The 131,922-nt window shown below is 43.9% G+C and overlaps 5 protein-coding genes and 1 long non-coding RNA gene across 23 annotated transcripts; 3 read left to right on the top strand and 3 right to left on the bottom strand.

Annotated features, from left to right (window-relative positions):
• Window positions 1-1,846: 1,846 nt before the first annotated feature.
• LOC128408064 (uncharacterized) lies at window positions 1,847-3,190 on the bottom strand. Its single transcript, XR_008328961.1, has 3 exons — window positions 3,062-3,190; window positions 2,807-2,966; window positions 1,847-2,064 (listed from the first exon to the last, which is right to left on the bottom strand). It is a non-coding gene; the product is annotated as an uncharacterized LOC128408064 (long non-coding RNA).
• A 1,739-nt stretch (window positions 3,191-4,929) lies between these two features.
• On the top strand, window positions 4,930-32,857 carry ZFYVE28 (zinc finger FYVE-type containing 28). The gene is made up of 13 exons (XM_053377241.1): window positions 4,930-5,143; window positions 20,190-20,330; window positions 21,173-21,310; window positions 22,120-22,322; window positions 23,280-23,369; window positions 23,851-23,940; window positions 25,043-25,144; window positions 25,786-25,935; window positions 27,256-27,392; window positions 28,810-28,923; window positions 31,028-31,114; window positions 31,597-31,709; window positions 31,935-32,857. The coding sequence occupies exons 1-13, from the start codon at window positions 5,102-5,104 to the stop codon at window positions 32,058-32,060; spliced, it is 1,533 nt and encodes a 510-aa protein (XP_053233216.1). The 5' UTR covers window positions 4,930-5,101; the 3' UTR covers window positions 32,061-32,857.
• Window positions 32,858-35,878: 3,021 nt separating this feature from the next.
• MXD3 (MAX dimerization protein 3) lies at window positions 35,879-41,724 on the top strand. The gene is made up of 6 exons (XM_053377240.1): window positions 35,879-36,231; window positions 36,450-36,549; window positions 38,032-38,061; window positions 39,677-39,791; window positions 40,294-40,462; window positions 40,921-41,724. Exons 1-6 carry the CDS (start codon window positions 36,162-36,164, stop codon window positions 41,037-41,039), a joined length of 603 nt encoding a protein of 200 aa, XP_053233215.1. The 5' UTR covers window positions 35,879-36,161; the 3' UTR covers window positions 41,040-41,724.
• A 209-nt stretch (window positions 41,725-41,933) lies between these two features.
• On the bottom strand, window positions 41,934-45,992 carry PRELID1 (PRELI domain containing 1). Of its 2 annotated transcripts, XM_053377237.1 has the most exons (5): window positions 45,638-45,990; window positions 43,846-44,071; window positions 43,628-43,741; window positions 42,997-43,075; window positions 41,934-42,276 (listed from the first exon to the last, which is right to left on the bottom strand). In XM_053377237.1, the coding sequence occupies exons 1-5, from the start codon at window positions 45,727-45,729 to the stop codon at window positions 42,137-42,139; spliced, it is 651 nt and encodes a 216-aa protein (XP_053233212.1). In that variant the 5' UTR covers window positions 45,730-45,990; the 3' UTR covers window positions 41,934-42,136. The 2 variants fall into 2 exon arrangements, with proteins under 2 accessions (XP_053233212.1, XP_053233213.1); XM_053377238.1 differs by lacking the exon at window positions 43,628-43,741 and having other exon boundaries at window positions 45,638-45,992.
• Window positions 45,993-46,051: 59 nt separating this feature from the next.
• Window positions 46,052-54,375, top strand: RAB24 (RAB24, member RAS oncogene family). The gene is made up of 9 exons (XM_053377239.1): window positions 46,052-46,195; window positions 46,966-47,199; window positions 47,773-47,841; window positions 49,145-49,223; window positions 51,191-51,258; window positions 51,836-51,935; window positions 52,082-52,132; window positions 52,608-52,670; window positions 53,852-54,375. Exons 2-9 carry the CDS (start codon window positions 47,083-47,085, stop codon window positions 53,917-53,919), a joined length of 615 nt encoding a protein of 204 aa, XP_053233214.1. The 5' UTR covers window positions 46,052-46,195; window positions 46,966-47,082; the 3' UTR covers window positions 53,920-54,375.
• Window positions 54,376-55,718: 1,343 nt separating this feature from the next.
• On the bottom strand, window positions 55,719-129,609 carry NSD1 (nuclear receptor binding SET domain protein 1). Of its 17 annotated transcripts, none has more exons than XM_053377225.1 (24): window positions 129,439-129,562; window positions 128,155-128,192; window positions 127,285-127,887; window positions 97,304-97,439; window positions 93,042-93,214; window positions 88,163-90,317; window positions 82,818-82,939; window positions 81,049-81,334; window positions 79,828-79,934; window positions 77,154-77,229; window positions 75,808-75,926; window positions 73,881-74,024; window positions 73,030-73,153; window positions 72,561-72,761; window positions 72,189-72,368; window positions 70,958-71,114; window positions 70,136-70,341; window positions 68,946-69,058; window positions 67,716-67,985; window positions 66,501-66,617; window positions 66,086-66,227; window positions 65,124-65,230; window positions 64,225-64,426; window positions 61,497-63,599 (listed from the first exon to the last, which is right to left on the bottom strand). In XM_053377225.1, exons 2-24 carry the CDS (start codon window positions 128,170-128,172, stop codon window positions 61,750-61,752), a joined length of 7,608 nt encoding a protein of 2,535 aa, XP_053233200.1. In that variant the 5' UTR covers window positions 128,173-128,192; window positions 129,439-129,562; the 3' UTR covers window positions 61,497-61,749. The 17 variants fall into 17 exon arrangements, with proteins under 17 accessions (XP_053233211.1, XP_053233200.1, XP_053233199.1 ...); XM_053377224.1 differs by lacking the exon at window positions 129,439-129,562 and adding an exon at window positions 128,920-129,036; XM_053377223.1 differs by lacking the exon at window positions 129,439-129,562 and adding an exon at window positions 128,847-129,034.
• Window positions 129,610-131,922: the final 2,313 nt, after the last annotated feature.

The following is a 131,922-nucleotide window of genomic DNA, read 5'->3' as shown; positions in this document are numbered from 1 at the left end:
AAAATCTGAAAAGGAAGGACCAGCAGTGCACTCTTAAATGTCCTCCCAAATCTTCCTTTCCAGCTGCTGTTACAATTGCAGAGAAAGAGAAATGTGCCAAATTACTGCACACTTCCTATTCTTCTTTCAAAGGTGTGGTTTGTTCAAAGGAAGATTCTGCTTTTGTAGTCAAACTTGAATTCAAACTGGGCTGGCTAGGAAGGATTGGGAGCATGCTTCAGAATGCACTCCCATTCTTCCTTTGAAACCACATCGCCTGTTTTAAATTGAGCCAGGATTTTGATAACTGACACCTGCAATTAAGGGGCGGGGCAAGTCAACCCAGGCTCCTGTCACGTTTCAATGGTGTTCAAAGTTGATCAATTAACCACATTCCTTAAAAGAATAGCTGCAGCCCAATGGAATGATGTGCACTGATAGAACATAATGGGACTTAAAAGCCGTTGGAGGGTGGGATTAGCAGAGAAAAGATACTTCAAAGATCCTATCAGGAAGCTGAAACCAGCTACTAGAGAACTAATTCCTGCTTCCCTGCACAGCTGTTGAGTTGTATTTCTGGACAAGTACAAGTACCTGTGTCACCATTTCCCATAAACCACGCTGACTTCCTGTCAAGCACACCCTCAGGATATGAGAAACAGAGACAAATATTGCTTTCCTTGGAATTCAGCTTCTAGTCAAAAGAGCCACACACGTCCACTGTGTGCTGGACACGTGCTGGTATTTTATTGTTATTTATATCCCACTCCCCCCCCCAGGAAAAACACAGCAATGTTGGGGGTGGGGGTTACTATAGCTCTGCCACACCACCGGCTTTTCCTGCAGGAATCTAAATGAGCATGAATTGAAACTAGTTTGGGTAGACTTTGGTAGACTTCTCATTTTCACAGCAGAGATGATACCCAATATTTTAATTTACTCCATTAAAAAAAATTCCCCCTTAATGTGCCCAATAGTAGAGTTAAACAAACTTTCTTTTTTTAAAAAAAAAGAAATGATTATTCACAAATATTTAAATTGTTCATGGCAAATTGGAACATCTAGACTTTGCTGGATTTGTTTGAATTTTGGTAGCAATATTTATACATAGTTCTGCATTTTTATACTTAATTTTAGGGCTGCCACCTCATATACCGTAAATCCGATTACTTCCTAATATATGAAGTTGTGCATATGGCATTTGATAATATTAATGCTGCATCATTCACAGAAATGTTGGTAGGATGTTCCTTCCCCTGTACAGTTATCACTTGATGATGTATATATATTTTCTAACAGCCATGGCAAAGGGATTCCGAATAATAAGGTGGATAAAGAACACCCTTGCTTTGTTGAAACATCCTCAAGCTACTCCCTCCCCCAAAAGAAGGTGGAAAGAGAAACCTCTTGCTATTTCAGTGATACTTTTTTCATATGCTTACTACCGTCCCCAAGACGTTTTTGTTTAAAGATATGGGCTGTTGAGAAATACCCTCAGGGAGATCCTTGTTATTGTCAGTGTTCTGGGACAGGGATTGTGCCCCAAAAGTTATGGGTAGGGTGGGACAGTTATAAAATTATTATAAATTGTTATGTATCAAGGAACTAACGATTCCTTAAAACTTTTGTTGTTGTTGTTTAGTTGTTTAGTCGTGTCCAACTCTTTGTGACTCCATGGAACAGAGCACGCCAGGCACTCCTGTCTTCCACTGCCTCCCACAGTTTGGTCAAACTCATGTTGGTAGCTTCGAGAACATTGTCCAACCATCTCGTCCTCTGTCGTCCCCTTCTCCTTGTGCCCTCAATCTTTCCCAACATCAGGGTCTTTTTCCAGGGAATCTTCTCTTCTCATGAGGTGGCCAAAGTATTGGAGCCTCAGCTTCAGGATCTGTCCTTCCAGTGAGCACCCAGGGCTGATTTCCTTAGGAATGGATAGGTTTGATCTTCTTGCAGTCCATGGGACTCTCAGGAGTCTCCTCCAGCACCATAATTCAAAAGCATCGATTCTTCGGTGATGAGCCTTCTTTATGGTCCAGCTCTCACTTGAAGCAATTATTAACATCCCAAAGAACAGAAGAATTGTGTCTGGTAAGGGAAAGAAACTCTCAGATTTGATTTGTGACAACCTATTTTCCCTCAGCTCTGATTAATACGTGTGCAGAGAGGGGACAAACAATGTTTATGGCCAGATTTTATTTCACAGGCCTTTTCCTCCAGCTGGTGCTCAATGAGCTGGGATTTTTGCTTGTAGCACCTTACCATCTTAGATACCATGGCAAGCAAGCAGGATAATCTTAATACCAAACTACTCTGGATACGCTGGATACTAAAGGTAAAGGTAAAGGTACCCCTGCCCGTACGGGCCAGTCTTGGCAGACTCTGGGGTTGTGCGCCCATCTCACTTAAGAGGCCGGGGGCCAGCGCTGTCCGGAGACACTTCCGGGTCACGTGGCCAGCATGACAAAGCTGCACCTGGCGAGCCAGCGCAGCACACGGAAACGCCGTTTACCTTCCCGCCAGTAAGCGGTCCCTATTTATCTACTTGCACCCGGGGGTGCTTTCGAACTGCTAGGTTGGCAGGCGCTGGGACCGAGCAATGGGAGCGCACCCCGCCACGGGGATTCGAACCGCCGACCTTTCGATTGGCAAGCCCTAGGCGCTGAGGCTTTTACCCACAGCGCCACCCGCGTCCCTCCACAGCGCCACCCGCGTCCCTGGATACTACTCTACTCTTAATACCAAACTACTCTGGATATACTTAATGGAATTGTAGTATTCAAATATTTTACATAAAAATATCAAGTGACATCTTAAGTAACATTCATACTTGCGCTGTGCCATCAATGCATTGTAGATCCAGCCTCTGGTCATGGAGGGCAGGAACCCCCCCAAGAGCAGCTGTCTGGCAATTTAGATAGGAAGTGAAAGTGGTGAGGTTTATAACACCACACAGTAGTGGCAGCAGCTCTTCCTTCCACCTGTCTTATCTGCAAAACATCCAATTGGTCAATAAACTCCCATTGCCAGCAAAGCCCCCAGAGCAGAACTTGCGTAACTACTTCAGGAAATGCTACATAATTACCTAGGGGACAGTGAATACAGGTAAAGAGAAAAATCCGTTTTAGTGTTTAATAGCAGCAGGTAGTTTGAAACCACATAACCCTAACTGGCATTGTTCAAATACGTATTTTATAGCTGCTTTCCACACCAAAAGCCATAATTCCATGTATAATTTTTTTCTCTCTCTCTCTGTATATGTGTATATCTTCCTATATGGTATACATAAAAATGTAATGCTGTCATCACTATCAGCCCTCTTTGGAAGATTTGTTGTGCCACATCGCAGTCCTGGAATTGCATGAAGGGAGGGCAGGGAGAAAAGAGAATACAGGTTTAAAAACAGGTTTTAAACATCAACAGAGGCTTGAATAAAGGAAACAGAGATAAAATGTGATAATAAACGATGGCTGAGGCATCAGGAGAGTATATTCATCTTAAAGATACAGCAACAACTCACTGAATGGGGGTGGGCAATGTGTGTTTGTTAAATTGGTCTCTACTCTAGAGTCTGTTTTAAAGGCCAAGGCACAGCATGTGGATTAATAATACAGTGTTTTAGAAGATGCCCCCCCCAGCACCCACCTGAATATCCACAGCTTGTCCCCATAGAGCTAGCATTAGGAGGCAAGCATTTCCAGGGAAACATAAGCCCTGGCAAACCTGTAGGCTCTCCCTCCTGCCTGCATATCTTCTTCTGATGCTGGTTTAGGGAGCCAACAAGGCATCAGATATCTAACCTCATCTGTTCCTGCCTTTTCACTGGCAGTACTCTGTAAGAGAAGCTGAAATCCAACTGGGGCAGCTTTTCCTGTTGCTGCATCTCCAGTTAAGAAAGAAGGTAACTGGGGGTACTGTTCTTATATCCGGTTCCTATATTAAGAAACATACTTGTTTCTGGCTGGTTCCCTCTAATTTATATGGCAACTATTGGCAAAATGAAGTGAAATGAAATGCTAACGCTGTGTGTGTGTTCACATTCTTCTCTCTGTGTGTGTATGCCTGGTTGTTTATTGTGTGCTGATAAGGTTGTTGCAGCCATCATAAAGGATAATAAAGAAAGAACGAACAAAGGATCAGAAAGCTAGGAAATAACAAATCCTGTTGTTAAAACATACAACTGAAGTTTGAAGCTGGAATCAGACCTCAGGGCATGTTCTGAAGGGACAAGATGTAGTAAAGTGAAAACTCAGCCGGTCTAGATTGAGTCTGTCGGTGCCTGGATGGGAGCCCGCTTGGGAAGAAAAAGCAGGACACAGAAAGGTAGCAAACGAAATAAGATATCGTGCCCCCCTTCCGAAATGGCGCCCCTAAACCGGGCACATCGGCGCGCCCTCTCATATCTACCTACCCCGGGAGCCCCGCACCCAGCTAGGATACCAGCCCGGCCAAACAACAAAAGGCAGCCCCCCACCCCGCGAGGGCGGACAGACAAAAAGGACTTTGGCGCTCGATCATCATCACAATAGGATCTCTTTCTCCAAACTCTGAAGGCCCTCTCCAGGGGTGCCAACTTGAATAAAATAGAGGGGGGCAGGTAAGCCCCGCCCCGCATAATCGATCACATGATGAGGTGCAAGCACACTATTTGAATGGCAATGCCCATAAACTCTGGGGTGGTCCGGCCCCTTCAAATATTTTATGGGGGGGTTGGCTCCTATGGCCCCCGCGGAGGGCGGAAAGTTATTCCCGACCCCCTCCCCGCTCGCTCGCTCCCCACCCCTCGGAGACTAGTGCTGTTCCGCACGTTTCGCAGGGAGCCGCTGGTGTCCTCCTGCTCTGCTAGGTGGGCGGAGACCCCACGCCGCCCCTTCGAGGCCGCCAACTCGCGCGCGCGCGCTAGGGGGCGTCAGCCGAGCGAGCGCCGGAGCAGGGCGGGGATAAAAGCGTGCGGGTGCTCCCATGTCCCGCTCCGGGAGCCCGAAGCCCCGCCTCGACCCGCCCCGGGGAGGCGCCAAAGGGCAGCCCCAGGCGCAGGCGGCGGAGCGCAGACGGCTCAGGTGTGTCTGCTGGAGCCAGAGCGCTTTCTCCCGCCGCCGCCGCCGCCGCGCACCGAGCTCGAGCCATGCTGCCCGCCGCCGTCCGCAGATGGCTGCATAGACCCAAGGTGAGGAGGGGGGCTCCGAGAAGGGGCTCTTCCCAGCCCGGGACGGGCTCCCCGACGGGCTCGCGCTCGGTTTCTTTCTCACTGTCTGTGGGCTAGGCCCGGTGAGGGCTCCTTTTTCTCTTCTCGGCATGTTTCGGGGGGGGGGCTTCTCGCGCCTCTGTCTTCGCTCCCCGCGTCCCGTCCGCGACCCACCTCGCTTTTCGCTCTAAGGCTCCGAAGGGAATCCTCCGTTTTAATTCGGACTCCTCGGGAGTTGCTTCTCTTTCGCGGCAGCGATCCTGATCACGCGGACGCTGCCAAATCAGGGTCGAGGATTACAGCTGAGTTAGTCTCCAACTTCTTAAAACGCCCCGCTCCCAGCTGCCTTCACAAACTGGGTGGTAAAAGGGTGTTAAGAATGAGCCCCCCCCCACCTTTCCAATACCCGCTTGGGGGTGAAATGAGAGTTTCAATGCGTGGTAGTGATTTGCTGAGTATAGGAGCCTTTGATGTTGTAGCTCTTCGGGAATGACATAAGTGTACACAGGTGTGTCTTTGTTTACGCCTTTGTATCTGTTTCTTCATTCGTCTACCGCCACTTTGTACTCTCGCCTGCCGGTAAACCTGGAGCCTTAAGACCTTAGAGGTGTGGAGACCTTGATCCCTTCAGTGGCTGTTGTCTTTGGCAGTCAAGAGCTCTGTGGTGCGGGGTGGGGTGGCTTCTTTCTCGACTTTCCTAGAATCCCAGTCTTGCAAGAGGGGATCTCCGATATCATCTAGTCCAACCCCTTCCTTCCCAAGCAGGAAACCCAGTTCAATAGCATCCTTCATTCAGCCTCTGCTTAAACACCTCATTAGGAAAGCCCACCAGCTTTTAAACAGCCTGTTCTGCTAGAGAACTGCTCATACCATCAAGCACTTCTTCCTAATGTTGAGAAATCCCCTTCCTTGTAACTTGAACCCATTGCTTTGGGTCCTCCCCGAACCAAGCAACAAATCAAATTTGCTCCACCTGTGTGTCAGCCCTTCAAATAATTCACCTTCTTCTGTACGTAGATGGCATGCTGTTTCTAAGCTCCAGGGTAAGCATGTGGGTTTGTGATGTTCTACTTTTTTCCTGTCTGTCACCTTCTGCCAGTAGTGGCACTAGAAGATCCCCCACAGCGTCTCTGTACTGGTTAGGTTTGCTCTAAGGATTTCTTCTAGAGTTTTCATCCAGGTCCGTGACTACCATAATGGAGACATACATTTCATATGGGTAAAGAAAAGGGTTTATGTGACAGATCAAGGTATGTATTGCTGAAAACACTCATCTCCTGCCTTTCTAACACGTTAAAAAGCTGCTCAAAACAGCCAGCAACAGGAGAGATTAAAGCCAAAACAGACCAATAAGCACAGTGAAAAACCAGCTGTGTGGTAACTGATAGCAGGTTTTAGGAGTCAGCCAAACCCTATGCTAAATGAAAGTATTTTAGTCTCACTTTATTTTAGTCCATGGGGGAGGGGGCTTGTAGGCCAGACCTTGTGGCCAAACACAGCTGCCCCATACCACTTGTTTAGGAGAGGGAGATCTGGGCCAGTTGTGGATGGAACTGAGAGCCTGAAGTTTGTGTGTAAATAGGTGTTGTGCCATCACTTCTTTGCAAGGGTGAAACTGAAGTTTGTGGGTGGATGCAACTGGCTCTACAGGGATCGGTGTCATCTATTGGCTGGCAGGGGGTTGACTTCCTGCTGACTTGTTTATGACTCATATTTCACTCAGCCAAGCATATACCAAGGTGTAATTAGTAAACAGAACCGGGGTTGCTAGCTCTACTCTAGGGAATAAACCTAGGTTTATGTTGTGTGCTAGATAGCTCAGCTGGTTGACACTAAACTTACTGCGCTGGATGAGCTTTAATTTTCTAAACCACCATGTATTCTAGGAAGGAAAAAGTCACTGTTTCTCCATCAATGTTTTAGGGGCAGAGCTAAAAAACCCACTTTATGATTGAGAGAGTTATTATTTTATATAAGCAAAACAATAATTGGCAATAGGAGCAAAGAGGTATGGATTACAGCCTACAATTTGCTGATAAAAGTAAAAATGTGTTGTGGAATTCTCTGCCTCAGAACTTGTTTGAGGCCTAAAGTAGAGCAGCATTCAAATGGATTTTGACAGTTACGGTATGTGTGAGACTAGATTACTTGGAGCAGGAATAATAAAATGCCAGCAGATTTGGGGAATAGGTGTGAAGGCTACTTTGGGAATTAATCCACCCTCTAATGTGGGGGTCAAGTGACTGGCATGTTTCAGGGAGAAAGGAAGAGACTATTTTATATAGTTCATTTATATTTTTTTATTTTTTTGACACTTAAAGTCAGAGATTGCATACTAAACTAGGTAGGTGAAACGACTATCTGATCCATTCGTCATACTCTATGAACAGTACAGTGTGTTGTAAATCGCTTTGAGGTTTTATTACAGTCAAGTGGGATATAAATATTGTGAAATAAATAAATGTTGCAACAATGGTGACGTACAAAGAATATAGTGCATATGGGTTCAAATCTAAGCATTGAGAAGAGAAAACCTGTAGGTCTTGCTTTTAGTACAAGGTGCTTAGTTTCCTCTTATGCTACTATAGTGGTATCTCGGGTTACAGACACTTCAGGTTACAGACTCCGCTGACCCAGAAATACAGTGGTACCTTGGGTTACATACGCTTCAGGTTACATACGCTTCAGGTTACAGACTCCGCTAACCCAGAAATATTACCTCGGGTTAATAACTTTTCTTCAGGATGACAACAGAAATTGTGCTCCAGCGGCGCGGCGGCAGCAGGAGGCCCCATTAGCTAAAGTGGTGCTTCAGGTAAAGAACAGTTTCAGGTTAAGAATGGACCTCCAGAACGAATTAAGTTCTTAACCTGAGATACCACTGTAATATGAAGCTGATTTTAAGGCCTTGCTGTTCAATTGCTGGGGCTGAGATTGAAGGGCATATTTATTTTTTAAAAGCCATTTTGCCCATACTATATTCCTGTGTACACCCTTACCTGGGAGTAAGTCCCATTGAATTCAGTGAGACTTACTTCTGAGTAGATATGCATAGAATTATGCTGTGAATGCTCCTCAACTTGGGGGGGAAACCACACACATTTCACATAGAAAACTAGCCATCACGCTGAATTCTTAGTTTTTTACATGCAGGGATTTTTTATTTTTGGTGAGGAACATTCAAACATGATGTGTTCCAGTGCAGATGCGTGTTAACACATTGGTAAGAACTAAGCCATAGTTAAAACAAACAAACAAACAAACAAACAAACAAACATTTTTGTGACCCAACTGCTCATGATTGTTTGGAAATTTTTTTTGAAAGAGAACATTCCTGTGGCTGGCAGGACTCATACATCCAGTAGCTATGAACTCTTGAAAATCCAGTTCTTGTTTTTTTTATTGTTGGCTGTTTATCCAGAAGGAACCAAAAATAGCAGTTAGCTGCTTACCAGTGACAATAGTTGCTCATGAATCCTATTATTGCTTTTCTGTTCCTTTTCAGATATTTCATAATCACATTAGGTAACTTTTTATTATTGGCCAACTTTTTTTTCCTAAACAGCAATGAATCACCCCCTCTTGCTTGCCCTTATCCACATTCTCAAGAGTGAATGAAAAATGTATCATAAAGAATTGATAAAAAGGCAAATCGGTATAAAGACTTTGTGTGTGTGGTCATTTGTTGACTTCGTTGTAGCATTACAGAGAAGCTTCAGTTCACCTGCTTGTCAGCTGTGGGAGAGCCAAGAGAACTCTGATTCTCTCGTGGTAGGGTCATATTTATTTGTTCAACTCTGCGGACAGTGAATGTGAAGGCCACAGGCCAGTTTATTCAACATCTGTTACGTACGTCTATCCTTGACCAATCTGTCTTAATAGAATTTAGGGAATAGCGTATTGCTGGCATTTTGAAAAGGAGCGTGTTTCCTTGCATTAATTTGTCACATTGCAAAACAGGGTGTGTGAGGGGGAATAACAAGTGGGGCATAATTGTCACTTGTGAGTGACAGTTGAACTCCCCTGGTTCGAAAGATAAAGCTTGCATCTTGTTGATCTTTGCGCAGCTCTGTAGTTCAGAGATAGGCAACATTTTTTGTCTTGAACAGCCACATACAGTTGGGGGGGGCTGAATGCCAGTGGGGGTGACTAGAGCCAGCCATGCCCGCTCTAATTCACACAGGAGCCATGGGCTGCGCTCCTGTGCTTTAAGAGAGCAGTTCCAATAGCCTACCTGCGTATGCCACGATAGCTAGCCAAGTACACAACTGCAGAACTGTTGTTGAAAACTAACTCTTCCATTTAAGCATCCCTGGAGAGAGAGCCCAGGTGGCTCACCATGGCCCATTGCATGCTAACGCAAAATGTACTTTTAGTATAGGAGCCCCAGAAGGAGCAGATGATTCAAACATGCTATCAACAATGTAAATAAATATCACAACTTTATTTTAGGGTGGCCTAAAAAGCAGCGTCTCCTTTTGTAGCCACTTGGATTGGGTTGTTGATAGCAGATAGCTCAGTCCATAGAGCACAAAATTCTTAATCTTAGGGTCCCTTCCAACTCTACAATTCTATGATTCTATGTGTTGGATTTCTTGCCCTTATATTTCTTGCCCAGTCAGTTACATACTCAGAATATTCATTATTTGCTAAGGTTTCCTTGCATTAACTTGCCACATTGCTGCAAATCTGTAACGCTATACTCACTCACCTGGGAGCAAGTCCTGTAGAACATAAAGAGACTTCTGAATCTGCATACAATCAGTCTGTAATTACTTTTTAAAAATAAGGTTTTATTAAAGCTTTTCTTGGAAAAAGAATGGAAAAAGTGTGGAAGAAATTTATTTGAAAAAAATAGGACAGAAAATCGCAGCAAATACAACAGGAAATGGGTTCAGAAGATATGGAGCTGGGTGTGAATTAATGAATACATAAGTAAACAACTATGGAATATTATTTTAATACATGATCACAGCGGAGAGAATCAGGCTGTAATTAGTGTAGTCTAAAAACTTCCTCACTAATGATTTTTATGCTGCATTTGGTATGTCTTTTAAAATTAACAGGAAGCTGGACCCTGAACTGATGATTTTTCTAGGAACACTATCTTTTGATAGTGATTTCCTCCTTAAAGCTGTCAGCCACCTTTATTGGTTAGCCACAAATTCTTTCTTGCCCCACATAACTCTTTGCTTCTCCTCGATTTGCACACAGAAGGTCCCAGGTTCAATCCTTGGTGTTTCCATGTTGGGCTGGAAATGCCTCCCGCCTGAAACCTTGGAGAGCCACTGCCAATCAGTGTAGACAACACTAAGCTACATGGACTTAATACAAGGCAACTTCCTTTGTACTTTTAAGTCAAATGTCTTAAGCATACATCTCTCTTTCTCTCTTTTAATGGTGGATCAACACCACTTTCTGCTATCCTGACTGCATACTCTGTGGTTTGCACAGATCTTGTGGATCCGATTGCCTGTCTGTTACTAGTCAGTATGATGGTACATCACAATGTCCTGTTTACAGGGTCCCACAAGTTTTTGTTTTGCTCATTAGCCAGACATTACTTGTGGTCACCGCAAGGCCTTCTCTAAATCTTGTGCTCATACAAAACACTTTAAGGAGAGGTATAAAGGGGTGTTATCTCATAGCAAGTTGGTTTCCAGAGCAGGTTGAAGTAGTGTTAAGATTCGTGTGGCTTCTGCCTACTCCAAAGCCAAACATGAAACAAGAGAACCACCTCCAGCCCTCTCAAGTTTTCTGCCCATACCAGAGGACTTGAGGGCGGAGAGTAGAGGAAAGCTTTTGTGTTGAAACCACCAACGAGTGTGTTGATCTTGTGATTGTGATGAGCTGCAGCTAGACAGATCAGTGGTCAGAGAAGGTTCTCTCTGTTCCAAAGCTCGGTGCAACACAAGAGATGGCGTCAGAGTCCAATGCTATTTACAGAGAACTTGGGGGAGGGAGTTTGGGTGTTGCGGAGCATCATTACCCAGAAGCCTGCAGCTTCACCTCTAGGTTGGAACTGTAAGTCCATTCCAAAGAGAGACAGCATTTCATTAGCTTGGGCTTCAGTAAAAACCTCGGGAGCCAATATCTTCCAGATGTTCTAGCAAGGCCATTTAACTTGGTATCATTTTACAATTAAACCTGTAATATCAGCAAAAGGTTAAAATAGGGTTTGTTTAACAAGAACCCTTTCCCTGCAAAACATTGATCTGATCTTTTTGCTCTTTGAAATCATTTGGCTCCCTTGATTGCTCTTTCATTGGATTGGCACTGGGCTAAATAATTACGTTATAGTAATCCTTGCCCTTTCTCTTGTCCTCTTCAAACATTGGCATGAGTGTCTCTTGGCTTTTCTCCAGTATTTCAAGATTTGGTAATAATTATCTGTAGGTGCTGTCTGAACAGACTACTTGGATACAACTTATTTTGAATAAAACAAGCCTGTATATTTATGTCTAGTATAAATCCATCAGGAAGAGAAAACAGGTTGTCATTGTGATGTTTGCATGGAAGCAAGATTACTCACATATTGCTAAGCACGTCTGCCTTCACACTGGTTTTTAAGTCTTCCGCCATGTCTTCCAGTAATGTGCTTTGTGTTTGCTAACACAATATGGTCCAGTTGCTACTGTGGAATAAGCATGTAATTTATAATGCAATCCTAACCAAGTCTATTTAGAAGTGAGTCCTAATGAATTTGGGGTGTGTGTTGGATTTTCACCCTAATTACTCTGCTAATGAATTGCACATGGTACTGCTGTTATCCATATGAGTCTTGCTGATCTATAGGTATGTAGGAACTGCTTTACACTGTGACTCAGACCATTGGTTCTCTAGTCAGCCCTGGTGTAGACAATCCTGGGCCAAAGTGTGGCCCTCCAGATGCTGTTGGATCTACTTGCCATCAGCTCCAGCCAGCATGGCCAATGGTTAGGGGTAATAAGAGTTGTAGACCAACAACGTTGGGAGGGCCATAGGATTAGCCCCACCCTGCACATGGCCTACGTACTGACTTCCCAAGGTTTCAAGCACAGGTCTTTCTCAACCCTGACTGGAGATGCCAGAGATTGGAATCTGGGACTTTTTGTATGCAGAGTATGTGCTATACCATTGAGCCATGTTGGCATATGATACAATTTTCAGCATTTTGCATATTACATAAGGTTTGATTCATTATCTCCTTCCCATAGTTTTCCTTTGTTGTTGAACTCAAGTAATTATTGTTACTCGGAACCTGCTGATCACGCGTTTGAATTCTCTCTCTTGGTGGTTCAGTATTGGAGGTGGCGAGAGAAAGAGATGATTAATGCTGCTGGGTTTTCTCCAAGTTTTCATAGCCAGGACAACCAACTTTCCTTGTGTCATGCCTTCACACATTTCTGTGACTGGCACAGGAAGTAGGACGATGTATGAAGAAGAAGAGATTCTGTGGGTGACTGGGAAGAGACTGTGTTGGCTAAAATTGATGGTCTGGTTGTACAGGTCACTGCAAGTCCAGTGCTTGGCGAAACAGGCTATGGGTGTGTCTGTCCTGCGGTTGAGATGATCTCCAACTAGAGGGATTGGTGGTCAAAGAGAGGAGCAGAGCTGACCACCAGACAGTAGTAATCTCTGGAGAAGTTCTAAACTGCTGCATTATTCTGTGGCTTACATTTTGATGGTAAGAAGGCAGTGGATTTGGAGTAAGTGTTGGCCAAGAGAGATCCAGAAAGATAAGGGAAGGGGAAGAAATCCTCTTTATTTGCCTTTCTTATTTATTTATTCATTCATTCATTCATTCATTCATTCACTTTAAATATGCTCTCCAACCTCCCACAGTTTCATGGAGGGACTCACAGTAAAAGTAATAGTTTCAACATATGTTTAAAATGAGCAAACAACAAATAGTTATTAAATCAAGATACATCCGTAACTGAGCTGGGAAGAAACAGGCTATTAATACAAGGTCATCTCTGCATGCATGCATGTTCATGTGGGAGCAAGCAGTCCTTGAAGAACACTGCTGTATAGCAGGGGTGAGGATTTGCTTTCAGCCTAGGGGTCACTTCTGGCTGCAGTGAATGAGGCCAAACCCGCATGACATTCCCCATTCACATGCACAAGGGCTCACCTCTCTCAGTATGAAAACCTACAAGCTGTAAGCAGTAGGATCCTGCAGCCATGCCTCCTCTTCTCTGCTCCTCAGCTGTTTTCCACAGACCAGATCAGCAGCTGGGGAGAGAGTTCACAAGGAGAAGAGGTTGAAACCTAGCACATGCGTCACCCTCAGTCTCCCCTGTGCTGCTCATCCATGCAGCCAGAAGCAGCAGAGGCAGTGGGGAAAACAGACCTATAGGGAGCAAGGTCTCTTCCTGTCCTCCTGGTATAGGTCACCCATCAGGGTCACCAAAGCACTTTCCTTTCCAAAACCAGACTGGAAACCAAACAGTAATTAAACTGGAAAACTGAGGTCATCCGAGAGTGTTTGGGGTTGCATAACAACCACCTACTCGTGTGTATGTGACCAGCTTAATCGTCAAGAGTTCTGGGAGACCTTTTCAGAAGCAACCGCCACCTCTCACAAAGAGGCACTTCCCCTGAACCCAGCCAGTCAGCCCACTCCTGCCTGATCGAATGAGGTAGAGGAGGGGCAAGAATTGAACAAATGGCAGGTAGAGCAAGTCCTGCCAAGCGCCTGAATTGACAGTGCTCTGAACATAGTCCTGGGCACTGTGGTCAACGCAGCATCTAAGTTGATGCCGATCAGAGGTATTTTAATAATGCTTTGCAAACAAGTTTTTGCAGGCCTCCAAAGGTTTTCAACATATGCATTGCTGGCCTGGCTGGATGCCACACACCACCCAGAGAAGCTCTGCTGGGCAGTATTGTGAAGGTGTCATTCCTCTTGGGGCATGGCAGCTGCTTCTGCTTTCCGTTGTTCCTCAGCTGGAGGATTTGGCCTAGAAAATTATTCCTTCCAACAACAGAAACAGTGGTTTTTGGAGCTCAGTTTCTGATCACCAAAACCTTGCAACATTTGAGGAACTGAGGCACCAAGTGAGCTAATGACAGGCCTAGCTAGGGTCTCAGGAAGAAAAATCTGTGTAAGACTCCTAATGGGAGCCCAGTCACGGCTGGCTCATGTCTCCCCCACCCGCTTCAGAACGTGCTGTTTCTTTGGTTCTTGGTGTAAACTGCTATGCCTTAGCTGCTTCACCAGCAAATTATGGCTTGACTTGGGTGGAGGCAGCTGACGGTGTGATTGGTGGAGGTACAGCATAGCGATGTTTGTGCTCCCGAGATTAACGTCTTCTTTGTGAGAGCTTCCTGCCCTCCCAGCATACCTGAGAGAGGTGTGTGTATATGACTTCATGCCGCAAGGCTGTGCACATCCTGAGATGGCTGCATGATTTCATCTTGTGTTAACTCTGCACAAAAGCCACTGCACAGAGTCAGCTGTTTGGGAGCGTTTCCACGTCACACCTGTTTATGAGAATCTCTGACCCAGCTTGAAATTGGTTTCTTATGGCCTTTCCCATCTGGCCGTGCAGTATTTGTTTGTGTCGAATGCCAACCACCACCACCACAACAACAACAGATTGGCGACAGAAAAGGAGATTCGTGGTGAACAAGTCTGCTAGTATACCTGTGTGGCAACCTCTGAAGGCCTTTCCAGAGAAAAAATAACTTTTAGAAAATTCAGTGGTTTTAATGTTATCTCTAGAACAGCCTTTCCCAACTAGACTCCCTCCAAGATGTTTGGGACGACAATTCCTATTAGCCCTAGCTGCTATGGTGAATGGTAAGGAATGGTGACCATTCTGAAGGATACCATAATGAGGAATGCCTTCATCCTTTGCCAGTTGTACAGCATTGCACTGTGGGGCAGAAGATAGCCTTTCTGTGGTGGGTGTGCAACAGCTAGTGTTTCACTATTGGTTTTGCACAGGAGGGTGGGGCTGGAGGAAAGTGGCATACAACTTGCAAGAAAGTGTAATTAAAACAAAAAATAATTCAGCAGGTGTGGGGAACCTATCACCCTCCAGCTGTTGCTGAACTGCAACTCCCATCATCCCTGGCTTTCAAGCATACTTGACAAGTCTGATGGGAGCACCTTCTGGAGGTCCAAAGGTCTTCCCCACCCCCTGATTTGCAGGATTTTTATACCACCCATCAACGCTCAGTTCTCTTTGTGGTTTACAATATTCCAAACCCATAAAATATAACAATGTAATATGAACATAAAATCAGAAATAGCATCCAAATAAAAGCAGCAACAAGGTCTAGAAAGTGCTCAACCATGTTTTAAAAACTGAAAAGCCAGGGGGCGGGGGAAGGTCCTTACTTGGTGTTTAAAAGACCACATGTTAGGCACTAGGCAAAATTCTCTAGCCGAGGAGTTACTGCAGGAAAGGTTCTGTTGTTAAATGCCACTGAACTGGCCTTGTTGTACTCTGAGGATGTGAGCTTTATTCTTTTAACCATTGCTGGGCAAGACCCTCTCTCCAAGTGCCCATATAGCTCTTTCATGAGCAGAGGAGTTGGTTGGCTGGCCTCTTGGCTGTGATTGCCTGGTTCTGGTGATATGCTTGCACCAAGAGATTCTGACAGATAATCTACTCCTACAGTCCTTGGGCCCCCCCATCCTAGCTTTTGTGTCCTGGCATGCCTTTTGTTCCCACTGGGGGTGAAGATCCTTACAGAGAACTCCGTCACTAGGTAATCTGTGAGCCCAGCTCTGTATATGCATAGGTGTGTGCGCTGCCTCATTTACAGAGCAGAAAATCTAACCACAACGTCATGCCAGTTTCTGACTGGCAATAAATGGTCTGCCCTTGGCATTCTGTCTGCCCCTTGATCAGTCTGAAGGCCTGAGCTGGGTTCGGTTCATGAACTAGTTTCTGTACATGCTTAAAGGGTGGCAGTTCCGGAGTAGTTGGTTTAGTCAAAAGCAGCCAAGTGGCAGTGCTGTGGCACTTCTCTAAATCAGTGGTTCCCAATTGATAACCCATAGATCCCAGGGGGTCCGCACAACCCACCCAGGGGATCCGTGACACCATTCACATAACAAAAACTACCATAGAGATATCAACATTTTCAAAAGTTGGGGGTTCACAGCTCGACTTTTGAAAAACAGGGGGTCTGCAGTACTTGGCTAATTGGGAACCACTGCTCTAGATGACTTGCCTATTTTTATTTATTTTTGTATCATATTTATAGGCCTGAGGATCTCAAGACAGAAGTGCATAAACTGAAAATAATCTTAGAACAGGCCAATGTATTTTCTATAAGAATATAACAGCAGCAGCAATAAGCAATTGATCCACCGTACCTCACCCTTCCCCGAAGGTTCATTTGTGACATGGACTTGCTCAGGCACAAGCCTCTGTCATTATATGCCGGAAGTAGATAAAGATGCTTGCTCGTGACTTGAGGGGCTTTGGGAAACCTTTCCAAACTCTGTCATTATCCTGTTTGTCACAAAGGTGGAGATCATGAGCCTTTGAATGTGACCCGTTAGTAATCCTCCCACTCAGTGGAGCCAGGGGTGGACAGTTAGGGCAGCCTGCACAGTGATTCAGTCACAGAAGGAGGATTTTTTATTTCAGAAAAGGGCAACCATAATGATTGGGGTGGAGCAACTCCTTAAGAGGAAAGGTTGCCACATTTGGGTTAGAGAAAAGGTAAGAGAGAGAGATAACATAATAAAAGCTTATAAATTTGCACATGGGAACAGCAGAGAACCTGCACAAGCGACGCTGACACAAAACCCCACATATATTAAGTAAAATAGAAACATCGCCACCGACCCCACTCCCACTCATCTCTCCCTGCTGCCACCTATTTCCCCCTTTTCTTCCTAATGTCTCAACAAATGAAACTGATCTGTAAAAAAGTTACTTGGGGAAAAGAGAGAGAGAGAGACATTGCACATACTTTTGTAAACCAAGAAAATCTTAAATAAAAATACATTAATAAATTTTGCACATGGCATGGAGCTAGAACAGCATAAAAGTACTTATACATACAATGCATAATTAAAAAATGGCATTTACTCTGGCAGGAGGTGTTGATGGCCACCAACTTGGATGGCTTTAAAGGAAGATTGGACAAATTCATGGAGGACAAGGCTGTCAAGGGCCATTAGCCATGATGGCTATACTCTGCCCCCCTAGTCAGAATCAGCAATGCTTCTGAAGACCAGTTGCTGGAAACCGCCGGAGGGAAGACTGCTCTTGTACTTGGATCCTGATTGCATATTTCCCACAGACATCTGGCTGGCCAGTGTGGGAACAGGATGCTGGACTAGATGGGCCACTGGCTCACTGACTAGATGATCCAGCAGGCTCTTCTGATGTTCTTATGAGTTGAAAGGGAGCTTTGAAGTCAAGTAATCCAGCCCCCTACTCAGTGTGGGGTGCTGCTGAAGCATCCCTATACAGCCTCTGCTGAAAGGCCTTTAGCCAAAGTCTCCCTCTCGCTTTCTAAATTGTCAAAAAGGGGGAGGCAAATGCAGAGACACTTCTCTTTAGCACAAGTTGCTTGTCTCTAGCAGCTTCAAAGCAATAGCTTGAGACTTCTGGCTTGGTCCCAAGGTTAATTTACTCAAATGTGCTGACTAGGCTGCATTTGAGTGGGGATAATCTTGGGCATGTTACTGTTGCCTTTGCCAGCGGTTTCTGTTTGGCAGAGTATGCAATTGCATGGCATTGATCTGAAGGACAGTCCTGCAAATAAGTTTCCTGGACTTCAATAATTAGCCTACACAGATTTCCACTCTGCCTAGCTTAGCCTTTCACATGCCGTCTGAAAGAACATAAGGGATTGAGAAGCTTCAGCACCCCCTTTAGAATCACATTCATCAGAAGAAGCCAAGATGGGTGATCCCATTTAAAAATTGTTTGGGTTTCTAATACAGACATCCTTTGTTTGTTCCAAGGTCATCTGGTGCTTTCTTCACACTGAAAGAGGCAGGTCTATGCCATGTTACTCTCAGAGTCCCAGAGCATGCTTGAGGGGTTAAAAACAGCTTGAGAGGAGGATACAGAGAGTCCCATTGCAAAGGACCTGTGGACTATGTTGTGGACTTAGGGCTCATCCACACTTACCACATTTTTCCGTGTATAACACGCCCCCCTGTATAAGACCTCTATTTTTCGGGACTCCAAATTAAGGAAATGGGGGGAGATTGCCCAGAGTTGTTAAGCTTGGGGGGAGGTTGCCCACAGTTGTTGGGCTTTTTTTGGTGGGATTGCCGACAATCGCTCACCCGACTGACCACCGCTCACAGTATCCTGCTCGCGGCTGCCACCAAATCGCTCGTCCCCCCCCTCTGCACTATCCGTGTATAAGATGACCCCCAATTTTTATCATTTTAAAATAATAATAACAATCGTCTTATACACGGAAAACTACAGTACCTTTTGTCCCGCTCTTTCCAGACACAGGTCCATGTCTGAGCGTGGTGGTGGTGATTGTTGCCCCATAGCTTTCCCCGCTCTTTAGTGCCCAATCAGAACAACTGTCAGTTTGGGTTTTCTGCGGATTGCCATTTGCTCAAATATAGCTTTAAAGAGCAGGTTTCTGTAGATAAAGATCCAGGGGGGGTGGGGGGAAAGGGTGCTCAGAGTTTTAAAGCGTGGACCATGCCTGGAAAGAGCAGAGGAAAGGTTAGTGTGGATAAGTCCTAAGGCTGCAATCCTAATCAGGGAGTAAACCATATTGCATTCAGCAGAACTTACGTATGAATAGACAAAGTTACAATTGTGGGAACCCTGTGAACTCTCCTTGATTTTTCTTGTCTTGCCCCCCCCCATCTTTTAGATACCATTTTTCTCATTTGTTATTTGCCACAATTAAGCTTAGAATCCACCTGTCAGGAATTGGCATCTTAAGCCTAGAGGGTCGTTCCTCTTTCATAAGATTTATCATTGTTCCCAAAAACAAATAGCATAGAACAGGCCTGGGGTGCGTGCCTGAGCGCTTTGGTGAACTGGAAGGCCCTCTGTTTGTTTGTTTGTTTTATTCTTGACCTAAATCCTTGCAATCTGGCTGGATACAACAATTCAAGTACTGCCTTTTGTGCCCAAACTCTGCAAAAGATGTTACTTAATGGCATATGGTTGTATGTATGTAATGACTGGATGCAAAGTTGCTTCCCCCCAGGTGCCTGAAATGTGATTTTGGTGGTGTCTAGGAACTTGAAATAGATGGCTTCACGTAACACAACATATAATTAACTTATGGAACATGCTGCCACAAGGTGTGGTGATAGCTGCAGGGTTAGATGGCTTTAAAGCGGATTAGGTAAATGTGTGCAGGACGAGTTTGTAAATGGGTGTTAACTACGACTGGTAAGTTAAACCAGAGGCACTATGCCTGGGCTTCTCAGAAGCGTCTGTTGAAAACTGGCAGGCTACTGGGTGATGGGCCCTTGGTCTGATCTAGCGTTGCTCTTTTTAGTTCATATCTTTCCACTGATCTAAATCTTGTAGAAAATAGGGTCTTAATCCTTACCATGTCTTCTGCCAATAGATACTCATCTTCAAAATCTTTATGTATTTATGTTCTTAGAGCTATTCAAAGCAGTTTCTGAAAGGGAACACAAGAAGTTGCATCAAAGCTGAGGCCTAATTTTCATACACAGAAGATGTAGTAGTAAACCTGTTTCTGGACTGTACCATTTTGGAATGCAAGTAGCACCTCACATGACTGAACGTCCCTCCATTGCAAAAATAATCTTGCATTTACTGTTTATTTAAAACATACATCAGGGAAAAAGCTAGACTAAACCCAGAGTGGTTGTAGCAACCCAGTCAGATGGTAGGGGTATCATCATCAACATCATCTAGTTTTCTTCACAGAGGGACCTCTCCCCCTCCCCTCGCAGTGAAGCACATTCAGTCATGTAATTTCCCCCACCTGCGATCTGAAATGGTATCATTCAGAAACCAGTTTACTACCTCAACTTCTGTTCATGAGTACCAGCATTGCCTCATAGGGATGAGCTGTGAATAAACCATGCTTTCTTATCTCTATTCAGCGCTCCGATCCGAGGTTACTGTCACAGTTTTTCTATGCCGATGAGCGAGTGACCCAAGTGGTGACGGAGATCAACTGTCTGGATGTAGAGACAGATCCTCAGCAATACCTGGTTCTATTAAATCAGCTGCACCTTAGTCAGGTAAGGCATTCTCTTTAAGGGCCAAACCAGACGTGATGATCAGAAGGGGAGGGAGGGTGGCACTTCAAAGCACAGCATTGATAGGTGGCGGTAGCTGACACACACACACAGACAGACACACTTCTAGCTGTTTGCTTGGGGAAACTCCAGGACCAAAAGCAACCTTGGCTGGGGGGGGGGCGAAACCCAGCACACAACTCAAAATAAGAGATTTCCAATGGGGAAGTGCAACGAGGGATTTTGCTTCCCCTTCCTACTCATCATCTCACTTTAAATGCACATATACTCCAATTAGGAGATGGCAAGACCCGCATTGCACCCTCCTTTGGAGATTCTTTCCAAAGTACATGGTCTGCAGTCCCTGGCTGCTTCAGTTCACATGGCATGCCTCTGACTGGCAAGGATCAAGATGGAGATTATACACTGCAATCTTCCAGAGTGTAGTGCTCCCTCAGTGCTTGTGTGCATTTGGGGTTGGCTATTGTTGTTTTTTAAAGGCAAATGATTTCCTCCTCCTATTTTAAGAGTAAATTTCCTGTGGCAGGGGAAAAAATGTGGGTCACTCTTGGAATATGGAGCGGCTGCAGTCTGAGGTCCCCCTCTCCCCCAATTTTCACCTCTTCCGATCAACACAGAATACAGAACAGTGTGTTTTCTCTTGCTAAATCCTCACCGCTGAGTTCCATTTCTGGCTGAGATGTTTGGCAATGGAAATGCCAAAATCTACCCTGACCCATCAGTAATTTTATGGGAAGACCTGGCTTCCTGCCTTACCAGCTCATTTGGTGTCTCCAGAATGTCCTTGTGTTTGAAGGTAACAACCACTCTACCCATTCTCCTAGACCGAACTGCTGTCCATCATAGAGCGAATTATGGATGAGTGTATCCCCAAGGAGCGTCATGGTCGCGACTATGTCATCAAATTCCCCGAAGACCTCCTCGTGGACAATCTCCGAAACCACATGCTGTTTGCTGCTGAGGTGAGCCATGCGGGAGGGATTTCATGCAATCATTGAGCTGTAGAGTTGGACGGGGCCATGGGGGCCATCTAGTCCAACCCTGTTCAATGCAGGAATCCAGCCCCTAGCCGTCCTTGGGTGGGCTCAAACCACCAAACTTCTGGTTAACAGCCGCACCCACTGTGCCACCTGATTTGGCGGACTAGAACATTCAACTACTCTTTGTATGTTCTGTTCTTGAATACAGCTCCATTTTAGGCTGCAAACATGAACAGCTGGAATAGGGGAAACTCCTAACGCCTTGTGCATCTAGTGTCATCATCTTCTCCTTTTCCTCTTTCATTACTCACAAGCTGGATTCCTTTAGCTGTGATTTTTCTGGCTCACCTGAGTAGATGATTGCTGTGCGCTTGGGAATTTTGCTTGCTTCATTGGGATGTAATGTGGTTCTGTTCCTGGAGTTAGGCTTTGGCAGTTGCTGGGCGGCTCATCCCAGCCCTGAAATAGCTTGTGTGATATGGCGGGAGAGGCGGTCAAAGGACACAGAGTGTTCCTGAACTGTCACTATTCCTTCCAGTGTGGTGTAGTGGTTAAGAGTGGTAGACTCGTAATCTGGTGAACTGGGTTTGCTTCCCCGCTCCTCCACCTGCAGCTGCAGCTGCTGGCTGACCTTGGGCTAGTCACACTTCTCCGAAGTCAGCCTCACTCACCTCACAGAGTGTTTGTTGTGGGGGAGGAAGGGAAAGGAGAATGTTAGCCGCTTTGAGACTCCTACGGGTAGTGATAAAAGCGGGATATCAAATCCAAATTCAAACTCTTCTTCCCTCCAGTGTTTGATGGCACGCACCTACATTGATGTGGACGAAGCAGATGGGATACGGCTGCGACCTCTGGCCAAGGATCTGCTGTGCAGCTTGGAGTTGGTGCGGACGGTACTCCGGGAACAAAGCCTGAACCAACCTGGACCCTATTCAGAGCCTATCCGCAGGGCATTGATTCGTTTTGATATGCTCTTTGCTGAGTTTGAGCTGAGGTGGGTGCTGAGCAAACCTGCTTCTCAGAGGCATCTGATTGGCAGCTGTATAACTAGATAGGTCTCCAGGCTCATCCAGTAGGGGTCTTACATTCTGACTATTTTTGCTTTATAACAAATATTTATATACCACTCTATCATGCAAAGGTTCAAGGCAGTGTACAATAATAATGATACATAATAAAAACTCATTAAAAAATTAAAATCAGAGAGCATCAACTGACTGTTATGGAAATATGCATTCTTAATTGTCTGCATAAGCCTGGTGGAATAAAATAGTTTTCAGCAGGCATTTAAAGGTTGAAACAGAAGGTGCTGGCAGAGCATTCCACAGGACTAGGCAGATCGCACCAAAGTCTCTTTTGTGTCGATGTCAAATGTGTGTCACCAACGTGGGGGAACAACCAGCAGCACTCCTGCAGGTGATCTCAGTGATCAAGTTGGGATATAAGGGTTTAGGTGGTCCCAAATGTGCCCTGGACCTAAGTTGTTTGGGGCTTTGTGAGTTATCACAAGGACCTTAAGCTTGTTTCAGTAGTAGATGGGCAGCCATTGCAGATATTTCAACAATGGTGTTCATGTTTTGTGTACATTATTTCGCTTTAAGGAATTGGGCATGTCCATAGGCTGACCTTTTTAGGCAATGCAGTGGATTAAGCTAAGGAGCAGAAAGTGGTTCAATGTGGACAGAAGAGGAGGGAACTTCTAACAGCTGCTTTTTAAATATGAAAATGAAAAGATGCTAAAAAACAACCTGGCCAGAACCAATAAAAGTAGTGACTGGCCAGCAAGGGGAATCTCTGGAAAGGACCACTGCTGCCTTCTGAAGTTTATGCTGCCAAAGTGTGAGTTTCAAAGGGAGACCAGAAAATTAGGGCTATGTCTTGGTCTTGTATGCAAGGTAGGTGCTGAGAGTGGTGGCTAAGCTGGGTTTCAAAGCTTGTTTCTCTTTTCCAGTTACGTGTCATCCTTAGTCTCGGTGAAGTCACCCGAAGAAATCTATAGGCAGCAGGAGATTGTTGTGCTCTTCTGTGAAACTGTGGCTAGGTGAGGATTTTGCACTCTGTGGCTTGGAAAGATCCTTGGGCAAGCACTATCTACCTCTCCAATAGAATGAACATTCATCTTATTTTATTGTTTTTATTTTATTTGTTTAGATGTATTTATAAACGGCTTTATGTTTTTTATATTTCTTGGAAACATACAACATAAAATACAAACAGTATCATTTTTTTAAAATACAATCATTTTCCAGAACCAACAAAGCAGTAGAATAAAAACATGTTTTAAAAAATCAAGAGATTAAAGCATAATAAGCAGGGTCTTGTTTTATGGATCAGAGAAGACCTGGGCACAAAGATGGGTCTCTACAAAACCTTATGACGCAGACCAGCCAGTGCTCCTTTTTGATGTGGGAAGCTTGGCTCAAGTGAGGTCTAGGATAATTATCTACTTGGACTAGGGATTTTGACTTCTGCCCACGCCTTCCTTCCTCATTTCCTGCCCCTTCTCTCCCTCGCTCATCTAGAGCTCTGAAACTTGGCTACTTGACTCAGGAGACGATTGATGGGTATGAACCGCAGCTGATGTTCACCATTCCCCGCCTGGCCATTATCAGGTATGTGGTTTTACCTGTCATCTTTTGGTTGAGTATGGAGCCCGGTAGCTCGATAAACTCGAGACATGTGGAATGTTCAATCTGGCAATTATAGCTGTCAAAGCTGTCAAGACAGGTGTGCATTTTTAACAGAAGAAACTGGGGCAAGTCACATTTGTCTAAAAGGAGGTCTCTCATTTTACTTCTTCCTTCATGGTACATAAATCAGCTACACATCTATAAGTTCCTCGGCTCTTGCCAATCTTCTGGGCAGCAGGAAGATGTGCAATGGCATCTTGGCAGTCCAAACATGTTCCTCTCCCCGTCTCTCATGTGTGTCTGCATGGTGGTGGGGAGGATGTGACACCCCCAAAAGTTGCCCACCACTGCTCTGGCTCATGCAGTTGGAAAGATTGCTTGCTTGTGCTGTATTTAAAACTTTTGGACTGTCCCTCTCTCCAAATGGCCATCCTCCCTGCCTATTCTCGGTGTGTGTGACTACTCGGTGTGGGATGACTTTCCCAAAGCCAGCTGTTGCTCCTTTAGATCTTACTGCCTGAGGTATTTGCAAGTGGCCCTTTCCCACCAGCTTTTGTCTTGTCAAATTCCACTCATGGTGGTTCTTCAAAGTACGGTACTATGTCCCCATCTCAGCAGTAAGTGGCTGTGTTATTTTTGAGTTTCCCCTTCAACGTGGGTAACACACTGAAAGCTCCTTGGGAAACATAGCTGTTAGTAGGAATTTAGAGAGTGGTGGGCAAAAAATATAGGCAGAGCAGTGGCATCGGAGCTGAATTATGCACATCCGTTAACTAACCAAAGAAGTAATTTAAAGTTAGGGAAATTTTGCTATCTTGGAAAAGAAATTTAAAAAGGAAACTTGGACAAGGTTTACTACAGTGTCACAGCTTTCATTTTGAGAATTATCTGCCCAAACGATATGACGAAAGAGCAATTCCCATTAATCTTTACCCATTATTATTTTGAAAGTTCTCGCATTTTGGGGAAAACCCCCCACCTCCAATAATAATTAATGTATTAGGAAAAACATACATAGCAGCAGTAGATCAGGAAATCCAAGCCTACCTGTGTGTTTTGTTTTATTTCTTTGCCCCATACACAGTGGTCTTCTGATCTACCCAGATGGACCCCTCAATTTGGAGCGGAGGCCTGAGGAGATATCCAGAGTCTTTAGCCCCTTTTACGTCTTGCTTAGAAAAATCAGGTGAGTGTCTATAAAAGCAGCTGTTGCACAGGAACTCAACTGGAACTTCACCAGGTTAAGAAGAGTCTGGGTCTTTGTGGAGGGGTTTGTGTTAAGAACCCAAGCTACGTGTTCAGCAAAATCACCTGACTGTGGTGCTTTAGTGCAGTCACGGGAAGGGCTAATATAGCTCATTTGAAAAATGCAATCCCTGCCACCCTGCAGTCTGAAGCTGCACAATCCAATAAGTATTCTACTGCATAACTTTGCTGATGTTTGATCTACCCTCAGTTAAATGGAAATTATTGCATAAATGTTAGTGGTGTCCTTCTCCTGTAATCAGACATACAGTTAACAGAGGATGAAGCAAGATGTTCTGGATACATGATCAGAGTTTGTGTGCGTGCTGGGGGAGAGATGCAGCAGCAGGTTGCCTCATCAGGGGGTACAAATTATATGCATTTGCACATGGTGTGTGGGGCATGAGCTCCTTTTTGCGAGCTTGGTTTCCACATTGCACTGAAGCCCTACCATAACGAGAGTAGATCTGACCTTCCTTCCAGGGTACTACGTGAGAGCTGGGTTATCCAGTCTGTTCTTTTAGGGCAATTTCAGTGTCTTGTTTCCCTAGATGCCTCCTTTATGAGCCTTCTCCCTTATAGGGATTTGCTGCGTGTGTTGTCCAAGGAAGAACTTTACATGTTGGAGAAGCGTGTACTGAATGAGAGCACTACAGATTCACAGCCCTTCAAGGATATAGATTCTCCTGACTTCCGAGGCGCTGCGACACCACGTGTCTCGGCTGTCCCAAGGTATGACCAAGAACCACTTCTCTTCACCCACCCGCCCTCAGCCCAAAATGTTGGAATCTGAGGTTGTGTGCTGATTTCATTGGGCCCATTGTCCGTGTGGAAAAGATTAATTGCTCTGTTCCGCTTTACTGCGCACCAGATCACGATTGTGGATCACAATTTAGGTGTGGTGTGGGGAGACTGATATAATGACAATATATCAGAGCCAGTGTGGTGTAGTGGTTAAGAGCGGTAGTCTCGTAATCTGGGGAACCGGGTTCGCTTCCCCGCTCCTCCACATGCAGCTGCTGGGTGACCTTGGGCTAGTCACACTTCTCTGAAGTCTCTCAGCCCCACTCACCTCACAGAGTGTTTGTTGTGGGGGAGGAAGGGAAAGAAGAATGTTAGCCGCTTTGAGACTCCTTAAAGGGAGTGAAAGGCGGGATATCAAATCCAAACTCCTCTTCTTCTTCTTCTTCTTTTGTAGCTTTTCTGCTGAGTAAAAATAAAGTTGGATTTCTGGGGGGTTTTTTAAGTTCTGGGGGACATAAAGCTAAACAGGGAAAGCATAAGAAGGGTTTGTTTTGTTGACAGTGTCATGTAGGTGCTCTGTAAAAGTGAGCAAACAAGGCCATGGCTCTTCCACAGTAAATCCTTAATGTGGAAGCCACTAAAAGTGTTATCCATGACAGCATCAAGACCATGGAAAGGGTTCATCAGTACTTCTGCAGGAATCAGGAGTGCTTGTAGCTTTTGAGCAGAGTGTGGACTACATGAGAGGTAAAGGAGTAATCAAAACTTTGCAGCTAGGTGGCAGTACAGTCGTACCTTGGTTCTCAACTGCCTTGTGACTCGAATGTTTTGGTTCCCGAAGGCTGCAAGCCCGGAAGTAAGTGTTCTGGTTTGAGAACGTTTTTTGGAAGCCGAACATCCGATGCAGCTTCTGATTGAGTGCAGGAAGCTCCTGCAGCCAATCAGAAGCCACGCCTTGGTTTTCAAACGTTTTCGGAGAGAACCAAGGTAGTTGACAAACCTTGTCAGAGCCCTACCTCTTTCAGCGTTTGAGTCAGTGGCTTTTGTCTCTTGGAAATGGAAAGAAGGGGTTCATACATCTTAGCTGACCCCAAGCTCATGTGAGAACATTTACTGTATATATTGCTTATCCTTCCCTTGGCATTTGCTTACCTGGCATTCATATATTTAGGGCAGATGATGCCTTTGGGTGGTTGTTGTTTTTTGAGGGAGGGGGAGAAGGGAGAACTTTGAAAGAACTGGAGTGCAGAAGGTGAGAGAGTAACGCCTTAATACCCATTCTAATGCTGCTTGTTCTCTTCTTAACAGGCAGCGTGGTCAGGGGTCTAGTAGCACCAAGGCAGGAGTGAACACACAAGCTCCGCAGACGGCTCGTTGGGCAGAACTGCGAGCCCGTTATACCACTACAGAGGACATGATCCACACACTGTTTGTCTGCATCTCTGGTGAGTACCCTGTTTTTGCTGGATAAGGGAGGTCTTCATCATCCAATATCCCATAATGCAACTGGGGCATTGGCTGGCAGGTGTATGGTTGGCAGCAGAAGGGAAGTTTTTTTTAAAAAAAATAAGCAGACGGGCCTCTGTAGATTCCCTGATTTGGACAAACTGGACAAGTGAACAGGTGTTCCTTATGTTTGGGATGTATTCCTACCACTCCTGACCATTCCTGCTGGTCAAGATTTTGGAAAGGAACAGATATGTCCAAGTGGAAGGAGGGCGTACCTGATCATACCTCCAAACAAGCTTCTTGTTGCCCTGTTGGGGAGGAGATCCTGGCAGGAAGCAGTTGGTTTTCTAGAATTAAATAAGCTTTTAGGGGGAGCAGGGCTTGAGATAAAATTCCCCACCAATACTGCTTATGCTACATGCAAAAGTCTCAGTAAAGCATCCATTCAAAAATCCACAACTGACAAGAGACTGTTTGCTTTCCCTGCACAGCTCCTCTTCAACACTCCCCCTTTAACATGCCCACATTTCCTTGGAAGCCAACAGTGGAGGCTCATGCTCCCATCTGTTCTGAACAGAGGAGAGGTGCAAATATCTTCTCTGCCCAAGCAGTAGCTAGTGTTAAGTGCCTTCCTCCTGCGACATTGATAGGATGGCTGATGGATGGGCTTGCCCACACCACTTTGAACTCCCGCCTCTCCTTATCATTTAGCTGTGACAGCTATTTTGTGGCATGCCCCTCTGCTCACAACAGCCGTTCTGTGACTGCTGCTCATGGCAGAATTCTCAAAATTCCAAATGTACCGCCTAGCACACAAAAGGTTGGCGACTCCTTAGTTAAGCATCACAGTGACTATAAGCAGTAATATCTGGATATGATGGCAAGTTAGAACAAGTTGTTCCACATGCCATTAAAAATAGCTCAGAAGATGGCAGCTATTGTCTTATTACATGATTAGGGAATAGCATCCATTTTAATAAAATATATATTCATTGGGGCAAGTACTTAAATTTTGCATGACTCAGCTGAAAGTGCTTCACACACATTAGCTAAGAAGCCCAAGAACTTGCCTGTAAAGCAGGCAAGTATTGCCCCCATGTTGCCTAAGGATTTTGAACTGTAAGTTTTGGTTCAGCTCAGATACTGTATGAACTCTCTTGCCTAGCCTTAATCCCGAAGGTTTAGCACCTAAACTGAGAATTAGTCTCTTCAGCAGGAGAGAGCAGTGAAAAAATAGTATCCCGTTGGTTCAGAATTGAGATGGAAAGAATTCCTTGGTTAGAAGCTGTTGACTACTGTTTCCCTCTAAGGAAGGACTTTTGTGTTAGTTGGCTAAAATCTACATGTTTATCTCTTGCCCTTGTGCCATTGTGCAATGGATATTACTCAAATTGCTGTGTTGTGCTTGGGTAGGAGTGGCAGACCAGCTCCAAACCAACTTTGCAAGTGATCTGCGTGCCATCCTGAAGACTGTGTTTAAAATTGTGACATCCCGGGCAGAGGAACAGGAGGTGACAGACACTGGCCGTGAGTGACACTCCTTGACTCGTGCATGGTTTCATAGCATTTCCTTAGTGTTTGCATGTGCAGAAGCTAGGTATGGCATGGACATGTAATGCTGCTCCACTAAAAGTGCTGGGCAGTCATGTTAGTGACACATACTGAGTCATTTATACTGTCATGCAGCCTTCCCCAACCTAAGGTCTTCCAAATTAGTATGACTAATGGTCACAGATGGGAATTGTATTCCAAAACTTATTGGACCAGCAGGCATCAGATTGGGGTTGGCTGTTTGTAATACTTAAATCAATCATACTTAAATTTTAAGGACTCTGGGCTGTTTCATTATTTTCTCTTTATTTATCTCAACATATATATCTTATCTCTCTCTGCTAAAATCAGACCTGAGGTGGCTTACAAAAAAAAAAAAAATCACAGAATTCACAAACAAAATAAAAGCAAAATAATAACAGCAGCAAAAACTGCGTAGTGGAAACCATATCAGCAACCACAAAGAAAAAACTTCATCAGAGGCCGCACTGGGGGGAAAGCCTACCATAAGCAATTTGTTGTTGTTTAGTCGTTTGTTGTTTAGTCGTTTAGTCATTGTTTAGTAGTTAGTCCAACTCTTTGTGACCCCATGGACCAGAGCACGGCAGGCACTCCTGTCTTCCACTGCCTCCCGCAGTTTGGTCAGACTCATGTTTGTGGCTTCGAGAACACTGTCCAACCATCTCGTCCTCTTCTCCTTGTGCCCTCAATCTTTCCCAACATCAGGGTCTTTTCCAGGGAGTCTTCTCTTCTCATGAGGTGGCCAAAGTATTGGAGCCTCAGCTTCACGATCTGTCCTTCCAGTGAGCACTCAGGGCTGATTTCCTTAAGAATGGATGCGTTTGATCTTCTTGCAGTCCATGGGACTCTCAAGAGTCTCCTCCAGCACCATAATTCAAAAGCATCAATTCTTCGGCGATCAGCCTTCTTTATGGTCCAGCTCTCACTTCCATACATCACTACTGGGAGAACCATGGCTTTAACTATACAGACCTTTGTTGGCAAGGTGATGTCTCTGCTTTTTAAGATGCTGTCTAGGTTTGCCATCGCCTTTCTCCCAAGGAGCAGGCGTCTCTTAATTTCGTGACTGCTGTCACCATCTGCAGTGATCATGGAGCCCAAGAAAGTAAAATCTCTCACTGCCTCCATTTCTTCCCCTTCTATTTGCCAGGAGGTGATGGGCCCAGTGGCCATGATCTTCGTTTTTTTGATGTTGAGCTTCAGACCATATTTTGCGCTCTCTTCTTTCACCCTCATTAAAAGGTTCTTTAATTCCTCTTCACTTTCTGCCATCAAGGTTGTATCATCTGCATATCTGAGGTTGTTGATATTTCTTCCAGCAGTCTTAATCACAGCTAGGGATTCATCCAGCCCAGCCTTTCGCATGATGAATTCTGCATATAAGTTAAATAGAACACTCTTAAGGGTTTGTGGGCAAAGAGGAAACCAAATGAATGTCTGTTGAGAAGTAATTTCATTTTCGGCACCACAACTGAAAAGAATATCTTATCTTGTGCTAATTACTTCAGTTGGCTAATGGACCTCAGAATGAGAGCAGGGCTCCTTTAGCTACATGTTGGTACTGTGTGATAGTCCCTGGAACTGAGTTTGTTAATGACACCCTTGCTCTAAGCCCAATAAAACATTCTCTTTGCTCAAAGGATTGCTGCTAATTGCAGCGTGACTTTGCTCAATCCAGGTTCCTGCCCCTTCGTCTTCCAGTTGTGCATTAGACCAGTGAGCATAGGGATGCATATTGAGGTGAAGAACATGGAGTACTTTTTAGTTCTTCATATAAGCATAGAAAACACACACTCCAAGCACCACATTGTGGCTGGTGCTTAGGCATCATCATCCCTCTTTCTCCCTCCCCACTTTAAAACAAAGTTGGGTATGTCTGATTATGTGTCTCCCTCGTAACATGTAGTTGGACCTCTTTTTTAAGGATAATGAATGGAACATTTATGGGAACATACAGCTGAGGTGTCTATGCCAGTTGTATCTTTGCCCTGGCATAGATGCCTTTTCCCTTGAGCAGTAGCAACTTGCATGCTTATAGCTTTTCTTTTTTCCTTTTCAGAGGTGGAGGTCCATGTGCTACCAACAGCTTCTCACCTGGCAGACTGTGCTCTCTGCTCCAGAAGCCGGGGAGGCACTGGGAGAGAAGGTGAGAGCCCAAAATGTGAAACAGGCCTCTTCCTGAGCATCTCTGTTGTCCCGGGGAATTTGGTCTGAGCTTCTCTCTCTCACACTCTACCAAGCCTTCAAGAAAGGTTGATCCCATGTTCAAGAATCTCCTATGCACAGGCAGGGACCCTGGGCTGGCCTTGCTGACAAAAGGAATTTTGCTCTTTGGTTTGCAGTAAGCAAAAGATCCTGCACAGTCCCCCTCTTGCCTTACATTTTAGGGGCTGTGTTGTCCAAACTGTGCCCCACTCTAGAGCCCCATGGCTTTTCCTGAGGCTTTGTGCCTGGGCAGATGACTTGTGACTCCTCGTGAACTACTTTCTGCTTTGTCACTGAATAAACATATATCTCTCTGTAATCGGAATTCTCTTAACACATTTTAGCTGGGGGAAGTTTTATGGCTCTGACAGACTTTAGAAGACATATGGCCATGTCCCCAACTGCCCTTCTGTTCTTTTCCAGATGCCTTAGCACCACCAGACTGGGTGCCAGACAGCACTTGCAGCCACTGCATGGCTTGCCGTGTGCCTTTCACCTTTCTTCGCCGACGGCACCACTGCCGAAGTTGTGGCAAGGTAGGCGATGATGGCCTCTCCAGATGGGAGGGATGGGGAGAGGTTGCAATAATTGAACTAGCCTGCCATCTAAGTCCCTGTTGGGACCTCTACTGGGTCAGTCATGTTTTTTATTGTTTCTTGGCCAAAGGATTAGAGCAACCGCATCTCTTCCATGTGAAGTGGGGCTTGCAGTACCACATGGCCCTCGGCTCTATTTGACGCACAATCTTATTTCCTCCCCAGATCTTCTGCTCTCGCTGCTCGTCACACTTGGCGCCTCTGCCCCACTTCAAGCAGCTGAAGCCAGTCCGCATTTGTACACACTGCTACACCACCCACTTGCCTTCCACTAACAAAAATACCAGTTGATTGGAGCTGCCTCAAACACCTTCTGTGCCTGTGGAAACACCAAAGACTTTGGAAGTGGCAACAGCCTGTACTGTCAGCAAAGGACTGTGGGCACAACCACACTTGTCTTATTAGGATGCTCCTGGGAACTTTCCAAAGGCCTTGGTGGTCAGGGCAAGAGATGGGAACGCCAGGCTTTAATAGCTGGGGATTGAATCTTTGCTGTTTAATATAAAAACTCCCAGTGGGATTCCTTGGGCTGGAGCTAGAGCTTGCTGTAGAAGATGTTTCGGCAAGCTCTTGTAAATGACAGTAAAAGCATCTTTCCCCCCATTACTCTTTCCTTAGAGTAAATTGTGGCCTATGGAGGGATTGCCTGGTGCTGGTTGCCTGGCTTTTGGGAGAGCCCCATGATAGCCATCAGTCCTGTGGATTTATTTTTGACAAATCTCTGAGGTTGCATTACTAGATTTGGGTGTATGTGCAATAAGGGCTTTATGGAGCCTTTCACTGGAACTGAAAGGCAGGATCTCTAGTCCAGCAGCAACCTTGTGGAGGATAGCCATGACATTTTGCCCACCAGCTTCTGATACAGCTAAGGGCTTCAACAATCTTCATATGCAATGTATTTTCTTGTAAAACTCTCCTACCACACTGTTGTGTGGAAGACGCTTTTGAAGCTTCTCCAGGAGATTTATAGCTCCTTTTTGAAACCAGGCAGAGCTGGTTCTTCTCCTGAATACTTGAATAAATGCTATCTGTTACTGTTGCCAATTTGTCTTCTCTGGGCTAAAAAATAAACACTTTTGCTGAATTAACTGTTGGATATTGAGAGGCAGAATCTGTTGCTACACTTCTTCCCCCAGGAAAATGCAAATACAAACTCTAAACCTTCCTGCTGTGTGTGTAGTTTTCCCCCCTCCTTCAGCTCACACTCCGGCCATCCACACTCCTCTCTGTGCAGGTTTGATGAGCTTCATCACCTGCCTTCCAGCATCAGATAACCTCTTTGATATACAGTCATACATAGGGTTAAATATGCTTCAGGTTGAGCATTTTCAGGTTATGCTCCGCGGCGACCCGGAAGTAACGGAACACGTTACTTCCGGGTTTCGCTGCTCGCGCATGTGCAGACACTCAAAATGACATCACACGCATGCGCAGATGTAGGTTGCATTCGCTTCAGGATGCGAATGGGGCTTGGAACGGATCCCGTTCACATCCAGAGGTACCACTGTAAATGGAATGGTAGGTTACATTGAAAGTGTGTACAGGGATTCACTTGTTCATTCAACCTTTCACATGGGTGTTCACCTTCAGCAATTAATGCTGCCAACACTTTGGTTGTCATTCCGCCTCTACCAAACACCTTGATTTTCATCCCAGAAACCCACTGCAGTGCTTTTAGCTGGTACCAATGATAGGCCCCAAATGAGTGCAAGAAGGAATTTAAAGGAAGGAATTAATGGCAGGGGGAGGAGGGAGGTCTGAAAAGCAGCCATGTACATATGTGGGTGGAGGGTGATTTGTACATTTAGGAACTTAGCAAGTTTTTCTAGTTTACCTTTAAAGAGACACTGACCCCCTTCACTCTCACCATCTTGGTTGTCAGGATACCAGTGCAGAACGAACTTCCCTCTGTCCTTCATATGACCATCTCCCCAGCTGCATTTGGATTGGTGACTATTCTAAAAGCATAGCCAGCTCCACTTGTAAGATTTATTATGAATTTTCATTATAATACAATTGTCAGCTTCCTCTCACATTTGCTTTAGGAGCTAGTGTAGGAACAGGGCTGACAACAGCCTCCATCAGTGAGGGTGAGGGCAGCAGGGGATTAGGCCTTGGCATAACTTAAGGTATATGGTAGGCCTACAGTTCTGCCTAGGAATAAGTCCTTTTGAACTTGGCAGGGCTTACTTGCGGCCGGCACCAATAGGATTACAGGCTATTTTACTTTGCAAAATAGCAGAGGATATAATTTTGTTTCCATTTCTGCTTTTCCATTACTGCAATGTTTCCCTTCAGTTACCCATGAATCAATCCTCCCATGTCAGTTGTGTTAATATTTTTGCAGCAAAGACCTGGGAGGCTGCCGGAATATATTGGCCCCCTTTTACATAGAAAAACCTTAAAATAGCTTTGGTAGATCTTTGGGCATTTGCAATAGTATTATTAACCTGATAATGCCGCGAGCCCTTTTTCTGGAAGGTTATACCCAGGTATTTAAAAGATGATACCTGTTCAATAGGTCGATTGTCAATTCTCCATTTGTGTCTCATTCTTTTTTTAGAGAACACCATAACTTTGGATTTGCTATAGTTAATTGTTCGGCATTACAATAAACAGTGAGAGATCTTAGAAGTTTTCTTAGGCCTACACAGGAGAAGGAAATTAGAACTGCGTCATCTGCATATAAGAGAACCGGGAGGGGTGTAGTAGCCAATTTAGGGGGGTGGGCATTTTCTTTCTCCATGTTTCCTACTAAGGAGTTAATATAGAAGTTGAATAAAGTAGGCACAAGGACACAGCTTTGTTTAACACCATGGTAGGTTTGGATTTCCTTGGATAAATGCTCTGTCAGTCACACCTAACCCAGACCCGAGTGTTTTCGTATAAACTGCAGATGAGACACAGTAGACGTCTGTCTATGTTTGAGGCGCTTCCCCACCGTGTCTGTTAAAATTATAACCGTGTGGCTGTGGTGAAGAGCATACAGTGGTACCTCGGGTTACAAATGCTTCAGGTTACAGACTCCACTAACCCAGAAATAGTACCTCGGGTTAAGAACTTTGCTTCAGGATGAGAAGAGAAATCGTGCTCCAGTGGCGCGGTGGCAGCGGGAGGTCCCATTAGCTAAAGTGGTGCTTCAGGTTAAGAACAGGCCTCCGGAACGAATTAAGTACTTAACCCGAGGTACCACTATACATTCACAAATATGAGTACCTTATGTGACTGGAAATCAGTCAGGGTATGCATGTTAAACACACACACACACTTTAAATTATGCATGTTCATGTAAACTATTGTATTAAATAACAGCAGTATGTTACAGATTAACTTTGTTTTCCCTATGAGAAATTATCTTGTTGCACTATAATAGTGAGCCCAGGTTACTTCTTTCACAGGGCACTCTTCTTACCCTCCCCAACCACATGAGTTGTGGTGACAAGAGGAGACCTCAAATTCTCTTGCACCTTTCCCATGCATACATATAGGAAGCTGCCCCAAGGTAGGGCACTGGATGGGCCATCTGCCTCAATGTTGCCCACTGACCGGCAGCTACTCCATAGCTGTCAACCTTCCCTTTTTTTGCAGGAAATTCCCTTATTTCAGCGCCGTTTCCCGCTGCTATCCCAGATTGTTAGATATCCTGTAGACTGTCTCTGGGACAGGTGAGGCTGCTGATCCCTTATTTTCAAATCTGAAAGTTGACAGCTATGAGCTACTCTCTGCAACGGGTCAGACAAGGGGTCTTTGCTAGTCCTACCTGGAGATTGCGCCTGAGACCTTCTGCATGCAAAGCACCTGCTCTACTACTGAGCGACACATGAAGCGAGGGGTTCTAGTCCAAATCGTCGACAGTACCTACGAACGAAGGAACTACTCTGAATTCTGAGGTGTTAGAAGCCTGACGTCCTCCTAGAAACCTTATTTTTAAAAATCCCTCACGTCAATATACTGTACTCCCGCTGGAGAGCGATGGCCCCGCCTCCAATTCAAATTTGAAGCCCCGTCCTTTTCCCGCCCGAATTTGTTTTGAAACTGCAGTGACGTAGCCACGCCTGGTCGAGCCTTTCAGCCAATGAGAGCGCTAGTTTCCCAGGCCACGTCCGCCGCAGGGTGAGATTCAAAACAAGTCAGCTGGGTGGGCTCGCGGAGCTTCAGAGGGTCACGGGTGTTGGGAGTTCCGGGCAGTTCAAAAAGCAGCTCTCGGCTGCTGGAGCGAAGCTTTCGGCCCGCGCCAAAACTGGAGCCGGTTCCGAGGCCTGCCGCGGCTGCCGCCAGGGTTCGAAGAGGCGGGGTTAGAACCTCGGAGCGTTCGAAGGGGCGGAGCCGGAGCCGAAGGCAGTGGGTCTGTTACAGTGTAACAAAGTCTTCGCTCGGTCCGAGTCTGTTGTCATGGAGCTCATGGCCAGCAACATTCAGGTGCTGCTGCAAGCGGCGGAGTACCTGGAGCGCAGGGAGAGAGGTACCACCTGCCTATCTCAGGGTCGGGGGCGGTGGCTTGGCTATGCGGGGTACGAGGGCCATACTGTGGCTCCTCGAGGCAGGCAAGACCGGCTGTCCTCCGTGTGAGTGGGGCGGAGGAATGGGGTGGTGGGTTGTTTCCTTAGAAAAGAAGTGGGCTGGGGGTTATTCAATGGTGCGGAGGCGAAATCGTTCCGAGCCTGGGATTTTGTCTCGCAGAAGCCGAACATGGCTACGCTTCGTTGTCCCCTTACTCCGGGAAAGACTCGTTGCAGCCCCGGAAGAGGTCCAAGCCTCGGAATGCCCTGCAAAACCTCAGGTAAGAGTCCGGGTTTTGTTCTACTATTGCCATTGGAACTGCAGTGGAATATCTGGTGATGGACTAACTGAAAACAGAAGTCTATATAGCGAAATAAAAATAAAGAAGATGGGGATGTGAAATCTCAGCGAGGCTGGCAAAGCGCTTCTTCAAAGTGATGGGGTCGCCTCCAGAAACCAAATGCTTGTATATGACATGAGGCAACCAGTTTTGAATGCAGCATTAGTTGTATGGACAGTAGACCTGAAGTTACTGGGTTTGATTAATACTGATCCATGAATTTCAGTGTGTCTACTCTGAATTAAATTAGTTGGATACAAGCCGTAGCCACCAGTGGAGTTGTTTCTCTCTCCTGGACATCAGTTTTTGGCTTTATGGTTTAAGAAAATCAAAACCTCCTTTTCATTGGCTTTACCTTGCTCAGGAATTGGACTAGGTATTTAGTTTTGCTTTTACATTTTCCACTGGAGCAAGGCTCACATTTCAATACATGGACCCCGAGGTTCCTATACTCTACTGCGTTACTATCCAATAGGAGACAGAAGTCCTAATTGCAGGAAACAAAATGCTTTAATTGATGGTTGCATATTTCCTGTGACATTGTGCAAGCTCCAAGGAGCTGCATTCCTGGCATAGAGGTTAGCAGTTATGACTATTCCTGACATCTGGTTCTTTAAAACCAGTTGTGCCACTGTCACGCAACCACAAGCATGAGAACATAGGAAACAGTCTTATCCTGAGTCAGAGCATTAGTCCACCTAGCTCTATTGCTGTCTATATGCCAGGCGTACCCAATTTGATGTCGGACTGCATCTCCCATCATCCTTGCAAATTAGCCATGCAGCTGTGTTGCCATCCAACAACATTTTGAGAGCACAACATTGCCTGCCTGGTCTATACTGGCTGGCAGTGGTCTTTTGTAGCCCTACCTAGAGATGTTAAGGATTGAAACTGGAACCTTCTACATGCAAACCATATGCTCCATCCCTGAGCTATGTACCACCTCTCTGCTTTCTTACTGCAGAAATAGTTACACCCACCTCTTGCAGTGTGCTGTTGCACTTGTCATTTTCTCTGTGAAATCTGACTCTTCTCAAATAGGCATTTAGTTTTACATTACCTCAAGCTTGTACCTGCCACCCCAGACTTAGGGATTTGTGCTATTTATTACATGTTTCCTGGGCCCTTGGATGTGTGGATTTCTGATGACGTAGCAAACAGGACCTTGACTGATCCAGCCCAGTGCCAGTTACTGGGCTTCTTCATAAACTAATTTAGAGAATGAAATGGATCTTCTTCGTCTCCTGTCCTGCATATTCACTATGTGGATAGTAGACATTGAGCTTTGGGAAGGTAGGATTTTACTGGGATTGAATGAGAACTTTCTGTCTCAGTGGACAATGTGAACAAAACCAACTATCATTTTTCTATAAATCTAAATGTGATCCATTAATCTTGTTTCCTATTCTTCTTTCGTTTCAGAACTGTGCACAATGAGCTGGAGAAGCACAGGTAAATTTTCATATAGGAAGGGCTGGGGTTGCAGGGAGAAGAGGGGTAGTTTCTCATTTATCATGTTCAGTAGGAAGTGGGAGTTGACAGCACTGAACATACCAGCTGCTCTTTATAAGAGCACTTCCTGTCTAAGTAGAGAGATGGAATTCATGAAGTAGCAAAAGCATTTTACAGCTGAGTAAGAAGGCTGCCCCAGGCCACTTCTACCTTGCCAAACTTAGGAGATGTGCACCGAATTTTTGTATAAGGAGTTAGCATGCTGTTGACCACTAGTTTTCAATAGGATTTTATTTTTAAATGGAGATGCACATAGGAGAATGTCCATGGAGGGAGATGTAAGGGAAGAAGTATGTGAAATATTTGGAGGACTATACATACTTTCCAATCAAATGGTGATAAAGTTAACATGTACTTACCACAGCTAAGTAAATAAAGTGTCTTGACCATGGGTAGGCAAACTAAGGCCCGGGGGCTGGATCCAGCCCAATCGCCTTCTAAATCTGGTCCGCAGAGAGTCCGGGAATCAGTGTGTTTTTACAAGAGTAGAATGTGTGCTTTTATTTAAAATGCATCTCTAGGTTATTTGTGGGGCATAAGAATTCGTTCATTAAAAAAAAAAAAGTCCGGCCCCCAACAAGGTTTGAGAGACATTGGATTGGCCCCCTGCTGAAAAAGTTTGCTGACCCCTGGTCTTGACTCTCCAGCATTGAAATCCTGGCACCTCCTGCAGTGAAGGTGCCAAGTGATAAATTTGTCACTCCTGATTAACCTTGCATAATTGTCACTCCCTGTATATCATATCTTGCCAAAATGCCTTTTTTGAGTTCCTGGTTTAATTTAAAATGCTCACGTGTTGTTTCCATTGGGGTAGAGGATCACAAGATGTTCAACTTAGACCATAAAACTCAATACCTACAGTAAATAGATGAGATGTCAGGAAAGCCATGATTGGAACGCCTGTGTTTTTTTAAAGAAGTTAAAAGACGTCTGAAGGAGTTAACCGCCTCCACACACAAATCACTTCAATCTTATACACACACACACACACACACACACACACACCTCTGATAACTAGACAAAGACCGTGTTATGGATCTTCTGATACAACTCGTTTGGGCCAGTTTTTAGTTCTGTACTCTTATGGTAGGGCTTTCCAACTGTTAAGATCCTGCATGCAGTAGCCATAGATCACTCTACCAGAATTTCTATACAGTGAGAGATGGGAAGAAAGCCATGTTGGTTGGATCTGGGTGTCTGTAATTCTGCTCAAGCTGCTTATTATAACCACCCCAATTTGTATACTTCTGCTACCTTTATCTATCTACCCATATCAGCTTGCTTGGATTCAGGAAGACAGGCTTGTAAGAGTTGCAGGCAGATGATGAGATCTGGTTCCGTTTCCCCCTCTATACATAAAGTTAATTAATTACAATGAAGTCTGAGACCTGGCCTACATGGATGACTATAGCTCTCTAGCTAGAGGAGACTTAGGCACACATTTTCCAATTTTGTAAGGGCCTGGAAGTTGCCTCAAGGCCTTACCCAGAGACGTGGTGAGCTCCCGTGCCATCTCATGCATCGAACCCACATTGTGATCTCTTTTCTCTGGCAGGAGGGCTCAGCTGCGTCATTGTTTGGATCAACTAAAGCAACAGGTCCCCATGAACACGGAGTGCTCTCGTTATACAACCCTTAGTCTTTTGCACAGAGCCAGGCTGCATATTAAGGTAAGCGACACACTTCCCTGCTTACTGGCTGTCTTTCAAAGTTGCCTTGCCAGCCTTGTACTTTAAACTTGGAACACACGAGACAGACGGTGTATGAGCAGGATCCAACAGATTTACTGAGTAGGGCTAGAAATGGATCGAACAGCTTCTAACCTCCAGAGGAGTGAAAAATCACGAGTGTGACTAAACCTCTTATTTTAGCAGTGTGTTCTGTTGCTAAGGGGTATACCTTTTTATTTTACCGCATATGAACTAATTCACATTGGGTGCTTCATTTGGCCCTGCTGGATCATACCCCTGTGACCTCCCATCTTGCCAGCAGCTGTGGCCACCCAAATGTTTCCAGGGAATTTATAAGCCAGACATCAAAGTTCTCCTGGACAGCAGTGATGGAAGTGCAATGTTGCTTCCCAAAAACTCACAAAAGCTGGTAAACCCGGAAGCAGCCGAAGCATTTGCTATAGTTATTGGATATTGTCCTTGACCCCTTTTCCCCTTCCAGAAGCTGGAAGAGCAGGAGCAGAGAGCACAGCAACTGAAGGAGAGGCTACGCTGTGAGCAGCAGAACCTGCACCAGCGGCTGGAAGAGTTGCTGGCTCATTCCAGCGTGGAGAGGCTGCGAACCGATAGCCTGGACTCTTCTCGGTTCTCCTCCGAACGCTCCGATTCAGGTGGGTGTTGCCATACAATCGGATGGCCTGTGTTGCGGTCCCCATAGCTGGATGAGTTCTATTGAAGGCATAAGGGTAAGAGCAGGGTACACTGGACATTTCCTACTACAGCCTTCCTCAACCTGGTGCCTTCCAGACATTTTGGACTATAGCTCCCATCAGTCTCAGCCACCACAACTGTGCTGGCTCAGGTTGATGGGAGCTATAGTCCAAAACATGGAGAGCACCAGGTTGAGGAAGGCAGGGTTGGGGAATCTGTGACAGCTCCAAATGTTGCCAGACTACAATTCCTATCAGTCCTCTGCAAGTATGACCAAGGATGACAGGGGTTGCAGTTCAGAAGCATCTGGAGGTGTCCCAGCAGCTCCCGTGCCTCTAGTGACCTTCTAGAGTGTCTGTAAAAGATACTAGATCCTGTATGGGTAAAGAACTCTGATGTATTTTTTTTCCTGCTACAGAAGATGCAGAGGTGGACGTGGAAGGTCTGGCATTCAGCAGCGTTGAAGAGGATGTTGTGGCTGCCTTCAGCACTGGGCAGGAACACAGTTATTCCAGTGCCAGCAACTTTTGGTTATGATGGACAGAAGCCTAGTTATAAGGGCAGCTCTCACCCAGATGGATTTCCAGCAGTAAAGCCAGGATTTCATGAATGGAATTTGGCTCTGAACAAAACTCTGCATGGTGCAAAGGACAGTGCTACCCACGTTGTACCTCTACCTTTCTGCTAGACCAAGCCGGAACATTTTCTAGAGACTTGGATAACTCAATTGTGGGGCAGGGCTGAAAGAAGGGTGAGATCCCCACAGCACTTAATGTGTACCAGACAGATTACGCTGTGCGTGGGGTAGCTATATGGTTTTCTGTGCCCCACCCGCTGTGAAAGCTTGTGTGTCTCATCTAGTCAGAAAGTGGAGGTAGGCTTGGCCTGTTAAGGACTGGAAGCAAGTCTCAACAAGGGCAACAGCAGACCATGACATACTGAATCATTCCAACTTTATAGCAGAGATGCACTTAGTTCCAAGAATGCAGGATGAACAAGCTAGCAAAACCGGGTTGCTCTTATCTCCAATTCCTCAACATGGAATGGTTGCGTCAAGGGGAGCTGGGAACAGCTAGGACAATGGCTAGTGGGCTCTCCTTCCATGGCACATTCCACCCAATTGAAGTATCTGATTTTCCCCGAAACAAACATTGCTTCCGTTTTGTGACCCATCCGCTTATGTACTCAGCAGTATTCTAGTAAAGGTTTTTAATTTCTTGCATCCTATTCATCTGGTTTTCTCCTAAGAATGCAAAACATGGGTGAGGCTGTTTATAGCATACTTGTTAACCAGCAGCCACTCACACCCACATCTTAATGTACAGAGACCTCCAAGTTGCATAGAAGGTAAAGTAAACAGGAAGACTTCTATTGGCTTAGTCACAGCTTTGAAAATTGGTGCCCACCTGAGGAACAGGCCCTGGCACTGGATTAACTTGAAGTCTATTCTTTTAATGATAATTACACCTTTTAGAAAGAAGATGATTGTCAGATTTGTATAGTTTCAATTTAAAAAAAACACAAAAGCTAGAGACATGCTTCCCAAGGGAAGAGACGCTTAGTTACAGACAGGTAAGCCTTCCAGTATTATTTTGTTGCATTCTATTCCCCACAGCAGGAAAACTGAGTTTTTTTCAAACATATTGCTGCTTCTTTTTAGTAGCTGCCTTGCTAGCCAAGTCCTTTGCTTTCTCAGTTGCTGCCAAGGCAGTCTCCTTGGCCTTCTCGGTTGCCTCCTTTGCAGTTTCCACCAAGGTTTTGGATGGTGCTTCACCTGTAATAAAGCCAAAAGCTCTTAAGTATGTCCACTGAACTGCCTGAAGGTCTGAACAAAAAATCAATGTAAGCGTTTTAGTTTGCTGCTGCTGCTTGTTTAGGTATCACTCTCTACAGTGGGCATCTCCTTCCACATAGTTAAGGAAGTGTTATTTTATCTAGCCTTAATGTTCACAAGAAACACCAACTGGAAAAAGAGAAACGGGGAGCCAAAGGGAAACTTACTACCAGCTCCATACCTATCAGTTTTACCATCTCAGTTTCTGAACAACAGACTGGAGTTTTATGTATTTCCCATCTGTTTTCTCAATAGTCCATATTGCTACTAGCTAAAAATCAGAAGTCTACAGGTTTACCTAGAACAAGCACAGAAGACGCCTGCCCCCCAAAAGGTAGTTCCAGACATTCTAAAGCTGCATTTTCTGTCTTCACCTCATTCCTTGGTTTAGAATGCTAAAACTACTCTGGAGCAGGACTGGTGAAATTAGCAACCCAAAACTCTCTTGGAACTTCCTGCAGAAAAGGGAACAAGCTCTACCCTACTCGGTGCTAGCCTCCGGTTGATGCAGCAAATTTGCTGCTCTCCCAACAAAATTTACATGCTTTCATTGGTGCAGTAAACTAAAGGGGGGAAATATTGGCACTGGTGAAAGGGATCTGTGTGCTTTTTAGAACCTGAATATGCTAACTATGCTGGAGGCTTAGGAACAGTACTCACCTTGCATTTTGGCCAGCACGTACTCAAACCCTTTGGTGCTCTTGGTCACATTGCTTTTGAACCTGGCCAAGCCAAACTCCTAAAACAAGAATACAGGGGGAGTGAGCAGAGAAAAGAATAATGAATGCCGCCAGAGTCCACTCATTTACACAACCTGAACTCAGAGGAATCAGCCTACCTGAACTCAGAGGAATCAGCCTGGCCCATCAGCTATGTTCCTAGTAGACCTGGGTGATATATTAATATATCGGCCAGCAGCTGTATGAGGAGCAGACCGTGATGTCAGTTTCACTCAGCAGTATATCGCTGGTGAGATAGCCACCACTCCTGAATTCCTCCCTGCAGCAAGCAGTCAAAGGAGCCCCAATGCTGCGCCTGAGGCGAGAGCTGGGGCAGTTTCACCTGGTGTCTCGCGGGCAGAGGCCAATGCATCTTGTTTTTTCAATACTGGGGTATATCACCAAACTGTGATGTTTGGCTGGTAATACACAGCAGTGTTGAAAAGCTGATATCGCCCAGCCCTAGTTCCCAGTTACAAAACGATCCAGAGGTACCCGTCATGTTGAGCTCTTCTAAGACGGCCTCTTTGCAGCTGAAGTATATCAAGAGACACGGGTCACTGACCACTCACCTGGACAGCACGCGAGACACCAAACAGAGTGGAGGAAACCCAAGCTTCCCGCTGGACTTCTGTCCAGCCGCTATTTTCAGGGTTCTCTCTGTAAACACACCGCTCCTCCACCACCTGCAAGGCACAAGAGATGGCACAACAAAATGACCATCAACTCTCCCCATAGGACGAAACACAGCAAGAGTTTATGCTGCTAGCCCTGCTCAAAGCCTGCTCACCATAAGACGCGCGTGATTAATGTTCCAGGTGAATGTGGTCATGGTTCGGTTCATTGGGTCCACAATGGAATCTTCAAGGATGTAGACAGAGTGGGCGACATTGGATGGAAAGAAGCGCTCTGCCCAGCGAGGCATCCTGTTGGTCTTGGTGAGGAGCCGCCTGGAAAGCAGCTTCTGGTCTTCTGTCACCTCTCGGTGTATAATGTCTTCTGTCAGGACATGTTTGCTGGGGAGGAGAGAAGAGAATCGCAAATTCATTTTAAGCTGTGCTTCCTCAACTGGTTCCCTCCAGTTGTTTTTTTGGAGTACAACTCTGATCATCCCTGGCTGTTGTCCATGTTGGTTGGGGCAGATAGGAGTTGGTAGTCCCAGAGGGCACCAGATTAGGGGAAGGCTGTTCTAAGCTTTCCTAAGTGTATAATCATGTGACAAGAGTACATTGCCTCCTATCCAGTCACTCAGCAGAGCAGAATGCCATTCCTAGCTGGACTGCTTCCCTCTGTCCCACTTAGGCCCCGGTTTGGCTCTTTTTCCCAAGCCACCTCCACTAGATGGCATGTACGATGTTAACATGTGGCTTAGGGAGCTGCAGAGCTCCCAAGTGTAGCTGACCCTAGCCAAAATTGAGGCTTAATGACAGTGCCACTCAGCTAATCAGTGCTGACTTCAAGCCCTGCTTAGATTGGCTGGGATCTTTCTTTGTAGCTCAGCTTGAGTTCAAATCACTCTGCAAAGGGAAAAAGGATTATGGTACCTGAGGTCCTGGTGATGTCAGGTGATTTACAGGCGAGTCAATCACCACCAGAAGCTAGTAGTTGGTTTTAATCAACTGATCCCTAATGAAAACACAAATATGTGCACGTGCACTTTTACAGCAGTGCTAAGAGCTCAACCTCGGCCCTCCAGATGTTTTGAGACTACAATTCCCATCATCCCTGACCAATGGTCCTGCTAGCTAGGGATCATGGGAGTTGTAGGCCAAAAACATCTGGAGGGCCGAGTTTAAGGAAGCCTGGTTAAGAGGATGGTTTCCTCAAGTCAAGGCAACAGGCAAAGATAAAAGGTTGCTTGTGGCATTTGAAAATGGCTCTTCCAGAGCTGACTTCGATGCTATTTTTTACACACACCACACCCGTACCTCCAGCATATCTGCCTATGCTAATCTATCATTTAGCAAATCTTTTTGATCTTATTTACTCCTGTTTATAGAAATCCCTGCCCTGCCCCAACTCCCAAAATCCAAATGATCGGTAAACAGCAAGCTCCGACGGCTTAGCCTCAAAGAAGAGGCTATCAAAGATTACACCCAGATGGCCACAAAGCCTCTCCCGGCGCACTAGGTGAAAGGTTCATGCAGCGGCCTTGGCAGAGGAGAAAGGCAACTGCTTCATCAGCACGTACGTCTCCCGCCAGACTTTTCCCCACTGCATTACCCCGTCTTGAGACCGCCGCTGGGGGCAGCACAGATCGCCAGGCTGAGCCCACCAAGTCCGGGCTGTGAGCACCCCGACGCATGCTCCCCTAGCGGCAAGCCTCAGCCAACCGAGCAGCCTGTATGTACGTGAACAGGCTCGGGCTGGGAATGCCGCATCTGCCCCGAGTGCGGGGCCACCCGAAATGTATGGGGCTTGCTCCGGAGCCAACGACGGGAGCAGGGATCACGGGAGGGAGAAAGTATCGCTCTGTCAGGCTGTCGCCCGGCATCTCCCACGAGGAAAACACTGTGCCCCCTCAGCCCAGCCCTTTTCACTTCCTCCAGTGAGGGAGAGGAGACCCCACGGCCCGCGCTCACCTGTAGGGGTTCGGATAGCGCTGCCAGAAGGCGGCGAAGACTTGGTCCCAGGGCCCCTTGAGGACGCTCAGGGTCAGGAAGTATTTCCCCATCACCTCCGCGGTCACCGATCCTGCAGGAGACGGAGAGGAAACGGAGGCGGTCGCCCGGCGGCCTGGCCCGCCTTACGCCTCCCGGGCCTCTCGCTGGCGGAGGCCTCTCTCCGGCGTCACGGCCAGTCCCGAAGATCGCAGCCAGCGGCGCCCAGCGGCCGCCATGCGAGGGCAGGGCAGCGGCAGCGACTTCCGCGACGAGCAGCCCAGGCGCTTCCGCCGCCTCAGCTCCGCTGCCTCCTTCTTCCTCCCTCCTCGTGCACTGGGGGACGCAAGCCCCGCCCCGCCGCGGCCGCGCGCTTCCGGCCCCGCCGCGAAGCCCCGCCCCCTTCCCCGGGCTGCTCCGCCGCCGCAGCAGCGCTGGCTGGGAACTGGTCCGTCGGCGGCTCGTTCCCCCGCCGCCGCCGCGTCCCGACTCCCTCCCGCCTCCGCCAGCGGCGACCGGCTCCAGCGCCATGAGACCGGGGTGAGTGCCGCCGCCCTCTTCCTCCCCATCCCGGCCCTGCAGAAGCCGCCAGCCCCTGCCGCCCGGGCAACTGGGGCTGGGCGCTGAGCGCTGTCCCGAAGCCTCCGGGGAGCCTCCTGTTAGGATCACCCTTGCCGCGTCATCGGATCCAGGGTCCTGCCAGACCTGGGGCCAGTCCCTCAGCCACTGGTGCGCCCACATGGGTGGAGTTCGTGGAGGCCAAGGGAAACCCATGCGCCCCTCCCCTGGGGACAGAGCAGCGTAGAATCGCGGAATGGTAGAGTCGGAGGGGACTCTGAGGATCATCTAGTCCAGCCCATTAGAGCGGACGGCAGCACCCCGGTGGACAGCTGCCGCAGAAATGGGTAGTGCTGGAGAAATACGTTTCTTGTTGTCGTTGTGAATAGTATTGCCCTTTTTTGCCTCCTTCTCCGCATTTTTTTGAAGTGCTGCTACTGCGTGCCAGTACAGTGGTACCTCGGGTTAAGTACTTAATTCGTTCTGGAGGTCTGTTCTTAACCTGAAGCACTATTTCTGGGTTAGTGGAGTGTGTAACCTGAAGCGTATGTAACCTGAAGCGTATGTAACCCGAGGTACCACTGTAGCTTCGTGCAAATGCTGTGGAGGATGCAGGGCACACCTGCATCCTGGGCAGTGCCAGGCCTTCTGGCTTATGCCTACTGGAGCCCTTTTAGCTTTTGAGGTGACGTGGGAACGGGGAGGTGCTGCTCCTGAGTCACTTGCTGTACTTCCTCCTCTGCTTACTGCAGGTGAGCCTCTCCACCTGAGCTGCATCTCTCTTAGGCTGCGCCAGCCGACTCAGGTGGGGGCGTTGGGGATCCCTCTGGACCACCTGGAGGGGAACACACGGCTGCCAGGGCAAGAGGATGAGCGGGCAGCGTGTGGATGCCAAAGTTGTGATGCTGGGCAAAGAGTACGTGGGCAAGACCAGCTTGGTGGAGCGATACGTTCACAACCGCTTCCTTGTGGGACCTTACCAGAACGTGAGTGTGTCCTTCGGGGGGTGGGGGGCAGATGTGGAGAGCCTTTCAAGTGGCAACTGGGTTGAGCAATCTGTAGTCCTCTTCCGCTCCCACCCCTCCACTTCTTAAATCTTTATCAGTGAATCTTGTATGTTGTGAAATGGACATTTGGTGAGCGGTTTGTAACCACAAAGGAACTTTGAAGCCTAAAAGAAAGTGAAACTAAGAAGGCCCGTAAGACAACGTGCCATATCAGAAGGGGCCATGTTGGCTGGGGAAAAGAAAGAAACTGCTAATATCTGCTATCTGTTAAAGGTAGCCTCTATTAAAGGTAGCCTTGCAAAGAGATTCACTGATGTCACTAATCCACAGAAATATTTACTAGCTTACCTGTCAGTATGTACTTGTGTTAGTCATTTGTTTGTAATGTTCTGACAGCTTAAAAGGAGTGGGGGGGTGCAGCAATTCTTTTCCTATTTGTAAAAACTTCCTGGTTTGGCTGTCTGGAAGAAATACTTGTTTGCCACTAGTGGCTACTTTTAAAGAGATAATTAGGTGGTGCAGCTGCATTCATATGTATTCCTCTTATTTTAGACAATAGGTGCTGCGTTTGTAGCCAAAGTGATGCCAGTGGGAGGTCGGACCGTAACCTTGGGAATCTGGGTAAGTCTTAAGATGGGAATGACACTGGCTGTGTGTGGCAAACATAAAGTACCAGAGAACTAATGGGACATGCTTTGGTTGTACAGGGGAGGGGGGACAAGTGTGAGGAGGCTTCTAGAACAGTGTTTCCCAAACGTTTTCCCCATGAACAACTTGAAATTTGCTAAGGGTCTTGGTGCACTACTTAATTATTTTTCTTTTTGTTGTAACGCTAGATGCTGCATGGTTTTCGTAATACACTATCAATTCCAATTGTAATACAAATGGTAATACAATAAAAGACAATATGTTTCTGGTTCCTGGTCTTCACTCCTTTCAAGTCGCTTCCTCCTACCTGTCGCTTCTGGTCTGTCCCAGAGCTGCCACTGCTCCTGTTGTTCACAGACATGCTGCAGACCACCTGAGTTAGGTTTGTCGGGCACCGTTTGGGAACTTTAGAGCTTTCTCGGTGGTGGCACCCCGACTGTGGAACGGCCTTCCCAGAGATGCTTGCTTGGCACCTTTCTGGCACCACGTAAAGACCTCTCTATTTAGTCTGGCCTTTGAAACAATTTGTGGTCTTCAAATCCCGGCTCTTAATGTCTGGTGTTTACTGTTGTACACTGATTTTCTCTCTGTGTGTTTAATGCTGCTATTTAATTATTTTGCACTTGTAGCTGAATCACTGTGTTTTCTCTTTTATTTCTTTTGAGCTGCCCAGCAAACGTTCTATTTACTCCACAATGCTGACAGTTTTTCTTTTCGTTCCTTCACTTTGATCAGCCTGTTTTGTGTTTAATTGAAAAAGGGCTCTATGCCAAGCTCTAGGGGCTGGATTCCACTGCCCAGTTCTGTTAGCAGACGCCAGCACAAGGCCTCCCACTCCTGCGGTTGGGCTTTCCCCATTGCTGTATGTTTCCCCTAAAGCTGCTCTGGAGAGTTGGGTGAATCCCCAGAACAATATACAGTGGTACCTCAGTTTTCAAACGTAATCTGCCCCAGAAGACTGTTTGAGTTCTGAAACTTTTGAAAACTGAAAACTCAATAGCCGACAGCCAGGCCTCAGGATCCTGCACTCAGCAGAAGCCACATGGCATGTTCAACTTCTGAGGCGTGTTCGAAAACCGAAGCATTTACTTCCGGGTTTACAGCATTCGAAAACTGAAATGCTCGTCAGTGGAGACGTTCGAAAACCGAGGTACCGCTGTACAGGGAAGTGAAATCATTTTGACAGACAAGCAGACTGGCTCCTTAGTGCTATGTTGAATTCCACCGGGATTCTAAGCTGCTGGGTACAAAATCTTACTGTTTCTCCCTTTTCTAGGATACAGCTGGCTCAGAGCGTTATGAGGCCATGAGCCGGATATACTACCGTGGGGCAAAAGCTGCCATTGTATGTTATGGTAAGAGTTCACTTGCATGCCAACTCAGGTACACATGTAGCTCTGGACTACCAATGCTAGGAGAACATTCTTACAAACTTGGAAAGGGCTGTGCTAGCCAATCCATTGTTCTGAAGGAGATTTGTGTGCAAATATTTGGGAACAGTATCAAACAAATACAGAGGGAGTATAATTGGGATGTTGTTTGGGGATTATTGCATGCTACATACTCAGGCCCTCCTTCCATCAGTATGTTAGTTGTGGGTCCCTTGATCTCTCCATTGTCATCGCTTTCTTACAGTGACAGACTGCCCTCTAGTTGCACAGACTTGGTTCCTCTGCAGATGTGCAGGTGTCCAGTTAAAAACACCATGGAAATACCAATTCCTCAGGATGTGGTCACTTAGCCGCTGCTTTACTTGCCAGCTTTACTGCCTCTTTTCTTGTTTCCTAAGCTGTGTCTATTAGCAGTTTCACTTCCACAATAGAGAGGGCAGTTTGCTCTGCCTCAGAACTAGCAGCAGTGAGAGATTCTCATGCATTGCTTTGGGGGTTGTATCATTGTGCTTGTGTTTGTGAAAAGAGCTAGCCCCTGCCAAATACATTTTATATCCTCAAATAGAGCCCACATGGCAGCCTGCTTCTTCTGTTGGGGCAACACTTACCTTGCACCATTCAGACACCAATTCCTGTCTTCATTTGTGTCTATCCCCCTTCCCTCTCCATGGCGCCACTTTAAGAGTGCCCTGTAAAGGCCAGAAGGGAGGCAAGGAGCTGCCTCTATAGTGCTCCTGTCTTTAAGAGGACAGCTCTGTGAAACCTGCACGTGTAGTTCTATCTCCTCCCCAATAGCTATTATGATGGCAGCAGAGTTGCTGAAATCGTTAGTCTACCACTAGTCTGGGATAAATTACATGATTTGTGTTGGCCATGGGAGATTCCTTATCATTGGAGGTTTCCTGGTGTTTCTTTGCCTGAACACAAAACTGCATGGGTATTACCTTAATAGGAGGGAAAACGTCTCTACCCAGTGATACTAGGCTGTGGTTTGGCATACCAAGGCAGTCAAACTATGGCTGCTCAACAGGACTGGCTCTACAGTTAGGTGAAATGAGACAGGAGCCTCAGGCAGTTGATGGGTGATGGTGGTAAGAGAGACACAGTGAGATGTTGGAGGGCAGAGCTATGTGTGCCACATGGCCTGTCTTGTGTCCTCTAAGCTGGAATGACACTGTCCTCTTGCCACTGTTGAGACGAGATTCAACTACCAGTCCAGTTAGCTTTTGTACATGGAAAGAGGGGGCCATTTTGCCCTTTACCTCAGGCAAAAAAAATGTATTGCTCCAGCCCTGGTGTCTAAGTCAAGAAAGCTGGGCAGTTCCCATTAGCCTTTCCTTTAACTCTTCGTGGAAGGGGATTTGTGTGTGTGGCGCTGTGGGTTAAACCACAGAGCCTAGGGCTTGCCGATCAGAAGGTCGGCGGTTCGAATCCCTGCAACAGCATGAGCTCCTGTTGTTCGGTCCTGCTCCTGCCAACCTAGCAGTTTGAAAGCATGAAGTGCAAGTAGATAAATAAATCCCGCTCCGGCGGGAAGGTAAACGGCGTTTCCGTGCACTGCTCTGCTTCGCCAGAAGTGGCTTAGTCGTGCTGGCCACATGACCCAGAAGCTGTACGCCAGCTCCCTCGGCCTATAGAGCGAGATGAGGGCCGCAACCCCAGAGTCGTCTGCGACTGGACCTAATGGTCAGGGGTCCCTTTACCTTTACCTTATCTTATTATACACATTTCAGTTGTGTGCCACAAAAGAACTCAAGATGTGTGGACAGAGGCTCTATTATGAGCTGTTCAGGGAAAGAGAGCAATTCTTTCCTAGCCAACCTATTCATTTCAGTACCTCAGTTACCCTGCCTATATATACAGGGGTCAGTGAATCTGCTTTATGAACTTTTTGGGTGGGATCTAGTCTTGACACCTCCCCACTTCCACAGATCTTACTGATAGCAGCAGTTTCCAGAGAGCAAAATTCTGGGTGAATGAGCTGCAGAACTTTGAGGAGGTAAGTAGATCTCCATTTCCAGGCAGGGAGAAAAGAAATATTCGCCTCACTGGGAGAGCCACAGGGAATGTTGGTCTTACAGAGGAGCATCATTCTATAATTTGTATACTGGGACACTGGAGGGCAGTTCCTCAGAGGGAGGGAGGAAGGGAGAGTGGCCAGTTGTTGATAGGTTACATGGTTGCTTGACTTGTATCTCATGTTTTTGGGAAGGTTAAAAGTATGAGGCTTCCAGACCGTCTCCCAGGTGGATTTAGCAGTGCAACAGCATTGTGTGTAACCATTCCCTAAGCTCTGTTAATTGTGTGCACCTTAGGATTGCATTTTGGGCATGTCAAATTATTACTGTTACTACTACATTTTAATTTATTACCTGCCCTTCACCCTAAGGTTCCAGGGCAGGTTACAACAATTTAAAGTACAGTATGAAACAGTTTTAAAACTTACAATTTTAAAAAAACACAGTCACAAAAAAATAGGGTGGATCCTGTTGGTTTGGCTACATGGATTCTTGGCAATACCTGCTTGCAAGACTGACCTTGTATGGAAGTGCTTGCCTTCTTCTCTTTCTCTGCAGAACTGCAGGATCTATTTGTGTGGCACCAAGTGTGATTTGTTGGACGAGGACAGGAGAAGGCGAGGAATTGACTTCTATGATGTGCAGGACTATGCGGATGGTTAGGCTTTTCTTCTTCACTTGTTGGGAGGAGAGAAAGGGAATCACAGTGCACCAGGAGCTCTTAACATTGGTGCATCTACAATGGCGGTCCCCATTGTAGAGTAAAACGACTAAAACTTTCCGTCTGACATACTGTCATTTCAGAGATCAAAGCCGAGCTGTTTGAAACCTCCAGTAAGACTGGACAGAATGTGGGTCAGTATTGCTTCCAGGGTGCGTTGCAAGGCTTTATGATGCTTAAGTGTGGCTAATGCCTCTGGACAGTCACGTCCAGAGTGAGAAGACTGCTGTTCTCCTTTTGGCTGGGGACAGTTTCCATATGGCGTCACTGTGACTCCTGATAAATAAGGGTGATGCTGAGTACCTTGCCCATGCTTTCTCGCCAGGTGGAACTGCACCACAATTCCAAATTCCACTAAGATCAAGATTATGGCTGCAATCTCATGAGAGTGGACAAGTGGGGCAGGGCAGTAGATCTCAGGGTATCACTGTGTTTACCAAAGGATATCCAGGATGCTTATTTCTGAGTTTTGTTCCCTTTTATCATTCAGTCATAATTTTGTAGCCAGTGGCCATTTGCTGCCTCCCAAGTTCAGGTCAGTTCAGGTGTTCCTACTGAAGCCAGCTGTGGGCGAGACACCAATCCTGTGTTGCTGTGTTTTGTTTACAGATGAGCTCTTCATGAAGGTGGCTGAGGATTATGCGCAGCTTACTGCCTTTCAGGAGATGACAGGTGAGTTTCTGAACAAGATACTTCCACTGTGTGTGTGTGTGCTCACATGTTCTTCTGAACATGCATAGAACCTCTGGTGCAAATATATTTCCTGGACATGAAAGTGGGACTTGGGGACACGCTGAATAAGAAAAAAACGTGTTTTAAGAATGTCCATGATTGTTTACATGTGTAGAAAGCAGAAACTCCATGAACTGCATTTCCAAATGAACTCTATTGCCTCTGGGAAGAGAGGAGCTGGGGAAAGCTGGGGAGGGGGACCTAATTGCAGTGGTTCAGGGTAGGGGCAGGTATAGTGTGGAAGGTGGGGTAGACTGTAAGGGGCACACAGCACAGGCAGTTAGCGACTGTGCAGTGTGCCAGCCCCTCCTCCACCTGGGGAATTGCAGTTGTCCTGTCAGCCAGCTCTTGGACTTGCTGCTGCTGAATGCCAGGTTTACTCGTGAGTAACACCTCCCTCATTCATGATCTGATTGTGGATGAGGAGGCTGTTCTGGTATGTATCACTGAGACCTGGCTGGATGAGCAGGGTGGAGTTGGTCTGTGCCCACCTGGGTACTTGGTGTGGCATCAGGACAGACTTGAGGGTCAGGGAGGGGGAGTTGTGGTAGTCTGTAGACTCTCCCCATATGATCCAGCCTGGGTCCTGCAATCATCTGAGGCCCTTATTTGTGTGCCTCCTCCGTGAGAGGGCCAGAGGGTGGCAACACAAGAATGGGCCTTTTCTGTGGTGACTCCGTCTGGGAACGTTCTCCCTAGGAAGGCACACCTGGCACCTTCGTTGCATATCTTAAGGTGAAAACCAGGCATTTCAACCAGGCATTTGGTTGGTTAAGAGTCCATGGCTTTTTAGATGTGTTTGTGGGAGGGGGAGGTTATTGGTTTGCTTTTATTATATATTTTGTATTTTTATGTTGTGAACCACACTAGGCTCTTTAGATAAAGGACTGTATACACATTTAATTAATAAAAGTAATAGTAATAATTGTTGATAACATGGGAGGGTTGGGAGTGGGGGATAGTCTGTTGTGTGTTGGTCTTTACCCCCTGTATGCAAACTTGATCTGGACAGGGCAGGACTTTTCCCTGGGAGAAAGAAATCCTCTTAACAGAGCCATTGAATATTCTGCTGCTACAAATCTGCCCCCCTTGCCTAACTCTTGTATATGTTCTGCTTTCAGAGGAGAAAGGAGTTGATCTGAGCCAAAAGAACACTACCACCTACTTTTATAGCTGTTGCCATCACTGAGTTCTTTCCTTGTTTTGCCAAAGCAGCAGTGCTCCCCTCCTGGGATAGCAGTTCATGCTGTCTTTGGATAGTTCACACTCTTTCCCTGCTGTATGGAATGTCTTGCCCTTTCGGACCTGTGGAGCATCACTTGCTGGCACTTCTCCTTGGAATGGTGGGAGGGGGGAGAACGCGGCACACGCTGCAAGATTTTCTGCTGCCTTGTTGACCAGAGACCTTGACTGCCTTGCGCTCCCATCCCTTCCAGAGGCTGACTTAAAATTCTTGACGCGCTTCAGGAATTGCTTTTTCACAACTGGCTCTCCAACGCTGAAGACACCTTGTTCTGGCAGTGGTTGGTTCTGCTGTTTTGATGGTGTTGCACCTGATTTTTTGCTTTATTATTTAAATGGCTTCTAATAAGCTATGTATATGTAAATAAAAGTGCATTGTGGTCCTGTGTTGTTGAGAAACACAGCTAGGTTTGTGTTCTTATTGAAGTTGCTCAAACTTGTTTCCAGGCTAAACTCCTAGAGGGAATGGAAAGAAACACGGGTGCCTCTCCTACTACATGGGCTGACCACCAGTTTCTAATGGTTGACGTTTCTCTGACGTTCCAGCAGTTGAAACATGTATTGGTACAGGGAACAAAAACAAGCATCTGAGGAGGCTTAGGAATTTGCTGTGGTTTTTTTAATCAGCCAATTTGATAGATGCGTACGTGTGTGATAAGCAGACCCAGTTGCTCCAATACTGTAAAAGCATCAATAAGCATCACAGAACAGTTGTAGATACAAGCAGTGATGGGCTTTGCAGCAGTTATAAGGCGGCTGGAAAATGAAGGGGAACCTGGGCTAGGCTCTAGTTGGCTGGAGCACCAGGGGTGCTGATCTACACAAGCAGGCCGCCCTCTTTCCAGAGAAAGCAGAAAGGCAGGTGCAGCTGGGGATCCCTGTGCCAAGGACGGTGCTGGCCTGTACTGTTGAAGCATGGCATGGCAGCTGAATGGAAAAGGTTACAGAGCTGCACAATACTCTGCCATTTGACGGAGTAGGCTATTTCTATCAGTTTTCCTTTACATGATAATCTCTGTGGAATGGAATATACCGATGGTTTTTCTCCAACATATGCTCTCTTCCCTTAGATGTTTTGGAGTGTGTTTTATGGCTTTAAATATATATGCCTGGATGTCTTTTTACTATATTGTTACAGGTAACTGCCATAGTGCAACTCTGGTCTTGGCTAACCTAGTGGCCTGTGGCTGGGGGAGAAGCAATTGGTAGGCACAAGGTAGGGCCCCTCACTCAGTGCACTAAAATTTGGGTGCAAAAGTATTGAAAGTGATCTTCGGGCTGTAGTTCCATTGACATCTACCTCTGTGTCAAGTTTCAAAGGCTTTATACAAGCAGCAAGAGCCCAAAAGCTTCCTAAGAGTTATTTGCTACATTGGTAATAAAGGTCCATTCTCAGGTTGATTTACCAAACCTTTAAGTCTCTATGGAAGCTGAGTTTTCAGAAGTAGTTGCTAAATGGTTAGATGCACCTCACAAGTTATAATTGAGAGCAATATCTCAGACTTTGTATCATTCTGAAAAACCACTTCTCTCTAAGCTATAAACTACTCTTTTGATCTGGTACAAGCTGAGCAGCCCCCTCTCCATTCCCCCAGCTGTGACCCACAGAAGACCACAAATTCAAGGTCCCTACTATTCCTGGCAGCCGTATCTCTATACAAACTTACAGAGATTTCAATTTGTTTTTTAGATTAAGAAGCAGATTAGAATCTGCCATATCTAGGCTCAATAAAATAGCACACACAGTCAAGAGCAAAGTTAAACTTTACTTTACAGTAATTGCTTTCTTTTATATACAAAGAATTACAGTACATATTTTGGGAACATTTGGGTAGGACAACTTTGTTTTTCATTGTCATAGTTTTTACACACACACAGTTAAATGAGTCAGGGGAGGAAAAATAAGAATCCACGAGCCAAAACTCTTCCTCCTCTTCTAATGTAGATACTGTAAAGCATTTCCCTTGCCGACCATTTGTAGAGAACGTAGATGAGAATAGGATAGCTCTGTAAAAAGACATTATGCTTGACTGTTGGTAACCACAATAGATGCACTGAAAAGAATTCCTTCCCCATTATTCATGCAGAAATACTGCAATTATGCACTGGAGTGTCATTGCAGAACAGGACTTTTCCCAGAGGCCTTCTCCTGCAATTGCTCTGTTCAGTCACAACTCCCAGCAGAGAGTCTGGGAGAGTCAGCATGCAGCATACTGCCTGAGGGCAAAGCAATACAGCTTGGAGAAATGCAATATTTCATCTCCGTTAGCACTACACGCTACTCCATTTCTGTACCAGCAGCTAAATGAGTGGGGAGAGCTCTCCAGTCTTAGCCCTGCCCAAACCCCTTTGGAAGAAAATGGGGGGGGGGATGGGACTGTCAAGCGATTAGAGAAGTGTTTCTCTCTCCCAACATATTACAGACCTGAACAATTCAAAAGCACCACACCATACATTACTGAAATAAGCTGCTACAGCAAAGGAATATGCCCTGTGATGCTGCTGAGGAGAAATGGAAGGAATGGCACTTAGCTGCCCCTTGCCACATCTGCTCAGCACCCACTCAAGGGAATAGGGTTAGTAAAATTCCAGATGTTTCCACGATGATGCTCTGCGTAGGCTGAGAAGTGGTTTCCTATGCACAAATACCCTTGCAAGCATTCACTTTCAAGAGACCACACTGCCTCAGTAGGGAGAATAGGAACTAAGTGTCGTTTGTACACTGATCCCATCTTCCAGAAAATCAGAGTCTGGGAGCATGGGGGGGCAAAAACGTGGCCATTTAAAATATAACTTCTATTCCTGCCTTCTGTCAGTACTTGAGAAATGTGCTCTGACATCTCTTGCTTTCAGACATGAAATCCAATACTTGTTAAAATCATCACATTCCCAGCATCCCTAGCCCTCTGACTCCCACGGAAGGGAATCCATCAATACTGCAAAATGTCACCACACTCAATGCATTTGTTAACAAATTCTTGTATGTTACCAGTCATGCAGATTTGGCGGAAAGGGGAAAGGCTTTATTCCGTTTCAGCACAATTATGTAGGCTGCAGAATGTTTAAAATGTATTCCAAATGTTGTCACCATTATTATTATTATTATTATTATTATTATTATTATTATTATTATTATTATTACAAAAGCCTACAGCTCAGCTCCTCCATTCCAAAGTATTCATCCTAAACCAGGAGTGGGGATCCTGTGTCCCCTCTAGACACTGGCATACAATTCCTATCAGCCCGAGCTAGTAAGGCCAGGGTGAGGGGGTTGGAGTTCAACATCTGCTCTTCACCCCTGCCCTAAACCAATCAAATAACCACCTTAGTAGCCACAGCATAATGCAAAAGGTGATGCATTCTAGGAAAGTCCCATCACAAGTGCTCTTAGCAGCATGTTAGTCAATTGCACAGACGAGGAGTTTCCAAATATTTTAACATAAAGAACACTCTTCAGGCCATGACCCTGGGGTCGGAAAAGGGAAGTAATTCTTGCAACATTAAAGTGAGAGGGGCAGAGGGAAGCACTGAATAGAGGTATACCCTGTTGAGCTGCTATAAATACCTCAATTGCTCAAAAATAAACATGAACATCTTTTTAACAGACCTAGGCACTTGCAGTTGATCTAATCCCAGTCCCGTTGGCACTCTAACTTTTGGAGAAACATCCAATAGGGAAAAGCACAGAGACAGAACACCTGATTTCTGGAGAATGATTGCTCCATTCTGTACAGCAACTACGTATTTTTCATGTGGCAAAATTTTAATTACCTGTGAATATTTTATAAATGGGGTGGAAATTGTATTTTGTTAGCTTCATTGTAAACAATGCCAGTCAAGGGTGCAAGTACAACTACCTGACTCCACTATAGTCTATTATTCCATGAAACTATGGAGCTAGTGTAGAATCTGGCGCTTGAGATGCTCAGGATGCTGCTGAATCATCTTTCAATTGTTTTGTGTAAAAAAAAAAAGGTGGGGTGGGGGATTCCTGGTTTAATTTCAGATACTCATGGGTGGAGGAGAGTTGCTGGGCAAAATTTGTTGTCATACCTAGTTCTTTGCCCCTTCCCATGATTAACAGAAACAGAGTAAGTTATGAAATAAGCAAACATACACAAATCTGTTTTTTCTGCATGATCCAAATGTCACAGTATTCAATTAAGCTTTTCTTGCCACAGATCTGGCCTCTTGGCACAGATTTTCAAGCACAAAATGTGCAAAGCTCTATGTCCCACTAGACCCCAGCATTATAGCACCTTATTTTCTGCATGAAATATAGAAACATGATGGGGAGTAAGATTTGCACACCAGAAGCCGCTTGCCATGCTCACACCCCTAGCAAAGTACCACATAAGCAACAGCAGAATAGAACATGCCTGGACCATTTTAAGAAGCAGGATCAAATTTTGTTTCTGGCAGCCCAGCTCTTGGAAAGGTAGCTGATTCACACTAGGTAAAAGGGTACACAACAGGGGAAGCATTCAGGTCCAATGTCTCTCCCAGCACTCTCCTAGCCAGTGTCTGTTTGCATTCTGGATCCCTCATAATCAAACAGCACTTGGCTTCTGCTTGGCCAGTGTCCCTTCCTAATTGAATGTTGTGTCTTATGGGAGTGACTGGCTCTTCCCATTTCACATAAGAAACCACCCCTGCTTTGGGTTGAAGGTGCCGATTGGGTGAGGTTCCTGCGTAGCATTTCTCTTAATCTGCACCTTGGGATTTTCTCCTTACTCCTTACATAACAAACCAGACACCAGCCTCCAGACTTGGAGAGATGCTATCAGTATAAAGTTGTGCTACAGGCATGCAGGTACACACACTCCACACATACATCCGTGACACTTTCTACTTCAGATGCCCAGTTTAATTGATCAGCTTCTTGTTTCTACAAAACAAGTCCTTCAGGGAGGGAGGCGGTGGCAAAACTGAATCTGTACAGAGGGGCTCTTGGGGGGGGAAAAGGAGAAAGCAGGGCGGCAGCAGACAACAGGGGCTGAAATGCCATGCAAAAATCCAACTGACTTTAAGCAGGAATTCCTAGATAAAGATTCTGAATGTGCTGCTGCACAGATCCCCTACCGTGTCACGCATTCTTGACCCCTAGCACCTACACTCAGGAGAATTAATGCAAAATGGACTTTTCTCTGTTTTAAAGATTTAAAACAGCCTCCACCAAAAATATTCACAGTTTATTGTTGTTGTTTTTCCATGAAACAAATAGCTAGTTAAAAACACATGACATTGCAAGAACAGAGTTGGACAAAGCAGTGCAGGCATCTTTCTTGTTACAGGTACAGCTGGCTTGGGGTGGGGTCTGGCACAAAGGAAGCCCTAAACACACAATCTACACGACAAAGTCCAGCTCACGGGAAGGCCTAAATATGTAAAATTTAGAGCTTTTTTATTATTACTTTCCACACATGAGAAATATTTAACATACTGAACCTCGTGATTGGTTTGGCTTGCTTGTTTAAAAAGGTGATCTTTTTGTTTTAAAAAAGGTTTTAGTAAAATGCCCTTGGCTTCTTGTTTCTGTCTTGTTCAGAAGAGTTGTCCTGTTTCCCTTTGTGCAGGAGTCACGCAGAAACCAAAATGTACTTGCATTTCCCCATTTTCAGCAATAAGTAACCACTGAGCCTGCAGGTCTTCGAGGAAAACCAATGTTAAGAACTAAGATTCCGTTAGCTATAATGCTTTGCAAAGTCACTAGCTTTGGAGAGAGAGGGAAATGATTCAGGTGAGAGGATGAGATGCACAGGGGGGGGGGGAATGTTTTGTAGTGCCCAGCAGGTACCATCATTGTGGAAAGCCAGCATTGAAAAAAGTATTGGGTCAGAATTTGAACTGCCACTGTATAGGATCAACTGTAGTACTATTGCAATTCTACAGAGGATCTGAATACCCCAATGATATATGCTTCAAAGTAAAAGGATCAGAAACCAGAACTTCTGCTTTGTGCAAAAAAACAACAACACCTGGAAATCTAAAAAGGGCAAATTAGGAGCTAGCCAAATTTGCTGCTTGAAGCTGAAGCATGACAGACTGTGCGACTTTAGCTATCCAGGCCAATAGAACATGAAAAGGAGGCAAAAGTTAGCAGGAAAGGTAGGGGTGTGTGTGTGTGTGTGTGTGTGTGAGAGAGAGAGAGAGAGAGAGAGAGAGAGAGAGATTGTTAAGCTGCCTCCAGACATCAGTGTGTCTAACTGAAACCACCATGTGAAATATTGGCATGGTATGCTTGCTTGTCTCTCCTACAGCCAAGATATGAAGAAACCTACACATATTCAGGGCCAAGTAAGCAGTAACTTCTCTGATCCTCAATATAGTTCATCAACAATATTTAACCAGCACCATAGCAAGCTGCATTTATGTCTGGTTGGGTAACAATAACCACTTCCACCAGAGTTATGCATAATACCAGCCTGGCTACGCACCAGGCATAAAGCGCTGCACTGACTGGGAAAGAGAGATGAAGAAAGGAAGAGAGATCTAAGCCAGCTGCTGCAGCCCTTAGTGTTCCAGTGTGAGAACTATGACCTCAGCTACCTCTGTTTCTGACATGCAGATATTCTTCAGTGTAGCCCAGTTAAATTCAAGTTTTTGTTTCAGTATTTTTTGGTAAGATGGGAAATACTTTAAGCTGGAGACTAATCAAGGTAAGATTAATAAAACACGCTTTCTATCCTGGAAACATTTATTCTCAAATGGGTTATTAGTTCTGTTCCGCCTTCTGAGGTGACATACTTTAGCCAGAGGAATGCACCCCAAATAGTTAGGACTACTGTAAACAATGCAAACATGATTCCTAAGCAACTACTTGTAGTGGAGGGGGGGAATTAGTTTCATTCATCCAAAAACACTAATAATTCTTGTTGCAAAGACTGAAAAAAGTTAGGTAACAGCAATGATGCACCACAAAAATCCAGAAGAGAGATTGACTCATTTGTCTAACCTGCTGTTGCCTTTAGTGGTCAAAATTCTGCCTATGTGGGGGCTCTGACTTTACTGTGCTAGAGATCTAAGTCCCAGGATAAGAATGCTAGCAGATGGTATCTCTGAATTTCTTTCCCCCCCACCTCCAATTATAAAGTCCGTGAAGGATCTTCAGCTGTTCACAAAGGAGCAGACAGTTCCACCTAGTGGAACTGGGCTTCTCAGCTAACTTCAAGTAACGTTTCTTCAAAAAGCACCTGTATTTGTTGTGCCCTGGCAGCATATTTTCTAGCAAAACACTCTCCTAAAACAGAACTCTGAGAAATGAAAACTAGGGAGGAAACTGTCAGGTCCCTTCCCTTCGCTTCTCCAATGACGGGATTCCATCAGTTGAATTGTTTTGGAAATGCAAGGTGCCAGTACAGAATGGCTGGCTTGCAACTAGTGAGATGGAATGAAGCTACTTCTTTGGAACAGTGTAGGAGCAAATCTAGGAGACACGCCATTAATGCACGCCTGTCACTCAGACATGCAAGGTTAGTAATTTTGATTATTTCAATGGAATTAGAGATTATTATCCACAGTGGATTCCTTTATTTCAGCTTTATTGTTTCCAAAATGAAGACGGAACAAGCCATCTACATTCTTGCTGCTTGGCTGGGCATCGTTCGGATTTAGGTAAATGTAGGTGGGTAGTTTGGGTGGGATGTTGGAAGGTCAAGGATCTGGGGAAGTGAATTTTTTTTTAAAAAACAACCCAAGAAACAAAATACCCTTCCCCATACAATAAAAAAACAAACAAAACAAAAATAGTGACCCGTCTGGCCTCGAACTGGCTTCACTAAGGTTTAGACTCAGTAGGTTCATGGCCAGGGGAATCCTGGTTCAGTACTAGCACCACGTTTTGTTCAGACAAAGGCAAAATGTCCTGCCCCACAGGTGTTTGTGCTTTCCCAGAGAGCCACGAGATCTGCTCCAACGTTTGAATGTTTCTGGGCAGCCACGATGCCTGTCCAGAAGGCAGTGGAGCTTCTCTTGCAGGCCAAAGGGGTTGTTCAAATGCACACAATCTATCTGTGGGCCAAAATGGCTGCTCCGTGGAAGGTGCAGATGCGGCTTCTTGGCCTGAGCAAAGACTGTGCTCAGGAGACTGCAGTTTCTCAGCTGTCCAAAGCGATTGCTCCACCGATTGCAGTCCTTTCGCGCTATGCCAAGGGGTCTGTTCGTGTATTTGAAAATTCTCTAGAGGGTGGGCTGCTTGCCCAACATAGCCCGAAAATTTCCCTGTAGGCCTGCAAGGCTGCTCCTCGGATACAGATGTCCGCTCTTTCTGCTGAGGAGTCTGCTCCACAGTCACAGATCCTCTTTCTTTTGGCTGAGCGTTCTGGTCAACAGGCCTCAGTGCTTTCTCTGAAAGCAAAGGCCTCAGGCTTAGTGGGGAAGGAAGCTGAGGCCTCAGACCTGTGGTAGTGGAAGGCTTGTCTGATGGCATGGGCCGAGCATCTGCTGGGGTAGAAACCCTGTTGGGCGGCTGTGGCTGTGGGACTACAGGAGTGGCTGGCTTTTCTGATGGTTTAGACCTCAGGGCTATGGGGGTGACTGGTCTGACCACTGGCTGAGATCGTAGGCTCAGTGGAGCAACAGACTTGCCCGAGGGCTTGGGTGTTGGGCCAAGAGAAATGGGCCTGTCCAGTGGCTGAGGCCTTGGAGATTCAGGATCAGCAGGCTTGTCCAACACCTGGAGCTTTGGTATCTCTGCAACAGGAGGTTCCTCCGAATTCTGAGACCTGGGTATGCCTGCAGTAGGTGACAGTTCTGACTTCTTGGATCCTGGGGGTTTCACTGTGGAGCTTTTGTCTGTTGTCTGAGGTCCCAATGCCTCCGGAGCAGGTGGCTTGTCCTGAGGTCCTGGTGCCTCTCCAGTGACCGGCTTGTCTGATAGCTGTGACTCATGAGCTACTGTGGAGGATAGCTTTTCTGACGATTGTGACTTCTGGGCAACAGCAGAAGCCTGTTTTTCAGAGGGCTGTAACCTCAGGGCCACCGTGGAGGGCGATTTTTCTGAGGGATGTAGCCTGAGCGCCACGGCAGAGAGCGGCTTATCTGACGACTGCAACCTAAGGGCAAGGGCTGAGGATAATTTGTCTGAGGGCTTTAACCTCAGGGACAGGGTGGAGGGCAATTTGTCTGAGGGTTTTAAACTCAGGGACAGGGTGGAGGGCAGCTTGTCTGATGGTTGTAGCCTCAGTGCCACGGTGGAGGGTGCTTTATCTGAGGACTGCAGCTTCAGCGCGACAGAGGAAGGCTGCTTGTCTGAGGACTTTAGCCTCAGAGCCATTGAAGAGGAAGGTGGCTTATCTGAGGGTTGCAGCCTCAGGGCCACAGTCAGAGGTAGCCTCTCTGACGGCTGAGATTTCGGGCCTGTAGCCGCAGGCTGCTCGTCTGATGGCTGAGTGTTTTGGCAGCCAGCTGCCGATTCTGTGGAAGGCGCATACTCACGAATCTCTCCTGGCTCTAGAGGGTTAGGTCCGCATGGATCATGTTCTGTGCAGGACAGGCGTCCGTCCAGTTTAGAGATGAAGAGCATGCCCTCTCGGTGCTGCTTGCAAAAGGACCTGGGGCACATCTCGCAGAAGGAAGCTGCCTCTTTGCTGCACACGTCACACTGGTGCCAAGGGCATTCCCATTTCCCTGCAGCACAGAAAAAAAAGGCGCAGCTTAAGAGGAGGTGAGAAAGTCAGATCGGCGAATGGCTGAAAACAACAAGAAAGAAAGCCTGGACTAACCCTGGAGATTGCTAAGGGGATATCATCCAAAACAGCTCTAGTTTACCAGGCATCCATTTGCCATTATAAATTACTTTGCAGTTATGTAAAATGCGCTGGTTTGTTCATTCAGTTCTAACCACTGTGTTTCAAGTTAGTTTTGGTTCAAGCAACAACAACAACAAAAGTAATGATTTAAATCAAGTTTTCAAACTTAGCAAACTGAGCTGGTGGAACTTCCTTTTATTTGGTCTTTTGTCCACACCAAACAAGTACTCCACTCAGAGATGGTATGCTTCTGAATGCCAGTTGCTGGGGGACATGAATGAGGAGAGTGTTGTTGCACTCAGGTGCTGCTTCTGGGCTTCCACTGTGAGAACAAGATGCTGGACTAGATAGGCCTTTGTTCTGATGCAGCTGGGCTCTCCTCCTGTTTTTATTATATGAATTGTCACCAGCTGGGAGGCATCATTTCTCGCTCGAGGCTAGTGCTATCAATGCAGCTGTTATACTTAAGTTTCTATGAATAATAGTGAGAATACGTGACTGACCTGCAGGACGCCTGGTCAGATTGAGGCAGTCAGCATGGTACACCTTTGGGCAGCCTGGCCTCTTACAGGAAACCAGCTGCCCTCCATCCCCACAGCTGAAACATTCATCCTCACGCTCCTTCATAATCTCTGCTTGGGATTTACGCTTCCCATGCCGCCTCTTGAACTTCTTGGACTTCTCTTCAGTGGCAGGTGGCTGGTTCTGGAGACAAAACAATGCCACTGAGTAAATGCTCAAAGGGAACAAATCCCAGTCCTCATACCTCTTTCTGTTAAACTTCTTTAGCTGACTTGATGAAAGACCACAAGGAAAACAGCTGCAATCACAATTCTTGAGGGGTAAGTAAACAGTTCAATTCTGAATAGGCCATATGACAAGATTATGTTTTCCTAGTATGTATAAACCCAGAGTTTCCCCAGCTATGAAAGTTCCTAACAAACATATATTCATTTTGGACACATTGGAAGTTTTACATTCATCCTGACCACTGTGTCAGGAAAAGAACAACAACAACAACAACAACAATGTATTATTCATATGCTGCCCATCTAACAGGGTTGCCTCAGTCACTCTGGGTGGCTTCCAACAAATTAAAACATCCAACAAAGTAAAACATCCAACATTAAAAACTTCCCTATACAGTGATTAATGTTATTAGCACAGATCTCTCCTGGCGTTGGCTTTTTTCCAGTCCCCCCCCCCCATTTTCATCTGATTTAAGCAATGCAGAGTGGGCCTTAAAGGGGTGTCATTTTTATCAACAGCAATAGCAATCACACAGTAACTTGGAGAGGAGTATACTGAAGAGAAAAAGATTCCTTTAAATTAAGTAAAAAATGAACCCCAAGCAATTCAAAGGGCAGCTGAAGGAAGAAATCTAAATAAGGGTTTGAAATACCTTTGGTCTTACTCCAAGGAAACCACTGCAGTTTGGAGCACCACATTTGCAAACTGTCTTCCCATTCCCCAAACACTCCAGGTTGTAGTTGAAAGTCAGCTCAGTCCCTGGTAATAAGAGAAATCAATGAGACCCATTTGGATTGCAATAGGCTTTGCTAAACCTGAAGTTCTAGAACTGGAATAAAAGATTAAAAACAAACAAGAAAAACCAACCACCCCCCCCAAAAAAGATGTGCAAATGCTGAGGAGAATCTGCTGCTTCTACTTTTCCTTATATGTGCTGAAATTCCAGTGCCGGCTAGCAACAAAGGTCTATGACTTAGTAGAATTGCATTACCTTACCTCCTGAGGACCATGCAAGATGAAATTTCAACAAGCAGGATGAAATTTCCTACATTGTGAATATAGTACAAATACACAGATAGAAGAACATACCTTCCACCAAATAGCCACCTGTCAGGGATGCTGTATTGTATCTTGCACTGAGCAGGGGGTTGGGAAATGACTTCAAAATACTACTCCCAACTCTTTGATTCTATGACAGCCGCTACCTATTAAAGCTTTCTGTTATATGTAATGGATTGTGAACGCAGAGATATGTGTCACTTACTGTGAAGAAGTATCTCAACTTCTTACATGCAAACACTCAGGGAGGAATCCAACATAGTGCTATGGCAATCGTTCCATCAGCTCAAGCTTTTCAGATTGTGAGACAAAATGACCCCCCTCTGCTCCCCCCACATGCAGTTCTGGGGGTTTTCTTGACCCCCCACCACAAAGCCAATTTCAGTGAGATGATGGGAAAAGAAGGGAAGTGCCACTGAATCAGCAGAAGTCCTTGAACAGAGTTCCATTAGTGGGACTCATTAGTTAAACCTGCCCTCAGGCTGCAGACTTTCATTTCTTGATACATACGCCAAAATATCAGAAACAAGGCTACTAATCATTAGGGCTCCTTACCAGCTTTGATATTTATGAGCGCAAAAAGGCCAACCCGAGTATCTCCATTCACTGACCACTTCTGTGTCTCACAATTTGGCTGGCAGCAATGGTTCATAAATCGAGCATAATTGCCTTTTGGTCCAGCATCAATTATTCGATCCTAAAAAGCACAGGGAAGAACTCAGCCTTTCAAAACACAGCCAGAACTTTATTCTTAGCTATAAGCAGTGCAATACAGATATGGAATGCTCTAAGAAATTTGAGGGTTGGGGGAGATGTCTTTCCAAGAAAGCACACACACACAGGTCAGGTGGGTCTTGCAATTTAAAACCAATGCCAACAGAAGGCACAGTATCTTAATTTATTGTTTCAAACGTACATGAACTAGCAGTATTTTACTTCAGATATAGAAAACAGGAATGTTTTCACACACCTTGTCCAAAGTTAGCATATAAAAGTTGGTGATATCGTGCTCTTGGGCATAGCGGATTCTGGCCCGGCATTCCTCCTCATCTATCAGCTCTCCCACATATTCGTTGACAAACTCACCCTGAAAGTGTGGAAGTGGGAAGAGATGAGAGAACAACAAATAGTACTCTGAATACAAAGCCAAGACCAATCCAACTCAGGGGGTTTGGGGATGGGAAGAGATACGCATAGGAAACAAATGAACAAAACACACACCCATTAAAACAAAAGTTACTAATTCATAGCTTTTCATGGAAACCAAAATCTTTAGTGCTTTTTGGAAGGTGAGCCTGAGGAGGCACCATCTCTATTTTAGGTACCGAACTGCATTCCTTAATAAAACATACTAGAGCATCATAACCATCGGTTTTATTACAAACTGGTTTCTTTTGACCTAGACCACTGCTCTTTGTAGTCTGGTATGCCTGTCACACTATGCCAACCCATGGCCTCCAAAAAAGAAAACTGTGAGTGCTTAGTGCCTCCCTAACCCTCCTACTGCTGTGCTGAGCTAAATCATAATTAACCACGAGAAGCAGCCAAGATTTAGGGCTCATGGTTTGCCTAGGAGAGCTGAAATTCAGCAATTCAAGCGTTTACAGTAGTTACTTTTTGCAACAGTAAAAACTGCAAATGCAGACATCACCTTGATAGAAATTTTTTTGGTAATCCACTCAGTTTAAATATGGGATTTAAGATCCCTTTACTTAGATGGGTATTAATTAAGGATGGTTTTGGTGTAAGAAAATGTGAGGGTTAGAAACAGTCTAATGAGCAGTCCTTTCCATCTGTTTCTTAAAACACAGAAGCGTGATGAAAAACTGGGCACTCAAGAATTTGCGGTGTAGGATGAAAAGAAGAGAGGTAAGCAATACTACTCATCTGGGGAAATCCTGACATATATTGATTTCTGCTAAATCTAGTTCAGATTGTTTCAAGGTTCCATTAGCACAGAACCCAACTTATATATGGGAAGGCAAAGACTGACTATATATTTAGGTAACCATGGGAAACAAACTCCTACCACATGTGTATGTATGTCTCAGACAGGAATAATGACTCATTTCTTGTCTTTGTAAATTTTACGCTTTAAGAAAGGAAAACTAAATTCAATTATAGAAAGTGTGGGATGCTGAAACTAAACTTGGGGAAGAATTAAGACAGCAAAAAACAAACATACCTTTTTAATGTCTCTTTTGGCTTGCAAACCCCAGCCTCTTGCCAGTGTGCGGAATATTTCCACTTCAGGATACTGCCTTTTGGTAAAACACTGGTTTTGGCAACGTTCCCCAGCAGGGCAGACAGCAGGGTGACACTCATAGAGCAGCATGCGATTAATACACTCGGAGTCTAGGCCACAGGGGTTTTCATCAGCCGGCTTGCAGTTGCAACGTGGGATCTCAGACAAGTCTGCAGTGAAGATCTGCACTTTGCCTACAGGCCGGTTCACCTTTAAATACAGATATAAGCCACTAAGTAAATCAGCTGGCCTAGCTATATCACTGGAATGCAGAAATGTAGACTACATACATGGAAATCAGAAACAACTTTTGCTACAGTGATACTTGTTGAAATGGGTCAATACTGCACTTTCATGTATATTGTTAATCTTTATTATTGTTTCAGCTGCAACTCTTCTACCAGCATAGAAAATGCACCTTCCACTTTAATCAGCTATTGTAATGGTGTTCAATAGTGTGAAGTGATCCTTTCTCAGGGCGGGACAGAAAGAACATAGTAGTTCACACAGTAAGGAGACTCCCTTCCTTTCAACAGGATTTTATACACCAAAGATTTACTGCAGGTCAGCAAAGAGTTGAAGTTCATGTGGCCAATAGCTGACCTCATAGTTTGCACTGGGATTAAAACATAGGTAAAACTCAATGTTGCACTGCAGTGAACACCCCATCAACACAAGAATTGCACCTTGCCAGACAGAATGATCCCCCCAGCGCTACTGGGGGTTCTCCCAACCCCCTTAGACCCAATTCAGCAGGTGTGGAGGGGGAGGAGAGATGGGAAAAGTCCCCTTGTGCAAGTGGAAATCCTCACACAGGGCTTGCACTGACGTGACTTGTTAGGTGAATCTTGCCATGTGAATCTGTGGTACCACGAAAAACAGCTTGTGTGCTTCCTTTAAAGTCTAAAGGAAATGTTTCACAGTGGACAGATTGTACAGGTTTCAGCTTTTGCGGTGTAGTGGCAGGTGGCAAGATATGAAAAAAAGATTGGCAAGGGAAGTGTATAGTTAAGAGCACGTCCTGGTCAGCATTAACAATGGTTAAGACTTGTGCCTTCATTATGTCTAAGGATGGAGCTACACAGTCCCATAGCCCAACCACCTTCAAGGGATAGGGGGCAACACATGTGCCCAAGGCCCGCCATCTGCTATCATGTCCTGCATCCTCACCTTGATATGTTTGTAAGGAGGGGGCTTCTTATCATTCTTTTTGTCTTCCTGTAGCTGCCTCAGTTCCTTTTGCGTTTTCAGCTCTTCAAACCTCACAGCAGCTTCCTGCAGAGCTAAATTAAGAAAACTTCCTCATTATATATGAACAGACATTCAGCCACTTTTATATATGCACTTACATGAAAATATGCTGAAGTGAGGCACCAGTAACAGACGGGACAGGAAACAGCAGCCACAAAGAGGATTCTCTAGGATTCACAGTCTGCAGCAAAACTGAGAACAGTACTGAGATTTCCATACTCCCAGGCAGTAGCCAGAAAACTGTAGCATGCCTTTGTTTCAGGATTGCAAAAAGTAAAGACATTGTTTTGTGTAACTCAAGCTTTTTGAAATAATTTGTTTTATCCTTACATCTTAAAGCTACATAGACACCAATCCCCATCTACTCCATGCTGAGTTCTTACATCAAGAAATTTCACTTCAGGAAACATTAAAAACAACAACAAAAGAGACTCAGTTCCGACCTCTCAACACACTTTAGCTGAATTTGTATGTCACAGTAAACCACAGTTAATAGTTCACCAGGAATATGGAAATCACTCCCACTTCATTCCATCCAGTAGCAAGTGGAACAACAAACTATAATCCCTGATTTAGTGTTTTGTTTCAACCATGTACGCCAAGAGTTGTGGTTTGTTGCTCCTGCTCATTAGCAGAAGGGGAAAAATGGGACGCAAGCTGCACACTCATGGTAAAGACTTAACCATTGTTTACAATGACATGCAAATGCACCCACAGTTTGAGGTTCTGAATGGACAAAGTATAGTTTAGAACTACTTATCTGCTTAGTGCTTCTGTGCCTAGGCCCAGTGGCCTTTGGAGGCAAAGCAATAGTTATAACTATAGTTTGTTTGCTTAGCAGAAACTATGGTTTGCAAACCTATTTCAAACCACAGCTTCCAATTCTGGTGTGCCGACCATTCACAAACCACTGTGCATCAATTCAGACATCATGACAAACCGAAGTTGCTCAATCTATAATTCTAGCCAGGGCTATTTCTGAAGTATAATGATGCCAGAATCTATTCTTTTTTTCCTAATGCAGCATCTTATTTCCCTGAGAACACAGAAAAAGATGGGATTCATTGCTAACTTTCATGGTTACATTAGAGTAAAAGAAAATGGGTTACCCTTCTTGTAAATGCCATCAACTCCCTTTGCCATCTTGTCCTTGCTGCTCACATCTCCTTCCATATAGGGAAATACTCGAGCTTGGTGGGTCCAAAGGTAATCATTTGACCCAAAAAAAAGCACAGGAAATTCACCGATGACATGCTTCATTTTCTGGATGTTGACAGGGATGGTCCTAGGGTGGCAAATCTCAGCTGGCCACCACCTGGAAATGAACAAAGGCAAGAAAAACAGATGAGCCCATGGATAAATTTCTGGAATGTCTGTTTCCTAGATCCACTCCATTGGAGATGCATCATTTGTTTGTGTGTGTGTGTGTGTGTGTGTGTGTGTGTGTGTGTTTGCTAACCTAACCATGGCATAACAGGAACCCACATTAGTAGACTTTACGTATTCTATTAACATTGTGGAAACAACTGTAAGGGCAGTAGCAGCCATGCTGGCAAGAATACACATAAAGCTGAGGGGCGGTCCCCTCTTGACATTGTGAATACAGTAGTACCTTGGGTTACAGACCCTTCAGGTTACAGACCCTTCAGGTTACAGATTCCGCTAACCCAGAAATAGTACCTCAGGTTCAGGATGAGAACAGATATTGTGCGGCGGCAGTGGGAGGCCCCATTAGCTAAAGTGGTACCTCAGGTTAAGAACAGTTTCAGGTTAAGAACAGACCTCCAGAACGAATTAAGTTCTTAACCCGAGGTACCACTGTACAGTATTAGTAACATTAGCAAAGCAAAAATGAGCAGTAGCAACAAGCTTTCACAAGAGACAACTGAAATCTTTTAAATATAACAGAATTTGCCTTCATTCACTCTCACCTGTAACGTCCCACTTTAACCCAGACCACCTCCTTGTAGTGTGGCTTCTTGCCAGCTTTGCAGTCGTTACAGTACCAGCTCCCCTCTGGCATGTCAATGTTCAGACACTCCCTGTGGAATGCGGCAGGGCAGGATTCACAGCACAGAAGGCTTCCACCTGTGAGAAAGAAAGGCAGGTATGTCAGGGACAGAACCACAGGAACACCTATGCACAGCATCACATTAAAAGGGGAGTTCATCCTATCCAGACCTCAAATCCCACTTCAGTTCTTTACATGGAAAATGGGTCAAAAGAGGGTCGTGCTGGTCTCCAGAATAAAGTTAACTTCACCCCCCAGGTATCCATTTTATTGTAAAGGTCTCAACTGTGTCAAAGCCAATACAATATGCCAGTGCTAAACCCAATCATATCTATTTGCATAGCGAAGCACCTGCGGGCCACAACATTTACTTTTTTCCACTACTTCGTCTTCTGAGGTGTTATATATGACAAGGAGGCAGTTAGGCCAATCTTCGCTCACAGAAAGGGGGATGGTGAAAAGGGGGAAGTCAACCATGTATACTGCCGTAAGCTCTATGGAAGAAGGGCTTAAGTTCCATATTCCATGTCTCATTTGCTGTGCCTGCTATGTCAGCAAGCTTAGCAAACATATATATTACATTTTGTTTTAGTGGCTTTATCACTGTGGCCCATCCCACTAACATGACCACTGCCTTTAGATACAGTGGTACCTCGGGTTACAGACACTTCAGATTGCAGACTCTGCTAACCCAGAAATAGTACCTTGGGTTAAGAACCTTGCCTCAGGATGAGAACAGAAATCACGTGGTGGCAGTGCGGCAGCAGCGGGAGGCCCCATTAGCTAAAGTGGTACCTCAGGTTAAGAACAGTTTCAGGTTAAGAATGGACCTCCAGAATGAATTAAGTACTTAACCCGAGGTACCACTGTATTGCATTCTATGGAAGGCCCATTGCCTTCTTTTGGCTGCTTCCCTCTCCCTTAGGCCCAAAGTAGGGACCCCCAGAGATGATCCTGACTGTATACCTCAGTCCGGCAATATGTTTCACTTACACAAAGGACAGCATCGTGGCCATTTGTATCATTTTGTGGTAAAGAGCTGATAGATTAGGCTGCCCCCTCACTTCCTCTAACAACATCCTCCTATGCTTGTACTCATTCAAAACATGGCAACACTCATAACGCACCAGGCCCAGCACAAAGCGCCTTACCTTCTGAACAAACAAAGCACCAGCTGACATTTACATGCTCATGGTTTCTGCAGCCCCTTCGAGGGCTAAAATGATTTGGGCAAATCATGCTGTTGGAAGCAAGGATCACAGTCCCAGCAGCGAGGCAGAAATCATTCGAGTGGTATGCAACAGGACATCGGACACAGCGCATCAAGCGACCTAGCAGAGAAATATATTGGAATTACATTTTCTTAATAATAATAAAAGCTGAAAAAATCATTTATTAAGATTGAAGTTTTAGACAGCAACCCCACCTTTAAAATATCCAAGAACAGGGGGGGGAAACACCAATGAATTAAAATGAATGTAGAAATGCACTTCCATTCTGGACACAAGAAAAGGTTACTGTACCTTTGGATGCGGAGACATTTGCTGGGTTGGCTGCATGGCAAGTCATGCAGATGTGCAGTGAGCAGCGAAAGCCCTTGTTCTGCATGACTGTGGGAGGGTACTTCTGTATGCACTCTTCATGATAGTACTTCCCACACAAGGGAAGCAAGCACCGCTTGACGTTTTCTCCACTGTTCTTGCATACAAAACACGTGTGGACTCCTAATAGGAGAGGGCAGCAAAGTAGAAGAAACACAATCAAAGAACAGAAGGTGCAAGAGTCCTGAACAGCAGCAGAGCAAAAAAAAAAAAAAAGTTACAAGCAGTCACCACGGCTGGAGGCAACAACATACAAGATCAGGATTGCTCCAGCCTGGTAGACAGTAGAGCCGTTCTGCTCCATGCTGCAAAGCCATTTGTTTTCAACAAGCTCCAACATTTGAAAGCAACCCGAGAGCTCGCCACACCATCAGCGAGTACAGTTTCGTACCTGTGGAACACTCAGTGCAGATAAACTTGCCCTTCGGCATTTCTGAGAGCCCGAGGCACTGCAGGTGGAAAGCTCCACAGCACTGGGCTTCACAGAGCAACAATTCACCTGGCTTTTCACAGATCTGCAAAGGAATTATAAACAATGTGTGGTCAAGGACTGAAATTAAAGAGGTGGGTGTTATGTACTGAAGTGCTCACCCTGGGCCAGCAGGGGGATATTGTAGATACTTATGCAAATAAGGGATCGAAAGTGACGTTCAGTGATTGGATAGTTTTAGAAAATTGTTACAGTTACGTTGTACTGGAGTTCTATATAAGCAGGCTGACTGAACCCTTCAGTTCTGTTCTGTTCTGGCCTGTGAATAAACAAGAGCTGTTTGAAGAATCGCTATGTCGTCTGATATGTTCACCCACAACTTAACAGTGGGAGTAGGGAATCCTAGCTTATGCATACCTACTAAACCACAGCTAACACATTTTCAGAAGTACTTTTCAGCAACAGCAGCTGTGGTCCAATTGTTTGGCTCAAACATTAGAACTTCGAGTGATTTACACTACTTCAGAAGCTCCTTACAAGGCACACGTTAAACACACTTTTGCAATCCTGTACCCCCCACACTTCCTGTCTACCCAAAATGGTTCTGGGACTGCACACAAAACAAGGATTGTAGACAGAAAGCCCTCATGTCAAAATTAAAAAAACAAAAACCTCAAGAATTTAAAAAAGCATTGGATGCAAGCTCTGCAAAGATCTGGTTCCTACTAACATGGCCTGTCCCCAAGTAGTCTGGCTGCTTCAAGTCATTTTCACAATTACCAGCATTCAAGCAAAGCACTTCAGACTTTTACCTGACACACGTTCTCCTTGAGAGCAGCTCCTCCTCCTCGCTCCCCCTGCATCCGTTTGGATGAAGGCACTCCATGGTCATTTTCAGACCCTTCCTCAATAGTCTCCTTGGGGCTTCCAGCTGTTCCATGATTAGTCCTATCTCCCTTTTGAAAAAAGGAAAGACTGTGATCAGTCAGATTCTCTCTTTCATTTACCCCCTCCTCTGGGCTGCTCTTATAGTTTGGGTACAATACATAGGGGTGTTCTGCCAACCTGCTTGCTGAGCTGCATGCAACGCCTCTAGCCCTAATCACTCTGCCTGCAGAAGGTGCCTCATGCTGTGGCGCTAACTCTCCTCACACTTCTCCACTTTTAAGGTTTCACTGAGGGAAAGAAACATTCTGAACTTTAACAAAACACATGACTATGACTATTTTGCTGCCCTGTGGCAGTATACTTCCTAAACACCTATGCTGGGAATCTCCACAACCATTATTTATCCATCACATTTATATCCTGCCTTTCCTCCAAGTTGCTCAGGAGGTGGCATACATGGTTTTCCCCATCTCCATTTTATCCTCACGACAACCCTGAGAGGTTGGGTAGATTTGAGAGACAGCGACTTGCCCAAAGTCACCCAGTGAGCTTCATGGGTGGGGACTAGAACCCCTGTCTCCCAGGTCTTGCTCCAACACAGTAACCACTACACCACACTGTCTCCAGGGCGCAACCTCAGTATCTGACACACAATGCTATTGATTTATTAGATTTCATACCCCCCCCTTCACAAGATCCCATGACGGGTTGCAAGCATAAAATCATACAATATCAAAATCATATAAAGCAACTCAAAACAAACCAAAGAATAATAGGCGTGGTCTCACAAATATCACACAAATGTTCAGCTGTCAAAGGGCAGGGTACAGAAGTGTGTCTTCAGCAAACAGTATAGACTATATAATGAGATGCAAATGGACAATTGCAAATGACTGTGTTAAGAGAAGCAGGTGCAACTCTTCCACTCATATGAACACGTTGGTCACTGTGAGAAAAGGATGGGTTATAAACATAACCACTAAATAAATATATAAAACCCTAATGTACAGAAACCCTCCTGACATTGCTAAACCAAGAAAAAGTTGTGGGCGTATACTTTCAAACAACTGGTGGATGTTCAAGAAGACTGTAGTATACTGGTTTCTGAGAAAAAGAACATATATTTCTATTCCATGAAAGTGTCACAGAGCAGAAAAGCAATTTCATACTAGGTCTTGTGGAAAGAACACAGTATGTGAAATACAAAACGTGCAGCTTTCATTTCCACATCCTGTATGTGAATGGAAATATAGTATTGTAAAATTGGAAGCCTATGACAGAAACATGCTTTAGAATATACTGTTTCAAATGTTAAAGCCAACTGTCCAGTGAATTTCAGTATACTGTAATCTAAAATGGACTCCCAACCATGTAAGTATCACAACAATATCCCTAAAACCTGGTTTTATGTGCTTCTGAACTTTGCCTTTTTATGATTTTACTTTTGATTTTATATACACCACTTTCTGAATAGGGGAGGTTTTTTTTGAAGGGTTTCAGGGCACTTGGTGTGACATTCAGCTTGTATCTGTGGCGAGTTTGTCCAGGCCTTATACACATTGCGAGATCAAGTTCCTGTAATTGTTGTTTGTATGTATAATTCAAAATGAATACATTTTTCTTGGTTTAGCAGCACAGAAATGTATGTGTGTATGAATACTTAGGTTAACGCAAATCTTTTAAACATGAGCCACTAGTTTATACACAATACAGTCCTGCCTTGGTTTGCTGCTAAGTCTTTTATATCTTCTTTTACAACACAGTCAATAGTTTTATGCATTTTTAAAAATATGCCACTTCAAAAAGACGTCATACATGTATCCTTTTACAGAATCCAAAGCCCAGAAGTACCTCAGAGTTTGCATTTTCTCCCAGTACATCTTCACCCTTTTCTTTCTTGTATGGCACTGAGGCAAAAGTACGTCGTTGCCGCTTTCGCCTTCTCTGTTTGCCTGGAACCTTTTCAGGAGCTGCAGCTAGGAAGATGTTTCAAGACTGTAAGCAAATAACTGCACCCTAAGGTAATTCTGACAACTATGGCCCTCAAATTTTAAACCTCAAAATCCAGCACTGATGAGTTGGACATACCATACCCATTCTTAACCCGTAATTCAATTCCAGATAAATGTCTGCAAACCTCTGAGGACTACACAGTTTAGAATGAAAATTCATATTGTGTTGTTGAGTATATTTTCACAAAAATAAGACAAAGTCACCCTTGTTCCATATTACCCAAATGCCACAAGTTGGAAGAAAGTACCAGCGAGTTGATAAACAGGGTGGTTCCAGGTATCCCTTTGAACACCATACAGCAGAGTTACTGGCGTCTAAGAAGCCACCTTGGTTAACAGCTAGTTTTTCATCCTCATGATCATGAAGAAAAATGTGGTTGGTGAGCACTGAAAATTCAGAAAGGCAAGCCGAAGGACACCTTTGAGTCTCACGTTGTTTCTTATCACTCTGCTGTTGTCTGAACAGATTTCTGGCCAGATCCACCCCACACACCTTTTTCATCTTTGGAGTGCTCCTGAGTCCATCACTACACTCACTGCTGCCACAAATTCCAGTATGTTTTCCTTTTTAAACTGACTCTGACTAATAAAGCCCTAAGCGGCCTCAGCCCTGTAAACCTGAAGGAGTGTCTCCAACCCCATTGTCCAGCCTGGACACTGAAGTCCAGCGCCGATGGCCTTCTGGCGGTTCCCTCACTGCGAGAAGTGAGGTTACAGGAAACCAGGCAAAGGGCCTTCTCAGTAGTGGCGCCTGCCCTGTGGAACGCCCTCCTGTCAGATGTCAAGGCAATAAGCAACTATTTTACTTTTAAAAGACAACTGAAGGCAGCCCTGTTTAGGGAAGTTTTTAATGTTTGATGTTGTTTTGTTTTTAATATTCGGTTGGAAGCCACCCAGAGTGGCTGGGGAAACCCAGCCGGATGGGCAGGGTATAAATAATATGTTGTTGTTGTTGTTGTTGTTGTTGTTGTTGTTGTTGTTGTTGTTATTGGACAAAGATACAATTCCTTCTTTTTGATCTGGACCCAGTTCATTTATGACTTGGTCTCTATGTGGAAATATCTGCTTACACTGCAGTGGGCTGATGATTATGTAACCTGATGGAAGAATCTTGCTTAGCTTATTATTAATGTTCACTCACAGGAAACGGCCAGCTTCATGCTACAGAACAGGAGCACCACCTACCTTCACCAGCGTCCAGAAGCTGAGATGTGGAGTACAACTCAGACATTTCAGTATCCAAAGGACCAGCCTCAGAACACTGCGAACAAGCAACAGGGACAATTTACCAAGCAAATTCACATGCCTACAACGAGATGTGCTTCCCTGGCGACATCTCAATGGCAATTCTACCTTCAACATATTGACAAACAACAAGAAGCATCACAAATTTCCATAATCAGAAGGATGGGGAGGCGATTGCCCAGTGTCTGAACCTCTGGGTAGCAAGAAGTAGGAAGAATCATATTTACTTAGTTATAATTGTTGAAGAATCTTTCTGCACAGCTGAAGCAGAAGAAAAATCATAACTTTCACAAAAACAGTAAGAGACTAACAAATCTAGAGGGGCCTCCACTAAATGCAGCATATTATACCGTTTTCACAGTTCAAAATATTTAGACCCTTCCTTTTCATTTTTACAATTCACAAGGCAGCTTGAAACAATATAATCGTATATTTAATGAATTATCATGAAGGCAGCAGCAAAAGAAAATAAAGTGCCTGTGGCTTCACTTTATTATTTATTTATTTAGATTTATTTATTTAGTTTTGTCTACTACCCTTCATCCGTAGATCTCAGGGCAGTTCCCAAAAATAGATTTAACTAAACGGTTTGGAACCGGAATATACCAAGGACCACCTACTTTAGTATCAGACTTTTCAGGAGTTTTTCTCAACACCTGAGGCCCCACAGATTGCTGGGTACATCATTCTTTGCTTCTTGCATGAAGACAAGCATTGGAGGATTTTAAAACAAAGGTTGAATGGCCATCTGTCAGGGATTCTTTAGCAATGATTCCTGTGTTGCAGGGGTTTGGACTAGGCAACTGTTAGAGTTTCTTCCAAATCAACAATTCTGTGATTTTTTGCAGTCAAAATTTGGCTTTTTCCTTTAACGAACGGGTTTTACTCTTAATGTCTGCTCTGCTGCAAAATTCTTCTTTTGTGTGTCTGTGGCTGGTTTTATTGTTTAATTGTTACTGTTTAATTTTTATCAACAGATGGATTAACTTTTGTTACTGTGAGCTGCCCTGACAGAAAGATAGGACATAAATGCTTCAGTACATAAACAAATGATTATCGCATTTTCATATTGGATGTGGTTGCTTTAACAGTTTTTCAAAAAGAAAAGCAAGTTGAATTCATTTTTCATAAAATGTAGAATAAACATTCTATGGTTGTCCCTATCACAATAGGTGTTACAGAACAAACTGAAATTGAGTCCTGAATTAGCAATGCCGCAAACCCAGAAGTGATTGTTCCGGTTTGCAAATTTTTTGGGGGGAATGCAAACATCCAATGGGGCTTCTGATTGGCTGCAAGAGCTTCCTACAGCCAATCAAAAGCTGTGGTTTGGTTTTTGAATGTTTTGGAAGTCGAACGGACTTCCGGAATGAATTCTGTTTGACTTCCAAGGTATGGAAAAAATGAAAATGAAAAAAATCTTCTAAGGACTCTGTTTGGATACATTTTAGCAAAGGGGACCATAACCATAATTTCCTATAGAAATGGCCTGATCTCTAGCACAGGAAAAGTCTTTAGAGAGGAGTCCTGGTTTGGAGTTCCAGCCGGTGCTTACGTTACTTTAAAACACATGCGTGCTCACACAGAGAGATATTTTGTACATCAGAGGCTTTCTTCTCTTCACAACCAGCCAATCCACTATCAATTTGTTGAAAGAGTACACTCTCTAGTGAAAAGAACTCCTACAGACTCCCAACTGAAAATAATGAGATATGTGCATATGTTTGACAGCATGACTCTGGTCATTGTAAAAGAGCCATAGATTCAAAGGCTTACGGGCCTAATGTTCGCTCAGTTTGGACAATGACACCTTTTTGAAAAGAAAGTGCAACAAGAACTTTATAGGCTGAGCTCTGATTATCACTACAGTGGTACCTCGGGTTACATACGCTTCAGGTTGCATACGCTTCAGGTTACAGACTCCGCTAACCCAGAAATATTAACCCAGAAATAGGGACGCGGGTGGCGCTGTGGGTAAAACCTCAGCGCCTAGGGCTTGCCAATCGCATGGTCGGCGGTTCGAATCCCCGCGGCGGGGTGAGCTCCCGTCTTTCGGTCCCAGCTCCTGCCCACCTAGCAGTTCGAAAGCACCCCTAAGTGGAAGTAGATAAATAGGTACCACTTTATAGCGGGAAGGTAAATGGCATTTCCGTGTGCTGTGCTGGTGCTGGCTCGCCAGAGCAGCTTAGTCACGCTAGCCACGTGACCCGGAAGTGTCTCCGGACAGCGCTGGCCCCCACCCTCTTAAGTGAGATGGGTGCACAACCCTAGAGTTGGACACGACTGGCCCGTACGGGCAGGGGTACCTTTACCTTTTAAGAACTTTGCTTCAGGATGAGAACAGAAATCGTGCTCTGGTGGCGTGGAGGCAGCGGGAAGCCCCATTAGCTAAAGTGGTGCTTCAGGTTAAGAACAGTTTCAGGTTAAGAACGGAACTCCGGAACAAATTAAGTACTTAACTCAAGGTACCACTGTATTATTTTTTACTGAGTGCTTCTGTTAGGTACCCTTAACCAAATGAAAGCCGATCAAAACTCTGTGCAGATGAAATAATTTTACATTCAGGAGCATAGCAGATCTTTGGTAACATTTGAAGCAGAAGGAAGGAACTTACCTTCTTTATGGAAGTCCACTCTCTCTTTGGTATGAATGCAGTATCCAAATCATTGGATTCCAACAGCTTTTTTGTTGGTTTCCTCTGGCGCTTACTCTCAAAACTCCCTAAAATAAAAATGAATTTTCCTCACTAGAAACAAACTAGTTTTATTAGCACCAAGTAAGAATCAGTATAACATCAGTACTGTTTGTTGTACCTCATCTGCCCCAAACCAAGAAATAACAAAATTGGGAGGGGTAGCTAATGCCACAGAAGACAGAATCAGAATTCAAAATTACCTTAATAGATCAGAGAACTGTTCGCAAGCTAACAAAATGATTTTCAGTAGGGACAAATGTAAGGTTTTGCAAGAAGAACCAGATACACAAATATAGGATGGGGGACACCTGGCTTACTAGAAGTACATGTGAAAAGAATCTAGGGGTCTTGGTGGATTACAAGCTTTACACTAGTCAACAGTGTGATGCAGCAGCAAATAAATCCCTAATGCTATTATAGGCTACATCAAGAGAAGTATAGTGTCCAGGTCAAGGGAAGTAATAGTACCACTCTATTCTGTCTTGGTCAGACCACACCTGGAATACTGGGTAGAACCCAGCAAGCCCCAACTATAGCTAACTCGTTTTAATTTTCTGAGGTTGAAAATTCTTGTGGCTTAAAATTTTTAAGTTTTTAGGTTTAAAATTTTGAGGTTTCGTCTTGGCTTTGTATATTTTTAGTGTAATAAGCCACTTTGAGATCTAAGACATCAGGAGCTTGGAAGTCTAAAGACCTGTAGTTTATTTATTTCATAATAAATATTTATTTATTTATTTCATAATAAATAAATAAATAAATTATTTATTTATTTTGCTATTTAGATCTCACGGGGAACAAAAACTTCAGTATCATTTATTATTCCCCCACCCCCATCCGTGCGAGAGAGAGCGCCAAAAGCTTCAGGTCCAGACCAAAGAGCAATGGCATATTGTGTGTGGTTCTCAAAGTGTGTGGCAGGAGAGGATAGCAAGTGTGGTGGCAAGATTCAAGGACAATCAAAGACACATTTAAACATTTCAGTAAAGTATAGTATAGTACAGTACACTACAGTATAGTATAAAGTTAACTGAGACTAGAATCAGGAAACAGGAATCAAGGGCCAAGGAACAAGACACCTGTTTTGTTTCCCGTAACTAGAGCTTATTTCTGGTGAAGATGCTAATGATACACAAGTCTTACCTGACTTCATTAACTGTCTCTCTCCCTGCAAAGGAGAAGCAGCAGCAGCACCTTCCAAAACATTTGGTGATGACAATGTCAAAACTGGCATTTCTGATCTTGGTTCCATGGCATGGGAGTCGGGCTCATCTGACAAAGACCGCTCAGCTTCAAGAACGGGAGGAGACTCTTTAGACGAAGAAGCAGACGAAGCTGAATCCAAAGGCTTCTTTTCTAGATGTTTGTTACGAGCTTGCTTGCCAGTGCTGCAATCCTGTTTGATTTCAGACTTCTCTAGAGTACTTGCCTATTAGCAGCCAGACATAAACAGAAAATACTCAAGATCCTGGTCCAACCAATACGTGAAGAAAAGGCTAATGGGGAGCATACAGCTACTCGGAAGTATGGCTACATTTCTGCAGCAGGTGAAAAACAAGGAGAAAAAAACTGGTCATCTTTGGCTGTGCTAGGAAATCATTTTACACAAGCACACACAACCAAGTTTTTATTTTACAAAATACACAGTGTAAGTGATGGAGCTGCTGCTGAAAATGGCTTGCCTTTGTCTAGTTTCCCTCCCCCCAAGTAACACCAGCTCATGCCATCAGATGCAGTGTTTGCCCGACAGACCGTCATTGGGCACAGTTTGACAAGGTTGGGAAAATGAATAGTCTGATGACTTCATGCCACTGAGTGAGAATCACTAGACATCACTGGGGAGTGAGGGACAACTAGCCTATGGAGATGCTGTTTTCATTGGCAGCTGTATAACCCATAGTTAAGTTATGTATGTGAATTGATGAAATACAATGTTTCTAATGTTGAAAATACGTTATAGTTATTTATTTATTGAGTATTCATTTTAAAAAGAAACCTATTCAAGATATAGCCCTTCTCACAACTGAAGTAAGAAACACTGATGAATTGAAATCATAAAGCAAAACCTGCTTATTTCAGTCATGACCAGGAATATATATATCTTTTTTAATTCTATGCTTTGTAATTCAAAGTACTACAGGAATCTGTAGCATAAAGTTTAAGCATGATGTTCTTGAGGCAGATAACCAAGGTCCACTACAACACTTGCAACAACATCCTGGCTGATGTGTGTGCTTCAAAGCCAACCCATCTGGAGCAAAAAAGAAAGTCAAAGAAAAGAAAGAGCCAAAACCATAGTCCAAGGTCCAGCCGGGCACTTCTGTTTTTCCTTCAATCACTTTGCTCATTCCGAGACAACATGAAGGTATATAAAAGTGGGGTGGAATTGTTGAGATGTCTGTACTTTTTGTTTCAAAAAACTTGGCTCATAATGGCTAGGATCCTTGGGAAGGAACATTGGAAGCTGCTCTCTGTATGGCGCAATTTGGTCTACACTGACTGGCAGAGGCTCTCCAGGGTTTCAGACAGAGGACCTTCTCAGATGCCAGGGACTGAACATGGGACCTTCTGCATGGAAAGCAAGAGTCTCTAACACTAAGCTTCTGCCCTTCCTTAGAGTCACCTGCAGCATTCCAAGCAAGCACCAGAGTTCTTTGGGGTTCCTTGATTACCCACCTGCCCTCTGATAAGCTACTCCTAAAGTTTGAGGCAACTTCTCAGGTGGCATTTGCATGTGATGGAAGGGGCCTCAGCCAGAAGTGGAATTCCACTACCCTGCCCCAAAGCATACACACATGTTGGATCCCAGTTCTGGTTTTAAAAACCCTATTTTTAAAAAATAAAAATTACCTAGATGACAGTTTACCAATTTCTCGTGGGTGCCTATACCTGTTTCTTTGTTTCATACCCACCTTCCGAAATGGCTCCTGGCTCCTTTTCTTTTTCTTAGGTGCAAATATGTGATCATATTCTTCTGCATATTCCAGAAGCCGCTTACTTGGCTTCCTAAGGCGTTTCTTCTCTGAATGAGCTACTGAGAAGATAAAAAAGGAGAAAGAGCCTCAGGATTAGTCTTCTGAGAAGATCAGAAGGGCTGGGATAGAACCCTTCCTTATGGCCAGGGTCTGAGAAGCTCCTGTGCCATTTTCCAGTGCCCTCAACAAAGTGATGATCACATGAATCTGAGGTGTATAGCTCAGATGCTTGAGACTCCTTGACTATGCCATTTAAGTTTTTAAGCAATCCTCTCCTGCCATAATAGTTCAAAAGCAGCCCTTTCCTTCAGGTTTTCATACAAAGCTTCTTCCCTGACCACCATGCCACCTCTCATTATTCAGTAGGAATCCACACAGTGATCCTAATCCATGCAAACCCCACAACCGTCACCCCACAAAGGAAAAGAACCCGGTTCCTGCCCAGTTATGGAAAGCAAGTGAGCTGCAACAACTGCCATCAACATCTTGTCCCTAGTGTCAGCAGGCTATTCTTGCCTGGGTCTCAGTGCAGTAAATTGTGCCCAGTCTGGCCTAGCAGTGCCATGTGCAAGTCAAGCAGGGAAAACTGCATTGCCCCTTTTGAGGGTGAGAAGCTAGGACTGAAATATTGTGGTTGAAGCAGGAATTAAGTCATATCTGTAAAACTCTAGTATGACTTTCTTCTAGGATACTCTCCTAAACCTCTGAGTTTTGTCTTTTTTATTAAAAAAATGACATTTTTTTTTACCTACTCTCAAACTGGATTGTACAAATGAGTCCATTATAAGTGTCTTAGGAACTCTTTTTCTCTCTCCTCTTTTAAAAGTTTTTGCTTGTTGCTTAAAAAACAACCAAACCCACAAGGAAATCCTGTGTTGAAAAACAATAAACATCAACATTGAGAACAAGCAAAACAGGTGGCTCCTCCTAACACAGTATGAAAGCAGTTCTGAAATAAAGCTGGTCCTGAAACAAGAGTGGCTACATATCCAGAGAAGAAACTTAGAAGTCCCTTTTCCTGTTCAGGAAATGTGAATTACAGTATTTACAACGTACATTTCTATTATTATTATTATTATTATTATTATTATTATTATTTCTACAACATGTTGAATCCAGTGTGCCCTTTCCATTAATAGATAAGCTTTTCCATTTGTGGAGGGACTACTGAGATCCTGCAAAGGCTCACTGGAAGAAGTTGGGTAAATGATATTTCCTGATTTCCCCTTCCCCTTGCAGTCCCCATACTGTCCCAGAGGTTCAGCTTTTCAGGGGGTTGAGGAAGGAAGGTGGAACTGGAAAAAATGGGCTCCTCCTCTAGCAGTAGCATTCCATGAATGGAGTTCTGCTCATGAGAACGCTGGATCCAAATCAGTATGTGGAACACAGTATTATACTCTATGTCTTCAAAAACACTGAAACTCAAGATGCAAGGGAGAAACGTGCTAAGAGGAAGGAATGCTTGGCAAATCTACACCATGATCAACTCCCACAGGAAACCTACGTCCCCACTGTGGAAGGACGTGTGGATCCAGAATTGGCCTCCACAGTCACTTATGGACTCATTGTTAAAACAGTGTTTATCGAAGACAATCTTACTCTGCCACGAGTGATCACCAAAGAAGACTCTATGTCTAATCTGATATATATATATCATCTTCACAGTGAAGCACTGCAGCTAGTGCTTATAAGTGGAACTCAGAAAAGCAGAGTTCCCTGCTTAGCCATAGACACTGGGTAGCATTAAAGCAGCACTGGGGGAAAATAGGAATCCTGCAGGGACAGACAAATTTATAAGAATGAATCTGAACCCAGCTACAGTTTAAGCAGGGGGTAATAAAAGAGCTAACTTTAGCTCCAACTTCCATAAGGGTAACTAATTTTTATAGAGGCAAACTGTAAAGTGCCTGAAATATTTGCAGATTGAGGTTTATGCATTCATTCTAACAAATTTGTCTGCTACACCTGTTGACTTTCCATTTTTTCCTTTTTTAACTGAATAGCATTGTGCAAAGTTCTCATTTTAAGCTTTGGTTACTCTGTTGTAAACGAAGACTAAACATCTCTGAGCTGGGCAACTGGTAGTCCATAAGCAACAGAATGGTGTCTGGTTCTCTTGATCCCTTACAATAGCAGTACTCTCCCCTCTGTAGAAGGAAAGATGTATGGGCTAAAATGCCTCTGCTGCTTCTTCCAAACTGCCTTCTGTCTCTACCATAAACATGCATGAGAGTCATCAGGCTGAAAGTAGAGGAAAGGAGGACCTGTAGAGGCACATCCCGAACCCTGATGAAGTCATTGAGCAGCTATGGGCATTTCCTCTGGCATCAACCTCCTCTGGCCATGACAAGAACAGAGAGCATCAAGTCACTTGGGTGAAGGAAGCTGGCTATCCCTTATCTATCTCAGTAAGGTTCACGGCGTAACACAAATAGTACCCATCTTCGTTCTGGCTGTAGCTATTGAGTAAAAATTATTTTGATACCAATGTGAGAGACTGTAACTTGGATTACTGAATTTTACTATGCAGTCTCATGGTTTTTGTGGTGGAGTGCCACATAGTGAATCATCGTGAATCAAAGCATTTCCTAACACTGGAGTTACTGTGGTTGCTTACAATACGTAAAGATGATTAAGAAAAAAAGGAGGAGGTGCATAGGGAAAAACAGAAGCAATGTCAGTAAAAAAGTCTGGATTACTGCAATGTGCTCTACTAGGGGGGTGGGGTGGTTGCCTTGCACTTGATCCAGAAGCTGCAGTTAGTGCAGAATGCTGCAATACAATTACTGACAGAAGTGAGACTCCGTCAACATATAACACCTGTTCTCAGAGGCCTGCAGGTTTGCTACTGGGCCACATTCAATGTGCTATTAGTATATAGAACCCTTAACAACTCAGAACCACAGTTTACTTGTGAAATCGCTTTCCTCCATATGTGCCCACTCAGCTGCTTCAATCTGTGGAACGGACACAGTTACAAGTGCCAAACAATACACATTCTGCATTTCTAAGATTATTTTTTAGTGCAGCAGCACCCACAATTTGGAACACCCTGCCTACTGACATACATTCGCTGTACTCCTTTTGGCATCTGCTAAAAAACATGTTTGTTTGGACATGCTTACTCAGATAGGTAGAATGTTTACAGGTGTTGTAATCTGTTTTCAACTTTTTAAATAAGCTAAACACAGACTATTTCCCCCCTCTTTATTCTTTTTATAAACTGCTTTGAGTTTTTTTAGTGTCAGATTGGCTGTCCCTGGATTAATGGGTGGGTTGGAATGCAGCTATCAGTTTGCCCACTTAGCGATGCAGTTTTGGTTTTCAAAAAGTTCATGCAGAAATGCATGTTTCATGGGGGAAATGTTTACAAAAATGCATATTGCAGCGGGGGGGGATACACTGTAAATCATATAGAAATGTGTTTTATAGGAAAGATGCATAGAAAATGCATATCACAGGGAAGTGCATATATTTAAAATGCAATCAATTCCCCCTCCTAAAAATAGAACAGAATGGACCTGTGAGTGAGTACATGGAAACTGAAACAGAATGATCTTACCTATTTTTACTCTAAAGTGCTGCCACTGCACAACCCCTGCAAATCTTTGGGAATAGCTGCCCTTGGAAGGGGCAATCTGAAATGCTCTGAACAGGTGTATGGAGAAGCTAAACTGAATGCAGCGTGTTTGGCCCTTGGCCAGAATAAAAATCATTATAATTGTGTATTTGCCAAATTAACCTTTTGTCTTCTGCAGAAGGCACGATCTGGATACTTTCCTCATAAAAGTTAGTTAAGTATACTTTATTGCTCATCTTGCAACATTCCCTGCGTTTTACTGCAATCCACAAACATTACTGCAATCCTTTATCAAATATACCTATTCTTCACAGCATGTTGCAAAATCTGTTTTCAAAATGTGGTGGGGCCATTACCATTCAAGAGTATGTGTCTCAGATCTAGCAGAAAGTTAAATGGGAGTGCAGTTAATTTATGCTATGTAAGTGTACAGAGAGATAAGTCATGAACTAGGACTGCCATCCTTGGCTCACACCTTTTGCTTTATCTTGTATTTCACATAGCATGCAATTTGCATTTCGCAAACAGGGTAGGCCAGCCCTCTACATTTTGAAATTTAGTTCATGTTGCCACCCAATGCACAATCACTGATCAAAAACTACTAATGGGGAACAGCAAAACAAGATTGAAAAGTTTATAGAATGTAAGATTCAAGTTTAAATTGCTGCAGTTTATGGTGGTGACTTCTTGAGTCCTAACCCAACATGCAGCATGACCGTAGACATGCTTACTTGCAAGTTAGTCCTACTGGGCTTACTCTCAGGTAAAGTTGTGTTAGACTGCAATTCTACACCTATTTAACTATGAGTAAGCCAACAGACTTACTTCTGAGGATTGTGTTGTTGGCAATACACTCAGTTTAGCAGACCACTTGCTTTCCACAGGGAGAAATAAACACACATTATTCGGTACTACTAAACTTTTATCTACCTTTTGGGCTGCAATTTTTCCTTCTCATGAGTCTCCTGTAATACTGAGCAGTAAATATTATACTTTCATGCTAGAATTGGGTCCATCATGTTTTAATTTATAAATAAAGCTTCTGCACAAGGTAAGAGAAACCATATATATATTTATTTCCAAATCACACTATGCCTTCTTAAGCGCTGCTTCTAGTTTTAAAAGATTAAAGTGAACCTGTATTAAAATTTGAGGAAGAGAAAAGCTAGAGTAACAACCAGCATTTCAATTGGATAACCTTAAGATTTTTATGCACTGCAACTTGTGGCACAAAACCTCTTAAGAGCTAGTTCTCACAACCGGCAGATGCAGACAGCTGAAGAGTTTATGAGCTGTATCACTTATAGACTTCAGGTAGGATCTTGCCCATTACTGAGTAATACTCCATATATATTTATTTATTTATCTATTTATTTACAGGGTGGAAGATTTCACCATGTGGTTCCAGCTCCCCCAATCTGCAGTGGTGCAGCACAAGGAATCCTTACCTTGTACAGAGAACTCAAACTAGGATCTCAAAACTGTAAAACTCTCAATTCTGTAAGAACTGTATTTTTGTTTCATCCCTCTGATTCTGCAAAATGTTGCCCAGCTAACTAAGTGCTTCTCACAGTTCTTGCCTATAATGCATGCTCCCTTTTTAAAGAGTGAGGAGAAGCCTACAGTCTGAAGCTTGCTTTTATTCTGTAGAGGCCAAAGGCACATAACTGTTCTGCTTCCCTAGATCTACTGATGTGCTTACCAGCTTTAGCACTGCTTTGGTTAAAACGCTGCCATCGCTTTTTGGGCGCTACGTGGCATACATCTCTAGGCTCATCACCCAAGGAGCCTTCTCTATTCAGTCCTGAATCCAACTCCCCATTTTCAAAGGAGTTGCAGCTCTCTCTCTTTTTATCATATTCTGACTTCATTCTTATACGAACTAAACTGTCATCAGAGGAACTTGCAGAGTCTTCGTCAGGGGAGTGTCCCATCAACTCCCAAGACACTTTCCTTGCAACATCTTCCTTTGCATTGTCTAGAGCACTAGCAACTGAGCCTTGGGCCGCTCTATCCTGGCGGGGCACACTCTCAGCTGAATTAGACAACCGCTTTAGTGTTTTGCTCTTTGATGTTGCATTAGCTACTAGTTTAGATAGCTGCTTAGATTTTGGACAGCTGCGCCTTGCGGTGCAGTTTGTACCAGAAACAGAAGCGTTTGTGAGTTCCCTTTTGTTAGCACCGGGATCGATCAACTTGGTTGCGATACCATGTGAAAAAGAGGACTGACCTTCTTTGGGTTTCTGACACTCTGGTTCTCGAACACTATCTTGGCTTTTTTCTAATTTATGAGTGGTTCCCATTGTAGGCAAAGATGTCAAATCACTCGGAGTGTTACTTCCAGAACTATCATCGCTGTGAGAACTCCTATAAGAGACTATGTTCTGAGTAGTCATGATCTGTTTCTCTTTCGTCTTACTATCATGCATATCTTTCAACAACATTAATAAGGTGCTGAATTTATAATCGGGCTCAATAGGCAAATGGTTCTGCCCAGAGACAGATGAAAAGAGTAAGGGCACTGTGGTCTTAGGCGGCCCACAGTCTTTCGCTTCAACATTCATGGACCTATACGACAGCTCCTTCAGTTCTGAAAGCACGTGTTTCACAACTGCCGTTTCTATTTCAGCAGAATCACCAGGTTTCTCATTTGTGCTGTTCAGCAGTTTGGGGCCATCAGCCTTCCCACTTTTGTTAGGCATATCTAACTGAGACCCAGGAGAACCTTTGGTAGCAGAAAAGCAGCAGTCGGGGCTACATTCATCTTCCTTAAGAGAGGAGTCTGTCCCAGCAGCAGTTTCTTTATGCTTGCATTTTATACTTCTGAACTGAGGCTGTTTTGCATCCATTTGACTTATAAACCCCTTACTTTGGAGTGTAGTGTGCTTATCTACATTGATAAGATTGTCATTCCTGTAAACTGAAGCCACCTCAGCTGCAAGGGATGGCTCACGGAATTCCTCACCTCCTGTTTCAACATTGATATTCCTGTCTAGAGAACCTTCTGGAGGTTTGCGGCTTCGATTGCTGCTTTTTGAGACAGGTGCAGAATGTTTAATATCTCTTTGCCCTGAACACAGTTCTTTTCCACTTTTATTTACAGAGTCACTATTCTTCAAGACACTATAAGCTGCTGCTGCTGCTAAACTTTGGTCAAGGGAGTCTAGATCACAGGTACCGTTATCTGATGAATCAGAGTCTATTTGTTTCCTCTCTGCTCCAGCATCAGTTCTGGAATAGTGCTGCTGTAGCTTTGAACTGCACGTGAAGCCTGCTGGATTTCTCTTTTTCTTCATGTCCGCTTTGGATGTTTCCTGCTGGCAGCTGCTATTATCAAACCCTGGTTTCTTATATTTATTTTCGAATTGTCTTTCTCCAAAAGAAGAGAGCAAGTAGTTTTCCATGCTGCCTTTGGATCCCATTAGGCTCTTTGCTATTCTGCAAAGTTCATGAGAAGCCTGCTTCTCTGGCATATCTGCAGCAACCATATTTTTAGCTTTGCTTACTGGTCCTTTCCCCCCACTTTCTCTCTTGGATGCCTCCAGTTTGGTGCTACTTTTTCTTACTCTAGTTCTCCTCCGGGTGTCGGAGCTCTTCTTGTTTCGGGATTTGGTGAACACTTTCCCCTTATCATGGGTCAAATGTTTGGAGTCCAATGTTAGTGATTTCAAACATCCATTCAGTTGTCTGCTCTGTTCATTTAAGGAGTCCTTTGTACAAGATCCCATTAAATGCACATCCTTCTCACTGTCTGGTTTGCTGGAAGTCAGGATGTATTTTTGAGCACTGTTCTGCTTTAAATAATCATTTGTAAGGCCAACACTGATCTCCCATTTTGCCAGAAACCTCTTAGGAACCTGGAAAGTAAAGGAAGGGGAAAAGAAGTTACAAAAAAATTATAATACACAAAAAGATGAAATTACACACAGATATGAACATTATCTTCTTTCACAAAATGTAACTGCAGCACATAACTCCAGATCAAAACTAGATTCATGGAGAACATGAATGTGACTTGTCATTTTTTATTTTGTCAACAAGGCTTAGAACATCATCTCTTGTCACAACGGACTCAGTTCCTCAGACTCTCTTCCTGTGAAAGTTAGATCAGGCACAGAGATCTGCTATATATAATCCCCTGTCATCTGAAGGTACAAGCGCCTAAATGATATTCTGCTACTTCGATTGTTTTATAGCATCCCCTATTGCCTGCTTACATTTCTTTTGCCAAAACTTGTGCTCCTTTTTGCTTTCCTCATTGGACAAGACTTTCATTTGCTAAGTAGGCAATAAGGGATGCTATAAAACAATTGAAGAGCACATTGCTTAAAAATAAATACTAACAATAGAATATTATTTAAATACATTAATAGCAGATCATTTAGGCGCTTGTACCTTCAGATGACTTGGGATGTGGGTGGCGCTGTGGGTTAAACCACAGAGCCTAGGACTTGCTGATCAGAAGGTCGGCGGTTCGAATCCCCGCAACGCGGTGAGCTCCCGTTGCTCGGTCCCTGCTCCTGCCAACCTAGCAGTTCGAAAGCACATCAAAGTGCAAGTAGATAAATAGGTACCGCTCCAGCGGGAAGGTAAACGGCGTTTCCGTGCGCTGCTCTGGTTAGCCAGAAGTGGCTTAGTCATGCTGGCCACATGACCCGGAAGCTGTACGCCAGCTCCCTCGGTCAATAAAGCGAGATGAGCGCCACAACCCCAGAGTCGGTTAATGGTCAGGGGTCCCTTTACCTTTACCTTTACCTTCAGATGACTGGGGATTCAAAGGTATGCTAAAGGAGGATAAAGAGATTGCAGAGAAGCTGAATAAATTATTTGCATCTGTTTCCTTGGTGGATTATATATAGCAGATCTCTGTGCCTGATCTAACTTTCACAGGAAGGGAGTCTGATGAACTGAGTCAGTTGTGACAAGACATGATGTTCTAGGCCTTGTTGATAAAATAAAAAATGACAAAAGAAACCTTCTTGGCTCTAATAGCTCTTTGCCTCTGCTCATTAACCACTCTGGTATCCTCCTGGCCCTGGTGGCACCTTTCCTGACCTGGAGAGATTTGACTCTCTTGATTATGCCTTTCAACTTCCTTTTCCTCTCCCCCAATCCCTTCATTTCAGGAAAGTTTCATCTTTTGAAGTCATATGTGACTGTGCTGGATTTTCTTGGCAACTGTCCATTTACAAATGTATGTAATTAGATAGCACTATGGTCACTGCTCCCAGTAGGTACTATAACATTTACATCTCACACCAGGTCCTGCATACCACTTAAGTCCAGGAAGAGTCTGCTCCTTTGGGGATTTCTAGCTTGTCGGACTCTATGTTTTCTTTCACCCACAGAGTGGCATCGTCTCTAGTATGCCCTTCTTGGTCCTTCTTATAGAGTTTGTACCCAGAGGTAACTGTGTTCTAGTGGTTCTCTCCATTATAGCAGGCTTCCATTATGTCCACTATATCAATGCTCTCATCTAAGGCCAAGCACTCCAGCTCACTCATCTTGACTCAGAGGCTTCTAGCACCAGTGTGTACACACACACACACACACACGCACACACACACCTTCCAAAGGAGTCTAAAGTGGCAAACAACAAGGAATAAAACACTACACATCTTAAAAACAATTCAAATACATATGCACACTGGGAAATATATCAACTCACAAGGCTTTTTACTCCATCTCCATCTCCAAATATCTCTGACACCTGCTTGCCTCTCAGTTGCTATCATGGGCCCCTGTACTCTCAGTGACACATTCTACCCTCTCCCCAATTTAAATTATAATAATAATTCCCCCCTTCCTCTCTAGGCCACGATTTGTTCTGAACAGGACTCTGCAGCTGCTTTCAGCTTCCCCCACAGAATCAATTTAAAAGCTGCTCTGTCACCTTTTTTTATTTTAAGAACCAACAGTCTGGTTCCATTCTGGCTCTCCGAGAGCTTAACAAGTTCCAAAACTGGAATATAGCTGAATCCTTCTGATCCTAGTCTCAAGAAAATGGTTGCCTGGACGTTTTATGCCAGAATCTCAGTTTTGGAAATATTAACACAGAGCTAGGACCACAAAATGGGATGCTGGCTCCAGAAGGAATTCAAGCTGTAGACTAAGATATTGAAATACAGTAGGTTTTCCTTCCTGCCCATATTACTCCACATTTGCCCTTCAGATACAATGTTTTCTCTATTAATAACATTGAAACGTGTTGTCAAAAGTTCTCTTTATATACCTGTATCTAACATAATGGCCCGATTTACACAATTATATTTCCAGTCTATTCTCAGGTAGCTATATGGACAAGTCAACGCAAAAGACATTCCTTTAGCAGCAGCCTCCAGGTCTCAAATCATATCAGTCATTTTTAAAGCAGCTTCAAAGTATAAGAAACGCAATCCCAAAAAATGGAGCAACTTTGTAAGCTGATGGAGTTCAGTGAGAGAGTTGAGCATGAGTTTAAATTTTTCCGACTGCCATCCATGGTCTTTAAGAAGTACTTCACTTCCACTAGATCATACACCTAGGTTTCGCACTCAGATGAGAACACTCAAGAACAAACCAAATGAGAACATGAGATTTACCTTGTGCTTGTAACCTTTCTCTTTTTGCTTCCCTCTTCTCCGAAGGACAGGCAGTTCTTCAAACTGATGTCTTCCTTCAAAGACTACAATAGCTTTCCCCACAACCCAAGCTCTTTCAGATGGGTCTCCCAAGGCTTCCACATAGTATTCTCGATGTGGTCTGCGATTGGACACTATCAAAGACAAAATGGGCAAGATTAGCATTTGGTGTCAAGGTGTAGGAATGCCCCCAAAGTATTTTCTAAAACATATCTAACAAATGGGACCTGGAATAAATGATGCAACATGGGGGGGGGGGGTTTGCACCCTTGTTTTGTATTTCACTCAGGATTCCCCAGAGCACACTGGTTCCTGCCCTCTTGTTTGTCATATGAATTAATTTGGCTCTATTTCTATTTGGCACTCACCACCTGAGTTCACCATTAGAGGGTGATAGTCTAGTCCCTTTTGGACTTATTTTCTGGGTTCCAGGGTGCCGTACGGAAGGAGCAGATCCACATATTGTATGCACCAAATTTTGGTTTCAGGAAGCCATGACGATCGCTATGCCTAGGTCGATGGCTGCAGGAACAGAAAAGATGCTGGCTAAGCATCCTTGAATAACGGGAGCATTCCTCCTATGACAAAAGCTTTGTGATAAATACGGCAATGGAACCTATGAAGATGGGTTAACCTCTCTCTGAAAGCAACACCAAAGGTGCCCCTAGATTACCGAATTCTGGTTACTTGCTATTCTAATTAAAAGCAAGGAGGAGGGCAAAATGTATTCCTGTAATCTATTCAAGCCTGAGCTGGAAGAACACAGCACTTTTGTTGAATTAAGAAAGAAGTATCTTATTACTTCAATACACTAATAACTCTAGGTACCTTTTGATGTGAAATGTGGTTTTTTTTGTTCAGGTTTTACAGTTATGTCTCTGTATGATTAGACTGGGAAGCAGCTGTTCAATGGAAAATACCCCAATTATAAACCATGGGGTGGAAGAGGGAGAGGAGTGTAGGATAAGAAGTGGGCATTTTAATGAGAGTGAAGTTTCCCCCTGTTATCTGGTAATTGTCTGCATATGTGCCTTTATTCTATATGTGTGTCACATTAGAAGATAATTCTTTTTTCAACCAACATTTTATTTCCTTTTCAAAGGCTGAAGTCTTTGTTTTGGACAATTAGCTTAAGAAAGCAGGGCAGAACCAAGTACTTTCAAGGTTCTTCTTCCTGGCTTGGCAGAAATGACTTCTAGTTTTGATAAAGAAAGCTGAGAGATTCAGGGTTGCAATTAAGGAAGAGTAATGAAGAAGTCTGAGAATTTTGGTGTAAGTCATGATTTAATGGACTGATTTTTAATGGGTAAACTTATTTAAGGGGGTTACCAGAGAAAACCAGAGTGTGGCTAGGGATTTGAAGTGGGAGGTGTTTAAAATTAGGAAAACGGAGAAGTAAGACTGGGGTGGTGCTCTTCTCTTTCTCTCTCAGTGTTTCCGTACAGCTTTTAGTTTATATTGCTTTTTCTCCCTCCCCCAACAGCACATTCCCTGAAATGCACGCTGGCTTGGTGGTGTTGGGAGATGTAGAACAGGTCTGTGAATTTTGCATTTCTTGGGGCAAGCTTGTATGTTTGCTGAGATTTGTACTTTCATTTTTTGCTCAGGAATCTTCCATCTGGAACCGACAAACCTCACTACAGCAAGTCTGGTAGATATGGAGCTTTTGGTAAAATCATTTATGTACTCATTATTCCTCCCAAGTTCTCAAGTCTATCCGAATATCCCTACGTCTCACTCTCTTTCAAATCTTGAGTAATTTTCATATATTGTTTAAGCAGATCTTTATAAAATAGTGAAACATTCTTACTGCATTTGTTTTTAAGTTAGCTGGACTTGAGGGAGAGTGTTAGAAGGATAACTGGTAATTTACCAATAATAACTTATGTACTATAAGCAGTCAGTGCAAGTTGTTTCATATTCCCATATAGTGCATATAGTGCATGTGGTTGCCCCATTATAATCATTTCATCTGTGGTGTATTTTTTTTATATAATTTACTGTTCATTTTATATTATGCTTTCACTGTCTTAAATAAATATACACAATTTTTCATGATGTGTCCGTTATTTTTACTACAGTGGTACCTCGGGTTACATATGCTTCAGGTTACAGACTCCGCTAATGCAGAAATAGTACCTCGGGTTAAGAACTTTGCTTCAGGATAAGAACAGAAATCGTGCTCCAGCAGCGCAGCAGAAGTGGGAGGCCCCATTAGCTAAAGTGGTGCTTCAGGTTAAGAACAGTTTCAGGATAAGAACAGACCTCCGGAACGAATTAAGTACTTAACCCGAGGTACCACTGTATTTCTTTTGGTGTGGCTCTTGCTTTTTGGTCCTATCCACATGCTCACTGAAGCTAACTAATACAGATTTAATTTAGAACCCATTATTCAGAGAGAATTATATTAAATATTAAATCAGTCTTTTCTTTGAAATTCTGGAGAGAACTCCAAAGTTCCAAATTTTGCTAGAGGTTGTTGGTCCTCTGCATTCACTGCTCCCTGTGTTTTACTTTTTGAACGAGTCAGGGGTTAAAACAGGGGTCAGCAAACTTTTTCAGCCGGGGGCCGGTCCACCGTCCCTCAGACCTTGTGAGGGGCTGGACTATATATTTTTTTGGGGGGGGGTTTGAACAAATTCCTATGTCCCACAAATAACCCAAAGGTGCACTTTAAATAAAAGCACACATTCTACTCATATAAAAACAACAGGCAGGCCCCACAAATAACCCAGAAATGCATTTTAAATAAAAGGACACATTCTACTCATGTAAAAACACACTGATTCCCGGACCATCTGCGGACCGGATTTAGAAGTCAATTGAGCCGGATTCGGCCCCCGGGCCTTAGTTTGCCTACCCATGGGTTAAAAGGAGTTCAGAAGCTGCCATCATAGGATAGATAAGCAACTGTTTCCCCAAAGAGAAACATCTTATGAATGAGTAAACAGCACAAGTTTTAATTTCTTTTTCTTTCCTACTTCAGCATACATATTTCAGATACTGTTAGGGAGCTATTTGGACACTATGTGGACAAGAGTCTGGGAGAGGAGGTCAATGCGTCTTTGGGTACCATTCTCTCAACCACTGCCTATTCTACTTCAAATTTTCATTTTTAGAAGAACAGTTTTACTCTTCAAATTGGTTCCTGGTTGAAGTTCTCAGCGATGCAAGCATAGTGGGGGTTTTTTTGGGGGGAATATGGGGTTCTGAAGGACAGTGGATTTAATTCAAAATACCAGAGACTTTGCAATGGTGGCACACATGTTTTAAATTACAATAAGAGGCAATAATTTACCTGTTGTGAAGAAATAACGCTCACTCCTTGCACTTGGTCGACTCTCCCTACTCCTGTTTTCTTGGTTGATTTCTAACATTTTCACATTTTTCTCTCACCACTTAATATTTCACTTCATGACATACTCCTTCAGCAAACCCACCCACTGAACTATATTCTCTTTCCACCAAAGGCTTCCTCTTGCACCTCCTAAACTCCAGAACTTTGAGAACGCCCTTCTTCACAATCTCCCAGTATTGAATACTTGTACAGTATTACGCACGTCTACTTAAAAATAAGCTCTTTGAGTTTAACTGGACTTGCTCCGAGGAAAGTGGGCACAGGATGAGACCAAGTGCAATTCTATATACCTTTACCTAGCAGTAAGTCCAGCTTAACTCAATGGGATTGCTTCTAAGTGGAGAGCCATAGGCTTCCACTACCTACCTGTAATCCTAAACAAACCACTAAGCAAACAAGTTCCACTGATTTCCATGAAACATTCTAATTATCCCAGGTTAGGGCTGGGCCTTATTATTATCATTAGCATTCGTGTAATGCCATCAATGCACATGGTTATGTATGCAATTAAAATAAGAAATGAAGGGCTTGCAATCTAAAACAGTGATGCCTGTTACTACCCTTTCACTTTTTCATGGCAGGGTGACCAAGCCAAATATATATATATATATAGAGAGAGAGAGTACAGGACTCCAGAACTTTTGACAGAGGAAGCTGCAGCTGGTGCAGCTTGCCTGACAAGCTATACAAACATTAAAGATACACAGCCCACCCCCCCCAATATCATCAGCTTCCCCCAGGCAGCTTATTTGACAGCCACCCTGGTCAATACACACTTATGGAGGCTAATCTGCAAAGTGAGCTGTGTATGGATAATACAAATCACTAAAAGTCTGATCATGTAATGCAAATAATATATTATTACCTTTCATTTTTGAATGCGTGTCTAGCACAGGATCATGGGAAATTTTACAGGGCCACCATGGACGTCTGTTGAACTTTGCCCATACAAGGTCTCCAGTTTCATACTTCACCGGAGCAGGTTTCTTCTTATTTCGACCCTATGGAGAAAAAACAATAAACTGCATTGATATATAATTCACTCTAGTGGAAGCTGCTTGAGCCACCAGGACTGTAAACTGCAGTTGGCTTAAATCTGTTGATTAATTGCAAAAGGGTAAGAGTGGAAGGGAACACTTGTTTATTTTTGGTTTTGAGGTATTGCTGAAATAAGGATTGAGAAAGAAAATATCACAAATCTTCTCTTATTCTACCAAGGCTCTTGTGTACTGAACTGTAAATAGCAACGTTATAATGTGAAGATTTATAAACAAGTTATTCTACACTTCCTTTGGAAATGCAACAAAGGCAACAATATTGAGATTACAGTAGCTTGTATCTAAACAAAAAAAGTTAAATCAGCTAACTGGTTAAAAGACAGATCAACTTAACATTCTTCCAATCAGTTAACAGATCTACAACCTACACATTGTGCAGGCCCAGCAACAAACCCTGACTCTTTCCCTCATCAAACCAAACATTTGCCAAGGGCAAACTTAAAGGTAAAGGTACCCCTGCCCGTACGGGCCAGTCGTGTCTGACTCTAGGGTTGCACGCTCATCTCGCTTAAGAGGCCGGGATCCAGCGCTGTCCGGAGACACTTCCGGGTCACGTGGCGAGCATGACTAAGCGGCATCTGGCAAGCCAGCACCAGCGCCGCACACGGAAACGCCGTTTACCTTCCCGCTAGAAAGCGGTCCCTATTTATCTACTTGCACTTAGGGGTGCTTTCGAACTGCTAGGTGGGCAGGAGCTGGGACAGAACGACGGGAGCTCACCCCGCCGCGGGGATTCGAACCGCCGACCTTGCGATCAGCAAGTCCTAGGCACTTAGGTTTTACCCACAGCGCCACCCGCATCCCTTGTTGTTGTTGTTGTTGTTTAGTCGTTTAGTCGTGTCCGACTCTTCGTGACCCCATGGACCAGAGCACGCCAGGCACCTCTGTCCTCCACTACCTCCCGCAGTTTGGTCAGACTCATGTTTGTGGCTTCGAGAACACTATCCAACCATCTCATCCTCTGTCGCCCCCTTCTCCTTGTGCCCTCCATCTTTCCTAGCATCAGTGTCTTCTCCAGGGAGTCTTCTCTTCTCATGAGGTGGCCAAAGTACAGCTTCACGATCTGTCCTTCCAGTGAGCACTCAGGGCTGATTTCCTTAAGAATGGATGCGTTTGATCTTCTTGCAGTCCATGGGACTCTCAAGAGTCTTCTCCAGCACCATAATTCAAAAGCATCAATTCTTCGGCGATCAGCCTTCTTTATGGTCCAGCTCTCACTTCCATACATGGCTTTAACTATACGGACCTTTGTTGGCAAGGTGACGTCTCTACTTCTCAAGATACCCGCATCCCTTAGGGCAAACTTATATCACTAATAAATAAGCTGTTTTTAGAACTCTAAATGTGGGTGAGTTGAACACAATAGTCACCTCTCCTAATGGAAAAACAGAATCGGACTTCCGGGTTAGCGCCAGCGCTGAATGGCGGATTTCTCCCGGAGCTCCGGGAGAGATCTGCTTCGCGGGTTCGGGTCTTGTTGCTCACGGCGGAGCAAGGACCCTTAAAAGTCACAGGCGCGTAGCCTGTGAACCGGAGACTCGGCGGGCACCTTTGCCCCCCCCCCGACGTTGTGAAATAGCCTTTTTAAAGGCTATAGATCAGCGGAGGGTGCGTGGAGCGGTGCTGAGAGTCGCTTTCACCCAGCCTGCGAAGCGAAGCCGCGTCGCCATCAGCGGAGAGCGCTGACTTCTTCCAAAGATTCTGGACTAAAAAAAGAGCAACTTTCCGTGAGTAGGATTGAGTTTGCATTACAATTTGGACGTTAAAATTAATGAATTTGGGCACCGAGACGGATAAGCACTAAAAAGGAAGTCTGCTTACCGTCCTGCAGCAAGATTAAAGCGAAAGACAGTGAAGCGGTAACTTTTGACAGGAGTTTTTATGAGCTAAGAAACCCAACACCAAGCAAAGAACTCCCCCCCCAAAAGGCAGGAGAGGGGGGGAAGAGGACTTTAAAGGGATTTCCTGCCTATTTTAAAGGAGATTGAACTGATTACCGCTGCTTATCTACCTTGGGGTCGGACTGCCGGAGGAAAGACACCGGCTAAGGACGGTCGCTACAAAAAAGGCTAGAAAGTAATTGATACATAGACTTTGGCTACTCTCAACTTGAAATATCACATTTGGTTACATAGTAAGTTATTTGCAGGATACTTTTGATTTGGATCTTTCACAAAGTAAGAGACTTGGAGGGCTTTTGTTTTTTGGAAGTGTGGGAACAATTTAAAGTTCAGGAACTGACTTTGCGCCCTCTAGAGGATTTGGTTAGTTTCAGCAACCAAGTGGAATTTAAAACCTGAGAACTCTTTATTGTTGACAGCTTAAGAGTGTGGGAATGACCTTGAACGAAAGACTTTGTTATGGCAGATGGTAAACAGAAAGAAGATTCTTTTTTTTTTTTAAACTTCTTTTTATTGAGTTTCATATAAGTAACCAAAAAGAAAAAGAAATAACTTCACAATTACAAAAAGAGAGAAAAATACAAAACAAATATCTAAACATAACATAAGTATTATCTATTTCCGTTACAATTCTTTATCCTCACAATTATCTCTTTGTGTCTTAAGAACTTAAATCATTCTTCTACGCTCTATTGACCTCCATCCCTCCCGCTTTCAGGCTTCTTAATATACATAATTTGTTTTCCCCGCAGCTAATAATTCTTAGTAGTTTACACGTCGTAAGGTTTATATCAAATCTGTTATAGTTTTTAGGCTTCTGTAATTCCCTTCAATGTATATCATAAATTTGTTCCAGTCATTAATAAACTTTGTATTTTTTTGGTTTCTGATTTTTTGAGTCATTTCTGCAAGTTCAAGAAATTCAAATAATTTTGTTTGCCACTCTCTAATTGATGGGATATCTTGATTTTTCCAATTTTGGGCAATTAACAATCTGGCGGCAGCTGTGGCATACTGAAATAATGTCTTATCTTCGTTTTTAACTTCATCCCCAACTATCCCTAGTAGAAATGCTTCCGGTCTTTTAGGGAATGTATATTTAAATATTTTTTTTAACTCATTATAAATATATTCCCAATATTTCTTCATTTCTTCGCATGTCCACCACATGTGGAAAAAATTACCTTCTTTAACCTTGCACTTCCAGCAGTTCTTATTCCCAGTTTTGTACATTTTCCCCAACTTTGCTGGGGTAATGTACCACCTGTACATCATCTTTTCTAAATTTTCCCTGAGTGTTAAATTCCGCCCCCAACTTTTTGTGCACCAAAATATGTTTGTGCTTTTTGATTACGTGTGTCTCCTGTAAACAAATTAGATCTAAGTTCTTTCTTTTCAACACATTTACTATTTTATTCCTTTTAGTTTTTTCGTTCAAACCATTCACATTCCATGACAAAACTTTCAGATTCATCGTATTGACTATTTTTCCGTTTACCAACAGCTAATAGTTTAAATTCGAGTGGTTTTGTTCTCCCTGTTCACCTCTCCCTCCTCTTCTTCCTCCTCCTCTGCAATCTCCTCCTCCTCTTCTTCCTCTACTTCTTCTTCTCTAGCTTTGTCCTCTTTGTCTTTCCACGGTTCGTTTTTCTTTCTCCTCTCCTCTAGACCGCCATTTTTCCCTTCATATCTCTCCTCTACTCTTCCTAAATCTTTTTCATATCTACGTAGGAATTTCTTCACTTCTTGAATCTCAACAATTCTAAACCTTTTATCTTTGTAAAAAAAGGAGATCCCTTCCGGGAACTCCCATCTATATTGTATGTTATTCTTTTTTAGGACACTTGCCAGCTGTTTATAACCTTCTCTTTTGCGCAGGAGTCTAGTTGGTATCTCTTTAAAGATGATGATCGGTCTGCCATCAATAATTAATCTTTTTTAATAGCTTGTTTTCAATATCACATTTTTCATCTCTATCGAGCTAAAAATAACTAAGCAATCTCCTGCGACTTTTTTTGATTTTATTTGTTTAGTCTTTGATTTAATTCTGAAGGCGTTTTCTATCGTATATGCAACCTCTTCTTCTTTCAGCTCCAGCCAATTGGCTAGTTCCTTGATCATCTTTTCTTTGATATTTTCATTTATTTCTTCTCCTACTCCCCTAAATTTCAGATTTAACTGCTTTTGTTTCATTTCAATCATCGCTAAGTTGTCCAGAACTTGGTCTTGATTTTTATTCAGTTCTCCTATCTCATCTTTTAACCTATCTGTCTCCTTTCTATGTTCTTTCATTTCTTTCTGCATTTTTTTATTTGCTTCTTCCAAAGATTTTGACCGACCTGTCAGATCCTTTATTTTATTTGACAATTCTCCTACTGCTCCTTCTATTTTTTTATCTAATAACTCATGCATTTCTCCTAATTTTTTCTCCATATGTATTTCATTCTGTCTGAACTCTTCTTTTATTTTTAGCCACAAAATATCTAAGTCTTTAATCTCTTCTTGTCGGGATATTTTCCTTTCTGATGGTGTCCCTCCTATCTTTTCCCCATTTTTCCCCGACATTTTGTCCTTTTCTGGTGTTGAGTTAAGACTCTTGTAATATCTTTCCTCTCCCCTAGGGGGCGCACAGTCTAAGCCCTATCCTGCTGAGTTTCTGACGTTAAGTTCACAAACGCTTTAGAACTCTCAGGTTTCTCAAAGAGATATGTGGGAACTGAGTGTGTTTCAAATTATTCTCAGTCCCTTTAGTTTCTAACCAGTACGTTAATGCTGCCAAGTTGGCTTAAATAATTTCCAGCTTCAATTCTAAGATCTCAAATACCTTAATGCAAATTATTCTAAGTTCTAAGTTATTTCAATAGTATTTCAGTAATACTATTTCAATATTATTTCAAATTAAATTGTACTAGCCAAAATAAAAAAAAAAGGGAAAGAGAGACAAATCCTAACAAACAGAACTTTAAACAAAATAAATTTAACATATATCTTATGTAAAGACTCCTTTTCTTCCCTTCTAATTATGTTTCAGCCACTTGGTCAGCTTAATCCAGTTTCAAGATTTCACCCAAAGAAAATATCAATGTTAGAAAGTAAGTCACCGCAGATAAATCTCTTTCCAAAATCTGTATTCTTCAGCCACTTGCTGGCTTAATCCAATATTTGGTTACAGTTGGGAGGAGGGGTCCAGAAATTTAAGCCCCCTAAAATCAGGTCCGAACCATAAGGTAAGAGTAGTTGAATCCTCCAGTAATTTTAAATATGTTCCTCTTTTAAGTTCAGTTGCACTTTAATCTCCAAAGCGAACAAACAAACAAACAAACAGAAAAAGCCAAAGAAACCAAGTTCAAGATCTTTAAGGGTCCGATGTATTCAAATTTTAAACCAGTCTTTCAGGGAAGAGGAGTAAGTGTGTAAACAAAGTTTGGGTTCATCTATATGGGATCAGTTCATATCCAGTTTCTCAAAGGCAAAGAGGAAAAAAGCCAGGAAAAGGAGAAGAGAAAGGGGTTAAAACTCCAAAGTCTTTAAGGGGGGGGAGGTTGGTATCTCCGTTTGGAGTTTAGCCAAATGCTCAAAATTTCAAACTTCCCTCCAAGAAAGGCAGGTAAGTGAAAGTTATTATTTATTTGTTTGGAGGCTTTTATTATATTTCATCTTTTTCTCCCTTTCCTCACCTTCCCCCTTATGCTCCAATGTTGTTATTTAGTGCTTCAGGATAATTATCCCTCTATCCCCACTCAGTCTTTTTTTAGTCCCTTATTTTTGGAATCTTTTCCCCCAGAAAGAATACAAAGTTTCTTGAGGTCTATTTAGTTGCTTAGTTGTTACTTGTCTTTCCTTCGCCTCACCAACAAAGTTGCTGAGGGCTTTCACTTTTCTGTTCTCTATAGCAGATGATTAGTCATTTCCTTTCTTTACTCTTGCGACTATATTTCCTGCGCCATTTTGCTCTGGAAGAACAAGTCGGGTTCCTCAATTAAAGCTTTATATATCCAGAAACCCTCTTATTGTTAGCTTAAAGTTTTTAGTACGTCGTTTTTGCCATAATCTTGAGGGTTCTGTTCTTAAAGTTGCGGAGATTTGTCGCTTTTCCAGTAGGAGCTAGAGGCATCGCTACACGGGGTCCGCAGAGCTTACCGTTCGCGTTTCTCAGTCCCGTCGCCTTCGAGTCTCTTTTAAAAAAAAACCCGAAAAAACTTCGGGACTCCTCCAACGCTGCTGGGTAGCTTGTCCCTCAAGGGTACCCCCCTTGAGATTTTGGGGGTCGCAGTGCCCTTGCGTTGCCCCCGAGCCCCCGTGAAGCTCGGAAAAGCTCTCAGCGTCTTTTCCGCGCTCCTTGCTGCTTGCGATCCCAAACCGGAAGTCCCAGAAAGAAGATTCACAAGAAACAACCTTGAGATCTGGTAGACAATACAAAGTAGACTCTTCTATGCAAAGAAGGGCCTCTGTATCAGGGGCCCCGGGAACTGCAGCTGCCACAAAGGCAAGAGTGAAAACAATGTCTTCGGAAGAAGCGTTTACAAAGGCCTTGGGAAAAATAAGTGATTCTTTAGAGGAATTAAAGAAGCAAGGTGCTGAAACAAATAAGAAAATTGAAGAAATCTCTGGGAAAATTGACTTGAATACAAAAAGTATAACTGACCTTGGAAATAAAGTGAACTCTAATGCAGAAGCAATTGGGAAACTATTGGAAGATTCATCTACAACGCGAAAGATAGCGGAAGAAGCTAAGGAAATTGCTACTGTTGTTGAAGGGAAACTTCCACCGGTGTACAGGAAACTGGATGAGTACGAACTGACACTCTCTATGCAGGATATGCAACGCAAGGAGAAAAACCTAAGGATTAGACTTGTGCCGGAAAAAGAAGGAGACAACTTGGTGGATTATCTGACAAAAGAGTTCTCTGACTTTTGGAAGCAAGACTTGAAAGAAGAAGAGTTCAAAATAGAGAGCGCATTCAGGTTGGGAATAAGGCAGAAGAAGAATAGACCCAGAGATTGCTTGATAACTCTAAGATCCAAAGAAGAGAGGGACAAAATACTGAACCTGCATTATCAAACAACCCTTCGAATCGAGGATTCCTATATTGAGATTTTTAAAGACATCCCTAAAAGCATCTTGGACGCAAGAGGTCCTTATAAGGATTTGGTGACACTACTGAAGAGGAACTACATACTATTCAGGTGGGAGTTTCCCCAAGGCTTGTCTTTCAAATACAAGGGAAAGAAAAGAAGAATAAAAACAGTGAGTGATAAAGACAAGTTCTTGGGAGAACACGAGGAAGACCTACAGAAAGAGACCTATCCAGGAGAAGGACATCCTTCAAGATTAGAAAAGGACACAGAACCACCGACAAAGGACGAACAACAATTGGGAGCTGTAGGAGGAACTAAATAATCCCAACATGACTTTGCAACTTCTAACTTGGAATTGTAATGGTCTAAACAACCCCCGAAAAAGAAAAAATATATTTCATGCTTTAAAGAAAGACCATTTGGACTTGATTTGTTTACAAGAGACCCATGTGACAAGAGCACATAGAAAATTGTTAATAAATAAGAGATTGGGACAAGAATTTATATCTTCAGATAAAGTAAAAAAGAGAGGAGTGGTGATCTACGTAAAGGAAAATTTGCAGCCGAAACAAATCTTTAAAGATGACCAAGGAAGATACTTGGCAATTGAAATTCAATTTCAAGGAGAAAAATTTCTGATAGTGGGGATATATGCACCAAATGAAGGGAAAACAGAATTTTTTAAGAAGTTGCATGAGACTTTAATGGACTATATGGACTATAAACTGATTATGATGGGAGACATGAATGGAGTAGTTTCAACAAATATGGACAAAGCACAAAGACAGGTAGTTACAAAAGATGGAAGACTACCAAAAACCTTTTTTGAAATGACTGACAATATGGATTTGATTGACATTTGGAGAACAAAACACCCACTAGAGAGAGAGGGAACCTTCTTTTCTGAAGCCAAAATGACATGGACTAGGATCGACCAAATTTGGGTGACTAGCAGTATGGCGCCGAACATAAAGAAAGTGGAAATCTGCCCAAAAACTCTCTCCGACCATAACGCAGTAAAGATGGTGATGAAGCAAACAACAACTGGCTCCTTTAGATGGAGAATGAATGACACCTTATTTAGAGACGAGGAGATCTGTAAAAAGGCCCAAAAAACTTTGAAAGATTATTTTGAAATTAATCTAAGGACTAAAGTAGAAAAAAGAATAATCTGGGACGCAAGTAAAGCCGTGATGAGAGGGTTTTTGATACAACAAAATACATTAAAGAAAAGAAAGCAAAATGAGAGGAAAGAGAAAATTTTGGAAAAGATAAAAGAAGGGGAAAGGAAATTAAGATTGAAGCCAAAATCGCAAGAGATTCTAAGAGAAATTAAATTGTATCAAACACAATATATGGAACTGATGAATCAAGAAATAGAATGGAAAATTAAACAAATGAGACAGAAGTCTTTTGAATCTGCAGACAAATGTGGCAAGTTATTGGCTTGGCAAATAAAGAAGAGACAAAAACTCAACACGGTAACAAACCTAGAAGTGGAAGGAAAGAACTTATGTAACCCAGTGGAAATTAGGAATTGTTTTCAGAACTACTTTAGACAATTGTATACACAAGGGCCGCAGGATGAAGACATACAACAATTCCTCGAGAAAAATGGGCTGAAAAAGATTTCGCAGGAAAGCAAGACAATTTTGAATCAGGAGATATCATTACAGGAAATAGAAGATGCCATTCAAAACATGACGTTGGGCAAATCACCTGGACCGGATGGACTGACTTCCAAATACTACAAAGTTTTGAAGGAAGGGCTTATACAACCTTTGAAGGAAGTCTGCAACGAGATTATGGAGGGGAAAAGGGCACCCGACACGTGGAGAGAGGCCTACATTACACTTATACCAAAGACAGAGACTGAAAAGACCCAACTTAAGAACTACCGACCCATCTCCCTACTAAATGTGGATTACAAAATCTTTGCTGATGTTTTGGCAAAGAGGCTGAAAAGAGTTTTGATGGAGGAGATTCATGGAGATCAGGCGGGCTTTCTCCCGAAAAGGCATTTGTCAGACAATGTAAGGAACATAATTGACATTTTGGAGAAGTTGGAGGTGAACATAAACACTAAAGCGGTTTTGATATTTGTGGACGCCGAGAAAGCCTTTGATAATATTTCTTGGAGTTTCATGTTGAAGAACCTCCGGGGGATGGGGGTAGGCCAAGGGTTTGAAAATGGTATAGGTGCAATATATTCTGAACAGAAAGCAAAATTAATTGTAAATAATGTGGTAACAGAAGAGTTTAAGATTGAAAAAGGGACACGACAGGGGTGCCCTATCTCCCCACTACTTTTTATATCGGTCCTGGAGGTTTTGCTTAATATGATCAGGAGGGACCAGTTGGTTAAAGGGATTCAGGTCGGAGTTAAACAATATAAATTGAGAGCATTTGCAGATGACCTAGTACTTACATTGCAAGAGCCAGAAGCTAGCACGAAAAGAGTTTTGGAAATAATTCAAGAGTTTGGTCAATTGGCAGGATTCAAATTGAATAAGTTTAAGACTAAGGTATTGGAGAAAAATTTAACACAGATAGAAAAAGAAAGGTTTCAGAATGAGACGGGGTTGACCGTGGTTAAAAAAGTGAAATATCTGGGTGTGAATATGACAGCTAAGAATGTGAACTTATTTAAAGACAATTATGAAAAAACATGGACAGAAGTGAAAAAAGATCTAGAGATTTGGTCAAACTTGAAGCTTTCCTTGTTAGGTCGAATCGCAGTTATAAAAATGAATGTATTGCCAAGAATGTTGTTTTTGTTTCAAGCATTACAAATAATGGATAAAATGGACTGTTTCAAGAAGTGGCAGAAAGACATATCTAAATTTGTCTGGCAGGGCAAGAAGCCCAGAATAAAATTTAAGATATTAACGGATTCAAAGGAAAGAGGGGGGTTTGCCCTGCCAGACTTTAAATTGTACTATGAAGCGGCAGCTTTCTGCTGGCTGAAAGAATGGCTGCTTCTTGAAAACACAGACATTTTGGATTTGGAAGGATTTAACAATATTTTTGGGTGGCATGCATATTTGTGGTATGACAAGGTTAAAGCGCATAAAAGTTTCAAAAATCATATTGTCAGAAAAGCACTATTGAATGTCTGGGTTAGATATAAGGACTTGCTGGAAAATAAGACTCCAAGATGGTTATCACCAATGGAAGCTAAGGCAGTTAAAAAGTTAAATATGGAGTCGAAATGGCCAAGATATTGGGAAATTTTGGAAAAGGAAGGGGACAAACTGAGATTGCAGAGTTTTGAAAAATTGAAAGGGAAGGTGAGAGATTGGTTACATTATCATCAAATAAATGAAGTGTTTAAACTAGACAGAAAAATAGGCTTCCAGGTGGAAAAATCAAAATTAGAGACTGAACTGTTAGAATCCAGTACTAAGAATTTGTCAAAAATGTATAATCTGCTGCTGAAATGGAACACACAAGATGAAACGGTTAAATCAACTATGATCAAATGGGCCCAGGACATTGGTTATAACATTATGTTTGCTGACTGGGAAAAGTTGTGGACCACCGGGTTGAAGTTCACGGCGTGTAACGCCCTAAGAGAAAATATAATGAAAATGATTTATAGGTGGTACATAACCCCAGTCAAGCTTGCAAAAATCTACCATTTGTCTGATAATAAATGTTGGAAATGTAAAGAAAAGGAAGGTACATTTTTTCACCTCTGGTGGACGTGCCCGAAGATTAAGGCATTCTGGGAAATGATCTACAATGAACTGAAAAAGGTATTTAAATATACTTTCCCCAAGAAACCAGAGGCCTTTCTCTTGGGTATTGTCGGCCAGGGGGTGCCAAAGAAAGATACAACCTTTTTTATGTATGCCACAACAGCAGCTAGAATACTCATCGCAAAGTACTGGAAGACACAGGATCTACCCACACTGGAAGAATGGCAGATGAAGGTGATGGACTATATGAGTTTGGCAGAGATGACGAGCAGAATCCGAGACCAGGGAAGAGAAGCGGCGGAAGAAGAATGGAAAAAGTTCAAGGACTATTTAAAGAAACATTATAAAATTAATGACAGTTAGAATGATGTTGGACTAAAATAAAATAAATGATTACCATTAGTAATGGTTATGACAAAGAGAATAAGGGTGATTAGTATAAATTTATAACAAAATAAGGCAAGATTTCGCTGAATAATTGTAAGAATTTGGAATACAGAAACGGGAAGTAAGAGGAGGTCGAGGAAGTAAGGTTTAGAAATTGGGTTATGAAATGGTACTTGTTTTATGTTTTATTATTGTTTGATGTTTGTTTATGTATGTTTTGTTTCTGTTATATAAAAAATTGTTCAATAAAAACATTTAAAAAAAAAAAAAAAAAGGAAAAACAGAATCGCTGCCCTTTCCTGTCAAGGAAACAGCTAAAGCTCTAAACTGGTACTAGGCAAAATAAAGGGTGGGGAGGAGAAGGGAGGAAATGAGATGTTATTGCTAAAATTGAGGATTTGGATACCCTTGCCGTTAGGAGGAACGTTTTCAGTTCTAATGTTTCTTAGTGACTGCAAAATGTGATCAAAGAATCAAGCTCTAGACTTGCTTTTAAGGTGGAACACATGGGGCTAACTTCTCCTTCCACTCTCTGAAAGGCCACCTCCCTCTCAAAGACTGGAGGACCTTTCAGAGCAGCATTCTGTGAAGGGATCCTTCCAAACAGAAGTATCAACACCCAAAAATGTGTGTTCCTCTTTGCATTCTAGCAATGATTCTACATGTAAAATTATAGGAGGAAATTTATAATTTTAAAACTAAGTGCTACACAAAAGTTATTAAGTGTTTGAAGCCAATATTGAAAATTAGTTCCTCCGACTAAATACAGCTTTATTAAAACAGCACCAACTTTTCTAGGTAAGACACAGAGATAGTTGCAAACTATATATCCAGACACACCCACTTTCTTTGATGGATTAAAAATCTCCCCATATCAACACTAAATTGATTCATTTCAGCTCGCTCCAAAATCAAAGACAGAATGAATGGGTGAGCCTTTACTGCATCTTGCAGTCCCCAGAAGAACAGTGCAAAGATGTATGTATGAGAAAGCAATAGAAAATGGGAAACTGAATTTGTAAACATATTAAAAACAATGCTTGTTGTGATGTACGGATTGCCAAACCATGATTTGCAATCAACCAGGAATGCAGAATCAGAAACCATGGTTTGAAAACAATGGTGGTGTAGCATGATGCCTGAATCAAGAAACCATAATTACAGACTACATTTGTGCTTCTTAAATGTCCAGTTAAAAATGCTGGATGCTGATTTTAACTAAATTTTAATATGTGAGGATGAACAGCTGAAAAGCAGAAGGAAGAGGCAGTGACTGATGGAGATGTGGAAGGTAGTGTGGGGTGCTTAATTCTTAACCTGTTTCTCTAGCATACAGGAAAACCACACACCTGGAAACCCAAGGTGGGGGAAAAATAAACTGGGGAAAGTGGGTTCAGAAGAAAAGCATCTCCTTCTCCCCTTCCAAATGGTGTCCCCCCCCCCAATAGCAAGGTGGTAGAACACATATTTAGAACAATTGCTTTGCATACTTAATGTCCCCGGTTCAATCCATGGCCTTTCCAGGTAGGCCTTAGAAGGGCAACTCTGGACCTCTGATGCTAGTCAGAGTAGCAAAACACTGAACTAGGTGGACCTATAAGGTATAAAGCTGCTTCCTATGTTGCTTTCAACTCTTTAGCAGAAACCCAAGTCCTCAGATAAAAATCTGTCACAGAAATTTAGCTCTCGTGTACAATTTGTCATCAGTTCTAAAGTGAAAAGTTGTGAGTTCATCATTAAATTACTGGAGCCAGAGCACAATTGTACTAGTCATCTACTTCAATTTTCCACTACATAGAATACAGAGAAAGAGGAAGTGCCAAGGGCACATATCTGCAGTTAGGAAGACTTCGTGCTCGCAAAGTTAATTAAGAATTAAAGTGTGATTCAAAATGAAAGATACGCCCTTTTTTTGAAACAGACCAATGTTTTTAAAATTGTTATAAAACCATAATCTAAGTCCCCCAAATGTTGACCTTTTCTAGTCCAACAAGCAATATTTAACTTTTTTATTTTTTTAAAAAAAACCATGATGCATTATGATTCACAGTTTTAGACTAATACAACATTAGGAAAGACACTACACATAAGAGAACACTCTTATGCTTGAGTTATGCTGGCTGAGGGGCTATGTGGAACTCTGTGGAAGGAGAGACACTGGTGCCATAACAGATATGGCACCATAGCACCATGGAATTGCAGCTGTTCCACTGGCACAGAAATGGCAGAGGGAAGAAGCACTTCCCCACAGACCACTACCACATCCTAAGTGACAACGTAGCTTTACAACAGCCCCAGACCACATGCAAAAAATTCCCTCCCATTTACAGCAGTGGGAGGAAAACAAATGAAAAAATAGCAGCCGCCCCGCCTCAGTGAGCACCTCTCTCACATAGGCTATGGTGTAGTCTCAACACCCAAATGCAGCCTACCACCACAAGTATATAAACCACATACAGGGAGGTCATAACTCAAGATGACAAGTCATGCAGCATGGGGCTTTTATTTCTCTGGTCTCTGGCGACACAGGGCTCACAAGAAGGGACTCCAGAAATACAAAAGAGGAAGAAACAGCACTCTTAACACAAAGGGAGCTCTTTGCACAAACAACTTGTGTCCCCAAAACCCTGCCAGGAACTGGAGCACAGTGTGAACATTTGTTTTCCTTGAACCCTCACAGGAACCTTGCAGCAACTCCCTCACAGCACTCTTAACAGTTGGGGGTGGCAGGACAAAACACCCCACACAAACAAGTAAGGGGACAGGGCAAGCATGCTACAAAATACATCCATTTTTCACTGTCTCCCACATCTCACCACCTCATCGCCACATACTATCCAAACTGTATTACTCTAACACTATGCTTCAGCAAAGTGAATTATGGTGCTGGAGGAGACTCTTGAGAGTCCCATGGACTGCAAGAAGATCAAACCTATCTTAAGGAAATCAGCCCTGAGTGCTCACTGGAAGGACAGATCCTGAAGCTGAGGCTCCAATACTTTGGCCACCTCATGAAAAGAGAAGACTCCCTGGAAAAGACCCTGATGTTGGGAAAGATGGAGGGCACAAGGAGAAGGGGACGACAGAGGACGAGATGGTTGGACAGTGTTCTCGAAGCTGCTGAAGCATTGTTGTTGTTTAGTCGTTTAATGGTGTCCGACTCTTCGTGACCCCATGGACCAGAGATGCCAGGCACTCCTGTCTTCACTACCTCCTGCAGTTTGGTCAAACTCATGTTAGTAGCTTCGAGAACACTGTCCAACCATCTTGCCCTCTGTCATCCCCTTCTCCTTGTGCCCTCAATCTTTCCCAACATCAGGGTCTTTTCCAGGGAGTCTTCTCTTCTCATGAGGTGGCCAAAGTATTAGAGCCTCAGGATCTGTCCTTCCAGTGAGCACTCAGGGATGATTTCCTTAAGATAGGTTTGATCTTCTTGCAGTCCATGGGACTCTCAAGAAAAGTTAAGAGTTAAGAAAAATAAAAAAATGAAATATTTTTTTTAAAAAGAATTTAAACCCCCACCGGTCATTGCGTCTAATTGAGAGACCTCTTTCTTTGGAACACACATTCACTTCCTACATTTCAAAACCCAACACATAAACACAGATGCCATTCTAATTTTCAGTTCTCCTTGTAAGGTAGCTTATAGAGATGGTCACACTAAGTGAAGAAATTGCTAAACAAATTATATTAAATTCACAAGCGCTCAGTCATGGCAGAGACATATCAAGCTCAGCCAAAAGCTCCCTTTTGAAACAGTCATACTATTAATAGTCTTAATTATTGCACATATCCAATAACTATCTTTTTCATAAAGCCACTTTAAAGCGGTTTTCAGCTCCATCGGTCTCATTGGAAGCAGCAGAATAAATCACATGCTTGCACAAATTAACACTAGGGTTCTGTCTCCAGCGAATATCATTTCTGTAGCTTTTCTCCATCTCATTTACAACTGTGATGCTCCTTGTTCATTAAGAAAGTGATGGGAAGATTACAGGCGCTTTCTAGTTCCCTAGCAATCCGAAGAATGGCTTTAAATGGCCTTGGCACCTCCCCACCCCCTTCTGTGAGTTTTGCTTTGGTGTTTTTGGCTGAGGAGGAGATTAGTTCTACTGTACTTGAAACAGAACTGTAGCTATGATTCAGGTGTTCTCCAGGTCTCTCAATAACAACAACATTTGCACAGTGCCTTAATTGTTAAAGTGCTTAATCCACATTATCTCATCAATCTTCACTACTACCTTATAAAAATAGTTAAGCCCAGTCCTATTTCCCCCTGCATATTTCAGGCAGAGGGGCTGAACCATGGCTGTGCTAGGTCAAGAGGACTGCATCCTGCCCTTCAAAACAAATTTTGGTATTACAGAACCAAGAAGCGAAAGTGAATATAACACTACCACTTGAGTTACTCAGCAGAGAAGGTCTCCTAGGCACAAACAGCCCTGACTTGTGATTTTAAAATAAAAAAAAAAGGGGGGGAGGGCAAATGCCAAGAGCTCTCTGTGAGCCACTGAAAATGTCTGGGGGAGGGGTATATATGGCCTGCAGGTTTGCCAGCCCTGCTTCAGAGGGCATGCAACTCTGTTCTGTTCACACCTAGTAGTGTGTTTGTGAAATACAGTACAGTCATACCCTGGTTGTCGAACTCAATCCGTTCCATAAGTCCATTCGACTCCCGTAACAGTTTGAAAACCAAGGCACTAATTCGGAAGCCACAGAAGTCACATCAGACGTTCGGCTTCCAAAAAACATTTGCAAACTCACTTCTGGGTTTGCGGCGTTTGGGAGCCAAAACGTCCAAGTACTGAGGTGTTTGACAACCAAGGTATGACTGTAGTTGTATTTAATTAACGTTGTGGTCATACAAAATAAATTAAAAGTGTTTATTTTAGCTCATTATGGCTCTGAACCATAAGGATGTTTCACAGGCAATGGTGAGATACCAAGTGCTCAGGGTATGGAGACAGCAGAAGGGAAAAACCAGAGTACAAACCTTAGATTGCAAACAGGGCACTCAGTTTAGGCAGAAAGGCTGACTGTGTAAACTGGAATGTTTCACATGGGATGATCCAGAAAAAGGGCTGCTTGCATTTCACAAGTCCACTTATTAATTTAGTTTCCCCAGAACTAACATGCCTGTTTCCTTACAGCAAATGGAAGTCAATATGGAAAATGCTGATGGGGTGAAGGCAGGAAGAAAGTGGGAAACGGAGGACACTACAAAAGGGTGGGAAAATGGGCAAAGTCAATAAAACCTATAGCAAAGGTAAAGGAATAAGCCTGGGAGATGAAGGATGGGAATAAGATTTATTGACTGCAACCTTCACACATATGCTTGGGTGTAAGGTCCATTCGACACAGTGAGACTTGTTTTTAGGTCACCTACTGGTGGGGAATAGTTTCCAGCTCAAGTGATGAACTGTATTCCCTTGTGAGCAACATTATGGAAGTCATGTGCCAACACAAGGTGATGCCAAATTGAAAGTGGGTGCAGCCAATGCCACACGCACATCTCTGTCTCTGCATTTCCTTGCCATGTGCTGCTGAAGGGGCTCCCTTTTCTCAGCACACAGTGGGAAATCCAAGGGAATGCAGGAAGAATGTTCCTTTCCTGCATCACCCACTACCTGAGCCCTGCCACATCCAGAAACCCTCCCCCCCCCCCCCGCTTTGCAGCTGGTTCATGCAGAAACCACTGATAAGCAGAAGATACAGTATATGAAATATTACAAGGCATAATACAGCATATGAAACATCAATAACCATAAAATATGGTCCCGTTTACTCAAATACCCACACAAATTCCACATCAACTGAGCCCTATCTTCCCAATCATCCCACACCACATCCCACACCTATCTTCCCAATCATCCCACACATTTAACCAAACTCTCTCACACACAAAAAATGCTAACACAATCTCCAACACTTACCTATTCCAACAAGTCCCCAGGAAAATACAGTGGTACCTCGAGTTAAGTACTTAATTCGTTCTGGAGGTCCATACTTAACCTGAAACTGTTCTTAACCTGAAGCACCACTTTAGCTAATGGGGCCTCCTGCTGCCGCTGCACCACCAGAGCACAATTTCTGTTCTCATCCTGAAGCAAAGTTCTTAACCCGGGATACTATTTCTGAGTTAGTGGAGTCTGTAACCTGAAGCGTATGTAACCTGAAGCCGAGGTACCCTGAGGTACCACTGTATACAAAACAAAAAACCCCACACAACAATACTGGCAGCCTGATATGGTACCAATACCAAATTTAGTCCAGGACTCCATCAGAGTTATCATCTACACAGCTCTCCCCCTAGTCAAAAATTTCCAGCTCCCATCTGAGAGGATGTCAGACTCCCCCCTCCCACCCACTCTAATCCCTCCCACTATGGGACAGTATTATGCATCATCCTACTAAAATAAAAAAGCACAATCGTAAAAGGGATGAGGCCCTGACTCTCACAGCACTCTAAAGCCATGGTGGTTCTTTGCTGCCTTTACAGGCAGATATGATTTCATTAACAGCCCTGTGGGGAAAGTACTGGAATTATGTGTACAATCCAATTCTTTCAATTACAGAACGTTCTCAGAAGCAAAACGAAAGATAAGATTTTGATCATTTTGTAATGAAACTATGCAATAGTGTATGTTCGGACGGAGGGTGGGTTGTAATGGCAAAAGTATGAACAAGTGATTTAATTTACTGTTAAATCTTAACAGCATTCATGTAATTAGAGGACTTCACCTAGCCTACTTAACGCAGAACGAAATGCAGTTTGCTATACTGCACATAAAGCTATCTGCTATAGCTGCACAACATTCAATATCCCTCTTAATAAAGGGTAGAGACAATGAACAACACACCTTCTGTTGTCCCACATTCCCATTAATACATACCCCAACTGAAGCAAAATGGTTTCTTCTTACAAAACCATTTGGTGTTGTATGCAATACAGTATGTGAACACAGTCCAAGGATTTGAATATTCACACATACCAATGTGTAAAATATCCTCCCATTTCTTTACCATAAAGAAAACAAGACCCACACCTATGACAGAATTCCTTTCTTTCATTTGTAAGCAACAGATTTCTAGATTAATCCTTTGCCAACCTGTTGCCCCACAGGTGTTTTGGACTACAACTCCCATTGGGCCCCTCAGAAGGGCTGTGCTGATGGTCCAAAACAGGCATAGGCAAACTCGGCCCTCCAGATGTTTTTGAGACTACAGTTCCCATCATCCCTGACCACTAGTCCTGTTAGCTAGGGGTGATGGGAGTTGTAGTCCCAAAACATCTGGAGGGCCAAGTTTGTCTATGCCTGGTCCACAACATCTGGAAGGTACCAGGGCCCTGGAGTGCTGCTGCCGGTCATAGACAGTGCTCTGGAACAGATGGAATAAGTAGTCTAACATTGTATAAGGCAACTTCCTATGTTCCTATGAATAGTAATGCATGAACAAGACACAGAAATATCCCCATCAAACTCAGTTCAGTCTTTGGCAGGACTAGAAGGCTAATATCTGATTATAGCTCATTAGCTGGATATAAAGATAAAGCAAAAGGATATAAAACAGATTTTTTAAAAGTAAGAAAATAATTTGCATAAACTACAAATCTGTATGATATCTGAGTAGCAAGGAAACTAATGAATTATATGAATTCTACATAAATTATTATGATTTTCTATACTAGGAATTAGAAGATCTGACAAATCTGGAAGAATTTTCATGGTGAGAATTGTGTTATGTTGTTATCTGGCAGCAGTTTGTCCCCACAAATAACCCAGTCACCATGTTCTCTACAGACTAAAGTCTTGACATCAACCTCAAGGGTAGCCCAACACAGCAATTGCAGCAATCCAACCCTGAAATTATCCAGAGGATTTGGCACGGTTCAATGTTTTTCAAAAAAGAGATGTTGTTTCAAAACCTTTTTAAAAAAAAATTATTTGAACCATGTTGTTTTGAAATTTGGAAGTTAAGGAATTTAGCAAAACTTGAGACTTTTTATAAAGTTAAAGATCATTTATCCTTTGTTATTGAATAATAATTATGAATCGGAACAGGTTAACAACTGTATGAGTAAACAGGCACAAGATGTAATATCTAAAACATTACTCTATGAATACTATCGGTTTCCCTATTACTGTTGTTAAATTATACATCTCAATAAACAGAGAACACAGAAAATTAACTTCTTCCATGACAGTCACAGCAAGTATGTTGTCTGCTCAAAATATTGGATAAACTTTGAGAATTAGTCATGATGTCAAAATGGAGGTATTATTTAACATAAAAAGAAACAGGATATGAACAAAATAGATTTCTAGAAGCACTGTCTCCATTTACATTGTATTGATAAAAAAATTACCACTTCACTGAAGTTCAGTATGATGTTAACGTTTTAAGTAAATAACCTCCTCCTATCCTGCTCCTGCCCACATAGCAGTTCGAAAGCACGTCAAAGTGCAAGTAGATAAATAGGTACCGCTCCAGCGGGAAGGTAAACGGCGTTTCTGTGCGCTGCTCTGGTTCGTCAGAAGCGGCTTAGTCATGCTGGCCACATGACCCGGAAGCTGTACGCTGGCTCCCTTGGCCAATAAAACGAGATGAGTGCTGCAACCCCAGAGTCGGTCACGACTGGACCTAATGGTCCTTTATCCTTTGTTATATAGCATATCATTGTTTCATTTTAAAACATCTCAAAAGAAGGTTGTGTTAATTTAGAAAGACTGTTCAGGCTATTATGATTGCTGTTAAGTCTCTTTTTAAACTTTCCCCATAATGTTGTACGGTACCTTCCTCATAGCGCCCCCCTCCCCCCCGCTCCAGACAAAGAGGCCATGCTTATTGTAAATAAATGCAACGAAATGAAATGAGAAATTTGGTTAGATAAAAATTAATAAAATAATTTCCAAAACATTCTCATCATAGAAGTTAGTAACCGGGCTTGTTTCTCTCCAGTATCAATCAATGTGTACTATTAATTATTTAAAATATTTATCTGTTTGGTTAACAAATAAGTTTTTTCAGCATCTGGTTTCTTTTTTTTATGGCACTTTCTATGACACACTTCCTATATTTTCAATGCAGCAAAGTTCTTCTGTTTGTTTATTTTCAAATGACATTTTACTGTTTTCCAAACATGAAAAACAACTAGTCCCTGAATAGTTGCCTCCTTATTTTCCACAACAATATCCAATTGACAAGTGATATCAGCATGATAGTCTCCAAGGTGTAGAGCTTTGTGTTAGCCCATCGTTAATTCTATCCAGAACACAAGAGAAACCAGGAAATGCAAAACCTGTTTGTATGACAAGCATGGCTTTGAGGTGACTTTATTACATGGAGTGTATAGTATATGCTCCAGTACCTAAATAGCAGTACATAATGTAGTTTTAATAATTTTCAGTTTTGTGTCTCAGATATGGAACCCTCATTTCTCAAATAAGCTGAAATTCACAACTCACACAACTACTAATATTTACAGCTTCAAGCTAGCTGACAATATTCCTTATCAAAGTACATATTAAACAGAGTAGCCTGGTCTTATAACGCTATTTGATGAGCTATGGCACAATCTGGTCTTCTCTCACTGCAACTGAAGCCTTAACCAATCCTATCAAAATGGAATAGAAGGCATCCAGCTATGACCAGGTTACTAATGCACTAGGCCAACACTTTCCTCTATAACCAGGCCTTTGGCCTTACACTATCTGTGGCATTTAAAAAGTGGGTGAGAAGTTTTTGTTGTATTTCTCTTTCCTCTTGGTGCTAATGTATCTATGTGTGATTTCCTGTCTGTTTGTTGGGTTGTAAGACACTTTGGGTTGTCCTGGGCCAGATGAAGCAACTGACAAATTTAATAAACAAAAAGAAATAATAATCCCTATGGTGGTAGTCAACTACAATGTCCCATCAGTACAAGGATTTCCTTGTATGCTACAGGGGTTTCCCCCTTTCCTCTCCAAATCTGCTCTGTGTAACACATACAATGACTCTTACACCTTTACTCAATAGGCTACATTCCAGCCAAGCACGAATTGTGGATTTCTACACATCCACAACCACCTCTCCATCCAACCGAGCGAACAAATTACATTATCTAGAACATATTCCAGTAAGGCAATCGTGGGGCAGGGCCAGTGACAGGTGGGGCCTCAAGGGTGGGGCATGGCCTGGGAAGAGTCTCAAAGGCCAGACAGAGATCAGGAAGGCTGTATTGAGTCCCTGGGTCTGAGGTTCCTCACTCCTGGTTTTGCAAGATGTTTCCTTTCTCTTCAAAGGTATAGATTCCTGCTACCTAATTGTACTATGAAATCAATCACATTTCTGAACAGTGAGGCACACAGACATTCAAGAGCCAATTTAAAGGATGCAGCAACTCACTGATAATATCTCCCTTTACACAACTGCAAGATAAGAGCATCGTGAAGAAACTTAAAAGACTAATGAATACTGTGTAGTGGTGTTAGTAATAACTAATCAATTGGAAAAGGAGCCTCCTCTAAATAACCTATGAAAGAAGGTGCAGGCATGATGCGATACTTCACTACTGCTTGTTTACTTCGTATAATTACCACTTACGAAAGTTCTGTCATCAGGTAAGTTTCTTTTTTAAAAAAAACATGGTCATCCTTAGAAGTGTTCATCCCGATTGAGTATGACGTACCCTATTGCTTCTTGACAAGCAAGGGATCTTCCCAAACAAAGACACCAGCACCACCTCCAAGAGCCAAGCTTATTTCTCCCTGAAAAGAAATATCCCTAAAAGGAAAGTAATTGGCCTCTAGCAAGGACTGCATCTGTCAAGTACATCCCAGAACTTGTTCACAAATTATGCTACAGTTTATGGTTATATGTGACATAGAAGTTTAATGTAAAACTCACCAATCTGCAGCAGCAGGGATTGCCTGTTGTAAATAATTTCAGATAGTTTCCCCCCAAATTAATGGCTTTAACAACACCATTTTTAAAATCCTAATCAGCAACAAGCCATTGTTTGGTCAGGGCACTGAAACTGCCCTGGCTGATGTCATTTGTCGGGAGAGGGAATTGGGAGAATGCAACCCTGCTCATTCTTTTTGACCTTCTGGTGACTTTTGATACCATTGACCACAGCATCCTTCTGGAATAGCTCAAGGAAGTGGTCGTTGGGGCACTATACTTCTTATCACCCATGCAATTTAACACCTATATGAAGCCACTAGGACCAGTAATCAGCTGTTTTGGAGTGATGTGTCACCAATATATGAATGACACCCAGCGCTCGCGCGCTCTCTCTCTCTCTCTCCCATCTGTATCAGAAGAGCTGGCTGAGGCATCAAAACAGGTGTTTGGAGGCAGTGATGAGCTGCATGGGGGCCAACAAAGTGAAACTAAACTGTGAAACAAAGTGCTATGTGTTCTCAAGTCCAGGAGGTGGAAAGCCCACCTTTTCTGATGGGTTTGCACTTCCTTAGAAGGAGGAAGGAAGCTTGGATGTACTCCTGGATCCAGCACTGTCACTTGACACGCTGAAGACCCATCTCTTTATCCTAGCCTTTGAAACCTGAGGTATATCTTTTCAGGACTCATCCTATTCTTCTGACCATAGTTCATGTTACAACCTTCCATGGGACCTCCTGGTAAAGGGGGGGGGGTAATAAATTTTGTAATAATGATATAGTTTGGATGTAGTGACAGAGGGTAAGTCCTACTTCACCTCCACAGCCACAACTGCAATTTTCTCCATACATCTTTTATAGCTTCCAAGTTGGCAACTTGAGTGGGGGGGGGGTCAAGGCTGGGATCAGAGAGTGTTCTGTAGGGGGATGGATTTGGCTCTGGGAGTATTTGTTGCTGATCTGGGATTCTAAAGGGTATGAACTAAGATTATCCACTGACTGAATTTCAGTCAGTTAAAATTCTGTAGCTGTTTACATCTGAGTGTAAGCAAAACCTCGAGACAGATACTATTTGAGCTTTTGAAAGAAATGTGAGGCAACTAATAAGTTAGCAAAAGCTACTATTCATTGTTGGAAAGAAACAAAGAAACAAATATATTATTTTCTATGAACAGTAACACATTGGAACCTCCAAAAAATAAAGAAAGATAAACTCTCTGATCTACTGATCATCATTTGTCTACATAAATTAAAATTGCCTCCCACCAATAAATCAACTGCTATCCTAGATGCAGCTAGACGGCCTAAGCCCATTGAAATAAATTGAATTAAGGCGGCAATGCTAAAATCAATTACCAGGAAGTAAATCCCACTGAACTTAAATGATACTTCTGAGGAAACATGCCTGGGACTGTACTGCAAAATGTCCTTCTGCATGTGGCAGACTATTCTGGTTAAAGCTTTTGGGTTAAATTAGGACCATTAGTTCTGCTACAAATGAACACTACTGAGAAGACTGCCAGTTTCACTGGGGGGGGGGGAAGAATAAGGTAATATATAGCGCCCTTGATAGAGATTAGCAAATCTCTAAAAAGTAAAGTGGGCTTAACAGAACTTCCATATGTCACTACAGAAATGCTGCAGTATATATCTTACATGTGCATGTTGCCTATGCATGTGGCTGAGGGATCTCAGAAAAAGAAAAGTTAAAATTAAATCTCTTGCTTCATGCACAAAACTTAAATTTATGATTTTGGATTTTAAACATTTAAAAGTACAAGCAGTGTTCATGCAAGCCAATGAGGCTTCTGAATGCAACTGAGTGGCTGATTTGGCTGGAAGGAGGTCTAAGGGGGCAATTTAATGCATCAACCTGTACTGCAACCAGAGAGGTATAGGGGACTTTTGACTGGGAATCCAAACTTCTGACCTTCAATATTAACAGCAGGCTACATTGCAGAGCTGCTGTAAGCTTTTCTCTCTCAGCATAGCATTCCAACTTGCAACCAGTGTTAGAAACTCAGATACATAATCTAATCGCCAAATGGCACCTTAAACCTAGGTGACGGTCACCACAATGGAATGTCTAGGTCCCTTTCTTCTTCTTTTTTGCAATGCAGTTTATCATTACCGTTATTATTATTATTATTATTATTATTAACTTCATTTATGTATCACTTTATAGTTTAAAAACAAATCTCAAAGTGGTTTACAACATATTAAAACATAAAATAAAACAATCCAGAATAAAACAAATTCAAGCTTCAAGGAAAATATTTCAGATCTTTCTCTAAGTGACGTTTTGTTTTCCCCAGTCGCCAACCTGGCATCCAAAGATCTCCAAGTGGTTGCAATTGGACCCATGTCAGTTGCAAAATGTGTTTGACGCCTGGCTAATTTCTATCACTGCTTGCAACAGAGGTATACCTTACTGCATGGTTGTTGTAAGCTACTCTTTCAGATTTCCCTGAGGTGTTAGGGGTCTAATACCTCAGGACTACAAGTTGATGTAAATGGCTCAGAGCCTAGCCTTCAGTATTCAGTGTGAACTACACTACAGGGCTGTCATAAACTACTCTCTCGCAACCTTTCCAATGAATTGCACTTGCTTTGGAACTTCCATTAGCAGGGCAATTTTTTTTAAAAAAAGTGTTTCACACTAAAAAAATAACAGTAAGAAAGAACAAGAACTCTTCCTTTTGCTGCTACCTTTTGTGGTTTGAGTCCAGTTGGGGTTGATACACCGGTGCCCGATCTGGCCTACATTCCAGCTATTTCATTACATCAAGGGTGGACTAATTTAAATAAATGTGTTTTAAATGACAAAAAGGCCAGTTTAAATTTCTGATTGTAGTTTCTCATTGGTGCTTCATATATTTCTAAAAATAATGTATAATAATTTGTCCATGTTGGCTTACAACTAGGATCAACACTGTAATTATATACTTTGTATAATTATATATACACTGGATATTTTTCATAATTTTATAAAATGATACATGGTGCACCGCTTATTTGATTTCCTCCCCCCCAATTTCATATGTCAAAAGTGCTGGTAGTTATGGGAAGAGCAGTTCATTTTCATAAGATGAAAAGGAAATGTCCTTGTTTATAAATATTCATAATTTGGTATGGGGGAAAATATAATTACAGGATACAGAAGTATCTTAGCCATAAACAGGATGGCATCTTCAGATGTCAAAGGTTGGCAATCATCACCTGTGATGACCTGCTAGTTCTTTGCCCCTAGCATCAAGGCCATTAACAGCAGTATTCCATGTGATTCTTTATTTGCATTTGTGTTGCTTGCCTAACTCAGTATCAATTTTGAGGCAGTTTTCCATTCAGACCCCCTTGGGTATTACGATTGACAGAGGAGGCCCTCTTGGTAGTTCTGTCACCCTCACAAGTTTGGAGATTGACAGCTCAGAAGAGGGCATTCTCTGGGGCAACCCCTAAACTGTGGAAGGCTCTCCCCACAAAAGTGCATCTGACACCCTACTTTTGTGGTTATCATCATATGCTGAAGATGCACCTCTTAACCCTGGCCTTTGACACCTGAGAAATTTTACAATATATTCCACTGACTGTAATTTGTTTTAAATTATTTTAATATTGTATTTTTTAAATTGTTGTAATGCATCATGGGACCTCATGGTGAAAAACAGGGAAGAAATCTAATAAAAAATAATAACTGCAACAAACCAGAGTTTTTGGAAATGCAGATGCACCATTTCAAGCCTCCCTTTCCTCATGTGTCTAATGGAAGCTTTCTTGCTTTCTGAAGCAAGCTGTATTTTCCCAGTTTTTGAAGCACATGGGAGAGTGTGGTTTGCACAAATCATAGCAAGCCGGAGTTCGATTGTGCGATATTATACAAACCTATTTTCCATATTCAGATGACATGAGAAGCTAAAGTTTGTTTCAGAATGCAATGGAAGTCTTAATCCTCCATACACCCCAAAGGAAGGAAGGAAGAAGAGAAATGTATGAGAGTCGCCATAGGATGCCCATGTCACAACAAACTATGGTATGATCTGATAGCTGGATGGAGCCAATAATTGTAGGATTAACTTGCTTTTTTCAGTCTGATTATACTAGGCTACTTTTAAAAAGAGAAACTTACAGGGAGCAATTCAAAATCCCACACTTCTGATCATTCCATCAGTGCAAGTATCTTTACTTGTCAGATGAAACAATACCCCTCTTCTCCCATGTGGTGTTCTGAAGGTTCTCCTGACTCTTTCGAACGGATCTGGGGGAGGTGGAGAGGGAGTGTTGGGGGAGGAGAGGGAAAGCCCAACTGTGCTAGCGGGAGCTCTTGCAACAATATTTAATTATTACTATTCTTAGCTCATTAATTTTTATCCATTTTAACTACATCACATGCAAGCAGCACCAAGTGATGGGCATAGAAGCTCATACATAACTCTTATCTTGCAATAATCACACCATGAATTGTCATGTGCTCTCACCCCTAGAAGAAGAGTGCTTGAGAACACAAGAGATACTGATTCATGCTGTTGGGACTTGAAGATCTATTCAACTGTGGTGGGAGAGAAACCTAACCCCCAAAATGCATACAGGTTTTAGCAGCTTGCAAAGATGCAATGGTCATCTATGAGAACTACACATGAATGTTATGGCTACAATAACGAAATAACATGCGATAATAGGATCACTGGATTACTTGAGCTAATTTCAAAGAACAATAATTTCAAACGTAACCAAAATTAGTCATAGAATTATTGTTTAAGGTATTTCTGTAATAGCTCCCTTGGCTTAAACCATCCCTGACACATGAGCCTCAGACACCAGAGTAGCCAACAGCATTTTCTTGCTTGCTTTTAAACCTTGAATGGACCCATTGCTCAGAGACTGTTGCAAGACCAGAATTATGAGATAACCACAAACAAAATTATTTTCTGAGATTTTCTGATGTCATTCTTTCGGTAAGCTCTCTTCCATATTTACACGCCTTACAAAAAAAAGGTCTGATTTCCAAATACCCCCTTTCAAGAAAGGCATTTCCCATCAATATTTATGCACCAGCATTCTATTTTTTTAATATTTGCATTAAAAAGCCATTATACGATGAGACAATCAAAAGAATTCTGGACAACTAAAAACAACAACAACAACAAAACTCCTAACAGAAACTAGATGCCATACACTTCGAAAATGTTTTATAATGGTTGTTCATTTCAACTGTAACTCAATGTAATAATGAATTTTGGAAGTATAACTGATTCTGTTATTAAGTAGAACTATCTGCAAAGTGCTCTGATATCACTTATGGCCTCACTGGGGCCCCAATCAATCATGCAGATTATTATTTTTTATAGCACCACCTAAGAGGTATTCTCACTTTAGTCCCAGAGAGAAGGGGATGCTTCTTCTAAGATGATGCTTGCTACGACACATGCATGCAATATCCAAAACCAAAAGGGGATATCCAACATTACTCATACTTAGATCAGTCCATTGATGTCCATGAGACTACTCATCGAGTATGACTTACGTTGGATATCACCCAATGCCTACATTGCTAGCCTCAGAACCATTCATTTTACATATATGCAGATTTAATTGCTAGAGTAATAGGCTTAAACTCAGATCATATTAAGATTTCTTTCATGGGACAATATCCTTAATAAAAAAAATGGGTTGCATTTAGCTAAATAACTGCACATGCAGAATGACTCCTGTGAGTGCAACATACCGTAATTTCCCCTCCATCTCCTCCCCCTGCACCACCCCCAAATCTACTCCAGAACCTTGGGGAAAACTCCAGAGGGTTAAGGATGCAGTAAGGGAGGAGAAAGAAGTAAACGTTCTGTTGCACTTCTGGAAGCTGTTCCATGCATTCAGATATTAAGTTGGATATAACCCATTTCTTCTCTGTACAGTATTCAGGTGCACATATGTGTGTTAACACCTGCACAATGCTATCTGCTCCACAAACATTTAGGCAATATTTTATGCAATACTCTGGAATTAGTAACTATCAGTAGAAATAATATCAGATGTGAGCCATTTGCAGTGACATTATTTTGAGAAGAGGTCTCTCAGTAACTGAAATACCAAAGCCAGGTAAATTCTAATGTAACTGCACAAAACACTTAAAGTTCTACAATACCATATATATTTTTGCCATGGTACAAAATATTCTAGTAGACTTTTCCAACATGTTGTTTCACAAACATTGTGAAAATAATTTCACAACACTATCCTATGCACGTTTACTTAGAAGTCAGTTCCACTGTGTGCATTCCCAGGTAGGTGTACACAGGACTACAACTTTATGCACTATTTACAAAGTTACACCTGAATGTAAGTCTTTTGACTTGAGGTATTCTCAAACTACAGTAGGCCCAGTTCGCATGTAGCTCTAAGCCAAATCATTGCTAAGTGTGAATGTGCAAGCACTCACAATAGTAATTATGACCTGGTCTTCTTTACTGCCACACTACCTGGAGATTAAGGTACAGATTAATTTAACGTTATTTCCAAATTCAGACTCTCAGTTTTTCTTCCTCAGACAAACCACAAGCCCAGATTAAGATGTAATGCTGAGCCAAACCATGGCTTAATTTCAGTAGCACACCATCAGGAAGATCAAGGGAGAACTAGCCACATTTTTTTTACTGTGAGTACTCACACACTAACATACAGAAATTTCACCATGGCTTTGTTTAGCTTTATGTACAAACCAGGCCATTATCACCACCATTAAAAGTCAACAAACACACCTCAGTTCTCCTCTTAAAAGAATTCAGAACCATAAAAAATTACTCTGCATGCACCAGTTCATTCTGCAAAACAGAAAACAATGCAAGTCTTCACACTTTTCACTTAAACTATTAAATGAAATCTCATTTTAGTAATGGAGTGTTTTGTTTTAACTGAGGCCACTTCACACATGCTATCTTAACTGCAAATGTATACCAGGACATAAGATGTAAACACTTGCTTGCATTATCATATGCATTCCACACATGTAAAATGCAATGCATGTGCATTTTAAGGGCTGCTATCTCTCATATATATATGTGTGTGTGTGTGTGTGTGGGTGTAATACTAATGCACTGAAAAGCCACAACTGATGGCAAGTTTCTAAAGAGTGCACATGCATCAAGAAAAATATATGCACAAAAGTATACACATTTTCTTACTATTACCTTGTGGGAAAGAGCCCTATTAACCTTACAAAGACAGCCAGAAATCAAAGACTAAACCTTTTTTTAAAAGAAAACCACTAAGAATCTGCTGAAAAGGAAAACTGAAGAGCAGGTTTTCTGTCTGAATGTTTTGGCTTTCCAGCTATCATAGTTGTTGGTTTTTTTTAATACAGTACCTCATCTCAGCTAACAGTGCAAAAATTAAGTATAAGGAGCAGGAGTTTGTGAGGGGTGCATGTTTTCAAACACTTTTAAAGAGTTACCAAATCTTAATTCTTGTTACAACCAGCAGAGAAAGATGACAAGTCATGTGTTTAGGAGAATTATATTCAAATGTGTGGAGGGGAATTATATTCAATTCAGCTTCTATGATAAGGAATTCTTTTCACTGTGTCAACTTCTAGGATTGTATGCCAGGCAGAAGGACCACAAAACATTTTGTTTTCAAAGCTCTTGTTCAAACTACCTTGCTTAAATTATCTGCACTTTGCTTTGCAAATGAAACAAAACACATGGAAACTCTACAACCTGTTAACTCCACCCACCTCCAACTCTCGCTCTCTCTGTAACAGCAACAGACCAGAGGAACACCATGTAGAACATTTCCCCATAAATAAATTTGCAGAGAACTTAACGGGTACCCCAAGACTGCTTACAGGTGGCAATGCTGCTGCTGCTGCTGCGGATGATGATTTTGCAGTAATTGAAGTTTCAAGCCTTTCTATCAAGTTTCCTAGTGTGATGGGACCTTGGGCTGGATTTTCTTTTTCAGATACCTTCTTCGTAATGCTGCACTGTTTTTCTGTTTTTAAATCTGTATCTCCAGGAAAATAAGACACTGGGCGCAGGTCTAGTTTTTCAGTTCTATTTCCTACTGCAGCCTCTTTGCAAGTGTTACTTTGTATTTGCTCTCGAGGAAAGCCGATTGGGAACAAGGTAGACATTGTCTCATTGTGTCTAATTTCTATGGAGCGTCCTCCTTGGATCTCCTCAATCAGTTCCATCCCATCCTCGGGCTCTCCCTCCTCACTGTAGGTGCCGGTGTCTCTGTCCTCCATCATAAACTCAGCTTCCTCTTCTGGGCTTTCATCTGCTTTTAGGAATGATGTTTCGGAATCCACCTCCGGGTCGTCCTCCAAGCAAGGAGAGATGGAATCAAAATCCAGGAGTCTTGCCGAGTCATGCCGGGTGAAGTCTTCTGAGTCGGTTAACACTGAAGAATCGCAGAGCTCGGCGCTGGAGTCGCTCCTTTCAACTTCCTGCAAACAATCAGAGCCATCTTTTGAGCCATTTAAATATTCGGCACTGAACATGGAGGCCAAATCCTGCAGCCTGCGCAGCGGGATGTAGCACGGGGAAGGGTTTGGGCCATAGGCAGCAGCAGCAGCCTTTGACTGCATGGTGCACCCATTAGGTGGCTCGGGGCTTCGGCTCTGACCCTCCCCCCCGTAAGGGCCGTCCCCGTTTTCCGGCACATCTAACGCCAAAGGGCTGGCGAAGGGGGGCAGGTAGCCCCTCCTGCTCACTTCGCAGGCCTGATCCATCCTGTGCGGCGGGCATCAACCTGTGAAGCAAACACAGCAACAATGGGGTCAGGCAAACCCTCCAGGGCCTTGTTCTCCAAAATGGCAGCCACTTCTACTGCTGCTGCTGCTGCTGCTCCTCCTCCTCCGCGGCGGCGGCGGCGGCGGCGGCCCAGCAAACGCCTCCCGCTCCTGGTTCTGGGGCCGCAGAGAGCCTGCACCGAGCCGGCTGCATGCCTCTTCCACCGGCCCGCAGCTACCCAGGCAACATTGCCTCCTGATCGGCGCAGCCTAATGTCGCCTTTCACAATAGCGCAGCATCCATCCTGCCGCTGCTGGTTGCAGGGAGCGCAGCAGAGCAGGCCTGGCCTGGCCTGGCTCCTCGCACTCTCCCCCTACCTCCTCGCCCCCGCCTCTCAGAGATCTGCAGCTGCTGAGCAGGGATCGCTTCAGCAAAGGCTTCTGGATCTTTCATCCTCTTCCGCCCCCGCCCCCACCCCGGCCGCTTTTTGCCACCACCCGGCTTCTGCACTAGGCCCGAGACACCGGCTGGCGTGCCTTGCCCCACCCCCACCCCGTTTCCAGAGGCCCTCCGGGTGAGGGTTGCGGCGCCCTTGCAATGTCCGGGTGGAATCTGCCCGCAGACACCAGTTTCCGCCTTGGGGGAGAACAGGAAAGTCTTTCCTGCAGTTTACCTGTCGGACTCTGTTTCCCCCACCCTAGCAGAGGGCCTAAGGGAAGAGCCGACTTGGCTCCTCGGGTCCCTACCAGCTCCGTCTCCAGCCCAGCTGCCTGCCAGCTTCTTTTCGCTTGCTAGCTCCTTTCCTCGCCCGCGCGCGCCCGCGCGACGCTGCTGCACGCGCGCACCCGCGGCTGTCCCCTGTGCGCGCTCGCGCGCGCCCCCTCACTGACTCTTGGGGTTCAACAACGGCAGCAGCGCCAGCGAAGGCTGCGCTGTCCAATCAGCGCGCGCGTGCGCGTCTGCCCGTCGCTGCGCATGGCCTCCCCCCTTCCTTGGGGCACTTACGCGGCCCCTGCGCTTTCGGACGCCCCCTAGCGCTCAGGGCGGCCGCCCCTCCCTTGCCCCACCTATTGCTCCTTGCCCTGGGCTCCTCAGCCTGTTCCAAAGGGCTGGCGTCGTTTTGCCGTCCTGCCCGGCCTGGCCTCGGCCTCCCTCCCTTCCCACTGCACATGGCGCCGCAGCTCCCTTCTCTGCCCGCGCTGGACAAGCCCTGCCTCTCGCTGCCAGCGCCCAGCACCATCCTACCCCTCAGCCTTGCTTCGTACTAAGCCACCCCGGCAGGGCGCCGCCTGCCAGGCCAGGCCTCTGCTAGCTCCCCCGCCAAGCGCTGCAAGCAGAGAGCAAGAGCGAGCAAAGATGGTGGATGTGGAGCTCGCCCACCCACCCGCTGGGCAGCCGCCGCCGCCGCTCTCTTTGCCAGCCCAAAGGAGGGGAGGGGGAGCCCCTCAGACGCCCCGTGACCAGCAGCCAACCGGGCTTAGTCCTGCCTCGGTGTCCTCTCCCAGGCACATGGTGCGCCTGGGGCTAAGCTGCTTTTCACCTCAGGCGCGGTGGGGTCCTGGGAGCCTAAGCGACCTCGCAAACCTTGTCCCCCTCTCTAACGGGGGAGAGGGAAACGGGGAGGGTTTTTCGGCCACTGAAGTTGGGAGCCCGAAGGAAGAAGCCAGGCCATCCCCATATTCCCGCCCAAACAACAGGGGAGACTGGACGGGTCAGCTTGTTCCCTTATCTCCAGCCAACAATGGGGGTGACGAAGGAAGAAAAGCTCCGTCCGCTGTTTCTTCCGCCGCCACCCCCACCCCCGCTCGCACCGCCGATTAAGGGGGGGGCGAACTCCTAAAACAAACGGCAGGACTAGGAAGGGAGAAATGGTTGCTGTGTGGCCCCCGCAGTGAAAGGGGGCCAAACTCGTGTGTGTATGTGTGTGTGTGTCAGCGCATGAGGGGCGATGGCAGGGCCGACCCGCGTCCCGGGCGCAACCGGGGAGGCCGATTCCCCTCGACGCCGAGGGAAACCAGGCCGCTCCCCCAGATCCTGCAAGAACGGGGAAGGCTGGGGTGCAGCGCCTGGCCACTGACTAGCCCAGCAGCGAGCTTGGAAGGAGCCTCCCACACGCTCCTCTTCCTCCCGCGTCGGGCTGGGTGCAGCTGCTCTCGCCCCGGGAGGGAAGAAGCCCACTGTTCCCTTTTTCCCCGGCACTGCGAGGCCGGCCCTCCACACGCCCCCACCTCCTGGCTCCCTTAGCCGGTCTTCAGGGCCAGCTAGAACGCGGCGTCCGCGCTCTTCCCTAGAGCAAGCTGCTTTGGGCTGCTGCTGCCGCCGCCGCCGCCGCACCGTCTTTTGCGTGGCAACGCGGCCGGGAGCGTAACGAGATCAACCATAGAAGGCGAGCCGATCCCCGATCCCGGGGGGCCCGAGCTCGGAACGAGCGCCCTAGCTTCCTCCGTGCGCGCCCCGTTGCCAGCTCCTCCACAGGAGGCTCGGTGCCTTGACATCGGTCAGGAGCGGCGGGCCTCAGCCGTGCGGCGCACCCTCCCGCTTCCTGCTGCAGCCCCTGCTCGGCTTGTGAGAGCAGAATGCAGTTGTGTCACCCCCCACACACACCCGCACCCCACCCCGCGCGCTTCCCCTCCCTCCGTGCAACCTGCCTCGCCAAGCGGCCATTAGACCCGCCAGGCAAACCGAACCTTTCGCGGGGCAAGCCCCCACCACGCACCCACCCTCCCCGGTGCAGCGGGAGCCCCCGCCAGAAGGGCTGAAGACGGGAGTGGTTGATTGGTTCATTCATTCTACCTTGCAATCCTCGCCACAGATCTGTCCTCAAGGAGCCTGTGCTGAGGGAACCGAGATCGCCAGTTTATTATTATTTTCTTTTTCTTTCCTTTTTCTAGGAAAAAAACCCCACGTCCTCGGCTTCAGTAAAACTCTCCTCCGTCAGAATCTAGACAGGCAGAGGTGGGGGGAGAGAGAAAGGGCGCTGTGGGGCCCAAGGCCATCGCCGTCTTCCGTTTGTTTAGGATAGCGCTACTAATGTGTAGGATGTTTTGCAGGGAGAAAACTGTCCTGATGAGTCTTGTGTGTGTGTGTTGAGAAGTTCACCATCCAGGAACAGGCAGGCACAGTGGAAATGAGGGGAGGGGGTGTACAGGAAACTGGCCAACTTGCTGCATAGCAACGTCTTGGACCAAGCAGGCTAAAATATTAACAGCAAATCTGCAACTAGGAAAAGGTGCACTTGCAGGCTTCCTTCGCCACAGTCTTTTCGAACAAGCCTGGGCAGGTCACTTAAACATCACTTCTGAAACTACTGTGGGATAGTGCAGTCCAAATCAGAGACAGAAAGTGTTGCATTGAGCCCTTACACAATTAGGTGATCAAATTTGATCATCACTGAGTGCCCCTAAGTTAAGGGAAACAGCCGCTGGAGTTTCTGGGTCAGAGTATTTTTTATCTATTTATTGAATTTCTATCTTGCCCTTCCAAAAGTGTTCAGGGTGGCAATACTGGGCTATAAATGGACCAGTGGTCTGGTGCAGTTAGGTAGCTTCTTATAAGCACAAGCAATTACAATGATTTGCTGGGCAGCATTCCCTGGTGACCTTAGGCAGGGTTCAAATGTGGCTAACCAAAAAAGGAGAAATGGGAGGCGTTGGAAGACTCGGGACGGACAAAAGAAAGCACTTTTTCACACAGCACATAGTTAAACTATGGAATCTACTCCTAGGAGATTTGGTGATGGCCAACAATTT

This window comes from Podarcis raffonei, chromosome 2, assembly GCF_027172205.1.
Source record: "Podarcis raffonei isolate rPodRaf1 chromosome 2, rPodRaf1.pri, whole genome shotgun sequence".
In the NCBI taxonomy this organism is placed as follows: Eukaryota; Metazoa; Chordata; class Lepidosauria; order Squamata; family Lacertidae; genus Podarcis; species Podarcis raffonei.
Note: the sequence above shows the minus strand (reverse complement) of the source record. Positions and strands in the feature narration are given on the sequence as shown.

What these genes read in the sequence shown, in the direction of transcription:
- ZFYVE28 (XM_053377241.1), top strand. Translation starts at nt 5,102, where the DNA reads ATGCTGCCCGCCGCCGTCCGCAGATGGCTGCATAGACCCAAG. An exon ending in GATGGCTGCATAGACCCAAG is followed by an intron (nt 5,144 to 20,189) that starts GTGAGGAGGGGG and finishes ATCTCTATTCAG; the next exon opens with CGCTCCGATCCGAGGTTACT. An exon ending in GGGAGGCACTGGGAGAGAAG is followed by an intron (nt 31,115 to 31,596) that starts GTGAGAGCCCAA and finishes GTTCTTTTCCAG; the next exon opens with ATGCCTTAGCACCACCAGAC.
- MXD3 (XM_053377240.1), top strand. Translation starts at nt 36,162, where the DNA reads ATGGAGCTCATGGCCAGCAACATTCAGGTGCTGCTGCAAGCGGCGGAG. An exon ending in CCTGGAGCGCAGGGAGAGAG is followed by an intron (nt 36,232 to 36,449) that starts GTACCACCTGCC and finishes TTTGTCTCGCAG; the next exon opens with AAGCCGAACATGGCTACGCT. An exon ending in AATGCCCTGCAAAACCTCAG is followed by an intron (nt 36,550 to 38,031) that starts GTAAGAGTCCGG and finishes CTTTCGTTTCAG; the next exon opens with AACTGTGCACAATGAGCTGG.
- PRELID1 (XM_053377237.1), bottom strand. Translation starts at nt 45,729, where the DNA reads ATGGGGAAATACTTCCTGACCCTGAGCGTCCTCAAGGGGCCCTGGGAC. An exon ending in GTGTCTCGCGTGCTGTCCAG is followed by an intron (nt 43,076 to 43,627) that starts GTGAGTGGTCAG and finishes TTCTTGTTTTAG; the next exon opens with GAGTTTGGCTTGGCCAGGTT. An exon ending in CGTGCTGGCCAAAATGCAAG is followed by an intron (nt 42,277 to 42,996) that starts GTGAGTACTGTT and finishes GCTTTATTACAG; the next exon opens with GTGAAGCACCATCCAAAACC.
- RAB24 (XM_053377239.1), top strand. Translation starts at nt 47,083, where the DNA reads ATGAGCGGGCAGCGTGTGGATGCCAAAGTTGTGATGCTGGGCAAAGAG. An exon ending in AGCTGCAGAACTTTGAGGAG is followed by an intron (nt 51,259 to 51,835) that starts GTAAGTAGATCT and finishes CTTTCTCTGCAG; the next exon opens with AACTGCAGGATCTATTTGTG. An exon ending in TGCCTTTCAGGAGATGACAG is followed by an intron (nt 52,671 to 53,851) that starts GTGAGTTTCTGA and finishes TTCTGCTTTCAG; the next exon opens with AGGAGAAAGGAGTTGATCTG.
- NSD1 (XM_053377221.1), bottom strand. Translation starts at nt 128,172, where the DNA reads ATGGATCAGGCCTGCGAAGTGAGCAGGAGGGGCTACCTGCCCCCCTTC. An exon ending in ATATGCTAACTTTGGACAAG is followed by an intron (nt 66,228 to 66,500) that starts GTGTGTGAAAAC and finishes TGTGCTTTTTAG; the next exon opens with GATCGAATAATTGATGCTGG. An exon ending in TCCTTGGAGTAAGACCAAAG is followed by an intron (nt 64,427 to 65,123) that starts GTATTTCAAACC and finishes TTTTGTCTCCAG; the next exon opens with AACCAGCCACCTGCCACTGA.